At 44.4% G+C, this 144179-nt stretch overlaps 4 protein-coding genes and 1 long non-coding RNA gene across 10 annotated transcripts; 3 read left to right on the top strand and 2 right to left on the bottom strand.

Annotated features, from left to right (window-relative positions):
* Nucleotides 1-25500: 25500 nt before the first annotated feature.
* On the bottom strand, nucleotides 25501-37543 carry LOC135395470 (uncharacterized). 2 transcript variants are annotated; one of them, XM_064626663.1, is made up of 9 exons: nucleotides 37095-37543; nucleotides 35570-35603; nucleotides 34738-34821; nucleotides 34404-34562; nucleotides 29708-29836; nucleotides 29568-29617; nucleotides 26178-26243; nucleotides 26058-26114; nucleotides 25501-25999 (listed from the first exon to the last, which is right to left on the bottom strand). In XM_064626663.1, exons 1-7 carry the CDS (start codon nucleotides 37413-37415, stop codon nucleotides 26235-26237), a joined length of 786 nt encoding a protein of 261 aa, XP_064482733.1. In that variant the 5' UTR covers nucleotides 37416-37543; the 3' UTR covers nucleotides 25501-25999; nucleotides 26058-26114; nucleotides 26178-26234. The 2 variants fall into 2 exon arrangements, with proteins under 2 accessions (XP_064482733.1, XP_064482734.1); XM_064626664.1 differs by having other exon boundaries at nucleotides 29714-29836.
* Nucleotides 37544-39079: 1536 nt separating this feature from the next.
* On the top strand, nucleotides 39080-73745 carry LOC135394296 (DNA damage-regulated autophagy modulator protein 2-like). 2 transcript variants are annotated; one of them, XM_064624980.1, is made up of 7 exons: nucleotides 39080-39580; nucleotides 43980-44101; nucleotides 48021-48175; nucleotides 56880-57057; nucleotides 57578-57651; nucleotides 67724-67840; nucleotides 72629-73745. In XM_064624980.1, the coding sequence occupies exons 1-7, from the start codon at nucleotides 39510-39512 to the stop codon at nucleotides 72758-72760; spliced, it is 849 nt and encodes a 282-aa protein (XP_064481050.1). In that variant the 5' UTR covers nucleotides 39080-39509; the 3' UTR covers nucleotides 72761-73745. The 2 variants fall into 2 exon arrangements, with proteins under 2 accessions (XP_064481050.1, XP_064481051.1); XM_064624981.1 differs by lacking the exon at nucleotides 39080-39580 and adding an exon at nucleotides 39746-39764.
* Nucleotides 73746-73849: 104 nt separating this feature from the next.
* Nucleotides 73850-86971, top strand: LOC135394295 (zinc finger protein 22-like). Its single transcript, XM_064624979.1, has 4 exons — nucleotides 73850-79004; nucleotides 80438-80573; nucleotides 80633-80863; nucleotides 86408-86971. Exons 1-4 carry the CDS (start codon nucleotides 78920-78922, stop codon nucleotides 86826-86828), a joined length of 873 nt encoding a protein of 290 aa, XP_064481049.1. The 5' UTR covers nucleotides 73850-78919; the 3' UTR covers nucleotides 86829-86971.
* Nucleotides 86972-87732: 761 nt separating this feature from the next.
* On the bottom strand, nucleotides 87733-88682 carry LOC135394292 (uncharacterized). Its single transcript, XR_010422818.1, has 2 exons — nucleotides 88150-88682; nucleotides 87733-88079 (listed from the first exon to the last, which is right to left on the bottom strand). It is a non-coding gene; the product is annotated as an uncharacterized LOC135394292 (long non-coding RNA).
* A 229-nt stretch (nucleotides 88683-88911) lies between these two features.
* Nucleotides 88912-135953, top strand: LOC135394291 (protein lin-9 homolog). Of its 4 annotated transcripts, none has more exons than XM_064624976.1 (16): nucleotides 88912-89010; nucleotides 89354-89389; nucleotides 92126-92175; nucleotides 92279-92386; nucleotides 93292-93357; nucleotides 99567-99694; nucleotides 102917-103042; nucleotides 107393-107550; nucleotides 108394-108527; nucleotides 110362-110481; nucleotides 110544-110651; nucleotides 111150-111227; nucleotides 111297-111422; nucleotides 112852-113028; nucleotides 116693-116787; nucleotides 135486-135953. In XM_064624976.1, exons 1-16 carry the CDS (start codon nucleotides 88965-88967, stop codon nucleotides 135586-135588), a joined length of 1659 nt encoding a protein of 552 aa, XP_064481046.1. In that variant the 5' UTR covers nucleotides 88912-88964; the 3' UTR covers nucleotides 135589-135953. The 4 variants fall into 4 exon arrangements, with proteins under 4 accessions (XP_064481046.1, XP_064481045.1, XP_064481047.1 ...); XM_064624975.1 differs by having other exon boundaries at nucleotides 88916-89010; nucleotides 111150-111230; XM_064624977.1 differs by lacking the exon at nucleotides 93292-93357 and having other exon boundaries at nucleotides 88916-89010; nucleotides 111150-111230.
* Nucleotides 135954-144179: the final 8226 nt, after the last annotated feature.

The raw sequence follows: 144179 nt of genomic DNA, 5'->3' as shown, positions 1-144179 counted from the left end.
TTATTTAGTCTGTATGTTATTAATTAATATCCCAGAGTATCTGACCCGGGTCTCGTTCCCCTGTTGCACCCACGGTCGGCGCGTTTGCTCAAATCCTCGTCCAGACGGCCGTCCCGGACGCCAAAATGACATTTTGATCAACTTTGATTGATAATAACACTTGATATAAAATTGATATCAGAGATGTCATCATCTAATTATTTAGTCTGTATGTTATTAATTAATATCCCAGAGTATCTGACCCGGGTCTCGTTCCCCTGTTGCACCCACGGTCGGCGCGTTTGCTCAAATCTTCGTCCAGACGGCCGTTCCAGACGCCAAAATGACATTTTGATTAACTTTGATTGATAATAACAGTTGATATAAAACTTATATCAGAGATGTCATCATCTAATTATTTAGTATGTATATTATTAATTAATATCCCAGAGTATCGGACCCGGGTCTCGTTCCCCTGTTGCACCCACGGTCGGCGCGTTTGCTCAAATCTTCGTCCAGACGGCCGTCCCAGACGCCAAAATTACATTTTGATCAACTTTGGTTGATAATAACACTTAATATAAAATTGATATCAGAGATGTCATCATCTAATTATTTAGTCTGTATATTATTAATTAATATCCCAGAGTATCGGACCCGGGTCTCATTCCCCTGTTGCACCCACGGTCGGCGCGTTTGCTCAAATTTTCGTCCAGACGGCCGTCCCAGACGCCAAAATGACATTTTGATCAACTTTGGTTGATAATAACACTTGATATAAAATTGATATCAGAGATGTCATCATCTAATTATTTAGTCTGTATATTATTAATTAATATCTCAGAGTATCGGACCCGGGTCTCGTTCCCCTGTTGCACCCACGGTCGGCGCGTTTGCTCAAATTCTTTGTCCAGACGGCCCTCCCAGACGCCAAAATGAAATTTTGATCAACTTTGGTTGATAATAACACTTGATATAAAATTGATATCAGAGATGTCATAATCTAATTAGCTAGTCTGTATATTATTAATTAATATCCCAGAGTATCAGACCCGGGTCTCGTTCCCCTGTTGCACCCACGGTCGGCGCGTTTGCTCAAATCCTCGTCCAGACGGCCGTCCCAGACGCCAAAATGACATTTTGATCAACTTTGATTGATAATAACACTTGATATAAAATTGATATCAGAGATGTCATCATCTAATTATTTAGCATATATATTATTAATTAATATCCCAGAGCATCGGACCCGGGTCTCGTTCCCCTGTTGCACCCACGGTTGGCGCGTTTGCTCAAATCCTCGTCCAGACGGCCGTCCCAGACGCCAAAATGACATTTTGATCAACTTTGATTGATAATAACACTTGATATAAAATTGATATCAGAGATGTCATCATCTAATTATTTAGTCTGTATGTTATTAATTAATATCCCAGAGTATCTGACCCGGGTCTCGTTCCCCTGTTGCACCCACGGTCGGCGCGTTTGCTCAAATCTTCGTCCAGACGGCCGTCCCGGACGCCAAAATGACATTTTGATCAACTTTGATTGATAATAACACTTGATATAAAATTGATATCAGAGATGTCATCATCTAATTATTTAGTCTGTATGTTATTAATTAATATCCCAGAGTATCTGACCCAGGTCTCGTTCCCCTGTTGCACCCACGGTCGGCGCGTTTGCTCAAATCCTCGTCCAGACGGCCGTCCCGGACGCCAAAATGACATTTTGATCAACTTTGATTGATAATAACACTTGATATAAAATTGATATCAGAGATGTCATCATCTAATTATTTAGTCTGTATGTTATTAATTAATATCCCAGAGTATCTGACCCGGGTCTCGTTCCCCTGTTGCACCCACGGTCGGCGCGTTTGCTCAAATCTTCGTCCAGACGGCCGTCCCGGACGCCAAAATGACATTTTGATCAACTTTGATTGATAATAACACTTGATATAAAATTGATATCAGAGATGTCATCATCTAATTATTTAGTATGTATATTATTAATTAATATACCAGAGTATCGGACCCGGGTCTCGTTCCCCTGTTACACCCCGGGTGTGCCCTTTGGATATCCGGAAGGAATAGCTCTTCGCCTTTCGAACTGTTTCCGAGTTTCGACGCATGCGTATTACGGTAATACTAGAACTTAGTGCGCGGGACGCCTAAGAACGGATGCTTGTCTGGGACGCATGTTTAAAGGCCCAGGGTGCATCAAGGTTAACACTCACACACCGTGCGGTGGTTGATATGTGGCCTGGAGGATGTACTGATTCAAAATAGGCGATGACATTTCAAAAATTTTACTTTCTTTGTCGAAAAATCATGGTCTAAAAATAGGCCCTGTGCAAAAATCGACGAAATCCCCATAGGCGCAATGCATTGAAATTCATTTGACCTGGGTGCACTAGATATACATTCTGCTGCTGCCATTCTTGTTTCCAGGAGTTCTTTACATGTTGTTCTTACTTCTTAGACGATGACATCTTAAAATTTTTATTCGGTTTTGGTGTTAATTGGCATAAACGCAATTTCTCATTGTACTCCTGTCCTGTAAGGCCGCTTCCCGCAATGCAGTTCGGTATAGCGGTGGAGCGTGCCGACGGGAGGGTGACCGCGAATTCTGCGAATAGTTGTTTTGATTAGGAATATCTTCTTCGTAGTGGTATAGATTCTATTTCTTCTTGTGTTCGTGTCGTTCTTTGTTGGCTAGGAGTGTGCTATGTGGTGAAGTTCATTTTTTAACATGTCTATTTTCTGATGAGTTTGATTTTTTCTTCTGATTTTCCTCTTGTGTTCGTGTCGTTCTTTGTTCTGTTTGTTGGCTAGGAGCCTGCTATGTGGTGAAGTGGAATATCTTCTTTGTAGTGGTATAGATTTTATTTCCTCTTGTGTTCGTGTCGTTCTGATTGTTGGCTAGGATCGTGCTATGTGGTGAAGTTCGTTTTTAACATATCTATTTTCTGATGAGTTTGATTTTTTCTTCTGATTTTCCTCTTGTGTTCGTGTCGTTCTTGTTGGCTGGGAGTGTGCTATGTGGTGAAGTTGAATATCTTCTTTGTATTGGTATAGATTTTATTTCCTCTTGTGTTCGTGTCGTTCTTTGTTCTGTTTGTTGGCTAGGAGTGTGCTATGTGTTGAAGTTCATTTTTAACATGACTATTTCCTGATGAGTTTGATTTTTTCATTTTCTGAATGATAGATTACTATGTTGTTTGATTAACCAATGTAGTGGTATAGATTTTATTTCCTCTTGTGTTCGTGTCCCATAGTCCTCCAGAGTCTCTGCTGTTCACATTTAATTGCATACAACTATCAGAACTTCCCGCTATTGCACTGATGGTTCTCACGTATAGGAATATTAGACGTTTTATAATACAATTTGTAATTTTGATTGTAATCGTATTGATTAAGAATATTTTAAATGCGCTATCAATTCTGATTCATTGAAAACTTCCACTAATAAAAATATTGTGTTTGATTTGTGATACCTATTCATTGTGTGTGTGATAGTGACCCCAGCGAGTGATACCGACATCTATTTGCGCTGCACAATAAACTATATCGCCTTTGAACTCTCTTATCTGACCTCTAGAGCGTCCCGTTTGCTGGACGAAGGAATATAGCCCCTAACCCTTTGGGTGATAAAGCATGCGCAGTGCTATGGTCACATAGATATAGACATAGTCTCCCGGCTTTGAGGAAAAGAGTGAAAACCGTGCATATTTCCTATGTCTTGGATACCTTCATCAAGGTTCGTAATGTTTGTTAGAATGAAAATTGTATATTGATCGATTTTATGATGGTTCAATGATAGATTATTTTCCTCTGTTGATGTTTACATGTCGCCGCGTGTTCCTCTGTTCTTCAGCGTTAAGTCTGTGCTATTTCGTCTTTGATAGATTGATTAGCTATTATTTCTCTATGTGTTGGATGGTGCGCAGGTTTTGGCTCTCTATTAATTGTAGCTGTTGATTGTGTTGTTTCTCGTTATTTCCTTACGTCTATGCTGTTCACATAATAAGAAATTAAAAGTTGAGTAATGTCGGAATATGAAACTGAGATTCCCTATTGCACACGAAATGTTATGACAGATATTCACGCTATTGCATTGATGGTTCTCGCGTATAGGAATATTAATTTTCTGATCAGTTTGATTTTCTGAATGATAGATTACTGTGTTGTTTTGATTAGGAATATCTTCTTCGTAGTGGTATAGATTTTATTTCTTCTTGTGTTCGTGTCGTTCTTTGTTGGCTAGGAGTGTGCTATGTTGTGAAGTTCATTTTTTAACATGTCTATTTTCTGATGAGTTTGATTTTTTCTTCTGATTTTCCTCTTGTGTTCGTGTCGTTCTTTGTTCTGCTTGTTGGCTAGGAGCCTGCTATGTGGTGAAGTGGAATATCTTCTTTGTAGTGGTATAGATTTTATTTCCTCTTGTGTTCGTGTCGTTCTGATTGTTGGCTAGGATCGTGCTATGTGGTGAAGTTCGTTTTTAACATATCTATTTTCTGATGAGTTTGATTTTTTCTTCTGATTTTCCTCTTGTGTTCGTGTCGTTCTTGTTGGCTGGGAGTGTGCTATGTGGTGAAGTTGAATATCTTCTTTGTATTGGTATAGATTTTATTTCCTCTTGTGTTCGTGTCGTTCTTTGTTCTGTTTGTTGGCTAGGAGTGTGCTATGTGTTGAAGTTCATTTTTAACATGACTATTTCCTGATGAGTTTGATTTTTTCATTTTCTGAATGATAGATTACTATGTTGTTTGATTAACCAATGTAGTGGTATAGATTTTATTTCCTCTTGTGTTCGTGTCCCATAGTCCTCCAGAGTCTCTGCTGTTCACATTTAATTGCATACAACTATCAGAACTTCCCGCTATTGCACTGATGGTTCTCACGTATAGGAATATTAGACGTTTTATAATACAATTTGTAATTTTGATTGTAATCGTATTGATTAAGAATATTTTAAATGCGCTATCAATTCTGATTCATTGAAAACTTCCACTAATAAAAATATTGTGTTTGATTTGTGATACCTATTCATTGCTAATGTATCATACCTGTAATATTCTTTGTTACGTGTATTGTGTTCCTTCTATTTCAGATTTTTGGCTAAGTTTTTCCCATTCACGCGGAGTCATAACAGAATTCCTAATGACTTTAATAAATATATTTTCACTTGTACTTTTGTGTATGGCTATCCTTTGCATGTAAAAATTACGATTCAAGTCGACTCAGGCTGAAAAATGACGAAAGTCGGCGGCCCAGTCTGAAAAATGACGAAAGTCGGCGGCCCAGACTGAAAAATTACGAAAGTCGGCGGCCCAGGCTGAATGGTAAACGCACACGCAGCCCTCCGGCCACGCGACGCCCAAGTAGGAAAATTGTGAAAGAAGTCAGCCCAGGGTGAATGGTAAGCACGCACGCAGCCCTCCGGTCACGCTCCGCCCACCACAGCAGCCCTCCACCCGACTCAGGCTGAAAAATGACGAAAGTCGGCGGCCCAGTCTGAAAAATGACGAAAGTCGGCGGCCCAGACTGAAAAATTACGAAAGTCGGCGGCCCAGGCTGAATGGTAAACGCACACGCAGCCCTCCGGCCACGCGACGCCCAAGTAGGAAAATTGTGAAAGAAGTCAGCCCAGGGTGAATGGTAAGCACGCACGCAGCCCTCCGGTCACGCTCCGCCCACCACAGCAGCCCTCCACCCGAGCACCACCCTGTTACAGTTGGTGAAGGTTTTTCGGATGGGTTTTTCTCCTTCACCTGATTGGCATCACAATTCCCAGCACTATTGGCTTTAATAAATATATCTCAACTTGAATGACATTAATAAATATATTTTGACTTGTACTTTTTGTGTATGACCCTTCTTTGCATGTCTCTGCATGTAAACCGCTCACCTGCTGTATCGGAAAAATATGTGAAGTCGGCCCAAGTATGGCCAAAGAAGTCTGCCCAGGTTGAAAAATATGCTACGATGAGCGCACGCGCAGCCCTCCCCCAGCCGATAATCACGTGGACAACCCTCCGCACACGCGCCGCGCAGGGAAAAATACGCGCAGGGCTCAGGGGGTCCATGTTTCTAAATCTCATCCCCGTATGGAAGCTGTGAAATTGGTAATGAGTAAGTATATTCTTTATTATGTGTCTCGTGTTTCTTCTATTACAGGTGGTGAAGGTTTTTCAGCTGGGTTTTTCTCCTTCACCTGATTGGCATCACAATTGGCAGAATTCCCAGCACTATTGGCTTTACAATTGGCATTAATAAATATATTTTTTCACTCGTACTTTTTGTGTATGACCCTTCTTTGTATGTCTCTGCATGTTATAATCGTGCGGACAAGCCTCCGCACGCGCGCCGCGCGGGGAAAAAAACGCGCAGGGAAAAATACGCGCAGGGCTCAGGGTAGGGGGGTCGTAGTTTCGCATGGGGCTTGTTTCTATACGTCTCTCTACTACTTGGGTACTCTAAGACCAGGCTGAAAGGACGTTACGAGAGGGCCAATGGCATCCTTGGCACGCGTGATTTTCATTACTTTCAACCACTCTCCACACACGAGGTCCAGCTGCGCGTGACGTCATGGCTAGTGAAGCAAAAACCTACAAAGTCAGCATGGACCGATACTGAATGCCTTGCCCAGTGTGCCCTGTTCAAGAGAAACAGCTATCCCTGGTGGAAATGGTCTGCAATCCCAAGTGGTTTATGAAACCTTTTCCACTTTAAACCACTTACGTACAAAGTGGTTTCAAAATTTCGACTTGATGAGAAGCTGTAACTATTTGTGTTTCCTGTCGCGAGTGCAATAAAATATTGCAGATAAACTACACCATCTACTATTTCACAGTGCGTGACTGATTCTGCGCAAGTCCGAAGGGAGCGAGCAGTTACAGAGCCTAGCAAACTTAAAAAGCCACTACTAAGAGACAACAAATATAAGCCTTTTAGTTTTTCCAGGCTTTATGTAGGCAGATAGCACTGCGTTTTGCCGTTAACGAAACGTCCGAATCACGATGCCCACATTACGTTTTTTCCGGTTCAATATTACGAATTTTGGTAAAATTGCCATATTCGGCTAAATATTTCACAGCCTTTCCTTGCACTTGGCATTTCTTTTTTTCTTTTTTTCACGTGTTTGCCATTCCCCGAACTACCAGCTCACCGAGTTTCATCTTCCTACCTCAGCAAAAAAATACGGAAATTCTGGTGGAAATATATACTTTTAGGCCCCCAGCTCGATACGAAACACGCTTACGTCTTGGATGTTTTTCTTCCAAAATGGAAGAAACATGCTTCCTGTACTCGCTGACGGTGCCCGGACCCCAATATCTTCATCCATTTTTCCTGGAGACGTACTCATATGCACCCCACTTTTAGGGCAGGAATTGACTTTCAGCACCGCCTTGCGCTTCAACCATACCGAATCCGGCAAAAATATTCTTTGGGTATCTCTATCTCCATGATACCAATCTGAGAAAAAAATAGTGTCAAAATTCGTGAGGGATTCGATTGGATCGCTTCTTGTGGAATGACCCAGCTTGTACTACCAGCTTGTACTCTTGTGGAAGGCACGGCTTTCGAGCCACAACTCAATTCTACGCAAGACCATTCGTTCCATAACTTTCCCCAAGCAGCTAGTCAAAGTTACCGGGCGGAAGGATGCCAACTGGGATGGGTGTTTTCCTGCCATTTGATTGAGTACATACCCCACACATACCCCTTGGCTCCAGGACTCCCTGTGTTATCGAAACCCAGTTTGTGGAGTATAATGAACTTAAGCCATCCTGTCAAGAGCGGGTACCACATCTGGGGTATACCACAGGAGTCAGTCTTGAGACTTTTGCTGTTTCTTGTTTACAAATGATATGTTAAGTAACATTAATTGTAAAGCGCATGTTTATTCGCTGATGACTGCATAATATATCGCGCTACACATTCCGAAAAACATATCTGAACGTGCTTCCTCAATATGCCGATTTTTTCTTCTTTTTCTTTTTTTCGGTGTGCTTTGCTTACTGCTCACCTTGCTCACCTCATATTACGCACCTTTGCAAAGCAGTTTACAACACATCAAAAGTAGTGTTGCACATTGCAAATGATGTTCAGCGTCGACAAAACCGTATATACGAGGGGTGTTCAAATCAAACCGGGACTTTCTGTCTCCTGAGTGTACAAATGTCTCGAGCTACTTCCTTTTCGTCATTTTCACACGCGACAGGCCTCCGCGTTCACCACGTGGTGGTCCAAAGTTTGTGCAAAACCGAAGACACGTGCTGGACAAGATGGCCGACAACGAGGTGAGCGCGCACATCGAACAGCGAATTGTCATGAAGTTTCTCGTGAATGAAGGCGTAAAGTTATCTGAAATTCACAGAAGACTTCAGGCTCAGTATGGCCACGATACACTTAGCCGCAGCAAAGCGTTTGAGTGGTGCAAACGGTTCCGAGACGCCGCATGCCCAGCAATTCTGGACAAAACGTAAAGCAGGCTTCACCTGATACTATTTTCCATAGGAGCCATGTATTAGGAATAGAAAAGCGCTTGCAGCACGTTCCGTTCTTACCGCTTTGCATTCGTTCTCTAGTGGGACGTTGGCTGTGTCATAACGAAACATATGGTGGAAGTTTCGTTAACGAATATTGGGGTTTTCGAGGTTCCATTTTGGTTCCAAATTTCTGACCTCTAAAGTAGGCTTCACGAGATGCACTGAAGCGCTGATTGAAGCCCTCTACCTGGTGAGTTAGCGCAAATACACCATGTACTTTGCAAGAAACGCCTGAGGAGTTGAATGTTCTGTACAGCATCTCAAACACGCTAGAAGACAGATGACTTCGCATAATTTGTTGCGCATGCAAACAAGCAAAAAAATATCTTGCTGTCACGAGACTCTTGCTTTGATGCACGGAGCTTGTGAGGAGGTCTGAGGCCAGTGGTGCGCAGGCAAGGAATATCGTGGTATGGCGTGGTAAACAAGCACAGATGCCAACATTAGAGCACTAAGCTGATTCCTTTCGCCTGGTAAAGCATGCATCATCTACCTACCGCTGCGGGATGCGCGTATTGAAAATCAAAGAGCGCGTCTAGTGCGTTCTTTTTCTTATAGTGATGCTCGTAAATGCATATTTGAGGGTGAATATTGTCAGGTTCCTTTGGGGTCTCTCCTGCGTCGACTTCTCCTCAATGTGGCTTTCACCCCACAATTCCAGTGCATGATCAGATGCTAGAACACAAGCCTCTGCTCAGCCTGCGGTGTCGTTGTGAACTCTGAGCACATTCTTATGGAAAGTGTACTCTTCTGCCCGCAAAGGCGGATTCTGTGTGATGAGGTTGCCCCTATCAGCAAGAGACCACTCAATTTAGCTGCACTCATTGTCCCCATGAAGATCCTGTTCTCCATCGTCGGGTTCTTCACCTATTCATGGACTTCCTGTCGTCCACTGGATTGCTCCAGACGCTCTAATTCTTTCTCGTATTTTCATTCATCCTCATCACACAATGTTTCACGTGCAATGTGGTAGGGTACCGCACCGCCGCGGTGAAACACCCCATCTCATCGTCATCATTTATTGTTGTTGTTGTTGTCCCTCGAGGTTCCAAACTTTCCAGTTCGACTTGTTGAGGGAGCTTCACTTGGGAGCCCCAATGTGGGTGGTTCCTCTGCACAATTCCGCATGAACTTCGCGTGCTCCAAATGTTAACAAACGTGTTAACAAATGTGCTCCAATAATGTTAATGCGCAAATAATGCAAGATATTCAAATGGTAATGGTAACATCCCAGTTACGAACATCGGGTTCGAAAGTCTCGAAAGTACAGAATCTGCCATCTTTCTTCTTTGTGATTCGTCCTTGAAACAACTGATTTATGCAGCCATATTTGCGTATAGATGATTTTTTGTTTGCGCTACTTGACTACGCGCGTTGCGGGTCGTTTTTTCTCTCTTTGGTTGGTAACATGTAGGGTAAGGTGTGGCAAGATGAGACACGGGCCAAGACGCGACATTCTTTACTCGACGCCGCCTGTCTCAGAGACGCGTTGCTGCATGCTCTTGAAACTTTACTCATGGGCGGCTCTGCACGTCCGCTTTATTGCACGTGAGAATTGTACGTACTGGTGTATGCGTTTAGGAGAAAAATATCGGTTACTTCTGACTGGAATGTAAAGACCCGACAAAAAGGCGCGATTTGCTGTAGTCCGTTTTGTTGCAATCAGTGCAGCAGTGTTTCGCAGGCTTTTCTGTCGATGTAAGTTCACATCCCGTTTTTTTATTCTTTCTTCTAGATATATGCAAAATATGGGCACTCTTGGTTATTCACTGTTGAACAGAAAAAATAATGCGTCCGATGACATGCACGGGGCAAGACGCGACAATTTAATGTAATTTTAATTTAATGCAATTTAAATTTAATGCGATTTAAAAACTGATAAGTCAACTATTAGGTGGCTTTATGCTTGTTCCTCAGAGATTTCTTTTTTGCATATTGTGTAGTATTTTCCTCCAAATTTTCCTGTTTCCTAGGATATTTCCAGCAAAGCAGAAGCGCACACAAAAGCGAGTGACCAGCGACACGTCAGACGGGCCGTGTCGTGTTTGTAAAGGACGGTGGAGCAAAATAGCACCGGGTTGGGAGCGGTTTTATTGGACATTATATGTGGTTATGGTGGGCTCAGGGAGTTGTGTAGGGGTCTACGGGCTTCACTTTGTCTGCTTGGATTGCAAAAACTAATTTGTGTAGTTCATTACCACGGCGTGTCTCATCTTGCCCCACGCGATGCCTCGTCTTGCCCAGAGGGTTGGGGCAAGATGAGACAATCTGCGCTTTTAAATTTCTTCTTCTGTAATTATATTAGACCGGCTACATTCGTTCTGCACTTACAGGTCAGGAGTTGTAGAACCTGGAGAATGTGTCTATGGCTAGTTTTCTTGAAAAGCACGAAGAATAAAAAATTCACGTTCAATTGCAAATTTCTGTCTCATCTTGCCCCACCTTATCATATTACCCAATATATATTTCTGTGCTAGCTACCGTGGCATAGTGGTTAGAATTACTCATTTCCATGCAGAGACTGGGAGGTGACGCGGGTTCGAGCCCTGGCACCGGCTGTGCTGAGGTTCTCCCTGGCTTTTCGGGCAGACTTTCCAGACGAATGTCTGCACAGTTCTCGTTTAAATCTGCGGAGGACGCATATTAACCCCACTGTCCTTCCTGCTCTCCTCTCTCAATCTGTTCACGTCTGTACGCCGCTCATAGCTACATTTGCTTCGCGGCGCTAACACTGAACTTAAAAAAGCAATTGTTTATGTGTCCTTTGTCGTCCAGAGTTTATCATCGCGTCTCACGTTGTACAAGGCGGGAATTCTCCTGCTACCCGCAAAAGAAAAGAAAGAAGCAAAGCATTTCGTACATAGAATGTGCGCAATAGACTACCCGCTGTTTGCCAACAGTTTACGTCACACTGCCAAATGTCGCGACCCGTCGTTGGCAAAATAAAGCGACGTGGGTTGGCAGCTGCCGACCACATGAGTTGTTTCCGATGATGGATGCCGTTGCACGAAGGAGATACCAAGGAAAACTTCACGTGCGATGCAGAACTACCCTGACCTCACCTCAGCTCCGGTGGCGCAGCGGTAACGCGTGCGCTTGGAGACTGGGAGGTCCGCGGTTCGAATCCGCGGGCCGGCTGTGCCGTCTGGGGTTTTTCCTGGGTTTCCCTCAGATGTGTAATAGGCGTATGCCGGCACAGTTCCCCTGAAGTCGGCCCATGGACGCAGCTATCCTCCCCCCGAGCGGTCTTCCACTTCACCCTTTCCTCTCCACCACCTTTCCCTTCCCGAGAAACATGCCGCCTAATCAGGCAGGCAGAGCTCTCGGGTTCCTCCCAACGACACTCCTCCTCCACCTCACAAAACGCGAAAATCACGACGTTAAACGACGGCGACAACCACGTGTGCTTGTTTTGCCAAAGATCCACTCTTCCCCAGTTTCATGATATCTTGGCATGACGTGCCGCTGTGGGGGGTCCATTGGTACAGCTTGGGATAAACGTTTACGGAACACGGCGCTGACGTATTTCTTCATCGGAGCAGCCCTCTGCTAACTATCAGGAAGAGATCGAATAAGAAATGGGTGACCAGCTATTCCCTGAATGCGTGTGTGCGCCCGCTCTGGTTTGTTGCTGGGCTGTCGCTCCAATGGAGAAATGCAACATCACGGTGTGCCGTGAACTTGTTCCCAAGCTGCACATCAAGCGGAAAACCAACTGTCCAGCAGCGGAGCATAATTCGCAAAAATGAACCTCAATTCCCTTTGCTGAGTATACGGTCACCGCACTGCAGCGCACAGTTCCAGCAATTTTCGTTTGAACATTTCCGCACATAAAGGTAACATCATGACGCTTTTACAGCATCCTGCTGTATGCGACGAAGAAGCTCCACGAGTGTATACAACGTGTTGTGATCGAACCACGTCATCTTTACTTCACCAGTAAAATATCAATCAGAAAACATACAACGCCCTGGTAGAGTTATCGCTTATCGCTACTTCAGAGACACCTAAGAGGGAGGCAACACTGCCTCTGACGCCCCCAAATCGCACAATATCGTTTCTCTTTTCTTTTTATCTTCAGGTTGATGGAACCACATAACCACATATCCGTAGGTTCAATGACGCATGCTGAACTGCGCGCGGAGCTCGTCATAGTGACACCTCGAAGGACATAAGGAAGCTCAGGCAAATATTGCGATGTGTGTTGAGCAACAGTCCTTGAGCCGCGGCTGCATTTCTTGTTGAAACTTTTTGTACTTTTCTGTCTTAGTGGCCTTCTGCATTCTGAAATCTATGTGTTTTCCTACCTAATCAAACCGAAGTGCAAACTGAGGAGTCTCAATAATGCGGTTCTGACTGCTTCAGATCACTCGCACGTAAAAAAAGAAATAAAAGTGAAAAGCCATGATCGTACTCTACATCACGCTTCGGCAGGTACATTGCTGTTCGTGTTATGTGGAAGACATATTTCTTCAGCTGTTTGTAATCAAATTAGCCAACTTCCACGGGTGTCAAAAACAGCACTATATGCTCTTTTTTTCCTTTTGTTGACTTTACTTTTCGTTATAATTCAGTCAAGCGTCAATATAAAAAGTACCTTATTTACCGGAGTCCCCAACAGCGGGGATAGCGGGGACAGCGGAGCAGGGATAGCGTGGTGGTTATGCGCACTGCGCGAAGCTCTCTTTATTAATGAGTTCATGCTGGCACATATTCGCTGTAGAAGATACGCAGCTAGAGACAAGGGACGACAGACTTCACGCAAGAACTGTTTACTAATTTAATGCAACAGAAAACGAGTAAAACCCAAAAAGAAGTGACAAGAAAAACTGTCTTCTTAGTCATTATCTTCCTGTTCGGTGGTCAATTGACTAATCGCCACAAGAGATTAGCTACCTGTACGACAGGCGCTGTTAGACCACCGAAGAGGAAGAGAGTGACTGCCAGTTTTTCATATCACTTCCGCTTGTGTTTTCCTTGTTTTCTGTTGCATTAAATTATGTCAGTTGTTAGTAAGCATGCAGTTGTTGCGAATCTGTCGTCCCTTGCCTCTGCCTGCGTATCTTCTGTAGCTCACTTTATGTTTTACGCGTGCACAGAACCAACAACGCTATCACTTACATACGCAATGGCGATAGCGTACGATGCACTAAAACTATCTGATAGTGAGCTTTAGCGCATCGTACGGTATCTTCTTTGCGCACGTAAAGGATAGCGTTGTTGGTTCTGTGCACCAGAAAAACATAGAGAGCTTCGCGCATTGCGCAGGACCACCACGCTATCCCTAACGTATGCAAAGGCGATAGCGTACGAAGCGCGTGTTATCGTGTGTTTTAGTACACCGCAAGAATTCTCGCTAAACCTCGCTAATAGCGAGTTTTAGTACATCGGAAGAACTCTATGAAAACGGTACGATAAAGGAAGTTACCATATCCAGGCTTAGCAGTGTGATGCCACCCGCTTCAAAGAAACAGGGCGATTGGCTTATCATGCAATATGCTCGGAAGTTCCAGCCGCTCTTCGTACACACCAGCTCCGGTGGCGCAGCGGTAACGCGTGCGCTTGGAGACTGGGAGGTCCGCGGTTCGAATCCGCGGGCCGGCTGCCCCGTCTGGGGTTTTTCCTGGGTTTCCCTCAGATGTGTAATAGGCGTATGCCGGCACAGTTCCCCTGAAGTCGGCCCATGGACGCAGCTATCCTCCCCCCGAGCGGATTCCGCTCGGTCTTCCACTTCACCCTTTCCTCTCCTCCTCTCCACCACCTTTCCCTTCCCGAGAAACATGCCGCCTAATCAGGCAGGCAGACCTCTCGGGTTCCTCCCAACGACACTCCTCCTCCTCCTCCTCCTCTTCGTACAGAGCTTAAAATAAACCTTTACATGGTATTATCACGATGCTGATAAACAGACCGCAGGCGTTGTACAGCAGGTGCTCACATAGCTTCCATTGCTTGATACCCGCGTGCTTTAACTGTGGTTCGATCAATCTGAAGATAAAAAGATAAGATATTATGCGCTTTGGGGGGTCTCAGAGGCAGCGTTGCTTCCCTTTTACATCTCTCTGAAGCACCGATAAGCGATAACTGTACGAGGGCGTTGTATGTTTTCTCATTGATATTTTACTGGTGAACTAAAGGTGACACGGTTCTATCGCAACACGTTAATAATAATAATTGGGTGTTTACGTCGCGAGACAACTGAGCGCAACACGTTGTATACGCTCTTGGAGTTTCTCGATCACACACAACAGGGTGCTGTAAAAGCCCCTGATGTCACCTCTATGTAGATAAATGTTTCGACGAATTGCTAAAACTGTGCGCTGCACTACGGTGACCGCATACTCAACACAGGGAATCGTGCTTCACTTTTACGGATTCTGATCCGGTGCTGGATAGCTGCACATTCCGCTTGCGCATACTATGTCTGAAAAGCTTTGCTTCTTTCTTTTCTTTTTCGTGCAGCAGCAGAATGTCAGGCTTGTACAAAATGAGACAGGAGGATGGACAATGGATGACAAATGACAGAAATAGATGTTACCATGACACATGTTACCAACCAAACAGAGGAAAAACGATCCGAAACGCGCGTAGCCAAGTAGTGCAAACAAAAAGGCATCCATACGCAAATATATGTACGTTCGGGACTTTGAAAACAGATATTCGTCGAGGGGGGGGGGGGAATTTATCGGCAGAAAGAAAAAAGAAAAAAGAAAGGGGATGTGACCAATTGGCCTCTGAATATCACCGTCTTCTCACCTGATTTTCAGTGGTCGTTTCACAGCCTATCAGGACTTCGGGTTGTAGGAGCATTGGATCTGTTCCTTATTTCGAATTCATGCAATCGGAGTGTTGAGCAGGCGAAGTATATGCGGAAGTATGCAGAGAAAATCACACACACACACACCTATTGGGGCTCCCAAGTGAAGCTCCCTCAACAATGCATAATGTAAAACCCCGAGACTTCAGCCATGTTAGCCATTTTTTCATTGTCCCTCAACAAACCGAGGGGAACAGTTTGGAACCTCAAAGGACAACACCAACAATAGATGATGACGATGAGATGGGGTGTTTCACCGCGGTGGTTTAGTGCCCTAACCCATTGCACGTGGAACATTATATGAAGATGATGAAGGAAGGATGAAAATACGAAAAAGAATTAGAGCGTCTGGAGCAATCCAGTGGAAGACGGGAAGTCCATGACCAGGTGAAGAACCCGAGATGGAGCACAGGATCTTCATGGGGACAATGAATGCAGCTAAATTGAGTGGTCTCTTGCTGATAGGGCCTACCTCATCACACAGTATCCGCCCTTGCGGCCAGTAGAGAGCACATTCCATAAGAATGTGCTGAGAGTTCACAACGACACCGCACGTCGAGCAGAGGCTTGTGTTCCAGCATTTGATCATGCAGTTGAATTGTGGGGTGAAAGCCACATTGAGGAGGAGTAGACGCAGGAGAGACCTCAAAGGAACCTGACAATATTCACCCACAAATATGCATTTACAAGCATCGCCATAAGAAAAACAACACTACACGCGCTCTTTGATTTTCAATACGCGCATCCCGCGGCGGTAGGTAGATGATGCCTGCTTGTTACCAGGCGAAAGGAATCAACTTATTGCTCTATCAGCCTCTGTGCTTGTTTACCACCGCTCATACCACGATATTCTTTGCCTGCGCGCGCTACTGGCCTCAGACCTCCTCACAAGCTCCGTGCATCGAAGCAAGAGCCTCGTGAGAGCAACAGATTTTTTTTTTCTTGTTTGCATGCGCAACAAATTATGCGAACTTATCTGTCTTGTAGCGTGTTTCAGATGCCGTACAGAGCATTCAATTGCTGACGCGTTTCTTGCAAAGTACTGCTTGCGACATACTTGTTTGATATCTCCAGCCCCCGTAAAAGCGGGTTACCGAACCAAGTTGCTGTGCTACCGTCGCCTTCGCCTCACTTCCGTTCCCCTGGTGGCTTCGGAATGCGGAGTGCGGATGCGTGGACCAATGAATGGTCAGAACACCTCAGGGGTAACACATCGGGAACAATCGATAAAGTGTTGATAAGATTATCAACACTTTCTCAATTGTTCCTAAGGTGTTCTTCCGCCCTCTACGCTTCCCTGCCCAGGCGAATGAGCGCAGTGATTGAGAGTGGAGGGGCACCAACGCGTTACTGAGGTCCAGTGTTTCACAGCGTTTCTTTGCCTCATTTTGTATAAATGTATTATTTCTTTTTTTAATCCTAGCCAGCAAGCGAGACTTTCTTGCTTCACATAACACCAGTAAATAAAATGAGGTAATCCCTCGCTTGTGCCAGTTTCTCGGAGCAGCCGTTGTCCCTTGCATTACTGTGACACCTTTCACAAAAAGTCGACGACCGCAGGAACTGCTCAAATGTGGCCTAATCCCGGTGTACTTATGTTTCAAAAACAGTAAACAGGAACAAAAGGAAACAGGTTACAATTCCCATTGCACTCAACATTCCGAGGAAAGCGCTGCCCCGTTGACGCATTTGGAGCTAGCAGACGACGCGCGGTTATCGGATCGCCATCTCTCCCGTCTGGTGGCGCTGCGCAGCACCGCCGCCACCAGGGGAACGGAAGTGAGGCGAAGGCGACGGTAGCACAGCAACTTGGTTCGGTAACCCGCTTTTACGGGGGCTGGAGATATCAAACAAGTATGTCGCAAGCAGTACATGGAGTATTTGCTCTAACTCACCAGGTAGAGGGCTTCAACCAGCGCTTCAGTGCATCTCGTGAAGCCTAATTTACAGGTCAGAAATTTGGAACCAAAATGGAACCCCGAAGACCCCAATATTCGTTAACGAAACTTGCACCATATGTTTCGCTATGACACAGAGAACGTCCCACTAGAGAACGAATGCAAAGCGGTAACAAAGAAACGTTCCTGACGCGCTTTTCTATTCCTAATACATGGCTTCTATGGGGGCAGTATCAGGTGAAGCCTGCTTTACGTTTTGTCCCGAATTGCTGGGCATGGGCCGTACATCAGTGCAGGACGATCCCGGCCGGGGCGGCTCAGAGCCCAGTGTCAGAGCTCCTGAGAACATCCAACTTGTGGACCGCCTGATCCTCAAGGACCGACGGATAACATGTCTCGAACTGGCTCGAAAGACGGACCTTTCTGTGGGAACGTTGAACACTATCATTCGTGAACACCTCCAGTTTCGGAAAGTTAGTGCCCGTTGGGTCCCGAGGCAGCTCTCCGCCGGCAGACAAGACTGGAAACCTCCCAAGAGCTAAGGTACCGTTTCGACACTGAAGGACAGCCGTTCCTTGACCGGATCATCACGTGCGATGAAACGTGGGTGCACCATTTCACTCCTGAGTCTAAACGCGCATCAAAACAGTGGAAACATCCGGGCTCGCCAGCTCCCAAGAAGTTCCGAAGCACCCCGTCTGCGGGTAAGGCCATGGCCACGGTTTCCTGGGACAAGGCTGTCGTTGTTCATGTTGATTTTCTTCCCACCATTTTCTAGCACCATCAATAGTGCATATTACTGCCAGGTTCTCAGGCATGTGCATAAGGCCCCGAAGCAAAAGCGGCCGGGCCTCATAACCAAAGGAGTCCTCCTCCTACAGGACAATGCACGCCCGCATACCGCGCATCTCACGACACACACCTTACAGGAACTTGGATGGGAGTTGCTGCCACGTCCCACTTACAGTCCAGACCTCGCCCCCAGCGATTTCCATCTCTTCGGGCCACTGAAGGCGTTCCTTGGGGGCCGCCACTTCAGCTGCGACGACGAGGTCAAGAATACGGTCTGATCATGGCTGCTACGCGCCGGTAAGGATTTCTACGCTGCTGGCATCCAAGCCCTCATGAAACGCTGGGACAAGTGCATTAGTGCAGCTGGAGATTATGTTGAAAAATAAAACTAATTTCTCGCCTGTAAGTTCATCTTACTTTTGCGAAAAATGAAAAGTCCCGGTTTGACTTGAACACCCCTCGTATATGCTGTTACATGTAAAACAAAGGCTTTGTCAACATCATACTACTTCCAAGGGAGCTTAGTAAAGAAGACACACCGATACAAATATCTTGGGGTCATCATCCTGTCCGATTTTCGATGGAACTTTCACGTGCGCGTAATAGGCATAAGAGTCAAGACAAAGCATCTTCTTAGAAGGACCCAGCACTATGCTACTGCTTAGATCACACTACCGGTACATAGAACACACGTGTTACCGATCGCCACGTAAACAAAGGTAACTTGGGACCTCTTTACCACGAGTCTCTTGTGAATTTCTTTCGAACAGTCACCATTATATAAGTGTATTATGTATTATGTGTACATATTATAATTAATGTACCTTCCCTACTCCTTCGGGGTCCCTTGTGGGACCAGCAGTATTCTAAAATAATTAAATAAATCGATATATTTTCGTGTCGTCCTTTCTGTCTTCCGGATTTTTTCCTTCTACAGAATGCTCATATGCGGACTGTAATGAGCAATTCTATCGCTTCCGTTGGTTAGCTGCAATTAACATATATCTCACGCTCACAGCGCAGAACCGACTTAAACATTTCTGGGGAATGGAAACAATGAATGGGAACAAATGAAGGGAAAGATGAGCACATACCCACGACCTACTATATACTGACTGCCAGTATATAGTAGGTCATGCACATACCACCAATATCACTACACAAAGGTTAAACCGGCTGCTCGAACACGCCTTTATCGTTATCACAGTACACATGTCCCAGATCCGAGGGCTGATCGGGACGCGTGCCATTCGTTTGCTGCTGCAGGTGTCACTCAAGGGGCGCCTTGCATACACGGCAAAGAAAAGACACGTTCATGGGTTAACGGTAGGTGAGTAATCACATGACGAGTAGCACTGAAATCAGCCTCAAGAGGCGATTAGATCGCATAGCGCCGGGATGCGCTTGGCGCCATCTCTCGACAAGATAATCGGCGGGTACATATGACAACCGGTGAACGGCACATGGCTTTCTAGCCCACCGTAGTTTTTGGAAGGCGCTGTAGCCCAAATGTTTCCAGAGCTTCCAGAACCAAATACCGCTTTCAGAGGTATCTTCGATTTGACTGCACTCGTTGAACTATGTAGTTCAGGCGGTGCAGAACTTCTGTATTCGTTTTGTCAGTGCCGCTCGTGCCCTCTGCACTCTCGTATTCGTTTTGTAACTGTGCAGCACTAGTTCTGCACGAGTTCACGGGTGCGCTGCACTTGCTGGATAGAAAGTGCAGTACGAGTGCACGCGGAGCGGACGACACGTCTGTAACGCTGAAGGTTCCTTGATATGTGTACGGTGCAATACCAGTTGCATTGTCGGGATAAACACGTGGGTAGCGATAATGCGGTCATATCTGAGACCTACCGAACGTATGATTCGAATTTTTGCCTGTACGGGAAGCAATTACACTTGTGTTTACTGTGTTGGAAAAAGGCACAAGCTTTGATGCGGCCGAGAATGATTTTTTTATAATAATAACATACAGAGATGAGGGACCGAGTAGGAAAAACAAGACTCCTATTCGTAGTATCTTCCCACAATGTTCCCGTGATAGTCAGAACAGGAATGCGATCGTCTTTCCCTTCCGCGCAAGCAAATAGAATGCATACTTCGTCTACTTGTCGTTGTTGACGTAATCCAGCAGCTCCAATTCTGCTTACAGGTACAGAGCCATAAAAACACTTATACCTATGACTAGTACAGCGAATGAAACACAACTCACACAAACAGTATGCATGAAAGGAAAGACAATCGTGAAGAACACGACAGTGGCCGCGGTGCTGGCAGCAGACCACTAGCCTGCACCTGCACTAGCTTTTTCTTTTTGGAGGCGCTAGTGTTGAACCTACGCTTGCACTGTCTCAGTCGGCGGCGCACACTCTTGGCACCACATCTGCCAGTGGTGCAGGCCAAATCGAAGAGACCTCAGAAAACGTAACAAATAATGTCGCTGCTGCACTCATATTTTGCTTTCGTCATCCCCTACATGACTGCAGCGCCGTCACAATAAACACAGTTTTCGACAACTTCCGCCTCTTCTGTTTTCCCTCTAGTCGTGTAGTATATGCGCGTTTCGTTTTGCGCGTGGTTTTCGGAAGGCACTGTAGGCCAAATGTTTCCATGCAGGATTGTCGCTTTTCAGCAAACGTAACAAATAACGTCGCTGCTGCTGTCATATTTCGCTTTCTTCATTCCTACATGACTGCAGCGCCGTCACAATCAACACAGTTTTCGCCAACTTCCGCCTCTTCTGTTTTCCCTCTAGCTCTCTAGTATGCGCGTTTCGTTTTGCACGTGGTTTTTGGAAGGCGCTGTAGCCCAAATGTTTCCATGCAGGATTGTCGCTTTTCAGCAAACGTAACAAATAACGTCGCTGCTGCTGTCATATTTCGCTTTCTTCATTCCTACATGACTGCAGCGCCGTCACAATCAACACAGTTTTCGCCAACTTCCGCCTCTTCTGTTTTCCCTCTAGCTCTCTAGTATGCGCGTTTCGTTTTGCACGTGGTTTTTGGAAGGCGCTGTAGCCCAAATGTTTCCATGCAGGATTGTTGCTTTTCAGCAAACGTAACAAATAACGTCGCTGCTGCTGTCATATTTCGCTTTCTTCATTCCTACATGACTGCAGCGCCGTCACAATCAACACAGTTTTCGCCAACTTCCGCCTCTTCTGTTTTCCCTCTAGCTCTGTAGTATGCGCGTTTCGTTTTGCACGTGGTTTTTGGAAGGCGCTGTAGCCCAAATGTTTCCATGCAGGATTGTCGCTTTTCAGCAAACGTAACAAATAACGTCACTGCTGCTGTCATATTTCGCTTTCTTCATTCCTACATGACTGCAGCGCCGTCACAATCAACACAGTTTTCGCCAACTTCCGCCTCTTCTGTTTTCCCTCTAGCTCTGTAGTATGCGCGTTTCGTTTTGCACGTGGTTTTTGGAAGGCGCTGTAGCCCAAATGTTTCCATGCAGGATTGTCGCTTTTCAGCAAACGTAAAAAATAACGTCGCTGCTGCTGTCATATTTCGCTTTCTTCATTCCTACATGACTGCAGCGCCGTCACAATCAACACAGTTTTCGCCAACTTCCGTTTCTCCTGTTTTCCCTCTAGCCCTGTAGTATGCGCGTTTCGTTTTGCACGTGGTTTTTGGAAGGCGCTGTAGCCCAAATGTTTCCATGCAGGATTGTCGCTTTTCAGCAAACGTAACAAATAACGTCACTGCTGCTGTCATATTTCGCTTTCTTCATTCCTACATGACTGCAGCGCCGTCACAATCAACACAGTTTTCGCCAACTTCCGCCTCTTCTGTTTTCCCTCTAGCTCTCTAGTATGCGCGTTTCGTTTTGCACGTGGTTTTTGGAAGGCGCTGTAGCCCAAATGTTTCCATGCAGGATTGTCGCTTTTCAGCAAACGTAACAAATAACGTCACTGCTGCTGTCATATTTCGCTTTCTTCATTCCTACATGACTGCAGCGCCGTCACAATCAACACAGTTTTCGCCAACTTCCGCCTCTTCTGTTTTCCCTCTAGCTCTGTAGTATGCGCGTTTCGTTTTGCACGTGGTTTTGGAAGGCGCTGTGGCCCAAATGTTTCCATGCAGGATTGCAGCCTTTCAGCAAATGTAACAAATAACGTCTCGAAAGTCAATGCCGTAATACTGTGCTGAAGGTGGTTTGTTATTCCGACTTAGTTCCTGCTTGCTTTGTATGGAGACACCACGCGCACTGCACTTGGAGGCTGATGGAGAAAGGGCACCAGGAGAATTTTGTTCACGTGTTTTTTGTTTTGTTTTTAGTCTTATGCATTGGTTTGATTTTATCGGCTTTTCATCTACATCCGCACCGCTGTCTACCGTACTGTCCGGTGTATAATGCGCACGTTATATGTTGTAAAATATGTCCCGCATAAGCGGTGTGAACAATGAATGATAGAGGGTGAGAATAAGTACACTAAAAGTGGACAGAGGCGACGAACAGATTTACATAGGACATTTTTCAAATTTCACAAACTTTCGGATGTGCATTGGAAAATGCAGTATATTTCTACATCGTACGATGTGCCCCAGATTCTGTGGCATAACCTCCGTTGTCATAGAACGAGCAGTAGTTTCGGGTAAGGGACAGAGGACTGTGTTGAAAGAAAACCGTAAGACAGAAAAATTTAAGACTCTGAAGCACCTGGACGTCACACTGTAGTTTCCTGCAAGGTAGTGTTGTGATTTATGATGCCAGTCCCCTTAGAGTATATACTATACTTAGGGTCTGAGCGATGCCTAGGGTCTGAGGTTTCCGGGTTTTACCCCGAATCATCACTTAATTTATCCCCCGAATCGCACATTTAGTGATTTGGATAAAATCTGATTTCTCCCAGAATTGGGGGTCCTTTTGTTGCGCAGCGCATGTAGGTACCATGCGGTAGTGGGAGAGAGGGAGGGATCACCGACGGAAGGATGTGACGTGACACCGCAGCCATGAGGGCGAAATGCTTTGGACGTTTCCCAAGCGTCAAAACGTCGTGTGCACAGTGTGGCCTTGTACGCACAACAAGGAAACACCCCTGGACAACCACCTGAAATGCGTGGGACGGGGACAGAGTGAGTGATGCACACCAATGTTGCCACATTCCTAGACCACAAGCGTTTGCGCGCGAATATCAGTAGTCGACGAATTCCGGTGTACAGTCTCCGCACATTTAAAAAATGGGGCTTTCTGGGGTCACACGCGAGGCCAGTTCCACGTCCGTAGCGCCTGTTTGGGATGGCTCTGTCACTCCGCTGCTGAAACAAACTCCCAGCGCCAAGCTACTTAGACAGTTCTGAAAAGAAAGGTGTCAGGAGCCAAAGTAAGTAGAATTGGCGATGAATCTCCAAACGTAACGGGACTTCAGCGCTTTTTTGTCCTGCTTCGACGCGGAAACAAAAATGGAAGCATTTCTCACGTTTAGACTTGTAACAGAGTCACCCTAAGTTAAGCAGTACTTTAATCCGTGTGCAGGTTTGCATTACCATGCAGATTTGAATTACCATTCCATTCAATGCAGGTTTGAATCGCCATAGATCTTTTAACATCAACCTCATTTTGTTGCAGACAGTGTTGTTACTTGGTTTGGACGCTGTTTTCTTTTTACATGTGTGCTATGTATAACGAGCCTAATAAACCCGAGTTTTACATGTATCATATAATTCCAGATATTTTACACCCGAACTGGATGCCGCTTCTTAGAAGACGCGTATTTCCTTCATCCCCAACGGGAGAGGGGGAAGGAGCACAGTGCCGCCTCATGCGTCGAAGATGAGCTTTAACTTGCGGAAACAAAACAAAAACAAATGTATCGGGTGGCTCTATCGGAACTGGCCTCATCTTGGGTTGCATTTTCTCTTTCCTTTTAATCTTTTTCCAGGACGCGAGAGGCGATAGTGTGCTCTTTCTCCCTCTCACATTGGGGGTGAAAGAAAGACGCGTCTTCTAAGAAGCGCAATGAACAAAATAAAGAAAAAAATGGCGTTCCTTCACGAATTTTTTGCGGGCGATCTATCGAACGGATTTTTGTTCTGAAAACGGCTACGATATCAGGTGACCGAAAGGAACAGATGTTCTCATTGGGACAACTTTGTAGCTTTTATAATTAAAAAGTTAATTAATGAAAGTTAATTAAGACATTGCCTTTGGACTTTGCTAATGCCCTGCTAGGGAGTGCCTTTTAGCATATGCTATATTGCAATTGATTTCATCTTGGAAAAAGTGTTATATATATTTTTTAAAAATCTGTTCACACTTAGCGTGGACACCCTGTATATATTGCTGAGGACTGGTTCAAGTTTCGAAGTATAACAATGCAAGAGGTCACTACCACAAATCGAAACTGAAAAAGCATGTTCGAGATGCAGGTTTTTACTGCGCACGCAGTGGCACAATGAGAAGCAGGGTTCAGCTCAACACCAACAACATTTCTATATTCTATATTCTGGAATTTAACCGCGGCTCCTTTTAGTTCGAACTCCGCTTTATTCGAGCCCCTTTGGGTTCAGATTAACGGATTGCACTGTACTGCTTATTTCAGACTTCAAAAGATGAGCTAGTTTTAGATAGAGCTTGCCCACAATTCTGCTACCTAGGTTTTGCCCGTGAAGCCCTAATTAAAAAGTAAATTGATGAATTTTAATAAATCATCCGGTGACTACCCAACATTTCAGGTAAAATGTCCACCCGGCTGTATAACCTGCCTGTAAAAGCAGCATCTACATAGGTGTCGTAGCTTTTTTTTTATTACAAAAATCTTTATCAGGTAAAAAAAAACACCCCGTTTATGTTGTTGGGGGGGGGGGATTTGAGCATTGTTGGTCATGACCCTATGATTTGTCCAATGGACCTTTTTCACAGTGGTATATGCGCATGCGTATGACCTTGAGGCGCCGGAGAGGATTATCTTCGTCTTCACTAAAATGGCGCACTATGGGGACGATAGAAGTGGGGACCAGTGGGGAGACCGCACGAATGGCGCGACCTTGTCGGCCCCACTCCGGACCGGTTTTGGTCCTTTGTGCTATCCACATGGATTTGTTTTGATGCGCGCCGAGCGTGGTTTGTTGGAGAGCCGCTAGGATACGACGCGCATGTGAAAAAGGTCCTTTGTACTGAGCTTACAAAAGCTTCTGGGGTGTTTTGCAACTGTCTCCAGAAGAGTGTAGGTGCTGTAGAGTGCCGTGTGGCCAGATGTGTCACACCTGCTATCCCCAGAAAGGGTCAGGGGCATTGGACGAAGCTGGTTCAGGACCTCTTGGAACAATTTGCAAGGAGCAGAAATTAAGGACCTTTAAAAAGGCATGTTAGATGGCCTCAAAGTTGTCACAAAACAGGGTTGTGAATTCAGGACTGAATTTGTTTTTGACACCAGTGTTGTGCAATTTTTCCATGCGATAGCTCGCATTGCTGCACTCACGTCATTCACAGCAGGAAAAAGGTTCCACGTCTGGGTCCTGCAGTACTGCGACTTTGTCAGTGTTGCCATCTTCATCATTTGAGACATACGAAATGCTTTTGAGATGTTTACTCTAGCAAACATGGCAGAACACAGCAGAAAGTTTCAGAGTGATCTGCCCACGGTTGGCTGTGCCATGTACGCTGCTTTCCACAGTTGGAAGCCACTGTAGCTTTTAGACATGTTCCCCTTGTTGTAGTCTCACATATCAATCGCATCGTCGCACAGAAGGGGCACTGAGACAACAGTTTTTGCAGACTAGACTCGGCAACCAGGAAGAAACGCTTGTCGAGGAAATAGTGTTCCTCTACACGAGTCCTGACGGGCGATGATAGAATGTCCCGGAGGGCCAGATATGTTGGGGAGCTTCGTGACCTGTTGCTTCACTTCAGGATGTTACCGACAGAACTGACTGGCTTGTGCCGTGACGCGCAGTAGTAGTGGTGCATCGTCCTCGTCATCCACAGGCGGCTACACGCTCTTCTGGATTTAATCTGAAGTGCAGACCAATATTTATATTTGTTACATTATTGTGTAGAATAGTTCACTTACGTGTGATGACTACAAGATTTGGAATGTCCAGGCCATTGTCACCTCTCGTATTCATCGCTAGAGAGAGAAAAAAAAAAGCTTTGTTGGAGTTTCTGTTCACCAAATGACTGCCAAGCTTACTCTTCAGTGTCAGAACTTTCTGTTATTTGAGATAGCTGGAATGCCACGTCCCTTGGGTCAGGTGGGCTATGTTTAGAAGAGAAATACATTTGAACCTCGACATAACGAAGCTCACAGGTACCGCAATTTATTTCGTTGTATAGAAGTGAAGGTCATGAATCGTGACCTTTGTGAGGGTGCGGGCTGTACATAAATGTCAATAGCTCCTGCTACGATATGTGAAAGCTTTTCATGAAAAACGAAAACTACAAATACCGTGTCAAAGGCCACCTACGACATTTTATTCTTGCGTGAAATAGCCAGTTATTCGCGTCTGCGTCGTCCCTAGAAGATGCGGTGTCATGCATTGTTTGTACACCGCCAAAGCCCTCGCAGCTTTCTCCATATCTTGTTGCGATCCCGCAAACAGTCTATGGTACGGTGTCTTCTGTAAGTCTCTCCATTATTACGACATGTCTATCCCTGTCAAGAAAATCATCTAGGCTGATTTCGTCACGTACGCCTAGGGTTGCCACCTTCTGTAGTGAAAAATACCGGAGGAGGTGGAATAGAGCGAAAGGGAAGGTGGGTGAGGGGTGGACGAGTACACGGGGTGCACGAGAGAGAGAAAGAGCGAGCATGCTCGCTCAAGATAATACGAGGAAACATGTTCCTGTGTGTGGCTGGATCGTCGATGCTAGAAATTGCTATAAACAGGAATGAACGCCACACTGGATCGTTTTGGAGCAACCGGATTGGACTGCCACTTACTTCGAAAAACTCGGCGACGCAGCGGAGATGGTTGTATACGGCCTAAGTTCTAGTTGGCTCGACACAACCACCAACAGCTTTGCCCAACCACTGCTCTTGTTCCCTCCAAACACAAGACTTAATGGAATGGAATTTTTATTCAAAACACACACATAGAAGGAAGTCATGAAGGCCTAAGCCCGAGGGCTTGTGTCGCAGGGCATGATGTCAGCAGCGAAACCGCACACTATTCACACATGGAAAATAAAGTATTGCTCACCTATAGTACAGGTTCCAAAGGTATCCTTTCTACTCAGTTTTAGTCTTAATGTCAAAAATACCAGGGGAAAGATTGTTAAAGATCACAGGAATATAATAATTTCTACAAAAGGAGCCATAACGAGAGAACGGAAAGGGAACACTGAAAAGGCCACGACAGTGCTTAAGATTGCGCCTAGCTGTGACCGAGGCTTTCGAGTATCGTTTTCCGAATTCTGAAGGGTATATAGCTCCGTATATTGTATAAAACGCAAGATATTTTTCTCAGTTTTGCACATACGTATGACAAATGTTCGTACCATGACATGGTGCTATTGAAAGCAGAGCAATTGACTCCAACGTATTTCACAACATCACTGTATGCTAAATGTTGACACGAGCAATTGCTGCACAGCGAAGAGTGCACTACAAATGGAATGGGAAAAGGTGCTTGTGCGAGCTGCAGAATACAATCAACTGGGTCAATAATAATAATAATAACTAAGAAAATGACTGGTGACTTCCAAGCTTGGTCTGTGCTTCAGATTTATTCAAGCTGTAGTGGAATGTTTAAACGAAAACCCGTAAAAGCCCCTGTGAAAAGTTTTGAGCCACAAATACTGGCAGAAGGCTGCCGGTATCGCCTTCCTACCGGCAACCGGCAGAGCGAGCAAATAACCAGCTGTGCCGGTATAATACCGGCCTGGTGGCAATCCTACGTACGCTGCCACGCATACGAAGCATTTCTCGCGAGCGCGCGATGGTGCTTTGTGTCTTGTGCTCTTTGCTGTTACATTCATCCTGTACTTGGCTGCAACCGGACAGTTCAAATCCAGCACGAAAGAGAGCAATCTCAGAAGGAAAATCCCGAACTTTCCAATGACTCAGACTTCCTTTTGTAGGTACCAGATTCCTCCCGTCCCTAATCGCGAGTGCCATCCTTCGCCGCCGGAAAAAGGACAATGCTTGTGCCCTTTGTTTTCGTGACCCTGAAGTCAGCTTTGGGGTCATAAACCTCATCTCATTCTTCCGCTGTATTGAGGCGGCAGCTAAACAGTGTTTTGTTGTAGCGGGAATTAAAATTAGGGGTGTGCGAATCCGAATATTTTAAGTCGAATCGAATATCGAATCGAATAAGGGAAAAAATTGCGAATATCGAATATTCGTGCAAAATTTACAATATGTGACTTTCGCACTAAAAGTTTCCATTTTGTAGCCCATGGCTTTAGTGCAATATTTCTGGCATTAACTGTCACAAGAGAGACATGCAATTCTTCTGTTTAAAGCCCCTACTCTTTAATTTTACATGAGAGTGCTTCCTGCTTTCCAGGTGAGCCTACACTTACTGGAGTACTGGAGTGGTTACCTGCATTTCGAAATTTGATGTCAGGCAGTAGCATGTTACACGGATGAGGCTGTAATTGCTTCAGACAACCACAGGCCATTTGTGAAACAAACGAATTGGCATCCTGCCTCAGCTTTGCCATGAACACCCTTAGTTTCTTTGCACTCGCCCTAGGAAGTTGCACTACTGAAATTTTAGACGTAAAGGACATCTTTAAGACACCCTTCTTGTTCATGGGCTGTAGTCATTATTCAAGAGTTCTAACTTTTTAAAGGCAACCTCACAGACATCAAATCAAAGTCCCTCGTTGGCACCGCTAAACTGCATGTGGGAGGGGCGCCACCCCTTCCACAGACGATGTCTACAAAACTAACTTTGGATAACGTTATCTCAAACAAGACACCGTCCCGCCTGTGTTAATCCTGCAACAAGGGCAATTTCGTAAAGCAGGCTTCACCTCATGCACGGCAGCATCAGGTTAAGCCCACTTTCGGGTTGTGTCGTTCATATTTGTGGAATGGTCGAATATTCGAAAATTCGAATATTGGATATTCGATTCGCAAATCGAATAGTTCGGGCATTTGATATTCGATTCGAATTCGAGAACTCGAATATTCGCACACCCCTAATTAAAATACATTGATCTCTATGGCCTTCTGCTGGGGAATCCAAATTAATTCGCTCTATTGCAAATTTTGTTGTATCGCATTTCGTTGTAACGAGGTTTGACTTACTGTAAAAGTTTTTTTCTTCTTTTTACGCTGAACAATTTTTCGAGTTTTTCGCGAGCGTACAAAAATTGTGTATTGAAGTATCCACGAAGTAGATACACTGACATCACCGAGAATGATGACCCCGTGTTTTTCGCATCAACTATGGCCACCACCAAAACGCGAAAATATGTTCCACATGAAATCAATGACTTTTGCAGTACATTAATTTACCTTCTTTACATGTGCGCTTTTCATGTGCGTCGACATGTAACATAGTGACCATTATACTTCGGAAATAAGAATGCAAACTAGTTATATGCTTGCACAGCATACATTGCCTCATACCATGTAGATCCAACTGTGGCATCCAAGTCCCCAGGTACTGAAGTGGAGCTCTGGACATGTGGAATAGACTTGTCAGAGACACCTCCCAGTGAGGTATCACAAAACTGTGGTGCATCCACATTGCAAGGAAATCTCTGCACCTTTACCCTTGCTGTTTTCTGGACATTCGGTCATCAGTTCCGATGGTGCGAAGGAAAACGTGCTCTTAGCTGAAAAGGTTGAGCTCGTCTGACTTGCTCTGCTTCGCATATGGATGTGAGTTTGAGTGCCTGCATACAGAGAGAGAGAGAAAAAAAAAAACAGATTCTTAGGAAGAAAGTATAAAAATCATGTCTGCTATTACATTTGAGAAATTTTTTACACGTTAGTGAATATTTCGGAAGTCCCCCACTCCCATTTTTATCTCATGATTACACAGTGCAATTACGCGAACATAAAATACCTTGGTAGCTTCCCTAATATGCAAGTCATGTGGAGGCTTCATCCATCGAGACGAAGTTATTAGTCTAGACGTAGTTAGGCCAATTTTTAGCTACATCACATTGTAGCTCCCTTCTCGATCTTGAAGAAATTTCCTTGTCAGCCAAAAATTTTAGGCAGTACAAATATGAGTCATGTAAGCCAAGATTAAAATCACCAGTGATGTGATTGGCCCAAGCCATTTTGGTGCACCTTTTGGAGCAGCCTAAGATAGAGACTGGAGCAACCAAATGACTGTTTGAAGCAAATGTAAAAACAGGTGTCCTCCTCAAAAGTATCAAAAATATTTTTAGGCTTGCGTATTTAAAAAAGACAAGCAGTCAACTATCAGTATCTGAAAGTAAAATTGCACCAATGGCACGTAGCACATTTGCAAATTACGCATCTCTCATATTAGCTCCTATGTGCCAGAGAAATAACCAGAAGTAAAAGAATGCACTGGTTAATTTCAAAATGACTAGCCCCATAATATCTAACAGAGTAATATGAAGCATACTCTGCTGCAAAAAAACATATCTCCTGACTAGTGGCATGACACAAGCATGTAGGACTGTGCACAGGGAACAGGAACTAGTGAGCACTTTTCTTTTGACTGTTTCCAAGGCAGCAGCAAGCCTGGCCTTGCCTTGCCTTCAGCTAGCAAAGCATGTCCACTTTCAACGTCAGCGAAGTTCTTGCACCTCACATCATGTCCAATAAGGAGCTCTGCATTTGACAACATTTTCTTGGCTATTTCTGCCTCTTTCGGAAGTGCTTTTTGGCCATCATCATTTGGCCCTGTATGGGCAGCATCATGAGTATGACATAGCTGTTTGGCTGCAGGGTCTTCTTCAGCTGTGACACATTCCCTGCACCCCTTGCACGAACCTCTCGCTGCTCTGATGATTTCAGGCGTGACACTGAGGCAGCTAGGGTCTCCTTCAAACCGCTTTGCGTATGAAACGATGTGTCGTATACCATTGATGTTTTGGATTGTTAATTGTGCTCGTTCGTTAGGAAATCGACGATTTTCACTAAATCCTCTTTCGAGGTCAGCATTGGCATGAGGGAGCAATGCTTTCACAAGGCTGCAATACAGGGGGAATTTAGTGGAATTATCACCCTTCTTCAACTCGAAGATTCTCGGAGAATATTCATCTAGCCTTGAGTGTGCACATGGTTCAAGAAATTCAAGCTGAGGGAGTGTGTACTCGTCCATGAGAGACAAAGCATTATTTCTGGATGACTCGCGGCACGTTAATGGCCAATGTCCTCACTGTCACTGAAAGACGACTCCTCGTCCCTCGATGCTGGATGAAGGCAGCGGACAATTCGTCAAACAGCATTTTCAAAAGGTAGCTGGGACAGGAGGTGCTGTGTGCACTTGATGTAGAAACTTCTTGCACCCAACCTAAAGGCTTTCTTTTCTGCTGGTTCCCAGGACGATATTGCAGCCTTTGTCTTCTCCAACCTCCACCTTTGCCTTCTAGTTCACAGGTGACTGCAGATCCAGCAATGGCAAATCACTGCCTTTCTTAGAGCCATATGACTGGGTCCTTATGAAACGCCCACAGATGTTCTGAGAAAGACTTACCACCTCATCGTACAGGAGATGCACTAAAGGCACCGCCTTGAAACAAAGTCAGAAATTCAGTAAAAATGTCTGATGCATTTTTTATGAAAAGCAACTTTGCATGGAAGTCCTTCTCTGAGAATGCCCTCCTCAAGCGTTCATGTAGTTGTCGACCTGAGCGACACTGGGCATCTCACATGATGACATTCTTCACTGCTGAAAACTGTTCAACCAAGCAGTCTATAGCAGGTCCTAATGTGAGCCATTGTGAGCTCAAGTGCTGCAAGAATCTATTTTCCAGCAGTCTGAGCACCCCCTGTTGTGACTTCATTGAAGCACTCTGTACGGACGAGTTCTTAAAGGAGCATGGAAGTGACCCCAAAAATATTTTTTGTTTCTCGCTGCGACGTCTTCTGCAAGGAATAAAATGAGCTCCTGAGAAAGAACGATGAGCGCAGGTGACCCACAGAGCACGCGCAAGGCTCTGTTCCACAAACCTTTAAAAAAACCTCTCCACATGCAAAGAGCATCGGCGAACGAGAAGACGTCGTGACGTATGACGGGCTCTGGCACGTGACCAGTGACGTCCAACGGCACAGCTCAAGCATGTATAAGCAGCGCGTGAGCGGAGAAGAAAAAAGTAAGAAAACAAGGCACTGAAAAGTTTCTGCGTCACACGGGGCTCGTGTCTCTCGTCTGCGACTGCTTTTTCGGACTGTTTTTGTAAATTTTATAGCGCAGTCACAATACGCCGTAGAGCGAAAATATTTTGCATGGTGACTCCTCATGGACAGCTTCACAGATGAAGCAGGGTTTCGAGCCATGTTAAATGCCACTTCCATGCTCCTTTAAGGTACACACACACCCACTACTGCTGTCTCAACATCTGATCCAGAGGCATCAATACCACGAGCAAATGAATTGTGAACCTTGTGAAGACAACACTCTCCCATATCAGCGATGCATGGGTGCATTTCTTTTATATCTCTCTTCATTATCTCTCTCTCTTCATTTTATCTTGCTCTTCATTACATTTGGCCTGTGTCTACAAAAATAACAAAATAAAACAATCTTGTGGAAGATCTTGCGTGGCTTTCTTTAACAGATGTTCAAACAAGATATCAGCTGTTGCCCTTCCCAACCAGAATGACTTGAAGTGTTCCACAACCACCTGCTTTGCTTCTGTGGAAAGGTACCTGGTAACCGCGTCTAATTGCTGGCATTGCTGCTCGGTTATTGGTGTTTCGTCCACAGCAACAATATAAAACACATGGCTTGTTTAACTCTTCTGCAACCAGCTTCCTGAAGTAGGATCCAAGGCAATCAGAAACGATGTATGAGGCCTTATTTCTTTTACCATAATTTCACGCGTATAAGCCGCATTACAGATAAACCGCAGGACCCGTTTTTAGGAACATATTGAAAATTTTCGTCCACAGGCAATACGACACCACTGGTTTGTGCGACAAAGGAGACCATAGAGAAGGCCATAAACCCTGTGGTCCATACTCCGGGGTCAGCATGGTGTACAACTAAGGAGGTCAGTTCAAGTGTTCTACCATGATCAGATATGTAGTGCCCTTGTTGCGTGTTTTTCATGGATCGACGGGTCAGTGGCCTTCCAGAACACACGAATCACTGTCACCACTTTCGTTAAAACTGTTGGGGAAAGTCACCAGGAAGGTCAGTCTACTCGAAGTTGGACGTGCCTCTGTTACGCATTGTTCGTGCATTAGCAGGGCTGTGCTGCTCCAGAGACACTGTTGGCCCTTTCATTAAAACTGGCGTATGGGGAATATAACAGGGCAAAATAGTCGTCAGCTAAACCGCACCGGTGGATGAGCCGCAGAGCGCCCGTGAGAAAAAAAATGTGCATAAGCTGCGGCTAATATGCGTGAAATTACGGTACATATGAACTGTTCCACGTTCTCTGTATCTGGGAACATCTTAGGATAAAGGGATGTAGCAGTGTCTGCCCAAGAGTAAGATAGGCTGGAGATGCCACAGTTTGGCCGGAAATGTTGAAGGTCGACTGCACGATACTGGGTCTCTTTAGTTGCCCTGAAGAATTGCGGTGTTGCTTCTCACATTCGATATGCCGCTTGCTAGTGGCATGGCGTTTTATGGCTGCGATACCATGTTGTTTGCAGCTGATGCTCTGGTTACAAAGGACACAGAAGCCGCTGTCCTGAGATCCCTGATGACACCATACTGATATCGCATAACCATTTTCATCTGTTTTGTTGAGAATGTCATTATTGAACTCTATAGAATGACCTCAAAAACAGGACAACAAATTGCTTTCAAACTTCGAAAGGCTTCAAAACGTGCTATGTATTAAAAGTTATAAGTGGCATGCGTGAAGTTCGAGCCGCAGCTTCGTTCATGAGCATGTGATATGTGCTCACATTCGAGCTTGGAAAGTGACATTTTTCTTGCTGTGTTGTCTGCACACGGAGCAACCCAAACAAACCAGCAACGTCAGGTAAGTGCAGTTAGTTTGCCCTATTGGACATGTTGCGCTTCATGATCTCTGTATCAATACTGCCATAAGGCGGGCCTTGAGGGTCTGTGCTTTCGTTTTGAATGGAATGGAAACTGGGTTCTTGGCGCAGGCTTGGTGCAGATTACTGATATGTGGCAGGGTTAGACTCTCGGCGCTGCTTGGTGCAATTGGCGCAGCAATCACATCACTGCACCACTCTGCTTTGATGTTGACCAGTAATTGTGTCTAAATAACATGCACAAACATTTCTCCTCTATGTTGCGAAACACAAAAAGGACATATTGTCAGATACCATTACCAAGCGTGGCAGTTGGTACAGCAGTCTGTGTTGTCTTGTGCACCATTTTTCCAGCTTCGAAATTAGGCTTAGATGGCACCAAGGCGTATAAATAGGCATAGTAGTCCACTGTCCGATACTGAACCAAAGGCTTCAGGGGCAGCTCATTCAGCACGAGTACTTGAAAAATAAAAGAAATATGCGATAGATAATTTGCCATCACAACACTGCAGCCAATAAAAAATATTCTGTAATGTTTTGTTTTCAGATAGAAGCTACACTATCTAGACATAAGTAACTATGATTATGATTTAATTGCTCTAACAGTGCGACGATATACGCATTGTGTACATACCACGTTCTGGTGCAGTTGTGGATGTCACATACTTTTGAACAGGACGTGCACTAGCACCACTTGTCGATGCGACTTCTCCTGCTTCTGGAATGTATGCATATTGTACAACCTCTATCAGCAGATCGACAAAAGCGAAATGGTGCAGAATGCACAAGATAAACATTCTTCATAACTCAGAGCTTACATATACAGGTTGTGTGCAGAAAAAGTAGTTTGACATTCTCGCACATTCCCTAGGTATCGTATGAACTTCCGGCAGCGCACGATGACGCATTTATGTGATGAAAATCAACAAACAAATCGTGGTAACCAATCTCTGCGTAACAAAAGCGTTAGCCACGCGAACTTTGCTCCGTGTAGTTCTAATGGGACACTGCAGTGTAGCACAGTTGCGTTGCCCTACTGCTGGGGGCACCACCTACGCAGAAACCAAAACGAAATCTGGCCTGCCCAGCGGTAGCTAGACGCAACTGTGTCGTGACCACCATATTGACTTCTGCATAGGCAATTCGGGATTTCGATTTCAATTTATTTATTTTTAGGTGCCTGTGAACTGCCGATAAAGGCCTGGGTATACTGTCAGAATGCACAGAGAGATGGACGATGCACGAATGGGATGCACAGAAAGCAACGTTTGTATGGACATCACCTTTTGTTACACAGAATTTGGTTACTACAATTTTCTAAATAGTTTTCATCGTAATAACTGTGTCGTCGTGCACCACCAGAAGTTCGTATGATAAGCAGGGAACACAGGCTACTTTTGCACGAACCCTGTATATTTCCTTATTATGTCTCCAAATATATTAGAAGAGATTTCTTTTGTACACACCACTTCGAGCAGATTCGATGCTGCTTAACTGAACCTGCAATAGAAATCCAGTATTTGATATATATATTCAAATGAAATTGTTATTTACACAGGAGCGTTATTCCAAAGAAGCCTCATGGCAGCAACTTTATAGGTGGGGTGCATTGACGTGCGCCCGTTCACCAGAAAGAGGGAAAAAGCACGGGTAAAGCTATGGTGTGACGTCATATGCATGCCACCTATACATTAGTCCTGTGAAGCTGTACTGAACAGTCCACTTTGAATAGGAGCCTACAAAGCACAAAGGCTACATGGACATAGTTCTGTTTCCTTGTAAAGTGTACTCAATGGGTTGCTGTTACCGACTGAGGGAACAGATGACGTATAGGTGGCGTGCATATGACGTCACACCAAAGCTTTACCCGTGCTTTTTCCCTCTTTCTGGTGAACCGGCACACCCTGCCTATACGCGTGCTTCTTTTCACTCTTTCTGGTGATCCGGCTTACGCAAATGCACCCCACCTATATTCATCCTCGTTTTAGTTTTCTGCCGTATAGGTGGCGTGCATATGATGTCACACCATAGCTTTACCCGTGCTTTTCCCCTCTTTCTGGTGAACCGGCGCACCCTGCCTATACGCGTGCTTCTTTTCACTCTTTCTGGTGATCCGACTTACGCAAATGCACCCCACCCAGGGGCGGATCCAGGGGGTGCCCCCCGAGACATACCTCTACCCCCATTCCAGCAGATTTTCCTGCCCCTGCCGCACGCTCCGCTTTCCGCACACGCCGCACGGTGGCCTTCCTCTACAGATTGTTAAGCTTTGCAACATGTAGATCATAAACAGTGGCGTAGCCACGGGGGGGGGGCTAGGGGGGGCTCGAGCCCCCCCTACCTGCCACGACCCGACCCACGCAAATAGTGCAATTCCGAGAAGAAAATAATATATGGGGGGACCAGTGTGACGATCGCGAAAGTTCTTGCAGTTCATGGCGTCTATCTAAGAAGCACTCCTGAATGGTTTTCAAAGTATGAGCCTTTCAAAATACTTCCAATCTCGTGACACCACCTCATTGGTCATGACAGCCTATACATGTAATCGTACTGTGAACGTTTAAATCAACTATGTTCGTTCCTCTTTTTAATCCTCAGTTTGCAGTGTGCACAAGTATGTGTGTGTTGTCGGCACAGGATCAGCGGGGGGGGGGGGGGGCGAGTTTTCGTATCGAGCCCCCCCTACCTTGGAGGTCCGGCTACGCCACTGATCATAAATAAAGTTCTGGTGTTAAATGAAAGCGCAGCAACTCGCCGTCTTACATGGCGACCCCCCCCCCCCCCCCGCCTTCTCTCTTTTTTTTTAGTCCCCCCCTCCCCAAGGATCTTCCCTGGATCCGCCCCTGACCCCACCTATACATTTTTGTCAGTATACACACGAATGCCCTATAATTCCGGTTGAAAAGGTGCATGGTGGACTACTGCACACGATTACACTCAAGTTTCTTTTGTTGGATCCCATCCGAGGTGAAACAAAAGCTAAGAGCTTACCTTGTCATGCGAATCGACGCTTTCCACTTGTTCCGGGAACACAGTTGGTACAGCATCGGGCTTCAGCCGCTTTCTTTTTGGAACCACCCCAAAGCGGAACTGCAAAGTGTCCGTCTCCACATAAGCGTCGTCGACGAAATGCGAGGAACAGATGTGCGGAACACGGAATTTTTTATTCGCTGGATATCTGCTGGCGACTGCTGCTTCCCACTTTCGCTTTGTGTCCCCGTCCCTTGGCCGATGAAACGTTAATTCTGGGTTAGCCCCAGACGATTTCTTACAACCAGGAACATAACACCGTGTTCCTATGTTTCTCAACATGTTAAAATCTCATCAGTAAGCAAGCCTCAGCATATTTTCGAGGAAATAAGCACTTCGTATGGGCGAAGCGAAGTCAAATTAGACAGTTGTTGGTTACAGTTACAGCACCGGACAAAGCTGACAATACAACGCCGAGCGTTCAATCCCTCTGATTCGTCTGTCCGTTGGTCCAATTTACGTCATTGATGATGCCATTACATTGATGCCGTTGTTGGTGGAGCTTTCGCAGTCGTTTACTTAAATAGGTAGTTAAAGAGGTAGTTTATTTAAATATCTAAGCGCTTCTCGGGAGAGAAAATTGGACAATTAGACTGTCGAACGATGTCAAACGTTCTGGTAATGCACGCTGTCCTTCTCTGTTTAATTGCCTCATCCACTACGTACGTTACCCATCCCCCCCAACCTAGGGTCTGGATCTTTGCTGTGAGGAACTTTTTCTGTGCTTAAAGTATACTAGTGACACCATGTACTCGGCACTTTTGCCTGGTACTCCTGAGGGATATGCTTTGCTCTATTGTGACATGCCAAATGCAAGCGCGACGAAAATTCAAAACTCCCGCCATACGCACCATCGTAGTAGGTAGCAAACCAAGGACCAAATACTTTTTGAATCAAGGCAAGGCTTCTCCTATTTTCCCACTTTACCGGATGGTGCTGCGTCCGCCTCAGCCATTTCGTGGGTCTATCGTTATACAGGGTTAGTCTAGCAAACGTTACACATTTTGATCGCATCGTAAAAATAGAAGACAGGGTTCATCCGACACCAAACTTTGCAGACTGGTAGCCATTTGTCTGAAGTTTTGTGGGAATTTTTTCTGAGTATTATGGTCCTGTAGAAGAAAAATTAAAAATCAAGCAAAATCTCGCCCCATGCATTTTCAATGGCCTATCTCACTCAAAAGCCGACATTTTCTGCTCTGTGCGCTTCAGTTTCATTTCACCACACACAGGTGGCACTAGCATACAGAATGAGACGATTGGACGATTGGCGCATAACGTCAGAATCGGCATGTGACATCGTTGTAGGCAGTGCTACCTGTGGAAAGTGATGTGAATGTGAAGCAGACACAAGAAAAAAATGGCGGTGTTTGTGTGGGATAGGCTATTGAAAATGCATGGGGCGAGATCTTGCTTTATTTTTAATTTTCTTTCTACATGACCATAGCGCTTACAAAAAATTCGAATGAAACTTCAGATAAATGGCTATCAGTCTGCCAAGCTTGGGTGGGTCAAACCTAGTCTTCTATTTTTACAGTGCGATCGAAATGTGTAACGTTTGCTAGAATAACCCTGTAGTTTCGGTGTCCAATTTGTTCCCTATCGATGATGTCTGTTTCGTCTCCCGCTGTTTTGTTCGACTCATGTGTTGGCATGCGTCACATTCAATCAGGATGTGGTTCAGGGCCTCTAATGCTTTGCCAGGTGGGGTTATTTGGCCAAGTAGTTCAACATGTTGGATATGGTGACAAATTTTCTTTGCTGCCACCCGTCCCAAAGGGAGAAAAGTGCAGTATCCATGGTATCCATCCATCCCAATCCATCCAAATCTAACCGAGATGGAATCCAAAACAACCTATGGATTCGGCATGGGATTCGGTGATTCGATAGAGCGCAAAGGAGCAGGTGTCTGGCGTGATGAGGCACCTATGGCAAAGCGATGGGCGCACTCACACGATTTAGCGTCCGCGTGCAAAATTTTACTGTGTACTTTTGTCTCAAGTACGACGCGAGTGCCATGTCGATACGTTTTGGAAGTGGATTTCGTTTAACCTGACGATGTTATATATAAAAAATAACATTTATAGTAGGAATGTTAACTGTCGCAGTTTACGTGAATATGGCCTCTGTTCTCGGTTCAGTCGTTTCGTTCAGTGATTAGTTATAGTGTTTGGTTGGTTTTGTGTTGTTTCTCAGGGTATTAGGAGTATTGGTGACCAAAGAGTGCAGAATAACTGGTCTTTTGACACCTCGAATGCTGACCGAAATCACAGTTTGTTACTGAAGGGAGGCGAACGCGGTGGAGTCACGGTTTTTTCCGGATGTTGATGCATGTCGTAGTAGTAGGTGGTATACAATTCGGAAGTGGTGTTTGCTATGGTACTAACAAGGCTAGAACTTCTCCCCTTGTCAGTATTCGTTCTTCTGCCTGGCACGTTTATCATCACGTGAGTTTCTGCTCTCTCATATCTTGTTTTGTGAAATTTGCTCAACATTTACTAGAGAGAGTCAATTCAGTCACATGCGTTTCCAGTGTCGTAACCGCTTATGGGGGTACTAAAGAGTCAAGCTGTTCCTCTGCTTATTAACCAACTTTAGAAACCAACCACGTTCATAATAGCGTCAGTCATGGTAGGGATTTGCCCAGGATTTTCTTGTTTTATTGATACAGGATAGGACAGTGTTGGGATTCCGTAAGGGGAGTATGTGTGTCGGGGGGGGATGACATCTGTATCATCTGGCTACTGCCATGTATATTCGTACCAGAAAGAAAAAGGGAGTGACGGTGGGTGGGGTGTTGGAAAATCATTGAGTCATAGTGATGATGATGATATCCTGATGACCTCCATGAAGTCAGAATGAAGATGCTAGCAAGTAACAGAGTGGAACACTAAAACCAGAACTACAGCAAGCGGATTTATTTTGTGTCCTGTATGTTTGTCTTGCTCTCGTGACACAAATACACCTACGTTACTCCTCAACGTATCGCAGAATATCACAGGCATTACATTCTATAATGAGAGGATAGAGAGGTAGCAAGCGAGCTGGTGGTATAGGTCCATAACTTAAAAACCCGAGACTAGGGGACAAAAAAACGACAACACAGACAAGGGCTCAATGGTCTCATTCTATATCATTCACACAACCATGGTTGTGCATGATGACTCATGTCAGTGCTACAGTCCCCATATATTTGTACAGGTCTGCTGTTTGCACTTAACCTAATGAATTTGGGGGGAGGGGGGGTTCTGCCAGTAGATAAGGAACACATAAAGAACAGTGTGTACCTCGGAGTTATAGCCCTGTACTATTTGAAAAACTTTTGCAACAAAAAAAATTTTGTTGCTTCTTGCTTACTGCTCTATCTATATGTTGATGTGCTCCCCATCATTAACAGCTTGTTACACACTTTTTGCTGAACGAGGAATATTATGTACAAGGAGAGCTCGCGTTTGACCTGTATGCTTTGATATTGCAAAGACCTCCACACTCAGATGTGCATACACACGATTCCGATACGAATAGCGCCTAAAATGTCACACAGGCGAACACTGCTTGCAAGTGGTTAAGGGTTGTGCTTATTCAGCATGTTCAATGTCTGCTTTGCATTTATATTATAGAAGCTTTGGCAAACTGTGACACAAGTGATTTGTGCACACAGATCTGTTGTTTGTTCTGCCGCTAACGTAAAATTGCAATGAGAGCCTCCGCAAACATTTTAGTTTTCATCAGTTCTATTGGTTTCACCAGTGAAAGGACCTGTCATAGTTTTTGACACAGTGCAAATCATGTGAAAGCTTCTGGTAACTTTGCAGTTACAATGCCCATTTCAAGCAAACATGTAGGACTGGTATGAACAGTTGGAAAGACATAAAATGCTATGTGCACCTCAATAATGGATTATGAAAATTAATCAAAATCCTACAGGGGCAGTTTCATTTCACACCGACAAACAGGCGCCGGTCACCCTCTTCGATTTTTGTGAAAAAATTACATTTCACATAGCGCACAAATTGAAGCAAAACAGTCCAAACAACGGCTCAATCGGATATCCAGTTGTCAGCCTAGCTGGCTTTGACTGAAGCAGTCCTGTATCATTGGCTTCTTTTTTTTTCAACCTTGCTACACTGTAACACTGTAACGGAGTTCCTGCTCGAAGGGAAAGTTTTTCTCGTGAAAGAAGGTATGCTACACTTTATCTTTGGCTTAAATATTTGGATTAATGCCAAAAGTTAGCGGAGAAAATTCACAAAAACGCTACATCATGTGTTTTCAATGCAACTTTTCAGCAAGTTTACGTGGCACTTGGTCCCCGGATTTGAATGCAACTTGCAAAAGAAAGAGCTTTCCTTCTTTAGTTCAATATAAAATGTGTTCTGTTGTCTGTAACGGTTTCCATGCACCTGCTTAGAAAGTGCACCTGGGGTACAAAAAACTTGCAGATTTAGGGGGTGTTTTCCTAAAAAAGTTCCATCATAAATTTGTTCATATTTCGTGCACGCAGAGTTGAAGCGTAGTGCTTTCAATCTATTAAATAAAATCTTCGCTTATGCTGCTCCCTCAGCCTCCTACAGCTTTGGTGTTAACAGCAATATGGTAAGCGTGAGAACACCAGACAAACAGGGACTGCAACTGATATTTAAGATTTAATAAAGCACATTCGTAATAGATGAGACCCTTGAATATCTTTTTAGAGAAATATGTTTACACACATTCACTGCGCACTCCTTCACCTTGTTAAAAATTAAGGGGCCAAATTCACAAGAATGCTACACCGTGCATTTCCAATACAACTTTGCAGCTATATTATACATAGGGAGTGACTTTTTCGGGTTAGATGCCTTTCTCAGAATCGGGGGGGGGGGGGGGGGGGGGGGGGTAAAAATCGGGCACTATTTTTAAATCTGTACTTCGGGGAGAAATCGGGCAATAATTGTGCCTTCGGGTGTTATCACGTGTTTTTCTTTCTCCTCTTGTCTATTAAGTTTTTTTCCTAATCTCTCTTTTTTGTTCTTTTGTTGTTGTTTTTGCGAGATTGTGGCCTTCCAGTGGTAATCCCCGAAGGCATAGACAGTGTTCACACACCTGGGTGTATTGCTTGCAACGTAAGTGACCCATTCTTACATGTGTTACACGTGGCGACCTTTGTTCGTCTTCAGTGGAAACATCACTTGAGGATTTCATAGTGATTGGAATTTGGGGGGAAATCGGGTTTAACCCGAATTGGTCGGTGGTCAGTTCGGGGGGAATAACCGTGTGGAATTGGGTTCAACCCGAAAAAGTCACTCTCTAATTATACAGCGTTCAGTGTTCCGATTTGAATGCAACTAATTGCAAAAGATATATTTTTCCTTCTTCTTTATTTTTATATAATAAATTCTGCTATGTGTTACTGTTCCTTAGCACCAGCGTAGAAAGTGCATGTGGGGTAATGAAAAACTTGCATATTTTAGTGCCGTTTTCCCAAAAAAAGCCCCATCGTAAATTTCTTGATGCTTCGTGCAATGCGAGTTGAATCATAGTGGTTTCATACTATGCACTAAAACCTTTGCTTATTCTACTCTTTTGGCTTCTGCCACTTTTTAAATGCACACACATATTTGGTGTTAAGGCAAGGTGGTAAGGATGAGAACATTGGAAAAATAGGGACTGCAATATGATAAACAAATTACACCTTGGGTTATGGGTTATGCACAATGTGTCAGACACCTAGCCATATTTTGTAGCAAAAGTATGCCTCGATATGCTGCAATGTGCCTATAAAAGAAGTCCTATCTACACAAGCTCACACAGTACTAATACTTCCATTCAGATCTGTAAAAATTACTTTTCAAAGGTAACTGAATTATGATTACAAGTGCATGTTCATAAGAGTAATTAAGTTGTAGTTACAATTACAAAATAAGGTTTGTGACTCAATTATAGCTGCAGTTACTATAAAAAGCAATTGAGTTACTCTCAGTTACATTCATTTCAATACCTATTTTTGCTGTACAACTTTATTCTATACTCAATGAAAAGGCAAATGGCTAGTGGAGTACAGGAAAGACTGATGGTAGTGGATCGCAATGCTTAGAATTGCACAGTCTTGAAATTGCTGTGGAAATCTGCTTATTACTTTGCAGAAACATTAGAGTATCAGACAGTGACAAAGGACATTTTTTTAAGTCACGCCAAACATGAGCACAATTTCTTCATGTAGTGAAGTAATGCTGCTCATGCTCAATGCTTATAGACGACCCTCTTTCTACAAACATGTGACGTAATGAGAAGACCGGTTTGAGGTTATATTTTGCTGTGGTGGGCAAGAAGCAGGAAAAATGCGTTGGCTGATAAGGTTGATAGGTGCTCACCAGCATGTTTTGCGCGGCAGTGAAACATAATCGATGACGTAGGGGTGTGGGTTGTCTATAGGGTCTGTTCCCCTTCAGGACCTCCGCCATGATTCATTATGCGTCCACGACTTCTGGTCATGAATATACCACCAAGAGAAACCAGATGCTCCATTGGAGCACTGCTGGGTAGCCCCACAATATACTTCTTGGAAGGCTCCAAGCAGATTAACGAGTACCTTTCAAATTATTTCTCCCATGGTGCAGCACTTTTGTTTTTGCCACACTCAAATGAAAAGCTTTCAGTATAACATACTCATCAGATGATTTGTGACGTTCCACTATGGAGCTATAATTGTATTTTTAAATATGTCATTGCAGTTATGTTTTAATTTGTCACATGGATATGGTCTGTCCTGAACCTGAGATGCACAATAGGTTGCTAAAATGGTTCATGGTGTCTTTTGTGTGGTTCTGAATGTGTATTTATGTCAGATTATCTACTTGCCCATAGCTATCTGATTGCCATACTCCTGGGCCATGTGGAAGTGGAGTTCCCTTACATCAGTGACATGGGTACTCATCCCCCTGAGAGTTGTATCTTTAGCCAACTACTCAACATCTGTTCCCTCCTCTGTGAGTACTCCAAAGTTATAGATGTGTCATAACAGCTTAACGTATCATTATCAACATGTGTCTGATGCTAAAATAGCAAAGCCGCCCCCCCTGTAAATAGGGTTGCCACCAGGCCGGTATTATACCGGCACGGCCGGTTATTTGCTCGCTCTGCCGGTTGCCGGTAGGAAGATGATACCGGCAGCCTTTTGCCGGTATTTGTGGCTCAACACCTTTCATAGGGGCTTTTACACGGTTTTCCTTTAAACATTCCACTACAGCTTGAATAAATCTGGAGCACAGACCCAACTCCGTAGTCAACAGTCGTTTTCTTAGTTATTCATTATTATTATCATTGTTGTCTTGAGCGAGTACGCTGGTTCCTTCTTTCTCTCTCTCTGTATACTCTCCACCCCTCACCCACTTTCCCATTCCCGCAAACATTTCCCCTTTCCCTCTATTCCACCTCCTCTCCCTCAGCCGGTATGTTTCACTACGAAAGGTGGCAACCCTACCTGTAGGGGATGCATATTTAAAAAAGATTGGTGGGGGTGTTGCCAAACATTTGGGAAGTCTGGAGAAATCGCTACTCTCAATGTGACTATAGATTGGTTTCGATGCACCTGCACAGAGAAACGTAGAAGGTGCTGATTGTGTGCACTATTGTCTTCCAGCATCGTGTATAGGAGTCCCAGTGCCACTGTAAAATTTGATATCACTGTCAAAGTGATGTTGAGGTTGGATCTGTCAGCTTTTCTTCTTTTAGCTGTCTCCAGCATGAGTGATGGGAAAATGAGCATTCGTCACGGTTAGGATAGGAAAAGTTAGATACGTTTTAACAAAGGTATGAGAAACTTCTTTGTAGCTCCAGCATTTCCTCTGGATTCATCACATGGCACAATCGAGTAATGACCACTAGACAGAAATTCAAGTACAAAATTCTTACATGTCGGCATGATAACTTCACAATGTCACTGTGCCAGGTCATGCAGGTAGTCAATGCTTCCATAATGATATCTTTGAAATGAGACAACAAATTGCATCTCAGACTGAAGCATTCGAGCTAATGACATACCTGCAATGAATGCAACGAACAGAATACAAAAGGATGGCAGGTCAGAAACCAAGAAAAAGAAGGAACAGCATGAAATCTTGTAATGTTAGCCACTGCCACCATTATGTAAAACCCATTGAACACTCGAAATTAAGCATTATTAGCGATATAACGGGTCTTCTATGCTGTCATTCCCATCCCCTTAGCGGTATGTCACAGTAGCGGGCCATGAGTCCAGGTGCCTTAACATCAATGCTGGCGTACCTCAGGGTTCCATTCTGGGACCACTGCTGTTCCTCACTTATATTAATGATTTGCCAAGCTTTCTTGCAGAATTATGTCTGTTATATGCAGACGACATACCTTCATCGAAGCAAACTGCATTACGACTCTATACTCGAAAGCAAACACTGCTATGGAAAAATTTTATCACTGGCTGTCGCTGAACAAACTAGCACCTAACATTCAAAAGACATCCTGCATTATATTTCGTACTCCTCAGAGTCACATAGACATGAGTAACCATCACCTCTACTTCGTCAACCACACTCTTAATCATGTACAGAGCACGAAATTTCTCGGCGTGATATTTGATGAAAACCTGACATGGGGGGATCACGTTCAGTTTACTCGTGGGAAACTTTCTTTCGGCCTGTGCGTCTTGGCGCGTCTTCGGAACTTATTTCCTATTAATATCCGCATTGCAGTATACTACGCTCTACATTCTCATGTCTCATACGCTATTGAGGTTTATCGTCGGACATACCGTACCATCATTAATCCACTGCTAATAGCGCAAAAACGGGCGCTTTGAATAATACTGTTGCATGGTCCTCAAGACTTCATCATTTATGCATTTCGCCTGTTAAGCATCCCAGATATCTATACCCTCATTAATTACAAGATTGTCGTTTTCATGCACTTGCTTTATCACAATCCCACCGATACACTTTCACTTCACCAACACAGCACAAGCTACTCCCTCAGGAGTGTGCCTGCAATCGCTGCTCCAACACAAAGAACAAATTATGGTCTCCACTCTCTTATTTGGAATAGATTGCCACTTGATGTTAGAACTATTACTTGCTGTCACTCATTTAAACTGAGAACAAAACAATATATTTCAACGAGTAGTGACACCAATACATCGAGCAGTCATCCAAGCGAGTCCTGATTTTTACTTATTGCTCTTGTGTGTGTCTTCCCTCTTTTCTTTTCTTTTGTTGTTCTTTATAAGGCTTAAGTACCTGTGTTTATATTGATGTGCAATGGTCATAGGCTATGTAGTTGGTGTTGGCAAACAGGGCAAATTACAAATTTCAGTGATTTATTGTATACACGTTGTTATATGATCTTTTTTTTTTTTTTTTCACATGTGTATTTATTTGCGGGACTGTGTTGTGGGCTTGCCCTTTCAGTCCCGATGTAACTGTGAAAAAGAAAAAAACTTATCATGAATTAAATTTATCTTATCTTAAGATAATTCAACCAGCAATACATGCTTTTGGAAGGTACCAGAAAGAAAACTCTCAAGACTACTACCTATTTGCCTCGAGATCGAACAGTGTCGCCACAGTGCAACTGAACTTCCCTTAGTGGGGATGCGCTGCTTGAGCTGGTGCTTGCGCTGTGGTCATCGTGCCCGAAAACGTGCTTGGAAAGCTCAGTTTCTGAACATTTGAGTTTTCCATATCGCTTCAAAATGAGTGAAAATGACTTCCTGGAAAACATTTTGAACTTGTCTACTTCCCAGCACAAGCGTGCGTAGCAGGGAAGAAAACTACAGAACGTGCATATGTCATATTTGTCACTGGGGTTTTCTGTGGCAAACAAAATACCGAGAGCCAAAGTCAATGTTCAATGTTGTAACAGTCTCCTTTCTCACAAGTATAACAATGTCTCACTTATTTATAGAATGGTTTCTGTGCTAGCAGTTCGATCTTACTTCATAATGCCCAGTTATGATATTCTACGCGAGCTAAACACAAGTTGTATCGAATGTATGAATATATGGAATGCGAGGAATATATGAATGCATGAAAATATGTATGACATGGGTGTTTTTAAATGTGTGAGTTTCAAACTCTCATCTCATTTCATCTGACCGCACAGGCTTGACTTTTGTCTTTCACATACATACGTGATATACCTGCCACTGGAACCAAAAACTTATTTTGTATGTAGTTATTACGAGTAGCATCCCACACAAAGTCAACACCATCCACACAGGTGCGATCACCTCGTAATATACTTTAGCAGCTTTTAACGAATGCCTGCACAGGAGACGAATCAAATCTCGAACCTCTCTCAGACTCGCACGACGTGAGACCACCGCTGTTACGCAACACAAAAATAAGAGCGAAGGGCTTCAGTAGCTATTGGACTGTTCTGCCCTGATGCGGTGTTGCACACTTGTACATTTGGATTGCCAAGACCAGTGTAGACAGGAATTTTGAGTAGTTTTTATTTTGTTAAATTCTTGTTGTCTCGATTTAAGATAAAAAGGAAGAGGGAAAGACAGCTATAGAGGTGACGAACAAATATTCGACTGAGAGCAGCAAAAGATCAAAACAAAATCTGGCTTGCAACAAAGGAATGACATGGCAGTGTTTCCCTTTGAAAGCACACAGGAGATTTTCTTTTCAGAACTTCACGATTTCTACGTTTCGCAGTGCAGAAGTTTTTGTCAAGTTTCGCACTTTTTGAGCATTTTTACTGGTCTGCTTGTATGTCATAACTTTATGGTCTGTAGTGGAACAAGTGGAATTTGTTCAGTTACACATCATAGCACACAAAGATTTATGCAAGAGTACACTATAATGTATCTAGCTGTTTATACCACATTTTTGGTGATTGAATTTGAGCATGCCATCCTGTGCTTTGCAGTGGTGGGTACAGTTTATGTCCGTTACAAGCAAATTGAACAGTATTACCGTGACCACCTGAGCCAGGAGTCTCCTCGTGTGCTCCGACTCAACCGGATTTCTCTGTGGCTTGGTTGTGTTGCTTCCCTAGGCGTCTCCATCGTTGGAAATTTTCAGGTGTGTGTTTCGATCATTTTGCACTCTTGCGTAGGACAGAATAGAATAGAAGTAGAAAGAAAAATATGGAGACTTAGGTGACACTTGTGTGACTAGCTGCTCCATGACGCTAGATGTGTGTAGGACAATTGGAGTACTCTTGTTGACAGACATTGTGTAGGGTGTTCTAACATCCATGCAGGAAAATTCAAACGAGGACCTCTTCACAAAGGCTGGCACTATCCCTGACTGCATCTGTAGTCATTCTGTACGGGCGATTGATATGGAATCCTTGAGTGAAATATCCACAAAATGTGTAAACTTTGGAATTTTTTTCACAATCCACAATACATGAAAACCCCGAAAATTAACTTTCTCTTGGTCCGGCTGTACCCATATACCAAACATAAAAAGCTTGAAGCTTAGGAACAGTGCCGTTTATTTATTTATTTATTTTTTAATTTTAAAGTTGGGAGTTTGGGCAAAAATGCAGAAATTCGTAGAGTGACACTGAAAAAGTTGGACGAGTTACAGCGTTCAATTTGCCGCAGAATTAATGCTGAGTGTCCCGACAATTATCTCACGAAAAATCTCAAGGGTGTTTTTTGTTAAGCGGATGTGACGAATTTCACGTCGTGCATGTTGGTACCAACGACAACATCTTTTTTTTTTCTCAGAAATTGGAGGTGCTTGAGCCACGCGACTGGGACGATTGAGCTGAAATTACCCTGTACCGACAGAAAGAAACTTCCCTTTTGATTGACCATTGCATTAAACATATTCCTCTGCAACGTCACTCATATGTAAAAGGTGCTATCAACTTCCTGACTAAAATCAGTTCTATTAACAATGAATTTCCTGGCCTTATTAACACTATCCTGGTAACTAGAGTCACTAAATAGCTATTTAGTGACTCTACTGGTAACCATGGATGTCATGTCGTCGTACACAAATATTCCACATGATGAAGGCCTCAACACTGTAGAATTTTTCCTTTCCTCTTTCTCGTCAGATATTCTTGAATCATAAGCTATTTTCTCACTCCTCGAGTTAGTTTAGAAGTACAATAACTTTGTTTTTAATGACAAACATTATGTTCAAATTCATGGTGCAGCTATGGGTTCTCTTGGGTATCCCCAAACTAGTACTCAGATCTTTTCATGGGTCAATTTGAAAGGAAAGCTCTAGATTCATTCCCTATTAAGCCGCCAATTTTTTTTAGATACATTGGTGGTATTTTCACCATCTGGTCGTCTGACAGAGCTTTTTTACTTTTCCATCTTTTTAACTCACTTCCTAGCAATATCAAACTTACTTGCAATTATTCCGATACATCTATCAGTTTTCGAAATGTCACTATCTCTAAGTCCTGCAAACTAGTCGTGGATCTCTATAAGAAACCTACTGACTAATGGCAGTTCCTCCAGTTTAACAGCTACCACCCTAACATCCAAAGACGAAACATTCCCTTCGGCAAATTTACACGCCTCAAATATATTTCTTCAAGCACAGATGACTTCCTTAAACATGCCAACGAAATGTCTAATGATAGTGATTAGTAAACTTTGCTGGTTTGAGTCGTGAGTTCGTGTTATCCCTCTGTGTGCCTAGTCTCAGACTTTTACATTATGGAGTTCATCCACCAGCTGGCCTGCATATTCTTGTCAGTTCCTGTGAACCCATGATGGCATTTAATAGCAATTTTTCTTTCATTACACCGTAAAACTGAGCGCTGAGCAACTTGAGATCTGTATGTAATCGTCACCTTAACATAGTCCACACTGACGAACAGCTGAAAGAAAATTTTCCTAATCCTAGAGTCACATTCCACAGGTCGTGCAATATACGTAGGGTTCTTCGTTTTCGGGTTTTATGATTTTTCAAATTCGGGGGGGGGGGGGGGGTAATCGGGTGCCATTTACACACGAGAATTCGGGGAGAAATCAGGCGCTACGATCTCTGTTTGATATGTCGTTGGGGAATTTTCGGGTGAAACGAATGGTACCGGTATATGAAACAAGCCACTGCTGTGACACTGGGACGAGAAACAAGAATCTTTATATTTCCGCTTGGAACTGGGGCAGTTAATGACGGCAGTATTCAAAAACTTGCCCGAGTTCCACAAAAGCTCGTCTTTGAACCCTGCAGGAGGGGATTATAAAAGGAGGACAAATAGGTTGTCACAAATAGCTCTCTTTGCTGATATTATGATCCACTTTTCCGACGATTTACCTAGAACGACAAGTTGAATAACCGCAAGGATTTCGGGTAGATATCGGGTTTTACCCGAATTCTAGAAAACTTGTTCGGGGGAGAACTATCGTGAAAAATCGGGTTTAACTCGAAAACGAAGAACCCTAAATATACGTGACATACAGTAGAGCCTCGTTAATCCAAACTTTTGGGGACCATAGGTTTTTGTTTGAATTATCAGAACTGGCGTTTGAATGCAAAATTCTGACTTGGAGTATCAGTAGGCCTCGTACAAAGCATGTTTTGGCACATACTAGTGCACGGCAGTTTGTTTCAGCCACAAGAGAAGTGCCTCCCTGCTGAGAAGCGCAGCTTCCCGGAGCCTTTCCCTGTTTGCTGTAAAGCCATCTGCATTCACTCGAATCTTGTATTTATGTTTCATGATTGCCTTTAAAGTACTTTTTGTGATGCCATATTTAATCGCAACCACAGTCTTCTTCAATCACGACTCCTCTTTTTTGATAGCAGCCAGCTTTTCCTGCAGGGAAAGTGGTTTATACTTGCCTTTCGTTAACATTTGTTACACAGCACACTGTGCGGACACAGTCAGTTTCACTTTTCATGAAGAGGACACACTGAGCATGCCACTCGTTTCAACACACAAAGGACAAAACTCAACTAACCGATCAGACTCCTTGCACGTTCTTGCGAGGCGCACTCTGCTCTTGGCTCTCCCACGGAATCGACTCGCCCATGCTGAGTCGGTGCTGGCGCAGAGTCAAAAGGGTTTGGCTCTCCAGCGGCGGGGGCAGTGGGAGCGCCAGCATCGAAGAGCACATTAGGGTGATCTCAGGCACAGTCAGGCAGGGCTGTCCGGTCGACCTCTCAGAGTTTTTTCGTTCCAATATATATTGAAGCGTAGTACAGTGAATCTCATTTTTAATGAACTCGACGGTCACACGAGAACTTTTCGTTATATCCAGGAGTTCGTTATAAATAGAGTCTCCTTACATTGGGTTAAATATTGACGGTCATTTGCGATGTGTTCATTATAACCGGAAATTCGTCACAAGTGGGGCTGTTATAACCGAGATTTACACTACTTAGGAAGTACATTGGCGGAGGAAAATATATATATTTTTTTTCAAGATAATCTTCAAGAATGGCCATTTCGACTAGTGCACTTCCTTACAATTTTCAGGCCTCGTATCTTCATAACCATTAAGGCTATGCAGTTAATTGTTTCCACACTTATTGCCTATGTGCTGTTGTACGGTTTGCTCTGCCTTTGAGGTTCTAGTCGAGTCTGAATTATTTCCATAAAACTAAGCAACAATCAAAAGCGAAACCAGATTACTTTTAAACTTGTAGTGTAACAGTTACAGCCTGAACTCTTTCAGTCCAGAGCCATGTGAACAAACAAACAAAACACCTGTCGGCCAGTGAGGCTTTCGGTGAACTCCGGAGGCGCCAATTTCAAAAACAAACAAACGTGGTTGGTGGATTCGAAAGATTCGATTCGCAGTTTTGTGCACTAGGATTCGGATTACCGAATCTCGAATCCCTGCCGAGGATTCAAGGTTTCGTGGATTCGCGGATTCGATTGGCACATCTCTACTTTGAACTATAATTTTTTAATGTAATTCTATTTGCCCCTCATACATCCGTCTGCTGGACGGAAGTTTGTGGAACGTGCGAGCAGTGTGTTTTCTCCTCGGTGCAGCACCCTAGCGGCAGGCGGAAGCAGGTGAGTTCACTCGTTTAGAGGGGAGGGTGAGTGCGCTTGTTGCGATACACCGTGGAAGTTTCGGTATAGCTTGAATGTGCTCTCAAACTGATTTGAATTGTTGTCGCTACCAGTGCACTCATCTCCTCTCCTCTGAATGAGTGAACAAGCCCGCTTCCGTCTGCTGCCAGGGTGTCGCGCCGAGCATAAAATACACTGCTCCCACTCTCCGTAAATTTTTGTGCAGCACTGTACCATTTAACCCCAATACCCTGAAGGTCTCATCTGCAAGTGTTTTCGTGCAATGTGTACTTCTCGCCGTCGTGGGTATTCATATCCTGGAATGTCTTTTTGTTTGGTTTCCTTTTTTTTTTTTTTTTCCTAACTGCTGTGTCAATGTCTGTCTGTGACTTGCCCATCCAGCTTCCATTTCTTTCATTTTTTTCTCTCTCTCTCTGCCATGTGACATGTCTGTAATATATTCTCTTGATGTTTGGACTAGTATAGACGATATGCAAAACGCAGCGCCCTCTCGTAGCTCGCATGGAAACCTCCGGAATTCCGCCATGTCTGAGGCTCCCTCCCCGACCCGAGCCATACATAGGACTCATGTGCAGCTGTTCTATCGCGTGTCTTGCCTCACACATGTGCTGTTTCACTATGTTATTCACATGGTGAGACGAAGGGATCAAAAGGAAATGCAAGCAAGGCAAGAGTGCTTCTGACTTCCTTGGTGCATTGGAGCGCAGTCATTTCGATTTTGGGAGAGAATTACGTTAACATAGTGCAATGGCTGCTCTTTAAAGCCATCCTATGACATATTAAGACAGTTCAGTACAGTCCATTTAAGAACTATTTAGTGCACTGTATACGGCATAAACATTTGGTACAAAATAAAAGCTTAGTACGATTGTAGCAAGTATCGATGGTCAATTATCCTAGAACTATCATGGTTCTGGACACTATCGATGACTTAGTTATCGATAGTTTTGTATCACTACTACGCGTTCCCTTGGTAGTTTTCTCTCTGGCTTCTTCTTGAATGTGAAGACTGATGGCGCAGCAAATTCATAGACACCCCGTTTTCCATTTGGTACGTTTGTGACAAAGTCAGTCTCTTTGAAGTGCCGCGAACACACCTTTGCTGTGTCAACATTGAACTTATCTTTTCTCTTGATGGTCAGCAGTCATTACTGTCTCAGGGAAGCTGTTGAAGGTGACTGTAAGGCAAGCATGAAGTGTCTTCGCACTAAATGATTGAGACAGTCAGATTGCGACCGTCTGAGGGGCACATCTAAGGAGGACTACCTGTCTGGTAAACAGTCACATGAAATGCAGTGCAACCAAACGTGACAGTTATGTGGGAGATGGTCAAATAATGAAAACTCAGCTTCACCGAGCAGAGAAAGACCACAGTTTATACTAGTGTGTAACGGTGTGTATCACAGCGGGTTTCGTAGCAACAACTGCAATCGTACTAAGCTCTTATTTCGTACCCAATGTTTCTGCTGTATAAAGTGCACTAACAAGTTCTCAAGTGAGCTGTGCTAAACTGTATACATTTCCCCTGGGATGGAATAACAGCGTCGTTCCACTAGGTTAGCGTTTTCCACTAGGTTAACGTTTTCTTGTCCAACCTATGTCACCGCGCTCAAAGCTTTCGATTCAATAAGGAACACAGACATTTGAGGTTTCCTTACCTGGTTTACATTCCCCTTTGAAACCCGCGTCTCATCACATAGATAAGATATTGAAACAGCATATTGGAAGCATGACACACGAGAGTACTTGTTGTATGACAGTCGTTTGCATTGCCCGGGCCAGGTGGGACGCCTCATACATGGCGGAATGTCGGTAGGTTCCCGGGAGTGCTACGAGATGGCGCTAGGTTTTGCATACTGTCTATTGCTTCGAACCTGAAGAAGTGCAGCCTACTGCACGGAAGTATTGTTTTGTATATTAAACAGATGCTCTCAACTGACTTATTTTTATTTATTTTTTCGTATCTTTAGCAAAGGTAAATGGCATTGCTCTTCCTACCTTCTGCATTAAATGAGCTGCCAAGGTTGTTGCATTGTGGAAGTTGAAAGAATGAGTACATTTGACTACTGTTTTTAGTACACGTTCAACGAGTCTGGTGCGACGATTCTCTGCCGCAGCTGTTGGTGTTCTTTCTTGCCTTGTTGCCTTCTTTCGCCCAACACAACAACCTTGGCACGTGGGCACAGATGCGTGTTAAGAAAATTTTTGGAATCTTGGAGACATCCACTGTGAAGATAATGCATGTAATAGTCACTGGGGCAACTCTCTGAATGCTACAATGTCATGACCAAGCTATAAGTAGCAGGACTTGGATAACCTGCCATTTTATTTATTCTGATGATGATGTCTGAATAGGCATCGAAACATTATATAAAATTTTGTTTGCTTCTGTTATGTTAAGCCAGTGTGTGTATGTGAACAATCATGACGTCCCCTGACTTTTGACCTGCCTTCAATGAACGTAGTGCGTATGCATGATGCACCAGAATTCTACACTGCGCCATGGACAGCTCATTTGTTGTCTGTTAAAAATCAAACCAAGAAAGTTTGACTGATAGTACAGGAACTTTCTGTTTATGTAACTTTGGTATCACTTGAAAGCTTGAGTACGTATGATCTTTATTTTTCCGCAGTCACATGGTCTGAATGACTGAACTAGGGTTGCAAGGTGGGGCAGTTCGCATAATCAGGGAGGCTAAGTTCGTTCAGTATAGAGATAACTTGATGCTTCGAGAAAAATAATCGGAACGCGCCTATTGGACAGGAGGCAGCACCACGCGCAGCACTGTCCAATAGGTGCGTTCCGATTACTTATCTCGGCACATCACCTTATCTGTAAACTGAACGAGCTTAGCCTCCCAGGATAAAACTGTGTCCGTGCAAAGAAGACGTGAACAGGACAATGCTTAACTCTAAACTATCAGAATTTTTTACGAGCACATATATTTAAATATCCTTTGCAAACAGTTATAGAGCAACTTGCTACAGGCTTCATCTTACAATCGATGCACTCCATCGCATTGCTGCCAACAGGATATGTTAATTCCGAAGACAGTAAGGCGGCTGATGGAACGCTAACAGATTGCTCAAGACCCAACAAATAGGCACGAAGAGCCCCCTTGATGTTTCAGTCTTTCTAGCAGCAATCACAATTCTGCTCGAATGATCAAAAGATGCGGAGTATTCGCAACCGTGCCAATGTGCTGTCTAACTGATTTTAGAAGATACATAAGCGCATGTTTTTGTAGTAAATTTGGTAATTGAGTCTTCACCATTGTGCTGTTCATGTCTTTTTGCCTCCATGCTTCTTTTCTTTTTGCAGTGATAGAGTTATGTTCTTAAGGATTGCATTCACGAGGATAGCACTCGGTGCCTTTCCTTATTGTTCAGTGCAGTGGCAAAGTTTTCAGAATGGATTATAGTGTCCAATCATTGTTGTATGAAATATAACTGATTTGCTGCTGTACAATAGCCAAGCCAAGGCCTGCATGCATGTGGACAAACACAACACTGAAGTCTTTACCTCATAAGAGAAACAAAAGATGGCTGTCAGTGAATATCCAAGCAATGTGGCTCACTGATACCACATTTTTATACATGCTGGAATTTGCTTCCTTTTCATTCTTTGGTCTATAATGTGGAACGATAGAAATTCTAGGCTTGTTGTGCCAAATTCTGTTTGGTATGAAATGAAAGGAACTATGAAACAATTTTTTCCTGTTTTTGTTTAACATGAGAGGTGTCCCTGAACGCAACTGAAGCTTTACGTTCAGCATTCTCGCACGAGTACTGAAGTTATGCTAAGCCTGTACGCCTTGTGACATGCCAGGGCGAGCAGTGGCAGGAGGATCATGAGGAGAATTTGACCCTGCCACTGCTGTTCACCATTATGTCACTGCGCACCGAAAGAAACACAAGATGATTGGCTGACACACCTTTGTGTATGATGTGTGCAATCCCAACGTAAGGTGGTGCTGGTAGCATATGTCTAGACTTCGAGACAAGTCAACTCCGCCCACAAATCTAAGGACGCCTGTGATTGGCTTAGGCTGGTGCAAGGTGCCTCCGAGTCACAACATTTGCTTCAAAGTGTTGCTCTTATGCTGATCATGTTGCAAAAACACACATCGGAGACGACACACTTGCAGCACATTTACGTGCTTTTATAGCAAACACGTAAAAAATTGGGGTTAACAAAAATGTGAATAGGCTTCCGCTGGCGGAGATACACCTCTGTGCCTGGGGCTCTTGAGTAGTTCCCGAGTATAGTAGTCAAGAGCTGAGTGCAGGAACACTGAGGAGAGGTCCGGAGGTGATTTCGACCATGTGTGGTTAAAAGACGCTGCACTTTCTCGACAGGAAGAACCGCTTTCAGCAAACATTCCATGGGGTGCTCAGGAAATTTCATAGTCCCTTTAAGGCTCATACACTAGCCTAATAGACAATTTCAAGAAATCCCACTGCTCCTTGCGCACATGTTGCATCCTGGGAGATTATTGTAATGAGGAAGGGTGAACCGTCCTTCACGGTTCGTTTTCACTGACCTTGACACCTCGTGGACGAGCGGCTGAGAGAGGAGAAAGTGAAACTGTTTGAGACCTTCTCCACATTTCTGATATAAGCAAGTTCCCATAGTTCAAAGTGGCAGCTGAGCTCTGGGATTTTCTGAAGTCGTCTATTCAGTACTAAATTTTAAAAGTGTCCAAGTACAGAGGGTGTCATATATCTCTTATAAGGGTTAATGTATTCTTGATTTCTATGCAGGAGACAGAGGTGCTGACGGTGCATGTATTTGGTGCATTCCTTGCCCTTGGCATAGGGACCCTCTACACATGGGTACAGACGGCAATGAGTTTTCGCATGCAACCCCTGGTGAACAGCCTGACTGCAGCACGCTTCAGGCTCGGTATCTCGGTGCTAGCTACAGCTGCCTTTCTCTCCAGTATCCTTATTCGCAGGATTGATGCTATTATTGTAGACTACTACTGTGCAAGTTGCCCCATTAACAAGTTCTGCACGCATAATGGTGTGGCAAGATACCGTGCAAGGCATTCACCATCTTGAGTTGTTGACCAAGTGATGCACAGTTAAAAAGAATTCGGCCACATGAAATGAGTTACATTAGACCGTCCTCCATAATGTGTTCTTTCATGTTACGTGTGGTCCTCAAGAAAACAGTTGGCATTGTCATCCTTCGAGTCAGCTGCTTGAAAAGTTTGTGAGTTAGGAGAAATATGCTTTACGGCTTACATTGCACATAATACACGCAGTGGCATCACTAAGGTATGCGTCACCCGTGGGAGCTTCGTGCATTTATTCTACAATTAAATGTCACTGAGAGAACACGTATCTGCATCTGAGTATAAGTTTATTTAGTCACTATAAATCTTTGTGCATTGGTGCACTGTTTGCACGTGTGAACAATAAGTTTTACTGTTGAACACCATCCTTAATGCAAGTAGCTGCGGTGACAGCTCCTCTCTCGATTGCCAGATTTCATGGACGGGACAAGACCAAGTGGGGGCCAGACGATGGTGTAAGTTCAGTTGTCCAACTACCTGTATTTTGACACCATTTTCGTATAGATGTTTTGTGCACAACAGTTGCACTCTTACTTTGAGTTCAAGGTATCATCTTGGGCAGACATCTGGAATGTCTGAAGGATTCTATAATTTATCATTTCTGCACTGTAGCTCGGTTGACTAGCTCACCATAGGTAAAAGGTATCCAGAGATAACATTTATCATAGTCTCTGTAGTTCCTGCAACATGTTGCACCTTGTAATGCCCAGATTTGGAAAAAGGAGATTTACTGGTTTAACTTGAACGGTTAAATTCCAGGGTGAACTGATTGCCTAGCAATGTGGCAAGGAAGAACATAACTTTTGGGATACAGAAATTAGCATAGCAAGTTGTCGGCATCATGCAGATGCATTTCTGGGAGTTCCAGCAAAAGACACTGCGAACCTTTAGTTCCGTTTGGGCTTAAAGCTAGCTGTAGTGTCTGAGCTTCTGAAAGTATGTCTGGTAACGACATGGCAGGCCATTGTCAGGTGGTATTTCCCATGGAAAATTATGTAGTTCAGATATAAAACTCATCCCAGTTGCTTTACCATGCCACAAGGTTCCTCAAGGTTTTTCCCACTCAAATTGAAGCAGAAAACTAGACTTTCTAGCAAGTTTGACCATCAAGGAAACAACTGTAAAGTTTTATCATCTATCACCCTGTATATTTATAGGAACAGAATAAATAAATAACATAATTACAGGTATCAAATGCAAACGTCTGCTGTTTGTATTAATGCTCTGCATTGTTGAAACATCTAACCTTTTCCACATTCATTACGCATAAGTCATATGTGACAGTGACATGGCTATGGTGTGTTCCTGACAGTCACAGAATATTGTAAATCCTGCAATATTCCATCTCATAACTATCAAATGTGTCCCAGGGTGTGTTTGCAGGGTATACCTTTTGGTGAGTTCAGCAGATGTTTATTGGTATCCGGAATTCATTCATCATTCCGGAATTCCTTCTCCGGAAAAATGAGAAAATGTCACTCCCTAAGAACCAATGAGGGTGCGACCTTGAGGAAAGGAATGGTGCGGCCGTCTAATAGAGTTAGGCGGTTCCTGGACAGTGCCTTTCCTTCTCTGAGCGCGAGAGCTGTCACTCCTCCGCTTCGGGAGTGACGTCACACTGCGGAAGCAGTGCTGGTATTTAAAATTCGTTTGTTTAGTATCTAAGCACTTTTTGGACTAAAAAGGAACATAGTGGTATCGGTTTCTTAGATGGGTGTCCGAATGCGCAAAAATTGGAATGAAAGATTTCGTTACCTTGGCACCAACACAAAAGGAGCTGGACTTGTCGATTGTGTCAATCGTTATTTATGAGCAAAAGAAACTTCAGTGTACGCTTTCGCTGTCCTTCTCAACAAGTCTGACAATGCAGAGAGGCCTCGAATTGGTCTCTTCAGACAATCTCTCATGATGATTGGACAAATCGTTTGAGGAGACCAACGAGACCCCGCTCCGCATAGACGGCCTTCTTGGGAAGGAGAGGGAGAGAGAAAAAAAACACATGTTCTCTCACTCATGAATCACAAATGATGCAATGGAAGACTCCTGTTCCTTTCGTGTTGGCTTCAAGGTAATGGCACCTCTCATTCCATGATAAGTTTTTGCACTTTAGCGTCCCTATAACCACAACAACAGTGTTGCTGGAGTTGTACAGGGTGTTTTGCCAGATGTGTTAATAAATGATATTTAAAAAAATCAGCTTGTGCAAAAATTATTGGTCAACGGAACTTACCTTCGGCCAGCTCTTGCCACAACTTATGACCGCTTTAATGAGTTCTCCGTCACAAGAAATTTAGTTTTCTGAATTGAGCTCCAATATCCACCGAGCGAACGTAAAGTTTATTTTGTCAGAGATTGAAAGCACAGATTTACCCCATTCTGTTCTACAATGGTAATAGCTAAAAATTTACAAAGACCGTCGTTTAGAGTGCAAATTGTCGAACACAGTCACTTCTCCGTCGGGTTATTGCATGAAGCGGTGAAAGGACATGGTCCTACCCCTTCAGTTTCCTTTTCCATGCTTCTGCTGATGACGGCAGCGAGGTTAATCGCCAGTTATCTGAAACAACAACGAGAAGGAAACTGAAGTGGAAACGCCATTTTCTTTCACTGCCGCTTGCATTAACGTTTTCCGACAACTTGCGCCTCCTGAAACGACAATTTTCACTCTTTTTTTTTTTCTGCTAGTACCATTGTAGAACAAAATGTATTTTATAACTGAATGGGATAAATCTGGCATGCACTTTCTGTTTCTTGGAAACAGTTACATTTATTTGGCTAATTTCAAGGGTTGAATTCAGAAAATTGATTGAAGTGGTTGTAAGTTGTATGGCAAAAGTTTGTCAAAGATAAATACCGTTGACATTATAATCCTTAGACAAGTACATATTTTATTAGAATTTTTAACGTGTTAAGTGAAACACTCTGTATAGGAAATAGCAATCGGGAAAGAGATTAATTTTTATTTGCTTTGCATTTAGGATGGGTATGTACTAAAGTTGCCATAATATTACAGTTTGCTCAGCAAGGGTATGTTAGCTCAGTGTATAATTTATATAGTTCTGCGTTGACTTCACTTCCCAAACACTGCTAGGGTGGGAGTGTTATTGCTTTTGGGATGATGTGTACCATATGGGGACAAGAAATCGAGGGAAAATCAAAAGCATCCCTTCATGTCGTCAAATCATTTGAACGCTCACGTTGCTTGCATGTCCCCACTAAGGGGACCAAGCCCCTATTGGCACTGAATCACCATTGGGTAATTCCACTGAAATTCGGCCAGGTGGTGTACCTCGACTTCAATTTTCTGGCAAAAAGTATATCTGTTGGTTGATGCCAAATGTGCCAATGCCAAACTGCAGCCGTTTTCGAGAAAGGGGAGAAAAAATGCACTAGTCTTCCAGCCTGATGCCAGTTGCGACCTCGAAGGCTTCCTCAACTGCAAGTGTACGTTGCACGATGTGGAAACATTTTCTGTGCATTGCCTAGTACATGGACAAGGAAGTAGACAACTTTATGTTGCTGTGCGTCACATAGTTATTTTCTAAAAAAATGGCAAAGTTGCAAGCAAGTGCTAAAATGTGCCCTTTTGACACTTTCCTCAGTGTGAACCGCTCAGCGCAGAAGCATAAAAAATGCACCGTTGTGTTCGTCTTTTAAAGCTATTTCTTATGGTATCAATTTCGTGCAATGTGCCTGCAGCAGTGTGATAGCATTGGCCTTGATTCGGTAAGTGGTACCATGCAATTCACCCCTTTTGGACGTTTCTCGCAAAAAACACCATTAAAATCTTGTGTGTGTGTGTGTGTGTGTGTATAGGCCGACCTGCATGGTGCGTACTTCATGCGTGAAAGTTGCATTTTTACGCATAGCACAAAATTTCGTACGTCGCAGCTGCTCGTAGTGCGTGATTCAGTGTGTCGGAGCAGATTTGTTTATTACCAGATTTATTAGCAGATTTATTACAAAAGAGAGATTAACTCTGCGGCATTGTCATGGTGGGCTGTTCCAGTGACATCATTGTTCTTACTGAAACTTGGCTATCCCCTGATATTAGTGACTGTGAAATTTTGCCATTAAGCCCAGACTTTTTGTTCTATTGCTGTGTGACCGCTCCGGTCACCGAGGTGGTGGCGTTCTTATTGGCACAAAGAATACACTGCAATCATCACTTGTACATTCTGATAATCAAGTCCTTGAAATGAGTTGTATCACTGTCAAAATAGAGTTTTCAGATGTGCTAATATGTGTGTTTTATCGGCATCCGGATTTCACTGACTTTGTTGGCCCATTCTCGGATACTGTAACGTCACTTAGCTCAGGCTTCCCCAACGCTAAAATCATAATCCTTGGGGATTTTAATTACCCTGGCATCGATTGGTCTCTACTATATGGTTGATCAGCCGTGGAGAGGGTTTTTGTTGTTACTTGTCTCAAGTTCGGCCTTACCCAATTGGTCTCGGAACCAACTAGACTGACTTCTACATCGTCAAGTCTCATTGATCTCATTCTTACGACTGATTCAGGCATTTTTCCTTCAATCACCTTTCCGTTACCCTTAATTTACAAGGCTATTCATGTTTCACTGAACATTACCTCGCCTCACTGCAAAAATAACAACAAAATCATTAAGCTTGATAATAAGGCCAGCTTTGGTAGGATAAAGGACCATTTAAAAATGTACCTTCCTACTTTTTTATCAGAGTTTCATGAGCATACTTTTAAACTGAATTGGAGTATTTTTAAGAACATGTTGCTTGAGTTCATTGATGCCAGTGTTCCCTCACTTATCATAAGGTCATCAATGATCAACCTTGGTTTACTGGTGAGTTCAGAAAAATGTGTAACAAAAAAAAAAAAGAGATTTTACAAATATGCCAAAAGGACTGGCACCACATCCGACTTCGCTCAGTACCTCTCCTATGGGAATTCCCCTAAAATCTACCCTTCGACAATGAAGACGCGATTTTTATCTTACCACTTTGGCTGACACACTTCATTCTAACCCTACAAAATTTTGGCCAATTATAAATCCAAAATCTAGAGAAACTATCCACTTAAGCACTGACGACGGCTCAGTTGTTCCTGATATTCAGTGCTGTAATATTTTTAACCAGGCATTTGCTGGCGTCTTCATTAACACTGGGATCGCATGCCTGTAGCCTCCCTTCAATGAATCAAATTACCATCTTCCCCAAAATCATCGTCAAGATAATCGATACAACGAAGCTGTCATCAGCATGTGGCCCTGACGGTATCCATGCTAAGGTAGTAAAGAATACGAAATATATATCATCACAATACTTGTCGTTGTCTCTTATCTTCTCACAGTTACTTAAGCTTGCTCACGTTCCAGTTGACTGGCGTCTGTCAAAGATAGTAGTACGAGTACACAAAAAAGGTGACAAAAATAATCCTCTCAATTACCGTCCGATATCCCTCACAAGTGTTTCATGTGAAGTCTTAAAGCACATCTTGGCTATTTCTCTTCATCACGAATTAAACTCTTTTTTTTTTTTTTCCACAAAGCTCAACACGGTTTCCGTAATGGATCCTCTTGCGACACGCAACTTTGTATTTTATTCATGACATTCAAAGTAATCTAGATAATAACGTATGCACGGACACCATTTTCTTAGACTTTGCTAGACTTTGACTCTGTTTGTCACGCTGGTCTCATTCATAAGCTCTCCTCTCAAGTTATGTCCGCTTGTGTTGAAATGGATTGAAGATTACCTGACCAACCGTTCTCAAATGGTAACTGTAAACGACCATACTTCTACGCCCCTTCCTGTATCTTCGGTGTGCCTCAGGGTTCAGTACTTGTTCCCCTTCTCTTTCTTATCTTTATTAACGACCTCCCAAACTCCATATCTTCCTCCATACATCTTTTTGCGGACGACTGCGTCATTTATCACCCTGTTTTTTCTGATTCTGACCGACATTCCTTACAACATGACCTCAAACGAACTAACATCTGGTGTTCCACTTGGCTGCTGTTACTTAATGTTTCGAAGTGTTCGCATATTTCCTTTTCACGTGCTAAGCAGCCTTATCATTACTCGTACAGACAAGATAATCACTCTATCCTAAAATCGGATTCATACAAGTATCTCAGATTGCATCTCGCATCTAATCTAAGCTGGGGTAACCATATTAATTCCCTGATCAGCGATGCCAACCACAAACTAGGATTTACAGTCGTACCTTGTTAATATGGACCCCGTTAACATGGACAACTCGAATTTTGGACGTTTTTTGTGAGGACCAAACTTTTTCAATGCATATCCGTCTCGTTAATATGGAAACTCTCTTTTTGGACGAACTGTCCAGCAAGGTACAAACCATACGTAGTCCATGTATTTTTGTCTCATTATTATGTACGACATCGGTGTGGAAGACATGCCTCTCCCCACATTATACAGTATAACTTTTGAAAGTAAGACGTTCCGTTGCATAGGGAGCTGTGCCCTCTCCTTCGCATCCATCCACAAGAACTATAAGAGGAAAGGGGGTTATTTGTGGATATAAAGAGCCTGGAAAATCCTGTTTGACGTCATGACTGTTCTGGACACCTACACAGGCGATCAACCCTCGTGCAATAGTTTGTGCCTTTAGTTAAACATAGTGAAGTCGCTCGGCAGCTTATGATAACAGAAGCAGTACAGTTGTCAAGGCAAGTTGTCAGACACTGGCGTCGATGACTTCAGCAACACCGAGCCAACGGTCACGTCTGCTATGGCTCAAGCAGGACTACACACAGCTCTTCAGCTCTTTGAGGACAGTGAGCAGCAGGCTCTAGGTGTTGCGAACGTTTTGCTAATGTGCAACAAAGTATACCTTCAAGCAGGCACTAATTCGGGAATTTTTTCAATAAACCTTCAGCATTGTTTTGTTATTTCTTTGGTATTCAATAATCTGGACAATTCGCCTTATCTACGATTTTGGTCAGGGACAAAAGTGTCCATATTAATGAGGCATGACTGTATACGCCGCAACTTGAAACACGCTCCTCCGTCGATAAAGAAACTAACTTATACCATGCCTATTAGGCCTAAGTTAGAATACGCGTTCAGTATATGGGGAGGGGATCCTGATGTTGCTAACCTTGCCAACCTTCTTGAAGCATTACAGAACCATGCTGCTCATTTTATTACTAACGTCTATCATTATCCTTCAAGTGCTACAGCTATTAAACATTCCGTTGACCTTCCTGACCTTAAGATACGCAGGAAATTTATTAGGCTCTGTCTCTATCATAAATTATTTCATAGCAGTTTATAGAAACCCAATTTTTTGTTACCAGCTGTACATGTATTGCCGCGACTGGATCACCCCTTTAAAGTTGAGCCTTTCTCATGTAAGACCACACATTTTTCTCGCTAATTTTGTCCTCGGTGCACCACCAAATGGGACAGTCTTCCATTGCCGCTAGTCACCATTCATGATGTAACTGCTTTTTGCACTTTCTCCAGATTTGAGTTACATGTTACATGTGTTCATTATGTCCTACTGTAAATATGTACGTGTTCATCTTGTGTATATTTTGTTTGTTACATGTGGTAATTTGTTAGTAAGGTTTGTAAGTCCCTCCCTTATGTAACGCCACAAGATATTCCATAGCAGACAACAGGAAAAGACGCTGACGGTGTCGTCTGCTAAGTGTGCAGTACAGCTGTAGGCATCACTCCAGGTATTTTGCGCCGTCTGAATGCTCAGCATAACACAGGACGGAACTTTTGCTCTGTGAGCAGTGTTTTCGCTTTTTCTTCCACTAGAATCCTCCATGAGGTTGTCACTTGTGTGAATACACAGGAAGTGGTAGAAGCACATACACCAACCCCGTTGTGTACGCAGCCGCGGTACCTGCGCCTCATGCGGTTTGACGAGCATATTTCATCACGCTGCCTCACCGGGCTGCATTTTGAGCTACGCGTTCTTTGCTGGAATAACACACCATTTAGGTCGGCCTTTAGAGATCTTTCCTTCACCTACGAATACTGCAACAATTAGGATTTGTTCTCATTCGTGGGCATGGTGACTAATTGTTGAAGTGGAGCATCAAATGCGTGCACGAGGAGTGCGCATGCGTCGTCTGCGAGGCCTCTTGCGGACACTTCCTGTCGCATAACCTTAATACCCGCAGGAATTAGGAATTGATAAAAAGGAAACACATTTCTATTGTGCATAAATTTAGATCCACGAGTTTATTGGGCAAAACGCAGGGAAATGACACAGCAAAAATGGTAGACCCCCACCCCCCGTGTGATCTTAAATACTGCAACCTCGATACTGGTCTCCTGAGTGACGGGGTGCCGTGTGATGAGCTTTCATCGCACGTTAAAGAACCCTCAGGTGGGCAAAAGCAAACCACAGACCGACCACTGTGGCGTCGCTCATGATCTCAGTTGTCTCGCGACGTAAACCCCCAATTATATATATATAATTACGACTGCATTAGATGCTGAACTTGATTTTCCTATAATAGCAAAAATGAAGCTTTGACACTGGTTGAACATTATCCCACTCTTCTGATTTCTTTTCTTGATACCTGCGCAATTTTTCGACTGGAAGGCACAGAAACATCACATTCTAAACTCTAGAGTGGTCAGTAGAGCCACTAAATAAGCTTCATGCTGCTTATTTAGTGACTCTAGTAGTCAAAGCTCTTGCGTTTTGAATCACATTACTCGCTGCAGATCACAGGCTCTGTATAGTGGCGGCATGTTTTCAATGTCTTCAACTCCATCGCAGGTGTTTTTGCGGTTACCCGCAGATGAAAAAATAGGTTTATTTGCAGCCAAGTTGTACTTCATCAGTGCTGGAACCGGTTGTTGAAATGAGCTGTGGCCTTATCAGAGACATACACATCTCTGCCAATGTTCAAAATGTGATGCTTCTGTACCTTCGAGCCAGAGATTTACGTGGGTATCGTGAAAAGAAATTAGAAGAGGGGAAGAACATTCAACTACTGCTGAAAGTTCAACATCTAATGAACTCGGAATGAAAAGAGTACAAAAATATAGCTGTTCAGCAGACCGGTATTGAGGTTGCAGTGGGTAAGAACATGTGTACGATAGTTCCTGCATCATGTCTGTTTTACCCAATAATCTCGTGTGCCCACATTTATGCGCTATAGAAATGTGTTTCCTTTCTTATTAATTCCTAATTCACGCGGACATAAAGTTACGCGACAAGAAGCACCCGTAAGAGGCCTCGCAGATGATGTGTGTACACATTAGCCGTCCCACTTTAAAAATTTGCCACCATGCCCACGAGAGAGAACAAATTGTAATTTTTGCTGTATTCGTAGCTGAAAGAAAAATCTCTAACATGCCAAAAGATGAAGTAATTTTAATGGCATTTTTTGCTAGAAACATCCAAATGAATCCAATTTCGCTGTACCACTTAGAGTCAAGACAAACACTACCATGCTACTGCAAATACATTGCACAAAATTTATATAAAAATAAAGGTCTTTAAAAGGCAAACATAACTGTGTTTTTTTATGCTTCTGCGGCGAGTGGTTTGCGCTCAGGAATGTGTAAAAAGAGGGCATTTTAGCGCTTGCTTGCAACTTTGCCCTTTTTTTGAGAAAATGACTATGTAGCGCACAGCAACACGAAGTCGTCTTGTTCACATGCTAGGCAACGCACAGAAAATGTTTTGACTTCGTGGTTGTGGTTGGGGAAGCCTTCAAAGTCGTGGCTGGCGACAAGCCGGAAGACTAGTGCATTTTTTCTCGACTTTTCGCTCTAAAACGGCTTTCGTTTGGACATCAGAAACAAGTTCTTTTTTCATTATTTGGCATCTACTAACAAATATGTTTTTTTGCTGGAAGGTCGAAGATGTCGATGTACATGGCCTGGTCGAATTTCGGAGGGATTACCCCATTTCTGTCAGTATAAAGCACTGTGAGAGTGTTTGTCCTTTAGAAGTACCCAGTTTTCTGCTTGTTTTATATGCACATAAAGTGGTATTATGTGCATATGAGGTGAGAGCTCACCCAAAGCTGAGTAGAGAAGCTGATTTCACCAGTGAAGACGAACAACGAGCAGAGGGGTCATGCATATCAGCAGTTAGATTTACTGCATCCAACTCTGAACAATCTTTACTCTACCATTCTAGCAAGGCAACTTTTTTGTCATTACTTGGGGGAGCATACACATGCATGCATGTGCTAATGATGTGTACAGGATCCAAAGCTACCCAGTCAATAATGTACTGTAGTTCACTATAATAGGCATGCAGTGTAACAATAGTCAAGTGAAATTAGCACATAGTTATTTTATTTTACACTATCCAGTTCCAAGTCTAATTTAAAATGTTGGCTATTCAGTTCAAACCAAAACTTTGCTGCTTGCATAGTATTAGTAATTTATAGCCACTAGTACTGATAGCGTTGAGTAGTATTGACTCCCTTTCCTGACCTGATATTACTGTACATCAATAGTGATTGCTCTTTCTGGATCCACAGCCTTATTATTGAGACACTGTACTGCATGCATGACAATGATATTTAACTTTCAGGGATATCGTCTCCACTTGGCCAGCACAGTGTCTGAGTGGTTGCTGGCATTTACTGTGAACCTCTACATCCTCACCTTTGTGCGTGAACTTCACCATATTTATCTTGAGTCACCAAAGGTGTGTAGTGTCATCTTGTCTTCTTACATCACCGGACTTTCACTTCAAATACTTATACGCATGCAGTCGACTTTTTTTTTTTTTCATCTTTTTTTCTCCTTTTATTAGCTTCATAGCCTTGCTCTTGCGTGCCGAAAAAGTTGTGCCCTGTCGGAATGCTCTGCTTTTTCTGGAGTCACGAAATAATAACAAAGATGGTAACTGAAAACTGTAACTGTAATGTCTAGGACATATATATGAATATACAGGGTGTTTATGTTAAATCTCTGGGCTAAATAATTCGTGAACAGGTGCACCAATCGAAGAACTTTCTTTTTTCACAAGTATCTGTCGGATGCCACCTACAAGCTGCGCACTGTGTGAATGAGTGGGAGGCACTCATTATTTAAATAAAAATTCAAATTAGTTTCGTGAGAAAACACAACTTCTAAAGCAGGGCGCCATCGGGATTAAGATGGGTTGTACACAAATGGGAGTATGCGTTAACCTGCCTGTTGTGTTTCATTCCCACCCGTGGCCCCTTAACCAGTTGCTGAACTGAATCGTTTAGAAAGAAACAGTTTGCACCATTATAGTTTCCTTCCGGAGCTGAACCCTTATCGTCGAACCTAAACCCGAACCGAACCGACAAACGTTTCAGTTCGATTCTCTGTTTAAGACCTCGATTTATGAATTCCCTCATTTTGTGAACGTTTTTTTGAGAAACATTCGCTGTTCATAAATTGAGGTTTGACTGTAGATGTATAAAAGGACACAGTATGGAATAATCTAGTACAGGGGTTCTCAAACTTTTTGATGTCAAGGAACCCCTGTACATTTATTTTTTTTGCATAGCAAGGAACCCACCCCAACCTGTGACATGCTCACAGAGGACAAAATAGAAGAAAATGTATTTCCTGACACGATGAACAAAATGAGCACCTTCATCATATAACTATTCCCTAAAATGTCACTGGAAAGAGCGTGTTGTGGGTTCTTTTGCTGAAGCATGAATCCATACTCTTTGCACTCTTTGCAATATAAACAGTAAAACCTGCGTATAATGGCACACATGCTACGATATACCTCACACAACATATGTATGTTACATATTTTAAAAGTTCTGCTTTATGCTAGGGGTGTGCGAATATTCGAGTTCTCGAATTCGAATCGAATATCAATTGCTCAAAGTATTCAATTCGCGAATCGACTATGTAATATTCGGTTTTCGGAATCTTGAAACCCTGAAAGTGGGCTTCAGCTGATTCTTCCCTGCATGAGGTGAGGCCTGCTTTACAAAATCGCTAGTGCTGCAGCACCAACACAACACAGGCGGACCGCTGTTGCTTAGCGTGAGGTAACGTTAGCCCAAGTTAATTGTGTATACTTCGCCTGAGCAAGGGGCAGCGTCCGTCGGGAGCAAGATTTTGGGGGTCATTGGGGGGGTGCTGGAAAGTCTCTGCTAATATCTGATGTGATGAAAGCAGCCTACCTTTGTGTGCTTCTTTAGGGAGAAATTTGATGATTTTGATCTCGTAATAAGGTTCTTGAATGGAGCACAAAGCGAGCATTGAGTGGTTAGGGGGTGGAGATATGTAGAATTAGAATATATGGTGAGGTTGGTCGCAGTTACGAGGACCTGCTAGCTGTGGCTGCAGACAATACACACTGAAACACATGCATTAGACAATATTCGTCAGGAATCGTATCAGGGCGTCTAGGTTCCATAAACAGAATTTGGGAACACAGGGAGCACATGTCACGGGCGTGCACGTGACCATTGTCTCCATAGGGAGGGAGGATGCAGCTCGCGATGTTTGTAGACGAGAATCGAACAAAAGGAACTTGGAACTTTCCCCAAGTTACTTCGACATAGTTACCTAAAGAAAGGAACAAGTTCCTCAAGAAGTTACTAGAACCCAAAAGCAACGAGTTAAGTTAAAGGTTACCTTAAAAAGTAGCTTAGTTATGGTAACGAGTTTCCCCCGACAGTGCCTTTAACTCTGTGTCTGGTCATGTTGACCTATTTCATTCATTTTATTGTCATTTTTGTCGTGACTTTGGTGCACTGCTGTAGAGTCATTGCTGTTTGCAAGGACGTTATGCAATAAAGTATTATTATCTTAAGGCGTATGTTATCAATTGTAAAAAGTGGCCAGAAGAGGCAGTGTGCATTATCTACCAGTGTGCGTGATACATCGGAGCTTTTCCAGAAGAGCTGTTCCTAACCTCTGGCCTCTAGCTTTTGTCCACCCCCGTGGCATAGTTGTATATCGTTCATTCAAGCCCCATTTTTGAGGGAAAATGAGGGAAAAATGAATGATAAACAATGAGTATGAGTACCCGAGGAGCAGACAGAGGCAATGGGCTTGGACACTAATAAACCGTGATGTAGAGTTTATGGCTTCTGTGCACTGGTAGCATTGGTATTCGTGAGTCATGGAGGTGTGTGTTATACATTAGACATTTTTAAAATTCCGCCTTTTTGAGGACCCATGTTGCACGTGTGCTCTCCATCTTCAACTATATGCACGTGTGACTAGTAACTTGTTCTGTTGCAAAAATGCTGTGCACAGAAAAATTATAACTGTTAAAGAGAACCGGTGAAGAGTGAATTAGAAAAATATACTCGAAGTTCTGCACTGAAAATTCTTTTAGCAGCTTATCCAGCCTTATGAGCTGCTGGGACTCCTAGGGAGCCTCCATGGGTTGCTGCGGCTTCTCCGCTTGTCAGGGAGGCGACAACTCCGTCGTCTGCTACGAGCGCCGGCATCTTGACTCCCACATCGCATTGGGCGTCAGCGGCGGGGTTGCGTTTTTCTCGATTTTTCGCGACAGGAAGGGGGTAAAAGCAGAATGAAGGATACTAGCGTAGCAAAACTGTCATATATGCTAGTAGAGCTGGTCATGGGTTGTAAAATATGTTGCTAATGCTTTGTAACGTTTGTCTAAACTCGTCACTGCACCTGGACACGCGGTCGCGTCTCGACCAGCGAATTACAATAGTAAACTTGGGAATGTGTATAGACAACAGAAATATGTTAATTGCAAGCAGATTTTATTATAACATCTCTTTCAAGTGCAACGCCAGCTGCCGTTGTGCTTGAAAACGACGTTTTACCGACATGCTCCTGTCACAACTGCACCCATAATCACAGTTGTGCAAATTTGCCCACGATTACATGGCATAGTTCTTTGTGTTGGTTACAAGTCGGAAGATTATTGTCCACGTTATTATGAATAAAAGATGAATGCCTCTTCACATTTGTACGAAGAAACGAGTGGCACATTCCTTACGCTGCCCGAAATATACCGAAGATTCATTGCACCACGTACGTGTTCACGAAGCTCAATGAGCTTGTTGTGGCTTTGCGGAGATTTAACGCAATTTAATTTACTTTAACGTAAATGACCACTGAGCTACCAGAATACACGGTACACACTGTACGCTGAAAAGGTGCTTGCTTACCTCGCACACGCACCATCTCCTTGTTGGTTCCTATTCTGCTCTCTTTACTTGCGCGAGCGAAACATCTTTCCGCTTTTTTAGATGCTGGGAAGCGATACAAACGCGCACCTTTCCGAGAGTGATTGGCACACTTGGACACACAGCACCCTGGAATTTCGCTGCACGACGTATCATGCGAGTAACGCGCTCTGCAGATCTCCACGCACGCTTGTCTTCGTCCACCAACGAATGTATTTGCTCAATCAAGTAGGAACTACTCAAACAAGAGCGAACGCTGGTTCGCGACCTAGCTCTTTAGGCGACAGATCAACGACCCCATGCCAACCATACGGAGATGAACTGAGCCCTAGCAGTGCTTCATAGAAATAGAGAAAAGAAAAAAGGAGCTCTTTCATGCATAAATTCTGATGCAAAAGAACTGTGGCCCGAACGTGGTACACGCAGAAAAAAATCTCTGGAACTCCGGTATTACCCGAGAAAATGCCCCGTGGAACGACCAATTTCAGCTGTCATAGAGGAAGTACTGACACGCTTGTTGCACGCTGGATTTAAAATTCCGGAGTGATGAGTTGCGATATTTGTTCCCAAAATGTACAATTACGCTAAGACACCGAAGAAATGCAATCACTTGCGTGTATATGTGCCGGATGGCCGCTCGAACGCGCAAAATGCACAGCCGGCAATGGGCAGCGCGTAGCAAGTTGGGAGTCAAAATGCGCGCTCCGCGTAAGGGCGAGGAGGAAAGGCGGCGTTGGCACGGTTAAAGGGTGTCTCCTCCCTGAAAAGGGGACGCACATGGAGGCTCCCTAGGGACTCCTGCCACCCAGCGCCCTCCCTCTTTCGCATCCTACTCGGAATGGCTCTGTGCTGCGCAATATGTTGCGACAGTTTGTCTCTGTGCGGTGGGGAGAGAAAAGTTTAGAGAAACCATGTGACACAGTATCTGCCCACTCGGTAGGACCAGTGAGGTTGCTGCATGGGCAGCAGGGAGAAAGGGAAACTGAGGAGCTGCGCAGACAACTGACCTACCTGCATAGTGTATTGCAATGCACTTCTGATAAGGGGAGTGCATGGAGGCATTTCACCATCTAAACACAGAGGGGAGCGAAGCTGCTCTAGAAGTCTTGAATCGTCGATATTTTGAGAGAACTGGAGCATAGAGATTTTCACGATCAACCCTCAGTCGTGCTTATGTACTTTCCTCACTGTCTGAGTTTATACTCTTGGTCAGTCTAGAATTCAGTTTAATACACTTCCAAACTAATGCTGTTATTGTGTTTTTACAACAAGAGTATTATACGTAGAAGCTTGGAAAGTGTGCCTCTTGGCTTTCTTTCCAGGTGCTGTTTCTGTCGCATGGCATTCACCCATCTACGTCATCTGAAGTGTACCACACTCAAGAGCAACTGGAGGTTCCACATCCTGACGTATACTTCATTAGCACAGCCTCGGAGAATGCAGCTGTGCACTGACCTAAGTCACAAGGGCAGCATTTGCGGGTCTCTGCAAGGAATACGAGCGCAGCAGTGAAATATAATGGTGAAGAGCAATGGGTTTGCTAGGTCTCACATCTGGGCCCTCTTTTCATCCACACGATGCTGCCCAGTGTCATCCTGAGAACTCTCCATCCGCAGTCTGGTTTGCATTCCAAATAACGCAAGTGATGTATACTTAATATGTGTGCACGGGAAAATGATACATTTCCTCTTGCGACTTCTATAACATCCAACAAGTATGTGGTTGCTGACATTTCAGGCTATTAGCTGGCATTGGCCTAGTGTGGTCTTTTGCATTCTACATAATGTGATTATCTTCTAATGGTCTGAAGATCTTAGAGGAATATATTTTTCTGAGAGGTAGATAATTTTTGCTTCCCACTGTTGTTGGGGTGACCTCTGTAAATTGTATCATAATTGATCTTTTATATTTTTTCCCTAGAACTTTTATTTGTGTGCTGCACAATTTTAGGACATTTGCAAGGGCTTTGCTTCTCCAGCACATTGCAGTGAAACTGCCTCGACACGATGAAGCTAAGCAATAACTCAAGCCAAAATTGTCCTGGTAACCGGAAAAGCCTGTTTGTACTCCTGCTTATGTTCCAAGCTTTTCCAGGTATAGAGGAATTGCTGATTTGAAGTTGCACAAGAATAACCACGTGTGACTTGAGCATGCGCTGACAAGCACTTTGATCTATTGTAACCTCACTTCTCTTACATGACAATGTTCGGTATGTTTAGATTTTAATTGCCTATGCAACTGGACATCCAGTTCTACAGTGTTCTAGCTGTTTTATTATGATATGAGCTGATTTATTATAGTTAGAGTTCCTTGGTTTGGCATTTTAGTATCCAGCATCGGGGATACAACTCTTGAACTAGGAAAGTGCAGTAAACTAATATTAATAAACATAACTATGGAAAGTTAATCTGTTACAGGAATAAAATATTGTGGAACATGTGTGGTTTTGCTCAGAATGATTAAAACTGCACTGGTGGTTGGAACAAATTAAAGAAAAAAAAAAGAAACTTAAGTCTTGTACTGTGGTATCCTTGAGATGGCAAAGAAAAGAATCCGCTTAGCAGTTGTGGAAGTAACTGACATAGGGATTTCATTATTTCCTTATCTTATAAGAGTCCTCCCACTCATCATTGCTGTTCTAAATTTTCTTTCGACTATCAGTAACTGTACTAAACGATAGGTGTGACACAATCAAAGGGACACTCTCATACGGATTCTGTGGTTCTGAAGCTTGGCTGGTTCTATATCAACGAGTACTGTAGATACACAGCTGGGAAAGTTTCATTCAGTGTACCGGTGTAGATTTAGAGAAAGCAGCATAAATATACCATGGTAGCAGATGCTGAGTGTTGAGAGCAGTCAGCAAATCACCTTCGCGTGATCACAAAAAATGTCACGTGGCACATTTGCCCGGTGCGACCAATGGGTGCGGATTTCAGTCGGTGTCCCACGCACGCCACTCTTGCGGTTTTGTTTGTTTGTTGACTCGAGCATCTCGAGAGTCGAGAGAGAGGGCTTTCAGTGGGCAAAAATGGTGCGACGCTGCTCTTGTGACGTCATCCTCATGGCTGTGACTCACATTCTAAAATTCGAGGGTTCAACACTGGAGGTGCTCGAGAGTCTACCCTCAGCGACTCTCCTCTGAATGCTGGTTGCTGGACTCAAAGAGGTACGATGACTCTCATACGTCACGAAACCGACTCACAGGTTGCACGAGTTGAATAAACGAACACAACCTGAATATGACGTACGTGTGTCACTTCCTCGTCCTCCAAGGTTTTCCTCGAGCTCAGCGAAACAGTTATCTGTGTTTGGCCTCGGTTATCCTTCCCCTTTGCCTTTGAAGTGAGGCACCAAAGTATCATAGCCATCCTGATCCTTGCGTTTTGAAGGTTGCCCCCTCTGGACAGCCCAAGAGAATCTGAAACTTTGTTTTGTTTTTCTTTCATCAACGCTCGTATGATTCTTCGGAGAGGTATAACAGATGTTTTTTGTTTTTTTCCAGCACAGCTCATGAGCAGCTATGCAGCTGTTATGAATCTAATTACTTTATTAATAACCATGGACTTTCGGGGTAAGATAATTTGAATTGTTGCATTATCACCCGGTGCATTGCAACATTACTACTATTACCACTATTATTATTAGAGTATTGAAGTATAAGTTCTGAGTAGGTCGTGCCCTATGAGACTGTCCCTTTAAATGGTCAAAAGTGTGTCATGTTACAGTTACATGTGGGTGACTGAATAGTAATCTAGCAGTGTTGGGCTGAGTCACAGATACTTGGCAGAATGGGAGTGAGGGAACCGCATAGATGCACTTCACATTACTGGCACATTGGAAGCAGTCATAAATATCATACGCTGGACAGCATTTTATATGTTCAATTCCCAGGGACGCAAGGGATCTTTAACAGACCACATGATGTGTGTGCGAGGATGGATGCAACACTTTGTGTCCCGTCTCTTTGGATCCTACTGGAGTCTGATGTTTTCTAAATTACTGTCTAATGGTTTGTGGAAGACAAGACAGTGAGGCAGGTTGACGACGTGTTTATTGCTGCGAATGAGATAAGAATGAACGATATGAAAGAGATGCTCGCACTCGAGGGGGAGACAGGTGATGACTCATTGTCTTCTTCAGCGATGGATTCAACTTGGTTAAATCACATTGGAGGGTAAATGAGCAGTTTGTGTTCCAGTGATACGTAATTTTAGTGTGCACACCCTTGTGATCTTGCCTTTTACCTGCCCTTTTTTTTTTTTTTTCTTTTCAATTTGTATTTGAGCTTTGACCATCAGTGAAGATGTTCATGTGGCATTCAGAGATGCTAAGACCTTCTCTTCTTTTATAGTTGAGGTTTTTTATGAAGTAATGGACCCACTAGATGTGTTAGATAGCTATTTTTAGTGTATGAAAGTGCGCCACTGGGTGTCACGTCTGGCATTTTATCATTGTATATGAGCACTGCTTGTAGCGATTCATTTTCTTTTATTCGCAGACCATTCTCGGACAAGTGTATGCATACACTACCTTTCTGGGATGTACAAAAACACTGCAGGTACCCCTATAAGCTTTTCTGCGTGCCTTATACCTGTAAGTGCATAAGTGAAACAGGCATTGAGAAAAATTAGGGTGGGAGAATCTTTGCAATGGGCTCAGCAACAGTTAATCAGACACATAATAATAAGAACAGGGGTCCAAGTTGTTACGAATTCGTAATGTTTGCACGCTCTGTTTGACTGCTTGTAAAGTAGCATGACGTTAATCTCTTTAGGATGTGCAACGTGAACACAGATTTTGTGGAGACACTTCATGTTGTGATACACATGGTTTCTTTCTTGACTCATGACTTGTTGCAAATATTGAAATAAACTCCAATTTCTTATTTTATTATGAAACAGCAACTCATTGTGTCATGGTCTGTGAAATGACATTAAGATAAGCTCAGTCTTAACATTTGTACGTTATGTATTGTTATCATTTATTTCTTTATTGAATGAAGACAATTACAAGTTTAGATTTTTCAGTTCTTCTACAGTTGTTACCTTCTTGTACAGCGATACACGTGCCATACATAGCTGGCCTGGGTAGCTGCAGGGTAGCCTGGTAGCTACCCTGTATATTCTGATCTTAGTTCTGAAGTACTGTAGATGGTGAGGGGTGCAGGTGAATTTTGGACTTACAGTACCCAGTTTACCATTCTCTTTTAAATGAGGATTAATGTGCCGGCATGTAGTACGTATCTGCCCAAAGTTTCATTCTGCGCTTCGTTGCATTTACTCTTGCCACCAACGTTATGCCGAACAGATTTCGGGCAGAAGTCAGCAAGGTGCATAAGTTGGTACAGATGTACACAGTTATTTATTTATTGGAACCCAAATTTCCTACAGAACCGTAATCTGAACGTAACTGCAATTCACCATCGGCGATTAACTGAAACCGTAACTTGAACTGAAATTTGGTTACCAGCTCATATGAATTGAACCATTTGAATTGTTACCAGTTCATACTGGTCCATTAGGACCCTTGGGGTAATGTGAAATAAAAAATAAAAAGTAAAATTGGTTCAAGCTGCTTTACAACTGCTTTACAGCTGCTTTACAATTGCTTTACAACTCTGATTAGTGGTGCTGTACGTGCTGCTGTTGAAGTAGATCTCTTCGTCATGTATTTTTAATTCAGAAGTTGTGTAGAGAACATACGATCTTACCCATAATCGAACCCATAATCTGATGACATACGCATCGTACAACATGTATTGCGTTCGTCCCGTATGAGTTATGAACTGCATGATTGAGATCATTTAAAATACCAAGCATTGCAATTTGTTTGTTTCCACATCTGTTTGCTCAACTGCTGAACACACACAGTTTTTCTTGCCTAACTTGTTAACAAACTCATAATACTGTAACTTTATCGACTTGCCAGCATTGTCCTAGCTGGCAGTGCTGGCAACACAAGTGAGCATTGAAAGGACATTTTCTAGTCTAAAGTACATCTTATTCCCACAAAGGAGGAAACCTGTCTGAAGACACTCTAGAGGACACAATGATGGTCCGTTGTAACCTGCCATATATGGAGAATGATGTATATGCTTCCCTTTGGTGGGCTGTTCTGACATTTATTACGTTATTTCTGTACGTTACAAAATTATGTTTTCTTGCATAGATATGATGCGTTGTACTCTTCGATGGCTACACTTCCCCTCAAAGTAAAGGGGGAAAAAGTGCGAGACATTTGCTCTAATATATATACTTGCAGTGCAGTTCTGCTAGGCTTTGCTAATAAAATTTCCTGCAAAAGACAAATATGTTCATTTTTGCCCGTTTGCATTTTGTAGATCATTTTGCGACATCTACACAGCCTGCAGATACATCCTAGAGAAAACTGAAAAAAATACTGATTCAACTGTTTGGTAACCGGTGACCGCAAATATAAGAATGGCAAATACTGTAACCGTAACTGAACCGATATTCGTTTTAGTTTCAGTCCCTGCCTCCGACTGGCAGTCATAAAGGTACAAGCACAATTTATTGCCAACTCCCATTCTTGAATGGGAGATATATGCTAGTCTTATAATGTAGAAATACATGTATTCTGTTTTCATTTGTGCTTGCAAACTGGGATGTTATGTGTCTACTGCAAGTCCTCGGGCAAATGCTGTAATGAGTGCATGTCGTGAGTGCATCACTGTTGTGCCCTCAGATGGTATCGGTGAATGAATGGGCGAGTGCTTTTTCAAAGCAGGTTTGAAGCGTCTCCTGCAGGTGATACAGGCTCACCAAAGTAACACTTTTGGTATGAGGATAATGACCAGTAGTTTGGTCATTCCACAGTTGCAAAGGACTCTTGTGTCCAGCCCCAAGCAGGCTACTCGCCTAGGTTGTCATTCTCCATGGAGCACAACGTCCCCGATGCAGTGTACCCCACAGTGCAGGCTGCATCATATGGCATTCCTCCTAACACATGATAGGAGTGCATCTCACTCCATTTTTGTCTACGCATGAAAAAATCCAATTTACTTTCATGAAAGAATTGCTTACCAAAGAGGACTTTCGCTCCTATAAAACTGACTACCTGTCTTAGCAATGAAGTAGATCTGTAGACCAATTTGGTTTTTCTGTTTATGGGACAGTATATCTATGTTTAGGGAACTGTTAACTGACACATCTTTTCTCTGATGCAGTGTCCTGCACGATACCAGCAAGTCATAGAACATACCTGGGAGACAGGTCCACAAACATTGCAAGAACGTGACATGTGCTGCATTGTACAAGTTCTAAATTTAAGAAAGAAATATCTTGCTCATGCTGTCTTATTTTCTATCTGTACCAATGCCTCCTTTGTCAATACTTATTTTTGAGGTAGTCATGTTTGTGTCATTAGTCAAGTTCAGCTAAAGAACTGCATTCTGCCCATATAGAACCATTCTCCCAATGTTCGTTTATCCTATTATAGAATGGACTTAGTGCTGCTCGAGTGCAACATTTGAGCAGTTTAACTTCTGTTGCTATTAGCGCTTGTTGACTTACTTGTATGGAGCGTCATTCTCAGCCTGAACATGGCAATGACTTCTTGAAAGCACAGAGTCGAAGAGTGTCAACCAATGCATGTTTTCTTTTTGCCTTCCAGCAAAAGAGAAGACACCAGCAAGACACCAACCCCAAGTGAAGCTGACCAGCATCCTGAAATCCAGTAAGCACATCACTGTGTACATTTGAGCTGTTGCATATAAGATCTTATATAATCTTACATAACTTCCTTGCCTGCGTTTTAGACGCTGTCAATCTTGTCTATGTGCCAACATGCAGTTTAGTGTGTTCACGGAGCGCCTATCTGCTGTGGCTTTAGGTGGCCTACTTTAGCTGGGCTATGAGAAGAAGACTGTAGGTCATAGCTCTCTGGCCTATTTCTTGCATTGTTTAGGCACCGACGGGCTTCTACATCTTTGACACAGACACATAGTTCCCACTGGTCCCTGAAACCCTCGAATGCCCCAGAATTCGAAAGCACTAGCGGATACCAGAAATGTGGGAAATGCATGGCACCCTCAGTTGTATTGATCAACTTTCCTTTCTATCCTTTCCTTTCTAACATTCAGGAGACCTCAGTCACAACATTTATGAATGGATCACTATTCTGTAGTCCCCATGTATTCTGTGGTGTGATACCCATAGCTTATAAATATTTTTGTGAAATATCGAAATCCTGGCCATAACCGGTTTCTGCACCCTGGGCAAAATGACGACTGAGCCCTAAAGGAGCAGAAAAAGCGCTTCAGTCACGACCATTTTTCAAACCAAGCCGTTAGCCTGACTTCTAAAACGCACCATGCGAAGTGGTTCACAGATGACATATTCGACAGTCGCATACATATCGCGGAATTCGATTTTGAAAATCGCGACTACGTGCAACGGTGGCAGTGCCCGCAAATAGCCGAAAGAGTCTTTTTGACGTCATCGTGGTGCAACCTGCTAACTGGTTTGCTTGTTTGGAGAAGTGTCGTCTGCTACACAGAGAGAAAACTGGGAGTAGAAACGAAAAAAAGAAAAAAAAACAAGGGAAAAGCACCGGCCCCGATTGCAGCGCGGTCTCTCTTGTAACCCTGATGACATTACAATCCTCCTCCTCCTCCTCCTCCTCCTTGTTTCGGCCTGCAGAGTGAGCCGAGCGGGAACGCGAGCGTCGTTGTTCGGGGCAATTTTATTACAAGAAGAATACTGCGTACAGAGAATTTTTTGGGGTTACTTGTCACGTCAAGTTACATCCTTTCGTAATTCGCCAGAAACAGAAAATCTTTTGAATGGCTTACTGGGCTCCTTTAAAATGTCCTTGAAAGACCCTTGAATTTTTGTTCCAAAATTAAGTGTAAACCATGAGAAACGCTCAGTGACATCATATCATCGAGCATGAAATAAGCATGAACTCAGACATCAGAACCACTATATGTAGGAATGCTACATTATCACCAGAAGGTACATCATTCAGGCCCTCAAGGGTACAGGAAGTTCACAATGTGATGGCTAGCTTCTGTGCAAGCCCTCCAATGTAGAAAACTTAAGGTCGTTACTACTATGCAGTGCCAGGGAGAGTGTGTTGGCCTCATTTGCTGTTGTGTACCCTTTCAGATGTAAAAGGTAAAGGCAAGACCCTCTACCGCTGCAGTCATTGCAAATACTCCTCTCATAACAGCCTGGGTGTGATGCGCCACTTGCGCACCCATACCGGAGAACGACCCTTCGAATGCTCTTACTGCTCTAAAAGGTGATTGCCTTCACTCGTTTTGTAGGTGCTCCAGGAATAACACCTTGCTTGAAATGCAGGTTTGCTCAGAAGACGAGTCTTACGACTCACCTGCGTATACACACGGGGGAGAAACCATTCCAGTGTGGTGTATGCTCACGGTCATTCACGCAGAGTGGCAGCTTGACGGACCACTTGCGCGTCCACAGTGGGGAGAAGCCCTATAAGTGCAACTACTGTGGCCGCTGCTTTGCCCACAAGGGACACTTAACTGAACACGTGCGCAGGCACACTGGAGAGAGGCCCTTCACGTAAGTTCTCCTTGTAGCAGCGTCTTGTCAGACACTAAATTTCTGTTGGCATCTTGCTGCAGACCTACAACTGAGTACAGTTGCCAACCGATTTTTCAGACTTCTACGGAGTGAATTTAGTGAAGGTTACACATTTTGATTGTGTCGCAAAAATAGAAGACTTTTCTGGTGCTTCAAACTTTGCAGACTGATAGTCATTTGCATGAAGTTTCATCTGTATTTTTTTAAAATACTCTCACTTTGTAGAAAAAAAAATGTCAGAAGCAAAGCAATTTCTCACCCCATGCATTTCCTGTGTGTAATGATATGGGCGGTTATTGCTAATTTAATCGTTATGGGACGGATATCGCTACAGGAGGGCTGACCTAGGTCAACGCCATCCTACGGAAGTCGCATGCGATGATAGCGATGGATGCTATGAATGGAGGGTGGAAATACCAATATTTTATTGAAAATAGCTCGTTTGCTTTGATTGTTGTTTGGTTGCCATTGTAAATACACACAACGTCACGTTCAACTGCACCGAGGTGGGCGACGTAATGAGCAGGCAGCACGCGTCCCATGATAAAATTCTTGAGAATGTTGACAGCACAAAGCATTCTTACGCATGCGTCTTCAACTTTTTGGTACATAGACTCACGGATCATTTAGTACTCATACTTGCACTGTCGTCTGCGATATGCTGTGCTTTCTCACGATGGACGTCACCCTTCCGCGATGACGATCCTTGATGACCGCTAACTGAACATCCAAGTCTATTGCCATCCATTCCTTCGGCTGGAATGCTATCTTTGACAGAGGTACGGATGCAGAGCAGGAAGCAGGAAGAGCAGGGGAAGCAGGAGTAGAAATGTTGTGAACAGCGGGTCATCAGAGTACGACTCACCATCTCTGAAGGGAATCTTGAAGTCCCGTGAAGGACTTTCATACTGAAAAGGCGCGAAGATGTGAGACGCTGGAGAGGGTTATCGCCATCTTCACTAGATGGCGATTCCAATCCAAATTCTGTTTATTCTAGTATTTGTGTCTTATTTGTTGTCAAGTAAACGTGGTCGAAAGTTTACAGCTTATCTTGTGTGTTGTGGGGCCTAACTAAGTATGCAACAACTGGGTTAACTTCTGTATCATGTAGTACTGCAGAGTATGGCAAGAAACTTGAAGCAAGATTATATGTTTTCTTTGGCTTCCGTTACACCAGTAAATGCGGCTTTAGAAACTTTTTTTTTTTGGGTGTTGTATATCCATCCTATTTTAGAAACAAGTGGTGAGGAATCTCTCAGGAGTGCAATGGAGGTGGAGGAACGACATGCATTCTACACTATGTGGACTTAGCATGGGCCCATCCCACCACCATGATATAGCACAACAGTAGCACCACATGTGGCAATATGTGAGAGCATATGTGTAGAGGTGAACGCGGGTGCAGGTATACCCACGTATACTAGTGTCTCTGCGGGTTGCAGAAATGCGGGTGAACCTCAAAGCGTCCGTGAATAGTGCGGGTAAACCTGCATTATCCACTGAACTAACTTTTTGCCACATGAACTTCCTAATTAATTTTGACATTTTCTCATTTTCATTGAGAAAAATGCCTGCAAAAGTAAACTTTCTCGCATATCCCATGGTCATTTTACATCTCACCGGAGCACCTTTGGCATTTACTTAAAAGCTCACAAGTTTGACATCGAACATTAAGCGAAACAGCACACACTCGTGGGAATTCCTCTTGTTTCTTTCAGCTGAACTCTATCTGGCAACACACGAGTTGATCGCTTCACAATAGGTAGTAGGCAGGTTGCACTATGTAGCTGTTACCATGACAGACTCTGAAAACAGAACTTCACTGCATGACACGCTCAAAACTTGTAAGGGAGATGATGAGGAAGAGACAGTTTGGAATGGAGACCAGAATGGGAATATACACCTTTATTCTTTAAACCCTTCTAAAGGCCAACCTCCATGGAGCAAATTTTTTGCAGTAGACTGCCACGCGCATTCCGCTGCCAGTTGTTCGCAGGCACCAGCTCCATGGGATGAAAAACTAGCAGATGGCATCAGAAAGTCTTGCTCTGATGTCACTGTTGGCAGAGTATAAAGTGAAAGCTTATTGAAATCAGTTGCTCGAAAAATGTACTTAATGTCACAAAAGTTGCAACTAAATCCAACAACTGTCTAAAAATGTGTGCCCAGTAATGTACCAAAAGGCGTATTCAATACTGCTGGGAAAGGAAAACATGTTTCTTGGCAGAGAATGCCTGACGTTCTAGCGGTGCAGTAAGCGAGAGCGAGCAGACGACGGCGACTCACGAGAGCAGACGACCACATGCAGCCGACAAGGCAGCGTAGCTGGTGCAGATTCGTAGGAGAAGAGCGCTTTGAGTGGCCTGCCTCGTGTTCATCCGCAGTTGACGCTTCTGGAATCATGGACGTTGGGCGAAAATATCTGGCATGGGCAAATCGCCGGTGGACGCTCACATCTTTGACGGCTTGCGCAGGGCATCCGATGCTGAGTGAAGTTCAAAGCTTTTTTGCTGTACATTTGCTCCATGGAGGTTAACGCTGCGAGTTGGGTGTGGGTACGAATTTACTCAGCTCCACATATGTGAACAGATTCTGGATAGGCCGCTTTTCACATTTATACAAAGGATAGCAATATGTTGATGGACACTTAATCTTTGCATCCAGTTGAACTTTTATATAGCAAACATCAATCCAACAGAATTTTCTGTTTAAAGTATTATTTCTGTTATGTACACGTGCCCCCATAGGCGCCAGTGCATTTCTGCACTCAATTGAACCACATATATTAGTTCGACTTGTTCTATTTAACGAAGCAGCTGACTGTTGCTCTGCTCCGCATCGCCTTGGTCAAGAGAAGAGGAGTAACGTCGACCTCACAGCGTATTTTTATTGCCCATTAGCCTTGTGATGTGGATTGAGGTAATCAGCAGATCAGATGTTACCAGAAGGAAATTAAGGAATGCATTACTGTGAGCTTTGGGCAGCACACAGACTGGGTATCTGCTTATCCTGTTACCATGGGATATTAGAAACCAACAACCAAGGTTCTCCAACCAACAACTGCTTCAATTGGTGTTACTAGACTATGAGGTGCGGTAGATGCATAATTAGGCCCTTGTGCTTCCGTGTTTTATGTTTTTCGAAAATCTGAAGGTAAAAAATCGAGTTTTATTTTAGGAGCTGTAAAACAGGGTAAAAGTGGGCTATATGTATGGGTATATAATGGGTGGAAAAGCAAAATTCGTCTCGCATTGCAGACGAATAAAGATTCTGAGTGGCTGCGCAGAACACGCAGAACACGCAGTGCTTTGCATTCTCCAGTGCCTATGTTGGTGGCTGACTTTGCACCTTGGGTATTTTATAGGTGAACAAGATGTAAATCTGAAAGTAAAAACGGGTTTTACCGGGTTCAACCCTGATACACACGGCTCTATGCATAATATATCAATAGGGTTCCTGGTTTTCGGTGCTTAATTTTTCTAACATTCAGTCGGAAAAATTGGTGGCTATTTCGTCCACGAGGAATCGGCGGCTTTCGGTGGTAATATTTTGAAATGTGAAGACACCCGGTGGAAACCAGCTAGAAACGATAAGGGAGTTTCCCATGCACTTGAACCAACAAACCAACACTGTATTTCCATTTGTATTTCATTCGAACGACAACTATTCAAACCGGAACTTGTTATAAAAAATTATGAGGTACATAACGAGAGGAGAGAGAGGTAGCAAGCGAGCTGGTGGTATAGATCCATAACTTAAAAACCCAAGACTGGGGGACAAAAGACCTTGTCTCCGTTGTCGTTCTTTGTCCCTCAGTCTCGGGGGGTTTTTAAGTTATGGATGAGGTACATGTTAAGCGATGCCGGTCGCATTGCTCACACTGCTCTTTTCGCTGTAGGAACATTAAAGGGGCACTAAAATGCAAAAACAACTCGCTCTCAAATGAAAGTCCGTGTTTCAATTAGTATAATACAAGCGAAATTAGTTCACACAGCGCTACCGTTTAGAAGAAAAACTTAGTGAAAACTGAGCCGTCTTTGGCGGCATCCAATGAGACACCAGGACAAGCACGTGCTTACCTATCATGGTCGTGTGGATTTAGAACGGGTCCGATGTAGTGTTCCGTATATGCGCGGCATGGTGCGCACTGCTTCATTTTTCAATACCGACTTACTGAATTGTAGTCCACATCAGTTCTCGCAAATGTTCCACTGACAACATTTATTTTCACGTCCTTCGGACGGCGACGCCAGTCGGCTTCGTAACGTGCACTATGTTTTTTGCCAGGACTGCCCCATGGTGGGCACGCGCAGCATGGACTAAAAACACTGATGCACGAGCTGAAACGACGTTCACTGCTTAGCGCCGAAGCAAGAAAGAGTCCCGTGTATTTTTGATTGTCTCTTCATGACGGAATCAAAGAATTATGATAACAAGTACGAAATTAACATAGCGTGGAACGTGATTTTAAGTGAACTTGTTTTTACATTTTAGTGCCCCTTTAAATTCAAAAACGCTCGCTATAGACAAAATATTTGCTGCTTCAAGAATGACCTCATGTCCCCCGTCTAGGGTTGCCACCAGGCCGGTATTATACCGGCAAGGCCGGTTATTTGCTAGCTCTGCCGGTTGCCGGTAGGAAGGTGATACCGGCAGCCTTTTCCCGGTATTTGTGGCTCAAGACCTTTCACAGGGCCTTTTGCGAGGTTTTCGCTTCAACATTCCACTACAGTTTGAATAAATCTGGGGCAAAGTCCCAACTCCACAGCCACCAGTCGTTTTCTTATTTATTCATTATTATTATTATCATCATCATCATCATTGTTATTCATCAAGTCTTGTGTACAGAGGGGACAAGATCAGTGGTTGTGCAAAGCTATTGGTGGTTGTGTGGAGCCAGATACAACTTAGGCCGTATACAACCATCATGAGATCTCCTACTGCAAAGGAGGGTTTGTGTGCATCAATGCGTTTTTCAGAGTAAATAACAATCAGGTTGCTCTAGTACGATCCAGTGTACCGTTCATGCCTGTTTATAGCAATTTCTAATATCAATGATCCAGCCACACACAGGAAATTATGTTTCCTCGTATTATCTCTCTGTTTCTGTGTGTCCTCATCCACCCCTTACCCACTTCCCTTTCCCGCGAGCATTTCCCTTTCCCTCTATACCACCTCCTCTCCCTCAGCCGGTATTTTTCACTACGAAAGGTGGCAACCCTACCCCTGTCCCTTGCCAAGCAGTTCAGCACCAAGGGACAGCAAATCATATCAAGACATTCGAAGCCCTCATTCCAATGAGTATCGATGAATAATTATTTCTACCAAAAGTGGAAAGAATTTACTGGTGTACGTTTATCAGTGCTTTTTGGTAAATACAGTAAACCAGGAACCCTATATATCTACTCAGTTCAGCAAGTGCCAGTCTCCCAATACCAGTTCATTAAACGTTTTCTGGATGGTGATTTAAATTAACAAGCACTCATTGTTGCTGTAATGTAACTGCATTCCTGCATCTTGCAGTTGTGCTGTCTGCGACAAGAAATTTGCTCGTAGAGGACTCCTCAAGAAACATGCTCTCACCCACACAAAACAGAAGCGCAACACCTCTGCGAGAAAGTCCGAAGAAAGAAAAGTTGTGCGCCAGGTCCCTGCACAGCCAACTCGCACGGCTTCTCCAGAAGATGCTGGAGATGAAATCATTGATGCAGAAATTGAAATACTAGATCCTACTGCAGTTAGCTTGCTTAATGTTGCTAGAGATATAGTTCACGAAGAGAAGACCTCTTTTTCCGATGTCGCATTTATAGTAGCTGATTTTGAAATCGTAAAACCTCGGTCACCGGAGCCCACAGCAGCAGGACCTTCCCAAGAGGTTCAAGCCATTGAGGACGATGCAGTGGCTGAGGACAGTGATGAGGAAGTAGGTTCAGCAACAACCTGAATTAGTGCTCTCATCTGTGCATTGAAAATGTGTTTATTTTGAGGCTGCAGTAGATGGTAGTGTTAAGATGGTGAAGGTGAAGGCCACCTGGCCACCACAATTCCCTCCTTTCTTGTTCAAAATAAAATTGGCTGTTTCTGGAATCTTGTAGTAGCATTCAGTCATGATTGTTGCTGTTCTTGCAACAATCAAAAAGCTACACTGAAGCATACATACAAGCTTCCTTAGTTTAATACATACAAGCTTTCGCGTGGGGGACCACGCTTCATCAGGTACAAGGAGTGAAGTTTGGCCCCCACGCGAAAGCTTGTATGTATGAAACTAAAGAAGGTTCAGTGTTGCTTTTTGATTGTGCTATATTTCATATTGGAATGACTTCCCCTTTCTCACCAAGACCGAAAATAAAGTTGTTGTTGTTGACTTCCCCTTTCTCACAGAGATTCTGCTAATGAACAATGAGAAAAGAATATGTAATGAGATTTCCAAAGTGTTCAGGCTTCAATGTTCCAAGCCATCCGAAGCTTCTAGGTTGATCATGTTTAGTGTCCTTTGAGACTCTACTGTGTTAGAAATCTAGGATACTTTTACTGTATATTTGAGGGAGAAGAGGAAAGGTTTGGACGATAGCCTTTATTTTACTGCATATTAAGTTTCACACCTCATGCACACAAGCTGCATGTGTCTTTATATGACCTTCTAGAGAGGTCATTGTTGTAGAATTCATCATCATGGTGTGATGAGGCAGACACCCCCACACTGGTCCTGAGCAGGAGCCGCCAGATTGAAAAATAACAGATTCACTCGCATGTTTTTAAAACAGCGTCTATCGACATGTAAGGAAACGTAAGGGCAGACTATTTGCAGTTTGACAATTTCATGGGGCACATGTAGGAAAACAGAGTAATGACAATGTAACGCAATTTATTTTCCACTGCAGGTGTAGGGGTGGCATGAGGCAAAAAGGCGAGGAATACAAGCCAGAAGGGACAGAATAATTTGTAGTTGGTAATTTTCAAAGGGCTTCATTCCTGGCCAAGTGATACACCATTTAGCTTTCCCATAGGCTTTGGGAAACCCAATAACAGCCACCAGAGTGAGGGCCCTAGTGTTCGAGGGGAAACATTTTCGTGTGAAGCTACAATGGGACATTGTATCTTCTGTCATGAGTACCTTCTTCTTCTACCTTGGCACCTTCTGTCTTTGAAGTTTAGCTCTTGAGGTCCTTTCTATAGTATGATATCAACGTTGACCCTGTGAAAGTCCGATAAAGCATCAGTGTCCTGAATGTGGTGTGCTGGATGATTGGTGACTCAACTGTTACCTTCTAGGTTGAGCGCTTTGAAACAGGTGGGCCAGTACTTCATTATCTGCCACAAGGCAAATCTTGTGCTTGCAATTCTGGATAAACCAGTAGTAGAGGAGAGGGCCGGGTGATCTCGCAACAAATATGTGGTTGGGCATTATTGTTTTGGTAGGCGTCACCATATTCCGTAACTTCACATCATTGGGAAGGCAAGGCAGCTGCCAGAGCCGCACTAACCTAACCTAAACTATCACTAAACCATGACCATGACTAAACTAACCTAAGACATCATACACTGGTTAGTTAGTGTTAGGCTAGGTTAGTGCGGCAGCTAGCAGCCCAAATCAAAGATAAAGCACACAAAGAAGGTTCCGAACCACAGACTTTATGGTCAGATTTACAAACGAGAAATGCTACCGATACTACTTAGTCATACTTAGTAAATAAAGTGCATCGTCAATCCCAGCACAACTCTGCACGCAGACGACACACGAAAGAGCGTCGCGTTACGCACACCCATATCCGTGGCCATGCCCATGCACTGTGCCCATGCCACGCCTTTCCACCTCCACCCATTTGAAAGTAATCGGTTGTATACGTCACGGCAACTGAACGGAAACTAGCAATCTACATGCTTGTGTAGCTACCGTCGTTACTGTCGCTGTGTCCAGCTTTTATTATGCTTTACACAAAAGAGCAGATACAGAATGGTTCCAACGACTCGTGATCGGTGATATTTCTTCCGTGCTGTCGTCCACTGTCGTCTGCTTTGCCCGGCATCTGCATCCGCTCGCTTCCTCTTCCGCTACTAGCACGAGCAACAGTGCCCTCTCATGACAACAATAAAGTGGTGCGTCGACATGGCGGACTCGCTTGAAAGTGAGATATTTCCTCAATTTTGTTACAGATCTTTTTCTTTTTCTTGGCGATTGACCACACAACATTGTAACCTAACCAGTGAACTGGAACTGTTGTAATATCTGAATAAACACATTCTAAATAGCTTGCAATGTCTGAATGTGTTTACCGGCAGCAGATTTTTAATGGTGTAAGCCTAACTGCCTTCGTAAACTCTGCTAGGTAAAAACTGATCTGCAAGCTTCCGAAGGCTGCTGTGTGCCCTAAGGCCCTAAGATTACACCGACGCTGTGTTACATGCCTTCTTACCACGCGACCTAGAGGAATGCAGCTTAACATGCCCTCTTTCTTGGTTGTCTTTCAGGTGAATCTGCAGCGGCGTTGCTGAGCATGAAAGACGGTAATTTTCGTCTAGTTTAATGCAACACTGTGTTGCAATAATAAAAGTGCATATTAAATCAGGAACATTGACATGCGCGCGTAACACACACTGTAATTTTATTAGCTAGCTAAAATGTAAAAGGAAATGCAGGGCGTCTGTTGCAGGGTGGTCATATGAGATATTTTTCAGTACTGAATTGCTCATACAGGAATACCAACAAATGCTCTGTTTTGCTTTCAAATTAGGGGTCCCAGGAACCCCACAACGAACATTACAATATCTGCACGTCATTCTTATGCACCTAGTGGAAGTTTGAGTGTGGTATGGGCACCGTGCGCTAGAGTTTTCTATCGACGGCAGCGGCCCCTCGAGGGGAAACGCGACGTAATGCCCTGGTACCAGCCAGCAGCGTCTAGCAGTGCTGTGCTAGTCTCGCCGTTCGAAAAGAGCGATTTGAAGCTGCCTGCATAGAAAGTCAAAGGAGAAGACAAAATGGAAACTAATTCTATGTGGTAATCTGCCACGACAACCAAGTTCCTGTAAAAGAGAGGCAACTCGCCGTAAAGTTTTCGTCCTTCTCGCTGTATCGTCCCGCCGATCACGTATTTGAGACAGCGCTTTCTCGGCAATCCACCCAACGTGCCGCTCAAATCCGTTGTTTCAAACTTAGAACTCATTCCCTGCATTTAGTATATTTGTCAATGACCAGTTGAGCGCCACGATGCGGACTTATAGCACAGCAACTGACGTGAAAAAGTTGCAAAATACACCAATGAATGACCAATGAACATCGTGGAGCTTGGCTAAAATTAGTGTCTGCCATATGTACAGTATTTATCTCTTTACTCGGACCCTAATTTTGCAGCGTGTCGGCGAAGACTGGATTTGGACCTCTTCTTCCTTCAGTATAAAGCTTGCATGCGAACACGGGGAATTATTTGTCCTCCCCGAGCTGCGTTTCGCAAGCCGTCATCATTTTATGTAGGTGCATTCTGTCCCTATGATCTGCATTCCCATCGTTGCCAAATCTTGTGATCTCGGTTTACAAGTGGTTCTTTGCTCCTTCTTATTCGTCCGCACACACACACGCAAACACACACAAAAGTAATCATGCGTTTGTCGAACAGCAACCTCACTGTTTCTTCTTAATTATTGTCACTTTTTTTTATATTTTTTAGCATAGTTTATGTTTTGTGTTTCTGTTGCGTTATTTCTGGCTGCTTCTATGTTGCAATTTGCGACAATGTGTCTGATGCGCTATATGTTCACCTATACTGAGGCCGTTGTGGTAGTTGTTTAGCACTAATAAAACATTATCATTACATATCCAGTTTCAAACAAAAACACGCCTTATTTATATCCTGAAACAATCTTGATTGACTGATTGATTTTATTACTATGACTGTGCATCCAATGCAGGCACTAAGGGCTAAAAGGGAATCCCCCGCCTTGAGCGATGCAAGATTGGGAATAATTTGACTAAGAAACTTATCCTCACAGTGCATCATCACGTTAACGGATTATGCATAAGAAAGAAACGAGAACGTTTTTTTTCCGCTATCTTCGTAATGTATATTCCAATTTGTTGTTGACTGTATTATTCATGTGAATTCTTCAGTGCGAGATTTCCGTCATCATAGCGCAGGTACTGGACATAGCTAGTCTCTGATGTGTAGTCTATAATTGGTAGTTCCTTGCGGATAAATATGCACTTAACTTCACGTAAATATGGGCCTTGAATACTACACGCTTGTCTGCGCTACACACTGTGTCACACATTGTGCATAGACACATAATGATCCACGTGCAAAAGGCTTCCCCATCGGATACATTTTACGTGACAAACCACTTCCACACAAGTAGTCTCACGGCTTAATGAGTCCAAAGCCCCAAAGCCGACATATAAAATTCGGGGAAACACCCGTACGCACCAAAGCTACATACGCGAAGGCGCCGATACTGCGGCAGTACCAGACCGTTACGCGCGAAATCGCCACGGGTGGCGCTGTCGATCAAGCGACCGCAGCGTCCTCTCGCTAGTGCACGGTGCCCATACAATATCCACGATATGATTTGAGAGCCATCTGTGTTTTTTTTTTTTTTTCGGCCGGAGAAGTGAAAGCTGCAGGATACCAGTGCATGTTCAGGGAAACCATTGAGCAACTAGATGATATGAAGCTACATGAAGGGTAGGACAGAGTCACTTGCGTTGCATCATGTGTTCATGGCACCGATCCAAAGTTTTCTTAATGGCTGGACCACTTCCAACAACTTATGGCTACTGAGTTTGCTGGACTTGACTTCATCAGCTTCTTTTTGTGAGGGTATCTAAAAGACCCTGTGCTACGTCGGCCGAGGACACACACTAACCCCCTGTCCCCCACTCCTTCCTGCTGTCCTCTTTCCATCTGTCCATGTCTGTATGCCGCTCACAGCCACAGTTACTTCCCGTTGCTGAAGTATAGCATTACAAAAAGAATCGGCGACATTGACAACACACTGCTTCGGCAGATGGCCAGCAACATGGAATGACGGGCTTAGCTTTGCCTAGGAAGGGAAGTAATTCGGGAGAGATACTCCACATTTGAGATGCAATACGTTATCTTTAGAGCTATGCTTGTCAATATGTAATACATAATCAAGATAAATAAGGAATACATCAGCCTTATGTGAATTACCTTGTATTTTCCCTCAGCGACGTGACCAAATTTTTGCATGTGCTCTGAGTTGCATCCATTATGTATATATCTTTAGGTTGTCTCAACAGCAAGTCTTCAAAAACTCCTGTGGTGATGTCCAGAAATGTAAGCGCACGCTTTTGTATTTTTTTATACATTGTTTATATCTCCTGTTTATGTCTGTATGTGGATGCAGTGTGTGTCATGGTGTTCCAATGTTACTTTTCAGCCACCACGAATCCGGAAAAGGAACAGGCGAATATTCAATGATTATGAAGATACTTCATACACGCTTTCACGACCTTCCGCCAGAAAATCTGCCCGCAATGTATCCCCGGTGAGCATACATTAATTCTACGTAATACCTCTGTCAGACGGGCACACGTATGGCCTTTATATCCATCATCAGTATTATATTCTTTATATAGGGATATATTCTTTATATCCCTATCAGTATTCAGAAACAACATTTGATGGTAGTTAGTCAATTTGAAAAATACAACAGGAAGCGATAATGCTTTGAAGCACTTTGAATGTTTTGTACTCCGACGTCTCGCCACATTCTGGCCACTCTGTGTCTCGGCGGTGTCTGCTTTCGTTCTGTTCGGCTGTTCGACTTTTTTGGACACAGATGACACGGATGAGGCTGTGTGCAGTGGTTCGAGGATGTCACAGGAGGTAGAAAGAAGAGCAAAGCGCAAAAATCCGTGAGCAAAATGGCAGGCGTATAATTAAAAAAAGTAGATACAACACTATGTCTCATAAAAGCATTTTATTTAGAATTGTTTGAAATCTGCGCCATCTTGTTTGTGGCGTTTTGTAACGAGGCTTTAGCGGTTTCGAGGGAACTCCATTGCTTTTACATATCTATTTTGTTGCAAAGGTTGATCGTCTTGCAAGAAGTTAATGACCGTATCCACATAAGGCCGTAAGTGCGCCCATCTGACAGTGGTATTATGCAAACATTGTTATTTTTTATTTAAGACCATGGAATTTTACAAGCAACAATTGGGGTGTCACTCAGTCAGCTCTTCAGTATTATCTTGCTTACTTTCTGTCAAGTACGAGAGAAAAGGAACTTGCGCAAATCTAGTCTGTTGTATCTGCTTTTGAGAGCATATGGACAGCTGTATTTGTCGAAGGAAAACAGAAAAGTCAGTGTTGTTGTTTCTATTGTGCACATTTGCCGATTATTCTACACTCAGACTTTTTTTGTACCTTCCTTGTACTTGCACATGCCAGAGAATTGATGATCCGGAATGGACCCCGGAAAAGCGGGGCGGGGGACGTCAGATCAAGAAAGAGCCTGTAAGTGGTACTTTGCATCAAGTTTTCACAAACATAAACTGAGAAGCAGTCATGCTGAGTGCAGTTTTTTTTTTTTTCTTTCGCCTTTAATATGCACCAACCTTGCATGAACAAATATTGCATTAATTTATTATGTGGGTTTTTGTTATTTTCCTATGGACGTGTGTGCACGTGACAAGACAAGGGTTTCGAATTAGCTATATGAAGGTTTTGACATCACATACAGGGTGTCCCAGAAAACGTGTCATTGAATTATAATTAAAAAACCACACCACCTAGAGTCATGCGGTCAATGGCATTTGTTTTTACTGAGTTTTTGCCACCTCCTCATGTGAATGTCGTGTTACGTAAGTTTAATTACGTAAATTTTTGCGAGCTGAAGTCGGAAATTTGCCTAGTAAAGGTCACTTTTTTACCCCACCAATGTGAAGAGCGTGTCTAATTTAGTCAAATTAATGATAATTGACACGGATATTCGCACAGATATTCGCACGGTCGCACAGAATAGCGCACGATGAATTTTTCAGCGCAATCTTTGTCAGTCCGACGAAAGGAGGTTGGAAACCCAGCCCTCCCCGAAATCGCAGAAAGAGATAAAACAGGCACGGCTTATCACGTCCGCCTTTCGCTGGGATAATGCTTTCCCTCTCCCAATTTTAGGAACTGTTACTTTTTCTACTATCATTCTGTGGGCTGGCTTTGGAACCTCCTTTCGTCGCACTGAGAGCGATTGCACTCAAAAAGACATCGCGCGCTATGGTGCGGTGCTCCGAAAAGCATGATATTCGGCTATTTTTTCCGATGGGATAGCTCGTGATTATCACTGTGAATTATCATGCATTTGAGTGAATGCGGCACGCTCTTCATATTGGTGGGGTAAAAAAGCGACCTTTACTTGGCAAATTTGCGAGTTCAGTTCGCAAATATTTACATAATTAAACTTGGAGTACGTGACATTCACATTAGGAGGTGGCAAAAACCTAATAAGAACAAGTGCTGTTGACCGCATGATTCTAGCTGGCGTAGTTTTTTTATTATAATTCAATGACACGTTTTCTGCGACACCCTGTATATAGAATGATGTTTTAGTTTTGTTCTGCTTCACTGCCCAGAGAAACTGAACCACAAATAACGTCAAGTCACACTGTTTGAAACTGCACAACATCCATAGGGCTTGATCTTTTCAGGTTATATTTTCCTGTAATATCGGGGGTAAATATCGGGTTATGTTTTACTTCCAAACTTTGGGTGTAACCGGGCTATATTTATTTTCTGCTATAGTGGTTACATAAACTATGCTTCGATAATACAGAGTGTTTGATCTAACGTATCCAGGAAATATATTTAAAGCGATCGATAAAAGAAAAGCAAGCCGTACTTTTCTGCTACTTGAGTAAGAAGCAGGTACTGCTGCACGAGTAGCACCTGTTTCTTAGTCAAGTAGCTGAAGAATAGCACTCGTTTCTCTTTTATCGCTCGCTTTAAATAAAATTTCTGGACACGTTAGAGCAACTGCTGATATTCAAGATGCTTTTGGAAATACTCATGAAATGACTTACTGAGGAAATGGTAAATAGGAATGTTATTAGTCCACCCAATCTCCAGGCTTCACAGCTGACCTATCGGGTGCACATTTTGGCACCCTTCACAGCAGTGACTGAATGCCACACCTTCAAGCATTGATTTGTCTTTTAAAAAATGCTGCTCTTGAAAGCATCTAACCTTTAGCTTATTGTGTGTGCTACATTGGGTAGTTTATTAATGTTGATGCACTTCAGCTTCTGTAGAAGTAGGTATACTCAGCCCTTATTATTAATGCATATCATGAGATGCATTTTTAACAGCTCTTCACAGACATTGTAACGTTGTGGCCATTGCATGTATCGCACCTTTTGAAATAGACCTCATCACATCGCAGCTGTTATTTGGGATAGACAAGGGGCATAAATAGACAGCTGAGACTTGAGAGTGTCGGGTAACGTGCCTTCGCGGCATTCCAAAACGTCACACAGTTTCCTTTTGGGATCTTCATATGATAGCACATGCTCACCAATGTGCATCGCTCTTTGACTTTGACTTTATTTTTATTTTTAAGTGCTCATAACAGCTGCCAGGCCTCGTGATGATGCACAAAATATAAGAATATCACAGTATAAGTAGTATAAAAGTATATAAACAGTATAAAAGAATATATCACATATATATATATATGTATCACACTGCCAATCTAGCATAATCCAGTAAATGCGTAATGGGCAACAACAGACCTCTTAAACGTCATAAAATTAGCAGGCAAGTCAACATCGCTTGATAATTTGTTAAAAGCTATTTGTAAGCTAGAAGATGGGGATGACCTGCACTGGTCAACAGGATAGAAGTACAGCAGTTTTCTACGTCTCTAAGGAACATTAAAACAAAGCGTAGGTAGAAACTGATCACATGTTCACAACCTTGAACAAAAACATTACGTCCCGCACACATCTACGATTATACAAAGTATCAATTTTCAGTTCAGTTAGTATCGCAGAATATTCATAGTACTGTCTACGACCAATGTATCTGTCGTAAATGACTTGAACCTAACGTCTCTGTACATTTTCTAATTTCATGCAATACAATTCCGGAAGACAATTCCAGACTACCGTGGCGAACTCTAACCTCGGTCGAATGATGCTCAGATACAGTCGAAGAAGACAGTGATAACTAGTAAAGTGCTTAGTAATTCGACACGATGACACACGTGTCGTGTTGTCTTTTTTCTGTTCCATGTCTCCGGTTCCATGTCTGCCACATCTCGGGAAAACGGTCCATTCCCCCATCTTGCAGCATACCACGTTTCTACTCCTCCATCAACCCTACCTTTCTTCTCCCTTCGACATCTACACAATTCTTGTCTCTTCTGCAACACTTTCTTGCCATTGTGCCAGTACACTTTGTCCCAGCACAGCACGTAACATCACAGACCGCATCATGATGAAAGGCCAACCCTGTACTCGCCCGACCAAGATGCCTCCCCCTGAATATACAGTAATCCGTCGTTATAACGAAGTCGTCGGGACCGGAAAAAAATTCGTTATAAGTGTATTTCGATAAATGTGGGAACGGCTAAAAATGCTGCCAGTGGTGCTCGAACTGCGCGCAAACAATGGTATCCCAAAAGACACATACCTCGGGAAGTTATCAGCATGGTAGCACTTTTATTTCATTACAAAAAAAAGAGGTGAGCTGCGTCTGACGCGCGGCCTTGTTGGGCGCCAGGAGGGCCTGCTCCAGTCTGTGCACGCACTGCAGGAGGCCGTCGTCACCCCCGCCGCACTCAATTTTATTGCGGATCAAACGGAGCATGTCTCGTGTCTCAGACATCGTTGGAACTTCCCGGGGCTCATCATCCGAACTATCGTCACTTTTGCATCGGCGTCCTATCACAGTGACAGGACGTGCGCATCTTACAGTGCAAATGAAGAGAAGTCGTCGTCCGCCTCCTGTCCGACAAGCTCATGCACTCTCCTGTAGAGATCGTCGCAGTCCTCTATGTCTGGGACGTCCTCTTGTTCATCGTGCACACGACCCCTAGAAAATCCGGCGTGCGTGAAGCAATTTGCGATCTTGGCTGCCGCCAGCTCATTCCACAAAAGGCATAGTAGCCTTTTCAACATCTCTAATTAGCGCGACTTTTTGCTTGAGCGTAATACACTTCCGTAAGATCTTCGGTGGAGCCATTGAAAAGCGCGGGAACTGCGCGGAGAGCAAGACGCCGATCGAGCGAAGAGGAACGCGCGTGCTACCCTTTCCGTACAGAAAAGAGGAGAGGGTGTGAAACTTTCGCCTCTTTTCCTTTTTTACGAGGGAAAGAACGGTTGCAGAGAACGCTGCCCAGCGTCTCCACCGCTCTGCGAGTCCGGGACTAAGTTCGTGCGGGAGGTGCGGGCATACAGGCCGGCTCGCGCTTCGTAAAATGCGGACTCTGGTGACAGTATGCTTCGAATAATCCGGTTAAAACTGCACGCGTTTTATACGGGACACAGGGGAACTTCGAATAAAGCGATAATTCGAATAAAGTGACTTCGTTGTAATGAGGGATTACTGTATTGTGATATGCCATATCTGGGCATTGTTTGCCCATCATCAAGTCCATAGGCATCCCCTCTACACATGGTTCCCAAAAGGAACACTGAAGACCATGTGGAGGCCACCAACTGCTGAGCAATATCACGTATATTACAGTACTTCATGTTTCATCTACACGCCACTGGCTTCGACAAATCCCCTGAGAGCCTGCAGACATCCCCAAAACAGCCTACATAACACCTTTTAGTCTCTCAAGCTCGACTTCTGTTTCACGTGCGTCATTGGCATCCTGGTTGCCTGCACATCAGGGGAATAGTATTCACATCACCCTCATTTTTCTCTTCCGATGACTGCAGTACAAAGACGTGGTGATCAATGCTTTAGAATGCACCCTTGGCATAGAGGAATTCCTTGGGCATCTCATTGGTCTACACGGCATAACACCTCAGCCAACGAAAGCCAACGTCTTCAGAGGCTTTCCCCGACCACTAACGCATCTAATGCTGTGAGGATTCTGGGGACTCGTGAACTTCTATTGGCCACTCATTCCTCTCTGCACCCAAGTTCTCCAGCATTTACGCAACCTGTTTACAGGCTCACACATTCTGGCCAGATCTGTAGTATAGAATCGTCATGCTCTAAATGTGTTTGAACAGTCAAACCAGGCTATCACCGGCGCTGTTCTCTTTGCCACCCTTGCCTTGGTGCCCCGTGTCTCACCGTTGATGCTTCGGACAAAGCATTCAGAGCCGGATTCCACCAAGAAGACGATCATAGACACTTGCACCCCCGCTCGGATTCTACCCCAGGGAGCTGAAAAAAAACAGATACAGCACATTCGCAGTGAATCTGGCTCTCAAGCACTACTGTCACTTCCTGGAGGGATGTCAGTTTACTGTCTTCACTTACCACAAGCCTCTCACATTTTCTGTCAAGTCTGACACTATGAGCCATTTTACCACAGGAAGATGGAAGTCACTGAAAAGGTTAGCCAGCTGTAGGACTCGAACCCACATCTTCTGGATTACCGGTCCAGGGCTCTACCTGAGGTAGAGCCTCTTTTGAGGCTTTGTATGTATTTGTCCTTCTATGTTCTTCCAGCCTCAGAACATTAGTTCTCTCATGTACCACAGGAACTTTGCCGTAGGTCCTCTGTGAGTGAGTTCAGCACCGATATACAGCATATCAATAGAAGCAACAATGTTGTTGCCGATTCATTATTGCATCTTGAAGTCACCGTGATCATTTCCCTGTTGATTTCACTGCCGAGGCTAATGTGCAGCATGAGGACATGGAGTTGCAGGCACTTCCATATTCTTCTTTTTCGCTTCTGTGTTAGCGCCGTGAAGCAGCTCTGGCTATGAGTGGCATACAGACGTGGTACAGATGGAGAGAGGACAGCAGGAAGGGGTGGGGGACAGGGGGTTAGTATGCGTCCTGGGCCGACTTCAGGGGGAAGTGTGCTGACATTCGTCTGGGAGGTCTTCGGAAAACCCAGGGAAAACTTCAGACAGCACAGCTGGTGGTAGGATTCGAACCCACCACTTCCCAGTCTTCAGCACGACCTTGGCTACCACCAACGAGCAGGATGCCTTAACCCGCTCGGCCATGCCGCTGGTATATATTCTTCTTCCTCAGACTATCAGAAGATTACCCAACCTATGTCCGAAACACGTCATCATCTGTGACATGTCAAAAGGAACACCCAGGTCCATTTGTACCTGCTGCCTTTCTATACCAAGTGTTCGACTTGCTGCATTGGAACACTTATATGTATATATACGGTATACCTGTCTTACACCTGGTCCCGACATTTCTTTAATACTTTGGGTTGTGTCTTTTTTGTTTTGTTTTTTATATTATGCTACGTACTATTCAGTAGAACTTGGAGTACAATCGTATTTTTAAATAAGGGGCTAGCACTTGCCACCTCAAGCTAGGACTTTGGTATGACAGTGTTGTGTGTTGACCCTTTTGAGTTTGGGACAGTGCTGTGTGTTGAGCTGTATTTTACTAAGGGGCATGAGAGTCTCAGATGGAGTTATTGAAGTTCTAGGTGAATTTTGAAGAAGTTTCATGATTTACGATTCTGCTCTGTACCTGCTGTTTGATGTAGTGCAAAGAATATGACACCTTTGCAGGCCCCAGTAGCCGCAGTCCCAGACAAGAAAGTGATCCAGAAAGTGGGAATTCGGTTGCGCAACCTTCTCAAGCTTCCCAAGGCCCACAGATGGGTGTGCTATGAGTGGTTCTACTCTAATATTGACCAGTGAGTATCTTGATTCATGTATGCTTCCCCTTAATTGTAAAACTCTACCAGCTAAATTTGTCCAGCTTTCCATAATGCAGTAATGCCTTGCTTCAATTAACCCTTGCTTCAGAAAAGTTAATTTGCTCAGCTAAGGCATCACTAAAGAGGCTTAAAAGAGCATAAAGCAGTGGAATAAATGAGATGTATCAAAGGTGTGGCTTTTTTGGATTTAACCCGATTTCTCCCTGAATCCCAATCACATATCACGGTGTCATGCGAACTATTTACACATCGTAAACGAGCGTGAAAGGTGGACGGGAGATCAAACACCAGAAGCACACTGGTTCACAACCATTCCAATTCCTTCTCGGTGATTGCAACCGACTCCTTACTGATACATGAGTCTGCTGACTGAATATCTGCAGTTTCAACTAGTTCACGAGAACAAGCTGCACACATTCAGTTAGCAGATTCATGTGTCAGGAAGCATCAGTTGCAATCACTTGGAAGGAATTGGAATTGTTGTGAATCAGGCTCGTCCTGTTTTGTATGTGTTTAAATGTATTTATTTTCGCTATTTGTCTAACCAATCTCGTGCTGCTGTTTGTTTTCCTGTCCACCATTTGCACTCATTTATGATGTGTACCAACAACCAACACGCCAAGTCGATCGCTCTTCTACGTGTGAACTATTTCGAAGCAATTTGTATGCATATCTTACGTAAATATTATTTGAATGCAATAATAGACTATGTGAAGCACATTTGATGTTACAACATGCGGTCCTTCTTGTCATATAAATCACCAGGTATGTATACAGGTTGTCCCAGAAAACGTGTCATTGAATTCTAATAAAGAAACTGCGCCACCTAGAATCATGTGGTCAACAGCATTTGTCTTACTAAGTTTTTGCCACCTCCTGATGTGCATGTCATGTAACCTAAGTTTAATTATATAATTTTTTGCGAAGTGAATTCAGAAATTTGCCAAGTAAAGGTCACTTCTTTACCTCACCAATATGAAGAGCACGCCCAATTTACTCAAATTCATGATAATTGACAGTGATATTCAGGGTCTATCCTATCGGGGGGAAAAGTAGCCGAACATCATGCTTCTCGGAGTACTTGAGTGTAACGCGCGAGGACTTTTTGAGTGCAATCGCTGTCAGTCCGACGAAAGGAGGTTGGAAACCCAGCCCACAGAGTGATAGTAGAAAAAGTGACAGTTCCTTAAATTGGGAGAGGGAAGGTATGGTCCCAGCCGAAGCCGGACGCGATAAGCTATGTCCGTGTTATCTCCTTCTACAATGCCGGTGTGGGCTGGGTTTCCAACCTCCTTTCGTCGGACTGACAATGATTGCGCCGAAAAATTCGTCGCGCGCAATTCTCTGGGAGCTCCTTAGACTAAGCATGATTTTCGGCTATTTTTTCCGATACGATAGCTCCTCAATATTCCTGTCAATTATCATTAATTTAAATAAATTTGGCACGCACTTCACATTGGTGGGGTAAAAAAGTGACCTTTACTTGGCAAATTTCCGAGTTGAGTTCGCAAAAATTTACATAATTAAACTTAGGTTACATGGCATGCACATCAAGAGGTGGCAAAAACCTAGTAAGAACAAATGTCGTTGACCGCATGATTCTGTGTGGCATAGTTTTTTTATTAAAATTCAATGACACATTTTCTGGGACACCCTGTATGTTTAATCCAGATGTGCACTTCAAATGATTTCACCCAATTTCACCGTAAATTACAGATTTAAATATAGCACCAGATTTCTCCCTCTCGAATCCAGGAAAGGCATTACACCCGAAAACGTCAGGCCCTACATGTACATATAGTATGTACAAGTATATGAGTCATATGAATTAAACATTGCTATCCATCCAGGAGCACAAATGCCTTCCCAATCCTAGCCTCATAGTATTTGAAGCTGTTTTCTTTTGGTTTCTGCCACACTGATGTTACAAAACTGGTATCATTGGTACTGACAGTGCTATTATACATACCAATAGCACTAAAGTTCATTAAGTTACAACTGTCACTCAGCAGACACATTGAAGCACCGTAATAATGGTTTGCCACAAGCAGTTCCTCTAGGAAGTATTGTTATTTGTAAGGGTGACCCAGGGAACAATGATCAAAAATTACAGTTGGAGACTGATTTTTTGAACTGCACAAATTTGGCCTTTGCAATTTTTTGGACAATGCCGTTGACACCATAGACTCTATGTAGAACCAATGTGTTTTCATGTCCAATGTCTCTTTGTAACAACTTCTCCAAGGAACAGTTCGATCTTTTTGTACAAATTTGGCTCAAGACTGCCTGGCGCTTTGGAGCATGCATCTCCTGAAGCCAGAGAGCCACGAAGAATAGAACCTCGGAGGTGGTTGCTTCGGCACATCACATGCTTGTACAACTGCTTCTTGCGTGCAGTCCTAGCGGATTTTGAAATACATGTGCAAAATAAGTTTTGGTTGTTATACTTAGAGTCACTAAATAAGCCTCACTTCAGAGTATCGACACTGAGTTCCAAGAGCGAGCATGCACCATCTTGTTTCCGCGGCTCTGTAGCCACACGCACGCGCACTTCAGAGTCCGCTTTAGCGCACGATGCCATCTACCGTGCTTGGGTAAAATGTTCCTTTCTCTTGAAAGCAGCTCATCAAGGTTGACAGCCTTGAGCTCACCTTGACATTCTCGGAACGCTCTGGTGGACAGTAAATGGATTATCGCAAAACTGTCATACACGCTTCTCTATCCCGCAGCGACCATTATGTTTGCCGTCTTTGATCCTCAACTGGGGATGGTTCCGGTGCGGTGCGGAAACAAGATGGCGCTCCTGCTCTCTCTTGGACCTCGGTGTCGATACTCTTAAGCAAAGCTTATTTAGTGACTCTAGTTATACTGTGCGTGGATGTTTGCTTGGATACGACAGCAGTTTAAACGTATGCAGTGTCAATATTCTCCACTTCCCTAGCATCAGCTCCTACCAAAAACAAATTACATATTTCGTACCTCCAGTCAGAATTATGATGGTCTATAGAAATTCCTTGTAATTGACCCTAAAATCCTTAAGGACCAGGCTTTGCCCTCAAGTTATGTTATGTAATACTCTGCTGTCAGGCATTCTGTACATCAGTTCACTGTATGCAATTTTGTCCTATCGAAAGCAATTACTACAGAACGATAAAAATGATGATAAAGTTAAGTGTACGCATCTTTTTCTCCTTCAAGACCCCTGTTCTTGGGAGACAATGAGTTCTGTGCCTACCTGAAACAGTCCTTCCCATTGCTCAAGACGAGAAAACTCAGTAGAGTGCAGTGGTGTAAAATACGGCGGATCATGGGAAAGCCACGCAGGTAAGGCAAGTCTTTTCGGCCCTCAATTAATTATGTGTGATATGCTACTGCATCATGTTTTGTTATCTAACAGTGCTGAATATGTGGCAGTGTGCTGATGATAGAGACAAATATGTGATGATGCCCTAATGTATATCAAAAATACCTGTAATTGAAAAAAATACGAAAGCACAAATGAAGGGGACAACAGACATGGGCAAACTTATACAGTAGCTTGCTGCTGGAGAATGACACTTGTTCCCTTTTTTTTTTTCATATTCTGTTAGTAAGTCCCTAAAATTGTAGTGACATCGATAATAAAAATATATAAAAAGGTATTGGGTTACTGGTGATTACCATTGAAAACACTGGTGTTTCTGGTGTCACAAGCAGAGGCTTAACAGCAGAGAAACAAAATCATATTCATTAGGGACTCTGTCCTACTTCGATAAAAGTGAAATGGTGCTGACAAGCTGGTGCATGACTGCGAAATTGTCCTCGAGTACTCCTCGAAATACTCCTTATCTCGGGTTTATTTTGCAGTCTGTCCTACTTATTTGCTACTAGTCGCCGACTGATTTTTCGGGTCCAAATTTTTCAGACATGCTCGATTGTTTGGACACGTTCGGGGAACGGCCACGGGCCCATAGAGATAACAATGTCCAAAATTTCGGACGCCGTACAGCCCCGTTGCTTGATATTTCGGACTCTGTTTGCCCAGCCAGCGAGTGTCACGAACGGTCGCCAGCTCCGCGTGCACATGATGCACTGCGAAGGTCAAGGAACTGCGCATTAGTCATTTCTTCCTTGTGACCCACTTTAACTGGACCTAGAATAGGGAGTGAGACAAGTCAAAAGGGGACCAGGTCTCCCTTTCCACTTCGGGTAAGGTGCAACCGCTGCGCCAATACGCTATGCAAGTAGGTCAGCCTTTCGCGGAGCCCCTCAGCTTTTCTCTTTCTCCTTGTCCACGTTGCTTCATCTTTTTCACCGTAGTGTTGTGGCCCGTCTGCGAATGCCCCCTTATTGCTGCTTCCTGAGTGGACAGATGCTTTGTCGCATGCTTTCTCCAACATTTTTTTCTCTTATGCGCAGAGACGTGCTGTTGTAGCGTATAGCCATTGTGCCCCACAATTTTCGCTTCGTATTGGTGACTCGTGTGGTCCGTTCACTTAATCTCATATCAGGGCACTGTCATAAAGTGGAATCGTCGTCGTCAGTGGAATCTCGATCATACGAATCTCTCGGGATGCCGGAAAATATTCGTATAATCCGAAATTTGTATGAGAAGAATTAAACCAAATATAAAAATTGAGGCAAGAAAATAGGCAGTGACTGTTCATCTTTCATTACTGTGAGTGAAGGAGGCCTGTCGTAGCACTCTTGCATCTTCATTTTGGCCAACACTGCCGAAATTCGCGAAGGCCCATCACGTGCTGTCCAGCCGCAAGTCGTGCGACAGTGCTGTAAAGCGAGCTTCACCTACACACAGGCATTTGGTGAAGCAGATTTGCGGAGTGGTGACGCCTAATGTTGCCAGAAGTATGTTCCCTCCACGTCTTCGGGATATCGACGACTTGTCGTCTCTTGGCGCAGCCGTCAAACTCTGAACTAATGAAGGCGATTGCTGTGCTTTCGTCCATATACATTGACGAAATATCGCTTCAGGAAATAGAAGCCGATGTTATCAGGCGGAGAATGAAGACTGTCCGTCAAGAAAGAACGGACAACTTTTTCCACCCTACTAGTGCTTAATAAAGTTGACTGTTGAAGCGAAATTAGTTTTTTCGGACTGCTCGCTTATTCAGACTTTGCAGAGTCCGAAAAATCGGACTGCGGCTGTACTTCCTTTTTATGCGAACGTTGAAGAAAGTCTTAACCTTTGACAGTTGACCAGTGTTGTTCACACTGGCCAAGGCAGTGCCGTGCAGGCGATTTGACAGGAAAACAAAGCACTCTTGCTCATATGAAAATCATAAATATTGTCGAAACAGAAATATTACTTGAATCCAGCGGATAAAGGTAATTTCAGAATTTTGGCCGGTCATGAACAAAGAGATCAATGGAAAGAATTTGAACGTGCCACACAAGATCAAGACTGGTACGTACAGTGGGTTAAGTAGAGTCTTTTAGCAAGATTTGATGAATGTCTCAGCTGAGAGCGGTAGTACATTCCAGGGCTTGGTGAGGTGCATTCTGGGTGGTGTAAGCATTGAGATGTGCACATGTCAGAGACTGTGGTCGCCATACACACAGGGATCGGAACCGAAACTGAACCCGAACCAAAAACCGCTAAAAACCCGTATTTTTTGCTAAGCCGAAACCAAACCGAACCAAAATATAATTTTTCTTGCGTTGAACCGGACCGGAACTGAACCAAAATAAATTTAAACGGTTACCGGTTCGGGAAACGGTTCAGACGTAATGTGCGTTGTGAGAGATCGGAAGTACGAGTTACACAACGGATTCAGCGGCGTTGCCAAACAAATACGAAACCTAAACTGAAGCAAACAAAACTGCAGCCCAAGTGCGTGAGGTATTTCCTCCTCTCAGCTATTGCGTTCATTCAGTTGTGTTACGTCTTCCTTTTGGCAGTTGTAGGTTTCCTTCAGTCACCACCACCACCTTGTACGCAAATTTTGTCGTCCAGCAACTCAAGTTTTCATTTTGGGCTGTGACAATAACGGCCAGTCCGTTAACAGGATAGAGTACAGTATGCTACCGTAACGTTGCACCTGAAATGCAGATCTGTAACACAGTGTTGAGGTGAACCACTGCTCTGTTGGCAACAACAACAGCAAAAGTACATTTGTGTTATTTAAGAATCGTAAGGATGTGCTTGCTTTTGACCCATGGCAATTTGCTCAAAATTCACTTTCGTGAACCGGTTTGAACCGATATTTTGTGCTGCTGTGGAGCTGAGCCCGAACTGAACCAATATGCCTGAACCTAAACCCGAACCGAACCGAAAAAAATAACGCTTCCGATCCCTGCATACACATGATGCAACACACCCCTTGAATACTGTTACCAAGGAGAACAGTCTGACACACGACGGATCTGCTGGCTTTGTCTGTCTGCTCTGTTATCTGCACAGTCTTCTACGTGTTCCCTTCCATTTTTTTTTTGTAGTTTCTTAGAAGTATTCTTTCACGAACGGCTAACAGTGAGAAAGACAAGGAAAATTTGCCAATGGGGCTGAATGACACACTCTTGCGACTGCATTTCTCCCACAGTCATTGAAACAGCCACAAACATTGATCTCATTGAATACTGAACAAACTCCATGGAAAAGATTATTTCCTGAAAAACACCACAATGCACAAGTTCATAAAAGAACGAAATGTATCTGTGCAGAACTTGGAAGGCACACAATGCAAGCAAGAGGACTTAAGCAAAAGCATCTCCACTTTGTCAACTTCGGTGTCAAGTTCGAACAGATAATCCAGTGCTTAATCCAGTAAAATAACAATGCTTGTGCATTGTACTTCAGTATACTGATATATGTCTAGGTATCAGTGATGGAATGAAAATCTTTGTGGGCCTGCACCTTCTGCTAACATGTCTGTGATGGCACATCAATTCAGCTTTGTAAAGTTTGAATGTAACTAATTAGTTCTTGATGAGCTTTTTTTTAGTTTGTCACAAGTAATCAAAAATTGACATTGTAGTCATATTTGCCTGAGAAGAATCAAACTTTAATTCTTCCCATGCTGTCACCATATGATGTGCATGATATAGAAGCTGCCTTATCTTAAAATTTGGTCAGTAAAATCTTTGAGCTGATAGTTTCTGTTTGGTGCTGCATTGTGCAGAAGCACTGCATTGCATTCAACGGTCAACTTGGACAAGACCACTTCATCTTCAAAACCGGAGGTGATGAACAACAATGAGTAGGGCTTATATTTGGGGCTTCGTTTGTAAAGCATTAACATGCTCAACCTTGAGTTTTAGTTCCATTGCACAACCTTAGTCACCTGTTTTTATAATGTATCCTCGAAGGGTGGTGCAAAATGTTTAGAGCCTGAAGTTGCAGGGTTTATCCCGTTCCTTCCCCGAATTTGCAGTTGCCTCTTTAATCCCGATTTTTACCTGGCAAATTGCCATCACTGAAACGTCTGTAGGAATGCACACTAGCTCAGCAAACATAATTACATCACCGTTTGTACCAAACCAGCACAGTTCGTTTGAGTGATAGAGCCCAATTTCTCCTCGAGTTTAGCATACTGGAAGTTTGTCCACCCAAATTCGAATAGATTTAGGGCACATGTTGATGTCCCCGATTTTTACCCCACGAATTGGGAAAAAAATATTTCCCGAAAACTTGAGGCTCTAAAAATGTTCCTCGAAATTTCTTTGCCAACATTGCAGATGTTCGCCTGCGTTCTTTGAAGAAGAAGTACGAGCCTTGCACGACAAGAGGCACAACATTCGTCAGCTGCAGCAACGCAAAGTGCTCAACACAGACAGTTTTAACAGCCTTCCTGAAGACATCCCTCTGCCATTGGTTATTGGTACCAAAGTAACTGGTATGATGCCTCTATCTGTCATTATGGCTGAGTGTGTGGCCATCTTGCAGGCTCCTAACTGAGAACTCTCAAGCTCAAGGACGCTCAAAGTACAGTAAAACACCTATGCAATGATGTCATCTACTTTGAAAGAACCTATACAACAAGGAGTCTTGCTCGTCCTGTGAAGTTTCCATGGAGCTTAAAGTGACAGTTTTGATCCAAATCAACATTACAAATGCTGTTTTAGGGCTTTTGTGATAGTTAAAATTATGAAAATAATAATTCTAACTTTCATTGCCAGTGGTTTCCCTCTTGTGTTGTCGTCATCAGAGGCTTTCTGTTTCTGTTCTATGAAGGAACACAATCACATATTTTGAGCAGAGGTAGTAAATATCACAGAAGGAAAGAGTTATAAAAGCAATACAGTTCAATCCTGTTCATTCCAACTCGAAGGGGACCGAAGATTTGTTCGAATAGAGCGGAGTTCTAACTAAAGTCTTTCTGGGTAATAGCTTAGGTGCTATTTCTGAGTGGTGCGATGAATGGGAAATGATGCTAAACACCGGGAAAACTGTCCTCCTTCGCGTCACTACGAAGAGGCAACCTATTCTATTATCTTATTCTATCGGAAACCTAATTAGCGATGAAGTGAAGGAACTTAATACCTTGGTGCGACTCTCACTTCGGATTTAAAATCATTGACACATTGTTCTCATGTGTCAAGACACATTGACTTGCTGAAAGTTGCTCAACTAAAAAAAAATTATTTTTTTTCTTCAGATTTTCAAAGGTGAATTTAGAATAACAGCTCTATCGTTTCTCCAACTGCTAATGTTGTGTAAAAATTGTGTTTCTTGCCAGCCCGCCTGAGGAAACCGCAAGACGGCCTTTTTGAGGGCTCCATAGACGCTGTGGATACGCAGACTGCTACGTATCGCATCAAATTTGACAGGTCGGGTCTTGGCACGCACTCTGTCCCAGACTTCGAAGTTTTGGTGAGTGTTTGAGCTGATCCATTACCTGAGCTGATGTAAGGTCACTTCACACACTATTGAATGTGAGATGAGATGTGTCAGTATGCTGGCATTTGCACATATCTGTAGCACAATATTAAAATTGTGTCTTTGGCCCACATGCTACTTTGTTAAACACATCTCCGGTAAGGTTCTACATAATACACTGACCAAATTATTATCTGTGCTGGAAAGTGGTCTGTCTGGCCAACAGATCAGCGTTTATTCCAATCAGCTCGATCGCTACAAAACACATTGGCCTCCAGCGCAAATGCCCTTTCCCTCTTTTTGTGCTCGAGAGGTGCATGGTTTTGATCTCGCCTCATTTGCATACCAGAGTTTGCCGATTTATATCTAAAAGTACGTGCTTGTTTCACAATTTTTGAGAAGGAGGGTTCAAATAATGGTCGCCGCCAATTCTGCTGTCTCGCATTTTTGCAAAAACATCTGATTCAAAGGGTAATTAATGAATTTTAGGTTTCTCTCCCTCTCTTTCCCACATGTCGTCCGCCTGGCCACGTAACCCGCCCGCAAAAAATGGCATCAGTGCTTCTGTCAAAGCATTAATGAAAACAAAAAAAAATTGTAATGGATAAAAACACAAAAAAAACACCTTATATGTACTGACTAAAGAGAAGTCAACTTCTGCAGTTGCTCGCCATACACTGTAACAATTGAACCTCTGTATGCAATAAGGGGATAAGTCGAAATATCTCCTTTTTAGTATTTTTGTTGCAATGACATCTATGTACCAGTACGTACCTGTCTAAGAAAATTTAGGACCGTATTGCAATTTATTGACTCGCTATAGGAGGGTAAGGAATGGGAAATGCATGTGTGTCAATGGGGTGGACAGCCAGATCAGGCCCCTTTTCTACACGCGCATGCAAATGGTGTAGCTTAAATTTTGCTACGGTACGGAAATGAACTTCGACTTCCACTCGAGAAACATGTTCTTCCTGCCGCACGTGACCATGTCAGCACTGGTACTGAGTGTTATAATGGGAAAAACGTGTGCACCAAGTCATATTTTGCTGGCCATACAGACCATTGTTTTCAATATTGTGCTCGTTTAGCAGCACGATAATCTCGATCTAGGCTGCTCCACTGCACAAAGGTAACTTCGCCCGTCCTGTCGTCACCATGAAAGTTCGACTTGTGAAAACAGTTTTTTCCTGCACGAAAACCCTGTGCATGCGGTGTTATATAGAAGAAGGGGATATGTCATGCTGCTGTGTTTTGTTCAATTTCTGCTACGTCACGCACCCAGAAACGATGCTAACGGGACATGGATGTAGAGTAGCCATATGCATACATGTTACACATTTTGCATTTGCGTTATTCGTGGAAACTGATCTGCGATTACTTTACCAAATATTCACTTGCAGTTTTCTCAGTTTGGGATTTTTCGACTTGTCCCCTTATTGCATACAGAGGCTCAATGTGTCTCTGCGGAATGGGACCACAGAAGAAACCACGTGCACCTCGACCTTGAAATGCTATCTCTTTAATTGGGAGAGAGGCCAGTAAGGTCGCTTCACAGGCAATAGGAGGGAGAGGGAAACTGTGGAGCTGCACAGACAGCTGACCTACCTGCATAGTATATTATGGCATCAAAGAATCCACAGTCCATCCCCATGTTATTCGCGAGGTCCTCCGCGTCTTACGCTCACGAAAGTAAAGGCCAGCTGCACCAGAAATATGTGTGTCAAACCTGCAAACTATTAACTGAATTCACTATTAATTAACTATTCATTGGTGTCCTCTGAAACGTAGTAGTGGCCCCCACAGCCTTTCTCAGTGAGAGTCTTTTCAGAGTGCAGACCCACCAGAGACAATGCCAAAGTCGTCGTTTATTCAGAGACAACGTCCCCGCACCATCTACTACTCCACACCGCCTAGGCCGATGGTATCCTTTCCTCATGGAACCCACCTGGTTGGTACCCTGACTCAGATATCGCGTGCGATGGATTTTGAGCTTGTATTCTCTTCCTGCAGGACAATGATCCCCTGCTAGGTGGATCTCCATTGCGGCCCGGCCTCTCTGCCACAGGGGAGACAACTTCCACCGTGGGCGGCTTTCCTGTAGATTTTCTCACACTCATGGTACTTCCTATTTTTCTCACTTAATACGACGTTTGGTAGGAGACATGCACGTAACTGTATTTTCTGACCATGTTTTGCTTAGCTGACAATATCATTCACAGTCTTACACAATAACTTCCACTGTAATGAGTGGTCCAGAGAACAGGCACAATGACTGCAATCAGCACTCTGCACAATGTAACGTTGACTGTTATACAATCATGTAAGATGGAATTATAGTACAGCATATCTTTCTCTGCTCTACTATGAGAACTGAACCTCTCTGCAAACCTGACATCTGCCAAGGACAGAGTCAGTGAGAACACCAAGCAGAAGTTCGTGGATGGTTCCTGCGCATTTATTTTGCTTCCTCAGCTACACAGAGCTGGTATCAAAGTAACAATAAATGCCATTAACATTGTTATGCACACAAAAATGCTGTGTGTCAGTAACTTTGCTGTAAACAGTAAAGGTACTTCAGAAGCTCTCTTATGTTAAACCCACATTCTTTAAATGCAGGTACAGCTTTCTAAAATCCTATCACACAAGAAGGAGAAGATTGCCAAGTTGAAGGACATGAACAGTCAAGCTGAAATGGTGGTGAGACTACTTAGTCCTTATTGAGACTCGTGGTATCCTAATTTTGTGCGCTTTTCTGACCACCAGACTTCGTATGGGAAGCTCATAACACCAGAGTTCAAGAAACGCTATGCTGCGCTCATCATGGAGTTTGAAGTTCTCAATAAAGACCTACAGGAGTCACTCGAAGGCATTCTCAAGTACTGTGAAAAGGTGGGTGTGCAGGCTGATAATTTTTGTATGCTTTGTACATTTTTGTTTCATGAAACTTTTGTTCGGTGTCTGATGCAAAATGAGATTCACAGATGGCCACAGCACAATAGCTCTTCAGGGGATCTTTCATGCATTTCCTTCATGCCGCTGTGATAGCATGTCGAGTCCACCTCCTTAATCCTTGCGTACTGCTGTGTGCATCCCGTAGCAAGGTTGCACGTGACCCGGCCTGTCTCTTGGCACTCAACTCATGACAATACATGTATCTATGTGCCATTGATTCCAAGAAGGGAACACAGCTAGTTGCTCAGATATGTTGCAACTCTGATAATATGTATGATTTTCGGAAAGAATGCCACAAGAATTGCATCATATGATGGTGAACTGCAAGCAGTAGTACTCAAAAGTGACTCAGGGAAACAATAGCTCGTAGCCTATTACCAAATACGTATTTTTCTGCATATGTTCAGTTCACATGCGAGCCTATTTGATAACTGTTGTGTGTGGCACTTGTTTCGGCGTCCACTGGGTTTACGGTGCCTTGTCAAGTGTGAGTTCTCTTTGCTCACTAGTTTCGGTAGTCTTTGATGTCTGTCACATTTACAATGTGCACATTATATTTTCTACTCCTTCTGCAGCTATTTAGTTACGGGTGTAGTCGGTGTATAATATGTATTGTTGTTCTACGCTTCGTAATTCTATTTACAATTTCTTGTTCAATACTTCTCCTTCATAACGGATGCAGCGTTAATACAAAACGCACTTTTTTTCCCGACATGGGAGACTAGACGTACCGCCTATCCAGATACCTCTACCATTGTTACGTCATTTGAAGAATTGTAGCATTCAATCAGATGCCAACGCGGAGGTACACATAACGTCGTCTGCTCTAGTCTGTCGGAGAGCAGAGTAGAAGCAGCAAGAAAAAGTGCCTTGCGCGGCCTTGCACAGGCATTCATCAAATTTACAGCAAAAATCCTCTAGTTTTGCAGATCGCGAGAAGTATTCAATCCCATCCAATCCACTTGCCACCCACAAATAGTGAGGATAGGTTGATGGATAGTGTCCCATATTTCAGTACGTCATTGGTCAGAAAGCTGAAAAAGTGGGTGGAGCTTCAGGTATAGGCATGACCCATCAATGGCCAGACTCCCTTTTAATATACAGCTCTGTGCTTGGCGAACATGGGCTCCTCCGTGTGGTTGAGATGCTAAACGTGGATAAGAATGCAATTGTGCCAATGCTGTATCCTAACAATGTTTAGTGCAAGACTACTTGGACTGCTACTAAGGCCGCTATAGGCTGCTAGGACTGAGTAAGACTAGAGGTGTATAAATCAACAATGTTCCGAGGCTCCTTACTGATTGAGTGAACATTACAAGTGACAAAGCCAGTGCAAGTAGAGTAATAGAAACAATGGTCTTGGCAGTTGGCTCCAGAACAAGGCCTCCAGTGTATGCTACAGCCTCAAGCAATACGCAGCAAGTGCCTAGAAGAGGCCAGGGAAATGATGCAGCAGTGTGCTACTACCGAGCACTTGGAGTTGCCAGAGGTGCCTGCGGTTGATCTTGTGGCAAAGTTAACTTCTCTTATGCTCCAAATTAAGGTAAGGATAATTCCTTTATTTTTTTTGTGTCAGATAACCCACATAATTACGTGTCTCTCTGTGTTGTGTGTATGGCTAACTAAATTCATGGTTTACACTGGTCCTTGAAACCCTTGAAATCCCTGGAATTGAAAATACTGAAATTTTCCTAAGTCCCTGAAAACCCTTGATTTTGTGTCTTTCTTATTCCTGCGGATCTGTAGTACAAATTCTGCTTATCAGTCGGGGGGAGGTGGGGGGGGGGGGGGGGGGGTATAGTTTTGAAACCACAGGAGTTACACTCATTGCAATAGCAATGAGTAGCGGAAACCAGTGCGAGAAATGAACTGTGCCCACTGTTGTATGGACGTAAATTGCAGAGGCTGAGCAAACAATTAAGACAAACCCAACTTTTACGTCTCACTAGTGCCCAAGCAATGATCTGACAGATGGCAGTTGACGAATAGTCGGTGAATGCCAGTGGTAGGACTTGAACCCACACCTCTATGATTGACGGTCAGGTGTGCTACCAGTTACACTGCGCTGGCGTCGCGTTCCCGTCAATCTACCAAGACGTCATTTATGAAGACACGAGCACACATTCACTCTGGCCTGTTCTCTCTAACATGTTTTTTCCTGCAATCTCACATTCACACACAGATGAGCAAACCGAGGCTGGCAGCATTTTTGATAGTCATGTAAATTTCAGAGGATGAGCAAACAGCTATGACAAACACAATATTTCAGTCTTTCAAGTCAGTGCAGGGACACTGGAGGGAATCACACATGAATTACATACTAAAGGCAGCTGATGCTATGGGCACCTTCACCATATAATGTTACCAGTTGTGCAGAAAACCATGGAGAAGCTGTAGTTTGCACTGATGAGCAGCCAACAATGCTGAAGCTGTCACTGTCCGTCGTGCCAGATAATTTTCCTGGCAATTCCTAAGAACAACGTGTTAGATGTCACATGTAACATTGTTTTGATTCCATCGCTTAGCGCTTCTAAGTAATGCTAGACGCTGACTAACGTTTTACCAGGTGGAATGGGGTATATATTCGATTTAACGAACTTCCCGAGATAACAAGATCTCATGAGTATTTTGCGATATTGCAGCTCTGTTCCATTGTGGTTTAACTGTATTTGATAAAGCAACACTTGCCCTTTTATACTTTCCTTTCCTTTTTTTTTCTACTTTACTACAGCTTTTTTCATTACTTGCACACTAAGGTTTTGAATATTCACGCTTTTTTGTAAATTTCAATACTCATTTAATACAGTGGAACCTCGTTAGCGCGTACCCGCATAAGCCGTAGTTCCGGTTTAGAAGTAGTCATTCGGGTTCCCCGACCGAACACCCATTGAAGTCAATGCATTTCATGACCGCTTTACACGTAGCATTTCTTGACGCCTGTGTCGCTTATCGCGTACCATTTTCGTTAGTCTGTTCTTACGAAACCAATCCTTGCGAACGGTCCTCTAGAACACGCGGCGATTGTTTCCGTAATCTTCCCCATATCTCCCCTTTCTTATCTGTAATCTCCTTCTTTCTGGGAGAATGAATGGGGGTCATGACCTGACATGAGGACCACATGTCAGCTTGGGATCTTTCTTTCTTGGGACGCTGCCAGTAAGCGTGTTCTGCGCATAGCTCGGCGTTTCGGGCCTTCGAAGCTCACGAAAACATCACACCTACTCTGTTTACAGGTGTGATGTTATCCGGTGAGCGCACTAATATGCGGCATGATCGAGCTCACCGATACGCCATGTCAACCTTCACGTGAGTTCGTAGCAGGGCCCGATCTCACGCCTTATCAGATGATTGTGATCGTGAGCTTCGAAGGCCCGAAACGGCGAGCTATGGTTGTGCGTCGCTTGTTCGTTCCCGCTGCAATATCGTACAATGGCCAAGCCTCGCATTTTGAGCGTAAAGGCACGTAAAGGAGAATGTCGCGATATCAGCCGAATTGACGGACGACAACATTATCGCTGCTGTTGCTCCCGAAACGGCGTCCAACTCTGTGACGAGGTGACGAGGATGACGTGGCGTGGTGAGGCCAGCGCATCGCTCAACAAAAATAACGGATTTCTGCGTTTGAGCGTGAAGTAAAGATCGTGAATTGGTGTCTTCTATAACGGCATGCGTTTTTTGGGTTTCTCGTGACGATAAGTGACATAAATAGTAATTTTCAGTTATGACGTAGTACCGCTTTGCATGTACTTTTCCCGCGTCCCCGCCAGGTACGCGCTAACGAGGTTCCACTGTACTTACGGAACGACATTAAGGGAAAAAAAGTAGCCGAAGCCCTTTGGCTGCACGTAGAACATGTGTTTGAGTCCCAAATGTCACCACACCAGCACTGGACATCTGTTTCGGCCTTATTGGGCATGTATTATAAAAGTAATTCATACAACACCACCTCTAATATGAGGCTAAAAATTCATGCAAGCATTGTTGCTCTGAGGGTACGTTATGCGCACCGCCCTTGTCTTGTGACCATTTATGTTAGCCTTGCTCAAAGCTGTGCTTCGGTGAATGAGCTTGAATATGGAGAGTTCCTGGAGTGAATATTACATTCTGAGAAGTTCACTGGTACAGTATGACATTGTGGTGGTCTGTGGACAATGATGGGGACCACTTAATGCCAACGATGCTGCCACTGTTGTCTCATGCTGCACACAGCAGGTGCTTAGTTCTTAGAGGAAGCTGTGCACCTCTACGTGAATCCTGCTTGGCGATGATGGGCGATGCTTCAGAGGGATAGATGTTTAGGGGAGCTCCTCAATCTGTGGCCTCAGTTTGAGGGCACTGCCAATGGAACTGGGTACAGTCGAGCCCGTTTATAACGATATTGATGGGAACGCGAAATCCGATAGTTGTAGAGAGTATCGTTAAAAACGAGTTTTCGAGAAATTGTTGGTTCGTGTAAACGAAGTACCTAGATCGCCACAAGTAGGACGCCGTTGAACATGCGCGTGTGTTGTACTAGGTGCGTGTGGCACATGTAATGGTATGCCTTTGTTGTTATCCTTGTGCTGACCACAGCCTTGAAAGTGTGTCAGTAGGACCCCGCATTTCATAAAAGCCCTCATGTGAAACCTTTGGAAGCTTTACTTGAACACCTATGTAGTGTAGGCTAATGATGCTTTCCCTACACGCATGAAATATGCCTCAGCATTAATACATACCACTTAGCTTACTTGACATTAAAGGAGCACTGAGGTAACGCCCCCCCCCCTTTTTTTTTTCTCCGGCGTGTTCTGCAACAAACAAAATGAGCTCCTGTGAAAGAATGACGAGTGCAGGTGACCTACGGAACGCGCGCGCAAGGCCTCTGTTCCGCATACGTTTAGAAAATCCTCCATTAGTGAAAAGAGCGTGCCGGAGAATGAGGGAACGTCGCGACGTACAGTGGCACAGTTCAAACAGGTATAAGCGGCATATGAGCTGGGAAGAAGGAAATAAAGAGAAGGGCCACGAGGACTTCCTACGTCACGCGAGGATTGTGTGGACTGTCCGGGGCTGCTTTCTCCAACTCTTTTCATAAATTTGATTGCGCAGTTATAATACACTGCAGAGCGAAAATATTTTACACTGTGGCTCCTGATGTATGGCTTGACGAATGAAACGGGGCTTCGAGCCGTGTCAAATGTCACCTCATCGCTCCTAATACTTTTCAGAATTTGGCCCAGGGAGACCTCAACTCGTTTGAGTTCAAATCTTTGAATGAAGCTCTACTTGACATTCAGGGAAGTCTAGACACACGAAACATTGGGTGAGTACATCTCCGAGGGTAAGGAGCATAATAAACCATATTTGCGTGCCTAACAGAGATGTTCTTAGAAAGGTCAGATCCAGCGAACCGGTAATAAAACAGAACAGCCTCAGGACGAGAGCCGCCAATATTTTGAGCAGAGACTGTTCTTCCTCTGTGCACCGTCCTGATATGCTCTTAGGTTGAAACTAAAATGCTGAAGCAAGCTGATAGATATTACTTAGTGCCTCATGTTTTAGGGTAAATCCTATTTTTTCTCCCCATTTGCATCATCCTCACTTTGGGTAAAACTAGGGCTGTGCGAATAGTAAAAATGTTGAATACAAATATTGGAAATGCAGTTGAACCTTGATATAGCGAAACTCACAGGGACCGCAATTTCTTTCGTTGTATCAAACATTTAGTTGTATTGAATTGAAGGTCACGAAGTGCGACCTTCGTGAGGACGCGAGCTATACATTAGCATCGATAACTCTAAACTAAATGGGACTACTACTAAAAAATACTAAAGGGGAAAACTTGGAAATAAAGCACAAAATGGACCCAATCTCTTTCAAAACTGATTTTCTGGAAAGCATGTTGCACTTGCACGTTGCATGTCTAAATATTCAGGTCTGCAGGTTGCAAGTAAGCTGCAATCATTTGTAGCAGACGAATTCTGACTATATATGTCAACGTAGTGAAGGAGGGAGAGGAGGCAATAAGCAAGCCTTCTGTATCTAGGTGGCGTTGGTTTGGCAGGGCTCTGAGTAAGATATGATGAACAACAACAGCATATTCCTCAGGGTGCACTCCCATGTTTTCCAAGCAGCTAACCCGGGAAACTACCCGATCGTATAGACCTCTCAGTGGCAGTCTGATGACGTTGACAGTTGATGTGGACAGCAGAGCTTCGATGTGGTGATGCGTAATGATGTCGGGCCTGCGGAACTGTGGTGTCGCGCAGAGCCGATAGCGCGGGAGTGTAAGAAGCACCATGATGATCGCTATCAATAAAGGATTCTGGAATGGGATGTCTGGCTGAGCGGACACAACAGGAACCGATCCGTGAGCGCTGGGCGTGGATGGGCAGTATTTAAATACACGTACATTGTATTTAAAATATAAATACATGTATTTAAAATATGTATTTAAATACAGGTAAGAAAAATTTATTTATATTTAAATACCGCTTTAGGCATAATTATATTTAAAATACACTTAAATACACATATCTCATCCTCCTGTATTTGTGTGCTTCTCTCGAGTTCCACATTGTTAGCCTCCAGCAATGAAGGGTATCTTGGTTAGATGCTACAGGTCATTCATCCCGTATGTTCGGGGATTTCCGTCCTTCTAGAAAACAGCACAGTGTGCGAATGAGGGCATCACCACCCCCGTTGCTTCAGTATTGGGAGCGGGGAGAGAATGAGAACACCAATTTGGGAAAAACATGATTCGTGGCCCTCTTGCGTCACTGGACAAAGCCTGGTGTCTAAAGGGAACCCTTAAAATGCACCTTTAGTGGCAATACTACTCAGTCATTCACTGGGAACTCAGGACAATGGCTGCAGCGCAGCAGACAGTTTTTGACAGGGAGTTTTTCACTGTCGTCGCTGAACATGGAAAGTCGATGAACATAAGTAGAGGAAGCAAGCAAGCTGGTGTATTCGATTGAACGGAAACATCTCCTTGAGTGCGAGGAGCAGCGGGGGGAGGGAGGGCGACTGAACAGACAGAGGACAAGAACCGACAACGACGACTCAAAACCAGCAAATGAACAAATGAGCACTTTATTCAACATAGAGAATGTGGAAGAAGAAGCGATAACGAGTCCATTAGCTGGTTTTGAGTCGTCATTGGTTCTTGTCCCGTGTCCGTCCTGTCTAGTACCCCTCTCGCTGCTCCTGAGGCTCAAGGAGACGTTTTCATTCAATGGAAAGTCAGTCCACGCAAGATGCTGAAATCATCACACTGCATCACGGAAAAATAAAGAAATATGTGGGCATTGTGTGCAGCAGATATGCTTCCACAGGTGGCTCCATTTATACACTAATTTAAAAGAATAATGTGCCTAGACGACTCAAAGTATTTACGGAAGTAGTTACAGTATTTAAATACTGTCTTAATGTATTTATATTTTGTATTTAATTACTTTCATCATAAAGTATTTATAGGCAGTATTTAAATACATGAAAACATGTAGTATTTTGTATTTATATTTAAATACCCGAAAAGTGTATTTATGCCCATCCCTGGCGCTGGGATAGCTCGTTCGTAATTTGCCTCTGCCAAGGTAATGTACCCAACTGCCTCTTTTGCTGCTCCTGTTCGGTATGCTAGGAGGTACTTGAATTTCTCTATTTTTGGAAGCTCTTCGTTGCTATGGATCATCGCCGAGAAGTGGTCCCAAAATGGCTTCCACTCACTTAAATCTCCTGAGAAGGTTAGAATCTGCAACTTTGGTAGTGTAACCCTTCGATGCGAAGCATTGGTAGTGTGGGCCGTTGGCAGCTTGCTACGCGGGTACAGTTGGTGTTTCATCATGAATGGGATTGCATCGCCACTTGCGTCAGATACGGGTCTTGACTTGGCAGATCTTCTCTTCATATGGGAGTTGTCCATTTAAATCCTCTTCCAAGTGTGCAACATCGACTTGCTCAAGAATCTTCTGTTGTACATCGCAGAGTGCTGCTTCTTTCTGGATGATAAATTGAAGTCGTTCAAGTTCTTGAATGGATGTGTCGCCGCCTGTAATCAACTCCTGTGCTCTGTTGATATTCCGAGTAATGGTACCCCATATGTGGGTTCTTGTGGCTACCAAATGTTCCATTGTCGCAGAATACACGAAGTCTTCAGCACAGTGTCCTCGGCAAAAAGCGAAACGGTGGGAACGAAGTGTCTCCTGAGGGGCAATAGCGTAGGCCGCTGTTCCCGAAGCGAAACACCAGCGTATGGGTTCGCAGCTTCCCGATTATCTTCAAAGGCGTTCCGGCAGTCCCAGGGTTTCGGCACCAAATTCGATGCTGATGATATTTTAGGCCTAACGAAGAGACATCCGTTCCCCATGGAATCAACTTGCTTATTACACAAATTCTTTTGGCTCGCGTGAGCCTCGCATGAGCCTCGCATGAAATCTACCTGAATTAGTCTGTGCCCTTTCTTCACTTCTTTGCCCTTTCCCTTCAATTTTAACACCCCAGAAGGAAAATCCCGGACCTTCCAATGACTCAGACCTTCCTTTTCTAGGCACTAGATTCCTCCCGACCCTAATTGCGCTGCCAGACCCTAATCCTTCGCTGCCAGAACAGGGCGGTGCTTGCGCCCTTTGTTTTCGTGACCCTAAAGTCTGCTTTCGAGTCATAAAGCTTATCTCATTCTTTCGCTGCATCGAGGCAGCGGCTAAGAAGTATTTTGTTGTAGCGGGAGTTAAAATACATTGATCTTTATGGCCCTCTGCCGGGGAATCCGAATTATGTTGCTCTATCGGGAATGTCGTTATATCACATTTCGTTGTAACGAGGTTTGACTGTATTTGACTTCTAATATCGAATCGAAGAATGACTTCAAGTAGCCCTGTTTACTGCATCGTGCGCATACAGCACATACAAAGAAATATGTAGGGAGGCATCAACTATGAAAGGATGAGAAATAAAGGTTGCCGCTCCCACGAGACAATTGACACTGCAACAGATTCAGGTGTACTCCACTAGTGGGGTACACCTGAAACTTCAGTGGAAATGAGCTCATTGTAAAGTTCCTCAAGGGCAGACAGTGTATATGATGCAGTGTGACTGTCCCAGAGTCAGGCTTTTCACACTATGGACTGACTCTGTCACGTGCCACATGCTCGACAGCAACATCTTGAGCTCGATGGTGGATGTTAGAGTAGCAGGTCACTCAAAAAGATTTGGTTTGCTCTAGTCCCGTCGGCCATGCACACTGATTACTATCATTCCAGCTATCTTTAGCGTCAAAGCTGCTCCTCCCACACGTGACAGTGGTTGTTTTCGCTTTATGACAAATGTGATGGCTGGGACACCACCTGTCGTATTCACAAATACGTACCGCTTTCAAGAAACTCTCTCGAGATACTGTGTGTAACTCAGTATGTTCGTGAAGGGCAGATGCGGTACTTAAATGGCATTCGGAGAATCTGATGGCAAGCATTGTCGCCATCACCGGTGATTTGCACATCAAGTGATCCCTCCCATGTGGCGCCTTCGCCAACTGGCAGTCTGGATGTTTACACGCTGCGTAACTCACACGTAGCCTTCAGCGTGCATGTCACTGGACTATCCTGACACTGATTCCTTGTTCAGGTTCTGATTCCTTGACACTGACAAGGAATCAAGGAATCTGACCTCATTCCTTATTCGTTCAAATATCTCTATCAGAGGAGCGGAGGCGACTTATGCGAGCACAACACGAACCCACACACAAGAACGGCGAAACAAATCCAACTCCCGATAGCGATTGCGCCGCTGCCGTTGCATACTTTTGTATTGTACAGTAGAACCTCGTTAATTTGAAGTTGCCTGGGCGGCAGAAAATTTTCGAATTAAGCAGGCATTCGAATTAAGCGATCCCAGACACAAAATAAGTCCAACATACTGTATTGACAGAACTGCTAAGTGTAAGGGCGCTAAGACAGAAAGAAGTCACTTATCTTCGTCTGTCACGTGCGAAAACTGCCTTCACTCGTCACTGTTTTTTCAAGACGGGCCACTAAATCCATCATGTCACTGTGTGCACCATTAGCTTTCACGAAGCCGCGCACGATGCTAACGACACCGAGCACTTCCGAGAACGACAGCACGCGCGGAGGCTTGTCACCGCCATTGTCATTCCCACTGTTCACGTCGGTTGCGGAGAGGATGATGTCCTCTGCCGTAGTAGTGGCACAAGTCTGTTCCTTCTCATCAAGCCTGACGTAATCGTCGAAAGATTCAAAATCTTCGGAGCTCGCAGCTCCTTCAGACGTCGTCATCTTCCCTGGTGTCTGTCGAGGTCACTCCCTCCGTAGAGTCCATTGCTGTGTCTGGTGAGAAGAACCCAGCATGCCGGAAGCACTGCTCGCTCACGGAAGACTTCAGCAGCTTCCAAGAATACGCCATTAGTGATACGGCTCCCAGCAAGTCGATCTCGTAGTCCTTGCCGTTTTCATAACACAGGAGCATTCTTTTGAGAAGGTGGCTCCTGTAGATCTTTCGTGTCTGTAGAATAACGCCCTGGTCCATTGGCTGGGAAATTGCCATCGTGTTCGGTGGCAGAAACACGATTCGTATCGCCTGGAGGTTCTGAATGGCACCATGCGCAGAACAGTTGTCAACAACGAAGACGACGCGGCGACCCTTTGCACTGAACTTTCGGTCCATAACTCTGACGTACTCTTCAAACAGCGCTAATGTTACCCAGGCTTTGGTGTTGCTGCGGTAGATCACCTTGTTCGTCGATGGCAGGCGTGTATTTTTGAAACATCTGGGTTTTGCGTATTTGCCGATAGAAGAGGTAGCTTCTCTGAACCAGACGCATTTGCACCAAACAAGACGGATATACGATCTTTCTTCTGCTTCTTCCCTGTGACTTTCGACGTGGCTGTAAATGTGCGATCTGGAAGCATTTTATAAAAGAGTGCGGCTTCTCCCAAGTTGAAAATGTAATGGGGGCGGAATTCTTCCAAAAGGGGCTGTAGAGTATGTGACCTCCAGTTGGTTACGACTTCTTCATTCACGCTACCACTTTCCCCGCACACTTTAAGGTACGTCAGATTGTGGCGTGTCTTAAAACGACAAAACCGCCCTTTGCTGCAACTGAAGTTGTCGCATCCCATTTGATCTGCAAGATCACGTGCCTTGTCCCTCAAGATAGATCCGTTCACGGGAAGATTTGCTGCCGTCATCTTGTTGAGTCACGTGATCAAGGCTGTCTCCAGTTCCGAAAAGGCTGAAGTCCGTACACGTGAGTGCTTTGACAAATATGTCTTTCCGTACTCAGTCACAATCTTCTCACTATTCTTTAAAATAGTCGATAGAGTGGAGGGCGGAACACTGAATTGCTGGGCAAGACGTGTTTTGGAGCACGTTGCTGATCTTGCAGCCTCGATGATTGCTACCTTTTCTTTCATTGTGAGTGTCCTGTACTTGGGCATGTTGTCCTTCACACGAGCTGCCAGGGAGCAAACTATAAAGCAATCCGTGCACGTCGACTGAAACTACCATCCACAAAACGAAGCGAAATTAAAGCACAACAAACCAGCTTGCGGCAGAGCGACAATGGCGCAAATGAATGAACTATGGTGGAATGAACACCTCAGGGGAGATGGAGGGTGGGGAGGGTAGGAGCATGACACAGCGCGGCGCGTGATCGGTTGTCACGTGGTTCTTACGCTCGCTCGTAGAGCATTCGGGAGCGTTCGGGTCACTTTTTGTGTGCAGTTTGTGGCGGAGCGCCATAGAAAACGTACGAATTAAGCGGGATGCGGGACGTGGGATCTTCGGATTATGCGGTCAGATTGCAACGCGTGAGCTCGGGACCACAGCAAATCGTACCAATACACTCTGCGATACAGAAACAGGAACAACGTGGAAGTGGCGGACGCACTATCCAGGCTGCCGCTACCTGCGAAACACGATGAAGACAACAGGGAATGTCTGGCGGTTTTTTAATCAACGCCAGTAACTGCGAATGAAATATCTAAGTGGACGAAAAGGGACCCCGTCATTGCAGCAGCGTTACAGTTCACCTTATCGGGTTGGCCTGCGCAGTGGAGCGAGGAGCTTCAGCCGTTCCATGTCCGCCGACATGAACTATCGCAGGAACAAGGCTGCCTCACGTGGGGGCAGTGAGTTGTTGTTCCAGAGGCATTACGACGGCAAGTCGTGGCATTGCTTTATGAAGAGCATCCAGGCATGCAGAGGATGAAGATGCTAACCAGGGCCTTCGTCTGGTGGCTGTCAATCGACAAAGATATCAAGGCGGTCATTCGTCGATGTGAAGTTTGTCAAACGACTTCATCCGCGAAGACGCCGGGACCGTTACATCCTTGGACGTACCCCAGTCACGTGTGGCAGAGGGTCCACATTGATTTTGCCATGAAGGAGGGGGTTAACCTCCTCATGCTGGTTGACTCTTTCTCGAAATGGATTGCAGTGAGGGCTCTAAGCATGACGACAACTGTCAAGACCATCGATACTTTAAAAGACATCTTTGCGGTGTACGGATTTCTGGAGGAGCTCGTCAGTGATAATGGGCCCCAGTTTATCGCACAAGAATTCACTGACTTCATCGGTTGCTACGGTATACGTCACACACGTACACCACCGTACCACGCCGCATCAAAAGGAGCTGCAACACGGCTAGTACAGACGACAAAGAAGGCACTCCTGAAACAAGCTCTGCATGACAGATTAATAGACCAGCGCAGAACCCTAAATCGACGTCTCGCCGACTTCCTGCTCGCGTACAGAAACCATGACCTACTAGATTATAACGACCATGTCGTGCGTACCCCTTCCCAGTGCCGCATTTTTGGAAGCTAGCGGTGGCGCTTCCCATCGTCCCAGTTATTGCTTCGTCAGCTTCACCAATACTTAATACTTCAGCTTACCTTAGTATTTCTGTACAAGCGGTGGACGTTCCACAGATGTTTCATTATGAGGTTGATTATCATCATCATTCTACGCGTTTTCATAGGAGCTATCGCTGTCGTCTGCTACGGTAGTCGTACATACGCTTCTGCGCGTTCAGAATTCAAATTTCCATCGTCCAATCGTGGCGTGCCGATGAGTAGCGCCCCTGGCGGATCGTGCGGACAGGCTCCTCATAGGGGCTGCTGATTGTGACATGGTCGTTATAATCTAGTAGGTCGTGACAGAAACACGCCGAATTCAGTGACAGGGAAAACACCGGCGGAGCTGTTTCTGAAAAGGCAGCCCCGAGTAAAGCTGTCACTTTTGAAACCGAGCTTTCGGCAAGACATGAAGAACCGTCAAGAGCACGACGTTGCCAAGCGCAACAAAAGTCGTGGAAAGAATATGTACTTCGCAGTTGGCGACTCCGTTTATGTGAAGACCACTAGAGGCGAAACAGTACCATGGGAAAAAGTGGTTGTGGTTCAGGAAGTTAGCGAATCCACGTTTTTGATCAAGGTGAACGATCAGTTACGTTTCGTCCACATCGATCATCTGAGACCACGATGGGCACTAGAATCGAGGAGTGGGAATCCTTTTATTACCAAACAGACAGTACCAACGGAAAGCACACAAGTAAGACGCTTGGCGTGTCGCACCACTGAAGCGGGACTTTTTACGGAGACTGACGCTAGACCGCGTACATTCCCTGAAGATCCTGTAAATGACGAACAACCAACACAGGGACAGACGGAACAAGCAGTCACTCTTCCTGCTGCATCAACAGAAGTTGAAGCCACACCTATACCAGCCGATGATGCACCATTGCGCCGAGGCAGCCGTCGAAGGATCGTTTTCAGGCGGGCTCGCCCTAGGACTGTGGGAAAACTTTGAAAGGGGGAAGAAAGTGTTATAGCTAGCCATAGGACTATGAGCATCACCGTGCTCGTGAGCGTGGTTAATAAATCTTCTTCTTCTTTGTTGGGAATGGACGTGTCTGCTTGGCCGAGAATAGAACAGTTGTCAGTCCCATCAAGCACATTTAATATCCCGCACTTTCTTAATGCGTGGACGACCATTATCGGGGGTAGGCTTCTAGAGGCTACACACCTGAATATCTACACAAGTGAGGCACACTACAATATCCCACCTGTCGTCATGGTCTGATCGCCACTTGGAAGCCAGTTGTATGTCACACCGACCCTGTCTTTCAGTGGCTTAATCAAGCACACATGCAGTGACTGCAGTTGTGATGTCGTACCACCAGAGATGATCACAAGATCAGTGTTGCACTTGTGCATCTTTGAGGTGCTCTGAGATGTGGCACCAGAACGAGTCCAATCCCACTAACAAATGCAGGCCCATGTTGACACCGGGCCTCTTCCACCACATGATGTCCACCCAGTTGAACAGTCTGAACCGTTTGCACCACTGAAACACTTTGCTGCGGCTAAGGGTATCGTGGCCATACTGAGCCTGAAGTCCTCTGTGAATTTCAGATGACTTTACGCCTTCATTCACGAGAAACTTCATGACAATTCGCTGTTCGATGTGCGCGCTCACCTCATTGTCGGCCATCTTGTCCAGCACGTGTCTTCTGTTTTGCACAAACTTTGGACCACCACGTGGTGAACGCAGAAGCCTGTCGTGTGTGAAAATGGTGAAAAAGAAGTAGCGCGAGTCATTCAGGAGACAGAAAGTCCCGGTTTGACTTTAACACACCTCGTAGAGTACTCATACTCAAGTTGGGGATCGTGGGGAATTCCTCTCTCTGTCGTTTGCAGGGTGATTGTCCTGCGGATTGTCTAAGAAACCTTTGGGTTCTGTAACCCTAAAAATAAAATGTGCATACCCCTACAAAGAGAGAAAACAGCTCAGATTAGGTAGCATTCGTTGCAGAAGTTGTTTCCTTTGATATAGGGAAACCAATGCTTCTTGTGCATGGTCGACTTTTCGGTGCAGTACACCTCGGTGTAAGACATTTCAGTGCACGGACATTTCGGTGCGCGGACATTTCGGTGCACGGACATTAGGTGCACGGACATTTCGGTGCACAAACTTCTTGGTGCGCTGGCGTATTGATATATATTTTCTATGCATATGGGCTTGTGTTGACACCTGGTGTAGGACAAAATGTTCCCCGATTGTGCAGGTGAAAAAAAAAATGATCAGGCAGGCTCCTGCATGCCCAAAAATACAAGTGCATGGTTGTGCATGGCTCATGAAACACATCACAACCAACTGACTGGTGTTATCATTCGCTCTCCCGATTTGTTGAAATTGAGAGAGGCATTGTTTTTTATATGTTAATGGAGAATGAAATATACACGTTATTCGATCAGTAACATGAAAACGATATCATTCGCTGCACAATTTCGCTAGCGATATCGTTCGATGGATGCTAGTATTTTTGTTTTGTTAGACAGACACAAATACAAAATAAAGTTACCTTAGCACTATCCTTCATTGTATTTTAAGGATGTCGACACTACAATTTTCTGAAACTACTCAGGGGTCACTCAATTTCTAAGAGAAATAGAAAAAAATATATGTTGCTGTGACCAGCCAAATCTAGTAATGTACACAGGTGTGGCAAGCATAAGGCCGAACTATCAGAAGGCCGAGGCTCAAAAGGTTATGGTTCATATCGACATAGAAAGTATGAGAGAACAGCTGCAAAATCTTTGTCTGATCAACAATAGGAAAATACTAGTATCCAGGTTGAGTTGGGAAAAACACCTGCCGACACCCTCATACAGCGAGCATGAAGCCGGACCCTCAAGATAGTGAGCTCAGTTTAAAGAGTTTATGTGAGCTTTATTTAATTGGTAAGAATGCAGAAGGTGACATGCTAGTGTGCTCGCTACATTGCAATACTACCTCCTTTTATAGAAGAATGAGGGTACCATTTTTCCAACCTATCTGCAAGAAATATGCAGAAAGTAGGAAGACCTGGGAGTATCGCTTCCTAATCTTGTCGCGTTGTCTGTACTCCACAAAACAATAAATAAAGAAGTAAAAAATAGTGAGAAAGAGGAGCTGAAAGAACAGGCGCAATGCGCACAATACAAGCGGTGCAGCGAACGTAACCGCTGTTAGTTTCCTCATTGCATAGCGTGCAGTTTTTATTGTTCATTAACATTAATGTTCATTAAAAAAATATCTTACAATTTTAAACAAATCAGGTGGGCGAACGATAGCACTTGATCGGCTAAGATCCGTTTCATCAGCTGTCCACAACAAACGCTCCTGGGTGCACGGAATCCCACAGGACTGTTATTTCCGCCCACACTACCAGGGACCATTTTTTTCTGGGACCAAATTGCCTGGGACCATTTTTTGCATAACCCCGACAAAAGAGCAACTGACATGGCATCGTATCACCAAGAAAAGACTGGTGCTATGGGGTTGAACAAACAGACTGCGACACATTTTCGCGGTAGGTAGTGCCCCTTCGTCCCTCCATCTCTGTTTCTTTTTTTTTTCTTTTTTCCGTTCTCGACAAAAACAACTACGTTGCTGCTCTACGTGTCTAGGTGATAGTGTGAAAAATAGGCGACATCAGACGGACAAAGAACCTCTCTTTCCGCTAGGCCATAAATAATGAATATGCAGCCTATTCAGTTGTTTTACGCATTGTGCACCACTCACAGAGTGTTTCAGTAACAGTGGCAAAAACATAAAAGAAGTTCATAGAGAAAGCGCGTCACAAAAAATGTGTGATCAGCGACATTTGTCGGTAGGGAATATCATTGGGAAATTTAATTTCAATATTTGAACTTCTAAACTTGCCAAGTCAACATGTCGTTCTCTTCTTTTTGTCACAAATAGAAAGTGCATGTAGGGTTGACCACACCCTATTATAAAGTACATTTCCTGCTTCGAAGGTTATAGCTAAAAAAATGACACTGAAAGAAGCGTGCTCACTGTATTTTAACTGTAACAGTTACTGTGGCCTTTTCTCATTAAATGGAGTATGTCGGACAAGTCCTTTTATATGTCAAGAAGAAAAAGAAAGAAAGAAAAGAGAGAGATAGAAGATTGCGATCAAATTTACTTTTTTTAGAACTTGATCAAATTACATGCGGCATGTGCTGTGATACTGAATCAGTGTAAAGTACTCTGGTCCTTCGCGTTGCACGATCCCTAAACCTTCTTGCTTGCTTGCTTCATAGGAGATACGACCTTTCGGAAAACGTTCCTCCCACTTCTCAACCCTTGACTTTCGCCTTTGTGAAAGGATAATAGGCTTGCGGAAAGTCCGAAGGGCTATTTTAGGAGTACGGATTTTGTGGAGAACCTGTTTAGAGAGAGAGCCTGTTGCTGCTGGACACCAACTGGATAAGGGGTGGTGGCACCTTTTTTGACGCAATAAGGAAGAGGGAAAGTGGGACCGTACCTTAAAGCTTTGGGAACGTTGCCCTTCGTCATGTCCTGACCGCCTTCCTTTGCCATGCGACTATGCATACTTTCTAACAGGTTATGGTCGCAGGGCAGTGCAACGACGTCCAATACTAGACAGGTGTGTGGTTCGGCAAACCAAACAAGTATGAAGTTGGCAGCAAGGTGGAATGGCATTGTCGGACGAGTTCAAGTTCCCTAGGCTCACATCGGAGAACTACCACGCTTGGTCTATATGAACCAAAGCAGCGTTGGTGCAGAAAGTCTGCGGGAAACTCTCGATCCAGGTTATCCACAAAGAGAGATGAGAAACGATGAAAGGGAGGTCAATAACAAGGCACTCACATTTCTGTTATTGGTGGTAGAAGACACCTATCTAGACGACATTGGAGCCTGCAGTAAATAATGTACGAGAGGCATGGGAAATTCTGCAACAGATCAACATGAAGTATGGACTGTTGCACATCTTGCAGTTGTTGCACGACTTCGTCAATGTCAAGAAGAAATGAGAGGAACTCATGAAGGAGTATCTAAGTAGACTTATGGATCTGCGCAGGAAATTATGGAGGATATGGGTTTACTGACAGGGAAGTAGGCTTGGTAATGCTCATGGGCTTGCCTGAAATTTACGAACTGCTCATCCTGAAACTGGAGCAAGACGAAGCCACCCTTGCAATGAAAGATGTCAAGACGAGACTCCTTGTTGAAGAGAAGCGAAAACTGAGACGAGCTGAAGAACAGGAGGCTGGAGCTAACGAAGACACAAGGGCCCTGGTGACTAAGGGCAAGTTCAAGGCGAAGAGTGATCACAGAAGTCAATTTTCGGAAAAGGAGTACTCCAATGCAGGAACTTCAATGAGGAGACGTGCCAGGTGCTTGGCATGTGGGAAATTCGGACATTCTGGAGAGCATGGATTGGAATTTTATGATAAAAAGACGTCTCATGCCAGAAAAGTGATCCATAAAGGACTGCGTGCAAAGAGTGCAGGTATACCAGGAAGATGTGTATGGTACTTGGACAGCAGAGCCGCGGACCATATGACGTCAGACAGAACAAAGTTGATGAACTTCCAACCCTGCTCATCGGCTGTGGCAGTATCCAACAAGGAGACCCTGCAAGTACAAGGTTCGCCACGATAAACTTCCGGGTTTGTAACGAAGATAAACCAAATAGAAACAGTGTCGGGAAGCTAAAGTAGATGTTAGAGGACGTATTATGGCCCAATATTTTATTTCGATACTTCCACTTAGTCCGTTTCTCGTCCGAAACGGTCGAACGTGGCGTTGCAGACGATATCAAAACCAAGTGAACAAGTGGAACTGAATGCAGAGGACTACTGTGCTAAATCGCCTGCAACGTCGCGTTCGACCGTGTCGCCATCTGATGGAAGGAGCTAAAACACAGGTATAGCCGTTTGGAAGTGTTAGGCAGCAGCGTTCTTTTTATTTTCACGATTTATCCACAGAGAAACGGACCAAGTAGCAGTATCGACATAAAATTTTATAATACATAATAATACGTCCTCTAACATCTACTTTAGCTTCCCGACACTGTTTCTATTTGTTTTGTCTCCGTTACAAAGTTTATCTTGGCGAACCCTGTACTTTGAAAAGGGCAAGTCGAATTTGCACTTCCAGAGGAGAACGGCGCAATGTCACTCACTCTCAATGACGTCCTTTACGTGCCAGGCCTGGACAGCAATCTACTCTCTGTTGGCAGAATTGAAGAACTTGGATTCAAAGTTGTGTTCAGCGATGAGAATTTTCAAGTAAGGGAGAGGAACGACGAACTACATAATTGTATCAACTGCACGAAAGGGACGGCTGTATGCAGTGGAGGAACTGCGTCCCATATCGAAGCTGTCGAAAGCAGTTGACGCTTCCCTGTTACACCGAAGATTAGGACATCTTCACTTCGACGCTGTACCTCGACTTTGTGAAGGAAGCAAGTTCAAGAAAGAAGAGAAGTATTCAGTGTGTCCACTAGGAAAACTGAAAAGGAGTTTCCTGACTGTTGATACTTCATCGCAAGCTCAAACACCGTTAGAGATTGTGCATTCCGAAGTTGGGAGCATCAAGCCGACCTCGAAAGGAGGGTCCAACTACTTTGTAACCTTTATCGATGACCACTAGAGGTAAACAGTCGTCTATCCAATTAAGAGAAAAAGTCAGGAGCACGAAAAGTTCCGACAAATATAGACGGATGGCTGGGAACTTCCATGGAACAACAATCAAGGTTCTCAGGAGCGACAGTGGTGGAGTGTGCACTGGAAAGGAATTCCATCAGCATCTACGAAAGCATGGCATACAACATCAGCTAACTGTACCAGGAAGGCTGCAACAAAACAGTGTCGCAGAAAGGATGAATCAAACACTTGTGGCAGTCTATCTGTTCCTGCCACAGACGCCGATGATGAAGACGTGCCTCTGCTGCTGCGCACCACTGCGCTTGCCAGCCAGCTCTACTGGCACTGTCTTAGCGTGAGGCCACGAACATCTGCCCGCTGGGTCCATTCCATCACCGCCGGTCAGGACTCGTGTAGAAGGACACTATCTCCTCTACATTTGGTGACCCGAACGAGCAAGAACACGCCATCTGACGCCATTGAGACCATTCCACCGCTCCAGCAATATCCTCCATCCTCTGCGTAAATCACCTCTTCATCCAAGGTCATTGGCAATAAGAGAAACGCCATCGGTGCACACAGCCCGCATCCCTCCACCTGCTGAAGCAAGTGAGCCACCACTCCAGTTCTCTCCACCGTGGCCATACCCCTGCAACATGTACTGTTCTCTGGCGTTCATCCCCTGCCGGCCGCAACATTAGAGCCTCGAGCTCTCCTACCAGTCTTGGTAGTCGCGTTATCAGGTGCCACGGCATCATGAGCCGGCGTCTTGGCATTTGAGCCTGGCGAACTCCGCCACCACACATGCCCGGCGAACACCGCCACTCTTATCATCACGCATGGTGCACATCGTCACCTTCACGGCACCCCACTCCCTCCTTGAAGCCGGCAAACAGCGCCACTCTCCTCACTACACCTTGGCGCACCCTGCCAACCTCAACCCATGAAGAACGTCAGTGGCAACATCAACAGACGTCGTGAGCTTTCGTGTGCACTGCGAATTCATCCAACCTTCCTCCGCTGTTGCACAGATACCTCTTTGCCCAGGTAGGGGAGTACCTGTGGCAGCCTATCTCCTCCTGCCACAGACGACGATGACGACAAAGACTTACCTGTGCTACCGCGTGCCACTGCGCTTGCCAGTCAGTTCTACCGGCACCGTCCTAGTGTGAGGCCACGAACATCTGCCCGCTGGGACATTCCATCACTGCCGGTCAGGACTCATGTAGAGGGACAATATCTCCTCTACACACTCCTGGACACAACAAGGTGTTTGCTAATTGAATTGGGGATTACCAAAACCCTTTGGGCAGACGCCATTGTGACTGCGTGCTATCTGCGAAACAAATGCCCATCGAAGGCAATATGAGGTCTGGTACCAGACGCGTTATGGATAGGAAGAGAAGTGCGCAACGGGTATATGGATGTAGAGCCTGGGCCGTGGAACGTAACCAGCGCATAAGTACGAAGCTAGACCCAAAGGTGTTAGAATGAGTTCTTGTTGGTTATCTGGAGGGTGTCAAGGGTACAAGCTATAGGACAGGAAGGTGGACAGATTTCTCGTGAGTCGTGATGTCATTTGACGAGAACGGTATTCAAGCAGTCCGAAGTGCTACATATGGAAGCGTCTGTGGCAGTTGTACTAAAGACAGTGACGTGTTTCTTGATCTGCTCAATGACGACCTGGACGCAATGCCTGAAGGAACACTGCAACAAGTGGAACGGAGGCAGTTTGATCACGTCATCCCTAACGAGCCTCATGTGGCGAAGGAACACTGCCAGCCAGCAACCCACCGAAGAAGCGCAGGTACACAGGCGTTCGAAGAGGCTAGCATCCAAACTAAGGCCAGATACACTTGTTGATCAGTTAGGCAAAGTGATTTCATGCCAGATGCAATCACAGTAGAAGGGGCACTGGCCATGCCTGATGAGGATAAGTGAACAGAAGCCATCAATCGACTGCGACATTCTTTTCCTTTGTGAAGGGGAAAGTTTCATCTCCAATACATTCGAGCTTCTGAAAACTGCACAGACTTCATGACAAAGGTCCTGAATGGAAAGAAGACTCGTCAGCATTGCGAGTCTTTGGGCCTCCATGAAGTTTGCTGACGGGACGCCTCATTGAGGTTGGGGGGGGGGGGGGGGGGGTTAGACTTGTTTTTGGCAGTGTGTCGCCACCAGCAGGCTGTTGCCCTGCTTGTCCATGGGGTCTTTTTCTTCTGTACAGTGATCTGCACATCACGTATCTTGTGCTCAAGGTACCTACTGTTCTTCCATTAAAACCTTGGGAACGTTGTCGTTTGTCATATTCTGACTGCCTTCCTTTGCCGTGCCTACACTCCATCTATCCCTTTTCACTCTTTGGCTCAATTCCTTTGGCTCTCACTTGAACAGCAGGCGGAAAAGATCACTCTTTGGCAATATCTTCCGGAAAAAGATCAGGTACGGTGGGAATTTCAAACTGTCTGCAGTGCAGGAAAGCGTTGCCATTACAAGATTTGTCTCACGCCCTGTTAATAAATAGCGAGTTGCTTTGTGCCTTTCTGTTCTAGTGTGTAATTCGACTGAAAGTAAAAAAAAAGAGAAAAAAGAAAGGTCTGGATCTAATCAGCATTTCCAGTCTGATGAACCAAATGGGAATGAGTACAGCGGAGTCCTATGATGTAGTGCTGGAAAGCAATCTTAGCTTGCAGCTTCGACACCACACCTTTGTCACTTCTTCAATCATCCATTCGTTTTCGTTTGCATGGGCAATGAAGTGCAGGGTCTTGTCTGCTGCATCAGGGCACTACAGTAAAGGAAGGCTTTATTTTTTGTTGAAATGTGAACTTTCATCTGTTTTCTTTCCTTAAAGGAGCAGTCTAGAGGCACACAACTTTGTTTCTGTTTTTGGACGGTATGGAATGTTAGGCGGCTGAAAACAGTTTTCCCACTATTAGTGCAACAGTAGCGAAATTGGGATGCCCGCAATAGCCCCAAGAATCCCCTGTGCGCGAAACATCCTCCTTCGCCTTCGCTATAGACACGTGATGAGCGTCGTCACTCACGTCACTATATGACATGAGTGGCAGGGACGCCCTTCGTTGGATCTGGGATCACATGATCGGGGTGAGCATTACCACGCAGGCTGGAGCGTCTGCTACCGCTTCGGAGACGCCAAGCGTTCTCCGGCTGCGTGATGTCCGAAATGGACGATTTGAACGCTGTCAATGACACGACCTCGATTTTTTGGGACCGCTGGCACCACGGGAAGGAAGAGTGGTGCAGCCCGAATCTAACTGTGTGTTATACAGCGATACACCAGTGCTTCCCGACAGTGTGCAACCTGTCTGACCATTTTCACTGCACAGTTGGTTCAGTGGCTAACAGGTGGCGCCACAATAGCGCCGTCATTGCTTGCTTTCTGCTACTGTGAGTTTTGAGACTACACAGAAGTCCCGGATATATTACTCTTGTGATATAACTCCCCAGCAGCAGTGGCGATGAAACTCCCCACTCTCCAAGGTCGAAAATAAAGTTGTTGTTGTTGTGATCGCAATCTTATTTTGTCAGGCTGCATATATGCTTTGTTTTTTAGAAAACGTGATACTATAAATCATATAAAGAATAGAAATCAACAAGAAACAGCTCGCAATGTTTGTAGCAGACGGTTTTTCCTACCAACGAATGAGGGGGCTGGCTCTCTACCACAAACGTCACAGTAGAATGGGTGTGGTCTGCAGTTGGAGTGCTCTGACCTGTCACCGCGGCAGCGATTTTGCAAATTAATTGCACTGCGGTGAAACAACTTTGGACACAAATATTTTGTGGGAATGCTTTTCACATACTGCTTTACAAGATGACAGCATTTTTTGGCCATGTTAGATACCACTTTAATGCTCCTTTAACAATCTGCAACAATGACATGTAAAAATATATTGAAAGCAGGGCAATCAAAATAAAGCAAACATCAGGAAGATTCTCACCTTGTCCATCCAGTCACCAGGAAGCGTTTGTACAATGTAGTCACTGTACTGTTTGGTGAATCTGTAGCGTCATGATGGACCTTTGTTGCAATCATCACCAAGCATGCTCTTGTTCTCTTTGTTCTCTCACTTTTGCTGTATGAACTTCCAAAACTTGTTTGATTTTCTAAAGGTAAGACACGATAGTGTTGTGATTGGCCACATGTATTATGTAAGCCAGGTGTAACTTGAGTTGTGTTCTCTGTCTTTCTCTGCAGCAAATTCTAATCCAATGATCAACGTCATAAGTGTAGTTTCAAATAAGTACTGCATTGCATATTGATTCACCGTAAGACTTGATGTAAGGGGCAGTTTGTGCGCCAGGAATATCATACATTCTCAGCCACACCTCATAATAGAGACTCATAATAGTAAGGGAGCACTATGATAATTCCACGTGGTATTTGTGTATTTTTCGTGGGAGGCTTTACTGCATCTATTATGTACGCAAACTGATGAGGGTTTCACCTTGATGTGTTTTGGACAAATCTATAAATGTGGAACCCTGTGCAGTGACAAGTAGCTATGGCTCAAATTGTCTTCATATCTTTTTGCAGTGTGTTTCAAAACAAAGTACAAATCCACATCAACCACATTCAGAATGGGCTGAGCCAGCTGGGAAGCCTGCATGCCTTCACCTCATCTGCCATCCTTGATTGACTCTATGCATTGGTGCACCATCAGTCCACATCATCTTTCTGTTTCTTGCTTCTAAAGCATCACACTGCCGCAGAACCAAGTGACTGCCTCAGCGTAGACCTGTGGAATACTACCATCACGAGGTTGATGCAGTACTTTTCTGCTGTGGGAATTCATGCAAGGTGGTTACATTTTCGTTTTGTACAAAAGCAGGCAGAGCCTAATGAAGAGCAGTTTTGTTACTGTACCTTTGTTTTGTATAGGGTAGCTAATTGTGCTTGTGTTGCAGGACTGTTAACTATTGATTTTAGAAACAAACCTTTTTGGATGGAGACTTTTGTAAAGATATATTTATTAATAAACCTGGGTCTATATGGAAATTAAAATTTAGAGGCCGCCTGTTCTCCCTACATACTTGGTTCTCAGCTGTCACAAACCACGAGGTGCTTCATGGATACACTGCTCTGGCGGTAACCGACTGATCCAGCAAGTGTGCTTGTAGCAGGCATCCACTGCGAGTTCTTTTGGAGCAAACCTTGTCTGGCCCTACCTATCCTGGACATCTGTACCGTAATACAAGTTGCGAAGTCTTGCAGAAGGACGAACCTTCCGCACTAGTAGTAGAGAACCTGCTTCGGCGCATCGTGTCACTCTGCATGCCGCAAACTTGCTGGCGCGACAACTGTGGCACGTTGTGCCCACAGCCCTGCCTTCTTCGGGTGGAACACTACCCCTGAGCTTGTTAGTGGCTACATTCTCAGGCTGGAGTGATCCCAAGTCAGAGGAACAGTTCCTCACCACCTTCGAGGCTTGTTGAAGTCACCTGCGCAAGACACTTTCTGCAGCCCTGGTCAGTTCTGCTGGTTTATGGCGTAGGTTGCACCCCTCATTTCTGTCTTTCTGTCTGACATATTTCAAGCAGCAGCTGCACATCCAGATTATGCGTGTGGAGCACACAGCCCACGTGCAGCGTCGTAAAAAAATAGCCTGTTATAAATCCAGACGTTCCACAAACTGTACCAGAGTTCAAGACTTTGGGGACGAGAAAGAGAAGCTCTACTCATGGGTCTCTTATAGGAGTCACCCTGAACAAACTCGTTTCACATAGTTACAACAAACCTTTCACTGTTGGAATTCGATTCAGCCCAACGCTGTCAACTCATCGGTTATTGGGAGAGGACATCGATATTCACATAAGATAGCTCGACGTTTTTTATTTTAGAGTGCACATACGACATCGTGTCCGTGGCTCTCATTGGGAAATATTGACATCGCATCTGATGGCCCTGCATAGAGCACTCATCCGGCAGGTAATTGCATGCCATTGCTACAAGATATAAGTAAGACTCCAGGGAGGACGAAAGTATTGAGATTTGTGTGGGTTGCGCTACTTCCGGTCTACCATCTATTGTACAGCTCGTGAAACTTCTTTCAAGTCTACTGAGAACACAAGAAGCAGTGAAACACTATGTCCGTCTCAATCAAAGTTTGTCATTTCGGCGATTGCTGCACATCGTGGCATAATGTCAAAATCGCATTCAGAGCTATTTATGGGGAGAGCCTGGCCACTGGCCGCTCCACCGCCTTGGCAAGTGGGAATGAAATGCGAGTCGTAGCAGTACAGGGAGATTTCAAAGCTGCAGATCGGCTCCAAAATGCCGGCACTGGCCTTTGTGCAGCCCGTCGTGTGATGTCAAATGATACACCTTACAGGAATGGTAACATCCGTAAGTACGAGGCCATAAGTTTCCGGCCCGAGGTAGAAAATGCGCGCGAATTTGAAAATGCGATTAAGGACGCGTAGCGCCATCTGTTGGAGGGCCGGAGCACCACCCTCAACCCTCTCCATGCTTTTATCGGTTGGAGAGTGGCATTTCAAACAGCCAGGGTGCACTCTTCAGTTAAAATGGAAAAAATCGAGTACCGCGCTGTGATAAAATTCTTGACAAAAGAGGGGCTTTCGCCTAACGGAATTAAAGCGCGACTGGACAACGTGTACAGGGAAGCCTCTCCGTCGTACACAACGGTAAAGACTGGGCTAAGCAGTTTCGACTGGGGCGAGAGTCCATTGAAGATGATCCACGCGATGGTCGTCCAGTGGAAGTGGTGACACAAGAAAATTTGTCTCTTGTCGAGGAGGAAGTGCTGAGCGACAGGCGTCTGAAGGTGAAGGAAATCTCAGAAAGGCTGGGGCTTTCCAAAACAACCGTTTTTCGCATCATCGGCGAGGGCCTTCACATGAAAAAGGTCAGTGCGGGATGGGTGCCACGACTTCTCTCGTCAGTTCAAAAGCAACAGCGCGTCGTCTGTGCCAAAGAGTTTTTGGAGCTCTGTCAAGAGAACGAAGAAGAAATATTGAAGTCAGTTGTCACAGGGGATGAGACTATGGTGCTCTACTATGATCCCCTTTCGAAAAAGGAGTCGATGGAATGGCGCAAACCAGGAGAAGCGCCCCCAAGGTCACACAATCCACAAAGAAGATCATGGCAACAATATTTTGGGATTGTCACGGCATTCCTCCTGATCGACTTCAAAGAGAGGAACACCACAGTGAATGCGACTCATTATGCTTCACTCCTGCACTAACTGCGAGACGCCACCAAGGAAAAAAGGCGCGGCAGGTTGAGTCGAGGTGTCCGGTTGCTCCAGGACAATGCCCCTGTCCACACGGCTTCTGTTGCCAAGGCTGCACTGAAGGAGTGCGGCTTCGAAGAAATCCACCACCCACCCTACAGTTCAGACTTGGCACCGAGTGACTACTTCCTGTTCTCAAACTTGAAGAGGGATCTCAGAGGACGGAGACTTCAAAACGATAGTGAGGTGCAAGAGGCAGTTTTCCAGTATTTTGAGGACAAAACTTCGGACTATTTTTTCAAGGGTATAAGAATGCTGGTTGAAATGTGTCAAAAGTGCATCGAAGTTAAGGGTGACTATGTCGAAAAGTGATACACTTGTTTCGTCTTTATGACTATTAAAAGTTGGTCGGGCTGGAAACTTATGGAACCATGCAATCTCGTATTTTCGGTGGGTTGTGTTAGTAATCCGTCAATTGGCCCTGCCAACAAAGAAGGAGAGTTTTTGAGAGCTTTTAAATCATCTCTGCCCGAGTGAATAACCCTTCGGTGACAGTGTGCTCTGTGTGTGTGTAGTCTACGTGGTTTTCATGCTTTTAGTTACAATGACTGATTACTACCAGGTATAGCTCGATATGTCCATGTGCCAAACTCAGCACCAAGAATCCATCGCACGCAGTTGGAAGAGCTTCGGATCAGCTATGCTCACGTTATGCGTAGTTCGGTTGAAATGGGCCGGCAAGGGAGGGGGTCAGCCGGGGATGAAGTTCCAGGGCCCGGGCCTCTACCGGGGCCCGCCTGACCGAAGGCCCGACGTGTTTCTGAGTCAGACATATGTAATCAATCAACAAGAAATACTTAAACTATGTTGCCAAAACGTAAAAAGTGGGCTCGGGCAGGACTCATCCCCGGGGGCCCGAAATTTCTCTCGCCGGCAACGCTTGCACATTTCGGTCGTGAAATACACTCGATGAAATACGGTTTCCGCCTAGTGCACAGTTCCTCACTTGACGTCGCTTGCAGATGGCAGAAGTAGGATGCGCATGTCATATCCAGCGTAAAGGAGAGACGCCGAGCCAAAACGTTCGACATGTGGAACAGCAGAGGCCTCGCGCGCGCTCTGTAGGTCACTTGCGCTCGTCGTTCTTTCATAGGGGTGTGAGTAGGGGCTGGTTTTAATCATTGCAGAACAATCCGCAGCGAAAAAATTGGGGGTCACCTAAGCGCTCAAAGGTAAACGTGATGAGCTTCAAAATCATCCAAATGAGGCGCAATGTGAGCTCATTACATAAAGGGTTGACAGAACACGCTAGAAGGAGAGCGGACCGATGAAATATCCCGAGGAGTATGACGAACCGCGAGACATAGCGGGAAGCTCTCCGTTGTGAGAACACGAAAAACGTGCTCCTCTGGCCCGGCACCTAGCCGCCAACCCAGAGCAGGCTAACCGCACCTTCCCCCAGACATCATCATCCCCCACTGCGTATAGCCCAGAACGAGAGCTTCCGGATCAGCGTTTGGTAGGAGTGAAGTTCAGAAAAGAAATGCAAGCTACTGTAGCGGCTGTACATCCTAATGCCCATATACAGGGTGCGCCCGTAACACTCACCAGAATTTTTATAAAACAGCTATGAGAGCAGCATAGATGCCAGGCGGACATCCTCTGGAAGAGAGTAAGTATGTAACTACCAGATGACTAATTACCTGAAATTCATTAATTAAATTTTTAATTAGGGAATTTCGGGCAAAAGCGAGATAGCAGACTGAGAGACTATCCTCGGTGAACGCCATTCCACGTTTAAAAAATCATGAAGCACGCACGTGCGTTAAAATATCCATCCCCGAATTTTGGTATGCAAATGACCCGAAACCGAAAAAGTGCGCACGAGGAGCGCATCACCCACGCCGACGGAGGCTTATCTGGACCGGAAAGCTGTTCATCTGGCCAGCTGAGCGGCTCAATAGACGAGTTCAGAAAATCCCGGTGCTCTTTGCGCACGCATTGCATCCTGGGCGCTTGCTGAGCGGGGGAACGAAGAATAATCCTTCACATTTCGCTTTCGCTGACCTTGACACGTCGTGGACAATGGACCGGTACGGGAGAAATCTGAACAGTTTGGAGGCCACCCGTTTCTTTAGTATTAGTAAACTCCCACAGTTCAAAGCGACGCTAAGCACTCTGGGAACTCGTCTATTATCTCCACCGCTCCGAATCACGTGGCCCTCTGACGTCAAAGGAGCGCTCTACTCCCCGCGTTTCCGGTCGCCGCGGTTTCGGCTCACTCGCATATCAAGATTCGGGGATGGATATTTTAACGCACGTGATTTCAGGATTTGTTAAACATTAAATGGCTTGCAACTAGATACTCTCTCAATCTGCCATCGCCATCTGGCTTTTTTCCGGAATCCCCTAATTAAAAAGTTAATTGATCTTGTAGTTGCACATTTTCTTCGAGAGGATACATCATCTACGCTGCTCTCATAGCTTTTTATAAATATTCTGGTCAGTCTTACGTGAAACATCCTGTGTACAGGGTGTCCCAGAAAACGTGTCATTGAATAACAATAAAAAAAACTACGCCACATGGAGTCATGCGGTTAACGGCGTTTGTTCTGACTAGGTTTTTGCCACCTCCTGTGTGAATGTTGTATAACGTGAGCTTAATTATGTACATTTTTCTGAACTGAAACCGGAAATTTGCCAAGTAAAGGTCACTTTACCTCACCAATGTGAAGAGCGTGTCTGATTTACTCAAATTAATGAAAATTGACAGGGATATTCAGGAGCTATCCCATCGTAAAAAATAGCCGAACATCATGCTCTACGGAGCTCCCAATGGATAACGTGCGACAAATTTTTTCAGCGCAGTCGTTGTTAGTCCGACGAAAGGAGATTGGAAACCCAGCCCACACTGCAATCGCAGAAAGGGAGAACACAGGCATGGCTTATCGCGTCCGGCTTTCGCTGGGATCATGCTTTCCCTCTCCCAATTTCAAGAACTGTCACTTTTTCTACTATCACTCTGTGGGCTGGGTTTGGAACCTCCTTTCGTTGGACTGAGAGCGATTGCGCTCAAAAAGTCGTCGCGCGTTATGGTCCGGCGCTCCGAATAGCACGACGAGAAGGATTGCAGTGACAGCTTCAAAAAGATGGTTTGGTGCTGCACTCTTTGGTTACATATTATTTTCGAGCACCCTCTGGGGGTAACTTTTCATTCAATTTCCCTGACTGCATTTTACAGCATGGTAGCTTTACAGCTCGTACTTCACGGTACGTTCGCTTATTGGTCTCGAGAGTCGATTCTTGGTGGACGAAAATGCCGCAGCGCGGCTCTCGTGACCGTATCTCCGTGGCAACCACCGTGATTCAACACTAGAGGTGCTCGAAAGTCGACTCCCAGCGAGTCTCCTTTGCGGGTCGCTGAGTCGATGACGTACCATGACTCATACGTCACTCCGGTTGTGTTCGTTTATTGGACTCGAGCAACTGGAGAGTCGACTCTTGGTGGGCGAAAATGCTGCGGCGGTGCTATCGTGACGTCATCTCCGTGGCAGTGAGTGTGTTTTAACACTAGAGGTGCTCGAGAGTCGATTCCCAGCGACTTTCCTTTCGATTCGGGTCGCTGGAGTCGATGACGTACCATGATTCATACGTCACTCCGGTTGTGTTCGTTTATTGGACTCGAGAGTCGATTCTTGGCGGACGAAAATGCCGCGACGCGGCTCTCGTGACCGTATCTCAGTGGCAGTGACCGTGATTCAACACTAGAGGTTCTCAAAAGTCGACTCCCAGCGAGTCTCCTTTGCGTGTCGCTGAGTCGATGACGCACCATGACTCATACGTCACTCCGGTTGTGTTCGTTTATTGGACTCGAGAGTCGATTCTTCGTGGACGAAAATGCCGCGACGCGGCTTTCGTGACCGTATCTCAGTGGCAACCACCGTGATTCAACACTAGAGGTGCTCGAAAGTCGACTCCCAGCGAGTCTCCTTTGCGGGTCGATGACGTACCATGACTCATACGTCACTCCGGTTGTGTTCGTTTATTGGACTCGAGAGTCGATTCTTGGTGGACGAAAATGCCGCGACGCGGCTCTCGTGACCGTATCTCAGTGGCAGCGACCGTGATTCAACACTAGAGGTTCTCGAAAGTCGACTCCCAGCGAGTCTCCTTTGCGTGTCGCTGAGTCGATGACGCACCATGACTCATACGTCACTCCGGTTGTGTTCGTTTATTGGACTCGAGAGTCGATTCTTCGTGGACGAAAATGCCGCGACGCGGCTTTCGTGACCGTATCTCAGTGGCAACCACCGTGATTCAACACTAGAGGTGCTCGAAAGTCGACTCCCAGCGAGTCTCCTTTGCGGGTCGATGACGTACCATGACTCATACGTCACTCCGGTTGTGTTCGTTTATTGGACTCGAGAGTCGATTCTTGGTGGACGAAAATGCCGCGACGCGGCTCTCGTGACCGTATCTCAGTGGCAGCGACCGTGATTCAACACTAGAGGTTCTCGAAAGTCGACTCCCAGCGAGTCTCCTTTGCGTGTCGCTGAGTCGATGACGCACCATGACTCATACGTCACTCCGGTTGTGTTCGTTTATTGGACTCGAGAGTCGATTCTTCGTGGACGAAAATGCCGCGACGTGGCTCTCGTGACCGTATCTCAGTGGCAACCACCGTGATTCAACACTAGAGGTGCTCGAAAATCGACTCCCAGCGAGTCTCCTTTGCGGGTCGATGACGTACCATGACTCATACGTCACTCCGGTTGTGTTCGTTTATTGGACTCGAGCAACTGGAGAGTCGACTCTTGGTGGGCGAAAATGCTACGGCGTGGCTATCGTGACGTCATCTCCGTGGCAGTGAGTGTGATTCAACACTAGAGGAGCTCGAGAGTCGATTCCCAGCGACTTTCCTTTCGATTCGGGTCGCTGGAGTCGATGACGTACCATGATTCATACGTCACTCCGGTTGTGTTCGTTTATTGGACTCGAGAGTCGATTCTTGGTGGACGAAAATGCCGCAACGCGGCTCTCGTGACCGTATCTCAGTGGCAGCGACCGTGATTCAACACTAGAGGTGCTCGAAAGTCGACTCCCAGGGAGTCTCCTTTGCGGGTCGCTGAGTCGATGACGCACCATGACTCATACGTCACTCCGGTTGTGCCAGGTCCCCCAAGGTCGCCATTTTCCCATGTATTTGTTCCTATCCCGATGCGTGCAATGCCGGAGGCCGCCCTTAGATACCCCATTGTTACCAGACATTGGCTTGCGTATGATTGTAGCGCGCTAAAGATCCAGTTGAAGCACAGTCCAAGCCAGGCCAAGTCACCGAAGGAGAAATGGACGACTGCGCCTGCGGCGCCTGGTACGACGGGTACGCTATGTGATGCACGCAACCGTGCACTTGATCCTTTCGATCGCTCAACACGTTTCAAAACGGGACCAAAACGTGAAACACGACACAGAAAGTTGTTATACGCGTTTTATTTGGACATATAGAGGCTAGATTCATTCGCAGAAACAACAAAAACATTTTGCCGCTAAACTTAGCGCGCTGAAGTGATCCGGAACGGCAACCGTGGGGTATCTAGTGGCGGCCTTCTTCGTTCCACGCTTTTCCGAGGTGAGTTTGGGGGACCTGGGTTGTGCTCGTTTATTGGACTCGAGAGTCGACTCTTGAGCGAAAATACTGTGGCGTGGCTCTCGTGACGTCATCTCCGTGGCAGTGACTGCGATTCAACACTAGAGGTGCTCGAAAGTCGACTCCCACCGACTCTCCTTTCGATGCGGGTCGCTGGAGCCGATGATGTACCGTGACTCTCATACGTCACTCCGGTTGTGTTCGTTTATTGGACTCTTGGTGGGCGAAAATGTTCTTGCACCTTCAATTCCGTAATTTGAACCCTATCTCCGAATACGACCATGTCTAAGACGTATTGAAATGCTGTGATAATAGAATCATTTCGCTGCTCTTCTTTTTCGAAGCAGCTTTTTATCATGTCCTCCCATGACCTATGGTAGCGAGTACAAAA

Source organism: Ornithodoros turicata, chromosome 5 (assembly GCF_037126465.1).
Source record: "Ornithodoros turicata isolate Travis chromosome 5, ASM3712646v1, whole genome shotgun sequence".
Classification (NCBI taxonomy): Eukaryota; Metazoa; Arthropoda; class Arachnida; order Ixodida; family Argasidae; genus Ornithodoros; species Ornithodoros turicata.
The sequence above is the reverse complement of the archived record's forward strand: the minus strand, read 5'-3'. Positions and strand labels throughout refer to the sequence as shown.

Coding starts and splice junctions, on each gene's coding strand:
- LOC135394295 (XM_064624979.1), top strand. CDS start 78,920: ATGTTTTCTTTTTGCCTTCCAGCAAAAGAGAAGACACCAGCAAGACAC. Junction 79,005..80,437: donor GACCAGCATCCTGAAATCCA/GTAAGCACATCA, acceptor GTACCCTTTCAG/ATGTAAAAGGTAAAGGCAAG. Junction 80,574..80,632: donor TGCTCTTACTGCTCTAAAAG/GTGATTGCCTTC, acceptor CTTGAAATGCAG/GTTTGCTCAGAAGACGAGTC.
- LOC135394296 (XM_064624980.1), top strand. CDS start 39,510: ATGGTACTAACAAGGCTAGAACTTCTCCCCTTGTCAGTATTCGTTCTT. Junction 39,581..43,979: donor CCTGGCACGTTTATCATCAC/GTGAGTTTCTGC, acceptor ACTTGCCCATAG/CTATCTGATTGCCATACTCC. Junction 48,176..56,879: donor CCATCGTTGGAAATTTTCAG/GTGTGTGTTTCG, acceptor ATTTCTATGCAG/GAGACAGAGGTGCTGACGGT.
- LOC135395470 (XM_064626663.1), bottom strand. CDS start 37,415: ATGTTGAGAAACATAGGAACACGGTGTTATGTTCCTGGTTGTAAGAAA. Junction 34,822..35,569: donor CATCGAATCTGCTCGAAGTG/GTGTGTACAAAA, acceptor CATACATTCCAG/AAGCAGGAGAAGTCGCATCG. Junction 29,837..34,403: donor TGTACCAACTGCCACGCTTG/GTAATGGTATCT, acceptor CTCTGTATGCAG/GCACTCAAACTCACATCCAT.
- LOC135394291 (XM_064624975.1), top strand. CDS start 88,965: ATGACAACAATAAAGTGGTGCGTCGACATGGCGGACTCGCTTGAAA. Junction 92,176..92,278: donor CTGTGGTGATGTCCAGAAAT/GTAAGCGCACGC, acceptor GTTACTTTTCAG/CCACCACGAATCCGGAAAAG. Junction 99,695..102,916: donor TTCTACTCTAATATTGACCA/GTGAGTATCTTG, acceptor TTCTCCTTCAAG/ACCCCTGTTCTTGGGAGACA.